The following is a 144,179-nucleotide window of genomic DNA, read 5'->3' on the forward strand; positions in this document are numbered from 1 at the left end:
GCCCTGGAGGTCATTATCTTTAGCAAACTAACAGAGGAACAGAGAACCAAATACTGCATGTTCTCACTTATAAGTGGGAGCTAAATGATGAGAACACATCGATGCACAGAGGGGAACAAGACACACTGGAGCCTATCGGAGGGTGGAGGTTGAGAGGGAGCGGATCAAGAAAAATAACTAATGGGGACTAGGCTTAACCTGGGTGAGGAAATAATCTGCACAACAAACCCCCATGTCACATATTTACCTATATAACAAACCTGTACATTTACCTTGAACTTAAAATAAAAGTTGAAAAAAATGAATCTGTCACTCCTGGGAATTTTATAAAAATACGGTGCCACATTTTTACATTAGTACAAATTAGGATAACATCATGGTATGTTCACAAGTTTGAAATGAGTATATTGCAAATGTTTATTCACAAATTGAATAATAAAATATAATAAAATTATGTGCAGATTTTTAAAAATTGGCATTTTATGTTTGTTCAGTTTATTTACATTGTTAACAAATAATTTATGTAATTCTATTCATAATAATAGTTACCATTCACTGAATATTATGTGGTGCTGATATACATATATACATGCATGCATGTATATATGTATACATGCTCCTGGTCTTGGAGCAAGAATTAAGAAGTTTCTTCAAGTCTGATTTAGACACTGATGCTTTTAAAGCTCTTTATTTTGTTTCCAGAAAGTTTTAAGAAAAGTGATAAATTCATTATACACTATAACATTAAAATATATGCATATTTATATCTGTGTGTATATGTATACATATGTGTGTGTATGTATATATGTATGTATGTATAAATATATATATATATATATATATATATATATTTTTTTTTTTTTTTTTTTTTTTTTCCTGAGACAGAATCTTGCTCTGTCACCCAGGCTGGAGTGCAGTGGTGCAATCCTATCTCACTGCAACCTCCACCTACCAAGTGAGTTCAAGTGATTCTCATGCCTCAGCTTCCTGAATAGCTGGGATTAAAGGCACCCACCACCATGCCCGGCTAATTTTTTTTTTTTTTAGTGGAGACGGGGTTTCACCATGTTGGCCAGGCTGGTCGGGAACTCCTGACTTCAAGTGATCCACCCACCTTGGCCTCCCAAAGTGCTGGGATTACAGACATGAGTCATCATGCCCAGCCAACATTAAAAATATCAATTGAACATTTGCACAATACTTTCCTAAATTATAGTAGAGCATTTACTGTATAATTATAGTTAAAGCTAAATGAAAACATGTATGATAAAATATAACATTTATTTTTATCACAACAGGTTTATGAAGTTTATAAAATCTACATATTTTCTCTCTTTCTGGGATATTTACTGCAGTTTGAAAATCCGGCTTTGTTGGTATGTCCTTTATTAAGTTTAGTAGCAGCCTTAATGCTTGCTAAGTGCCTTCAGGTAATTAGAATTGTCTTTTTATCGTTCTTATTTTGATTTTTTTTTTTTTTTTGAGATGGAGTCTCGCTCTGTTGCCCAGGCTGGAGTGCAGTGGCAAGATCTCTGCAACCTTTGCCTCCTGGGTTCAAGTGAGTCTCCTGCCTCAGCCTCCCAAGTAGCTGGGATTACAAGCATGTGTCACCACGCCTACCTAGTTTTTGTATTTAGTGGAGACGGGGTTTCACCATGTTGGCCAGGCTAGTCTCGAACTCCTGACCTCAGGTGATCTGCCTGTCTCAGCCTCCTAAAGTGCTGAGATTACAGGCTTGAGCCACTGTGCTCAGCCATTCTTATGATTACTTTTTAAATTGTTAATTTTTTAACACCTCACTTTTTTGTTCATATGATTTTTTCTCCACAGCTGAATGTGAAGAAAGGAAGTTTTGTAGCTAAAATAATAAAAGTGATTAATTTTTACTTGGTGTGTACTCTGACAATAACATTGAATATTATAATGAAGGTAAGTAACTCTCTGAGATTCCTATAGTAAAACAAAATGAATAATAAAATATATTGGACTAACTTTTAATGAGAATAATGAGATAGCACAGTAATAGAGTTTGAACAGTATAATTTTGAGTTAACAATTGTAACTAGCATATTGGGTGAGAAAGTAGGATTCTGATTCTTTTCTGTATATAGTCAAAGAGAAAAAGGGAATGCATATTTTTCATTAAGTTAAAAATTTCATCATTACCTGGTTAACCTTAAGCAATATATGGAATAAAGTGAGACAAATGAAAAATGTTTAGAAGAGTGGGTGAGTTACTTGAGCCTAGTGGGATAAGGTTGAAACGTTCTTGATCACCTGAGGTCAGGCGTTCAAGACCAGCCTGACCAACATGGTGAAACCCATCTCTACTAAAAATACAAAAAAATTAGCTGGGCATAGTGGTGCATGCCTGTAATCTCAGCTACTTGGGAGGCTGAGGCAGGAGAATCGCTTGAACCTGGGAGGTGGAGGTTGCAGTGAGCGGATATATTGCCATTGCACTCCACCCTGGGCAACAAGAGTGAAACTCCATCTCAAAAAAAAAAAGAAAAGAAAAAACAAGAAAAGAAATGTTTTTACTACCCCTATTTTATAGTTGTAGTTTATGCTTCAGTATAAGGTTATGTGATTGATTTATGTCAGTGAATCTCCTTGCTTCATAGTCATACCATATATTATTTATTCATATTTTTGTTTTGTAGTCTTGCTATGTTTTCTGTCTCTAGTTTTGGGAGAAGCATGTGCAGTAAGCATAGCTAATATTTCTTCGTTAACTGGTGTTTTTCTCTTCTAGATGTTTGTCCCACACAAAGAAAATGGGCACATGCTGAAATTCCTTGAAGTAAAATTTGGACTAAATATGACTAAGTAAGTTTTGGATTAAGTAAGTTTACCTAAATCTATACCACTTAGACGATAAAGATAAAAAATACTCAATGGCCAGGCGTGGTGACTCATATCTGTAATCCCAGAACTTTGGGAGGCTGAGGTGGGTGGATCATGACCATTTGAGTCCAGGAGTTTGAAGCCAGCCTGGGTTGTGGCAAAACCCCATCTCTACAAAAACAAACAAACAAAAAAATTTAGCTGGGTGTGGTGATCCACACCTGTGGTCTCAGCCATTCAGGTGCTGAGGTGGAAGGACCACCTGAGCCTGGGAGTGGGAGGTGGAGGCTGTAGTTAGCCAAGATTGTGCCACTGCACCCAAGCCTGGGCGACAGCGAGACTCTGTCTTTAAAAAAAAACAAAAAACACTTAGAATGTGTTTGCCACATTGTTAAACTTTAACATTTTGTTGTAAACGCAGTGATTTGAAGTAGACATTCTCAGTCCATCAGTGAGCATTTCTGAACATCACTCCATGTCTAACATCCTTCCCCACTGCTAGGGAGTCAGGATTGGAGCTTGGAGATGGATGAGAAATGAGGATGTAGATAAACATATATACAACCAGGAGTCTTGTTGATCATACTTAGGGTGGGAAAAATATTTATCCTGATTCATTACTGCTCAAAAGGTTTACATTTCAAATTTTGTGATTTATCTTAATAAGTAGATATCTCTTTTTTAAATGGATCCTAGTTGAGTTACATTTGCCAATACAGAGTAGGTCTATCCAATAATAATATAATGTGAACCACTTATGTAATTGTAATTTTCTAGTAGCCATATTTAAAAAAATACAAAGAAACCAGTGAAATTAATTTTAATATATTTTCTCTAATATATAAAAATATTTTAACTTGTAAGCAGTGTAAAAACTATTAAGGAGATATTTTGTTTTTCAAATTCTTATTTTGCTTTTTCTTTGAAATCTGGAGTAGATTGTAAAGTATGTTTCAATTTGAATTGGCCACATTTTAACTGTTTAATAACTGCATGTCTCTAATAGTTACCATATTCGACAATGCATTTGTAGAGGTTAGCCGGCTGAATTGTTTGTTGTCTTCTAGATAAAGATAGAAATGAAAATTCCCTAAAAACTATATTGGGCTTTAGAGATGGTTACATTACTTGGTAATAAAAAGCAGCAGTTTTATTAGAGCAGTTTTGGTGAGAGCACATGCTTCGTTTACTAATACAATACTATTATCTTTTCTTTTTTTTTTGAGACAGAGTCTCACTCTGTTACTAGGCTGGAGTACAGCGGTGCAATCTTGGCTTACTGCAACATCTGCCTCCTGGGTTCAAGCAATTCTCCTGCCTCAGCCTCTCGAGTAGCTGGGACTACAGGCACGTGCCACCATGTCCAGCTAATTTTTATATTTTTAGTGGAGACAGGGTTTCACCATGTTGGCCAGGATGGTCTTGATCTCTTGACCTCGTGATCTGATCCCCTCGGCCTCCCAAAGTGCTGCGATTACAGGCATGAGCCACCTCGCCCAGCTATTAGCTTCTTTTATAAAGGATAGTACCTTGCTGTTATAAGTAAATGAGTGTAGGAAATGTGTTTTTTCTTAGTTTTTACTGATATTAAAAAAATACTTCTGTGTTCAGTACTTTAAAACGTCTGTGAGTTTAATATTGTGCTTTTTGTCTTCTATAGGAATTTTACAATGAATTGGCTCCTCTGTCAAGAATTCCTGCAGGCACCATCTCAAGATTTTTTTCTACGATTGACACAGTCTTCTTTATTACCTTTCTATATTCTAGTGTTGATTATTTGTTTACTTTCTATGTTGCAAGTTATTTTTAGGAGGATTAAGTAAGTAACTATGAGAATCATATTCCTAACATACATTATGGAAACGTATAAAATACTTATTTTTAATATTTTTCCAATTTTTTATATTTGTTTTAGAGCTTCTAATTCCATTCTTTTTTTTTTGACATAGAAAGTATCATTATAAGATGTGTTGACCAGGTGCAGTGGCTCATGCCTGTAATCCCAGCACTTTGGGAGGCCAAGGTGGGCAGATCACAAGTCAGGAGTTCGAGACCAGCCTGGCCAACATGGCAAAACCCTGTCTCTACTAAAAATAAAAAAATTAACTGGGCATGGTGGCATGCGCCTATAATCCCAGCTACTCAGGAGACTGAGGCAGGAGAATTGCTTGAACCCGGGATGCAGAAGTTGCAGTGGGCTGTGATCGTGGCACCACTGCACTCCAGCCTGGGCAACAGAGCAAGACTCCATCTCAAAAAAAAAGATATGTTAACCAGAAAAATTTAAACTTGGTTTTTATACATCTAAATAGGTAATGTCCAGATTTAATATAGTTAGAGACTTAATATATAACTGATATTTAAATAGTCAGTTAAACTTTTACAGACTGATTCACTAATTTATACAGATTTTTACTTAATATAAGAATAATTTCTTCTATTTAACTTAAATGAAGTTAGCAGTATAAGTAATTTCAAATTATAAAGTTTGAGGCCAGGTGCAGTGGCTCATGCCTATAATTCCAAAAATTTGAGAGGCTGACGCAGGAGGATTGCTTGAGGCCAGGAGTTCAAGACCAGCCTGGGCAACATAGTGAGACCCCCATCTCTTAAAAAAAAAAAAAAGAAAGAAAAGAAAGAAAAATCTACAAAGTTTGACTAGCCTTTGATGTTTTTATCATGTTTGAAAAGAGGTTGTGTATAATTTTTTCATTTTGAGAATTTAGTTACTCAAATTATGATTTAACTATATTAGCAATTGCTAGTTGAGTCATAATTGATCTTGGAAGAAGAAACTACAAATCTATTTTTTTTTTTTTTTGAGTTAGAGTCTTACTCTGTTGCTAGGCTACAGTGCAGTGGCACGATCTCGGCTCACTGCAATCTCTGCTTCCCTGGTTCAAGCGATTCTCCTGCCTCAGCCTCCTGAGTAGCTGGGACTATAGGCATGCACCACCACACCCAGCTAATTTTTGTATTTTTAGTACAGATGGGGTTTCATCATGTTGGTCAGGCTGGTCTTTAACTCCTGACCTCAAGTGAAACACCCACCTTGTCCTCCCAAAGTGCTGGGATTACAGGCATGAGTCACTGCGCCTAGCCCTTTTTTTTTATTCTGAAAATTCATGTTTAGTCTTTATAGAGTTTGTTGTCTTCAGGTTCTAGAAGCCATTTGCAACAACTTAAGAGATATATGATAGGTATTTAACTACCAGAACATACTTTCAAATTTTAAGGATCACCTATATTTTTTGTTATGATGAAATATAAAATTTTAGGTATGTCCTTCAAAGATGATAAACAATGTATCTTTGGTTTTTCAAAAATATATTTTCAAAGTATTAAAAAATAGATTTTCTTTTTGTAGTGGTAAGTCCCTGAAGGAAACTGTTACTCTTGAAGATGGATGAATTGGAGAAAGACCAGAAATAATTTATCATGTAATTCACACTATTTTATTGGGTTCTCTTGCAATGGTTATAGAAGGGTAAGTGTACTTTATTTGATCCCTTTGTTTTTACAAAGATTGTCGGCCAAGCGAGGTAGCTTACGCCTGTAATCCCAGCACTTTGGGAGGCTAAGGCAGGCGGATCGCCTGAGGTCAGGAGTTTGAGACCAGCGTGACCAACATGGTGAGATTTCATCTCTTCTAAAAATACAAAAATTAGCTGGGTGTGGTGGCATGCGCCTGTGGTCCCAGCTACTGGGGAGGCTGAGGTGGCAGCATCTCTTGAACCTGGGAGGTCAGGGTTGCAATGAGCTGAAATTGTGCCTCTATACTCTAGCCTGAGCAACAGAGCAAGATCCTGTCTCAAAAAAAAAAAAAAAAAAAAAGCCAAAAGAAAACAAAGATTGTCCTTTTTAATGGTAATAAGTAGATAAATCCAAGAATATATTTATAAAACTTTATAAAAACTCAAAACCTATATACTTATAAACTTTCTTAATTTATCTGGAGTTTAGAAGGTGTTTGTAGTACAATGAACTGACATTTACTTCTTCATTCATTTGTTAAAAAAGCTATTAGCTGGGCGAGGTGGCTTATGCCTGTAATCTAAGCAATTTGGAGGCCAAGGCAGGCAGATCACCTGAGGTCGGGAGTTCAGGACCAGCCTGACCAACATGGTGAAACCCTGTCTTAAAAAAAAAACTATTGAATTTATTCCAAGTTCTAGGTATTATGCTAGGTGCTGAAGGTACCTTGGTAAGCAATAGTAGAACACACAGTCTCTAACCTTATTTAACTTATGGCCTAATGGAGGTGACAGATGTTAATCATACAAAATTAAAATTACAACTTTGGTAAGTGAAGGAGAGGTACATGGTTCTGTGAGAACATAGAAAACAGAATTTGACTTAAAGAGGTCAGAAAGGTTTTCTAAGGAAAAAGTACCTGAGACCTGAAGGGTAAGTAGGAGTGGACGAGGTGATAAAAGAGGCAAGAGGATTGCAGGTAGAGGAAATAGCTTATGCCCAGGCCTGGGCAGGAAGGATCATGGCGCATTGTTGGTGGAAGGAAGAGGAGCTCAGTATGGCTGAAGCACAGTGAGCACACGGTAGGCTTTGTTGAGGACGTTGGAGTTTTCCCTTTTATCCTTTACTTACCTCATTTCTTTTATTGTCTTTCAATGGCAAATGATAAGTTGTGTAATAATTGTTTAGGGAGTTTTAATCCTTGAAACATATCTTGCACTATTTATCTTTAAGTCTTGAGTTTTTAAACTTCCTTTGTTCCTCCTTCTATAGAAAATCATGCCCTCTTGTTAATAAACTTTATTAAAATGCATCCGCTCAGTAGAAGGTTTTAGTTTTTTTCATACAATTTTTTGGTTTTTTTCTTTTTGAGATGCAGGCTCACTCTGTCACCAGGCTGGAGTACATTAGTGTGATCTTGTGTCACTGCAACCTCTGCCTCCCACATTCCAACGATTCTCCTGCCTCAACCTCTCAAGTAGCTGGGACTACAGGCACATGCTACCATGCCCGGCTAATTTTTGTATTTTTTAATAGAGATGGGGTTTTACCATATTGGCCAGGCTGGTCTCAAACTCCTGACGGTGATCCACCTGCCTCAACCTCCCAAAGTGCTGGGATTACAGGCAGGAGCCACCACACCCAGCCTAGTTTTTTCATACTCTTTTAGTAATAGTGGGAGATATAAAAATATATATGATAGGATCCCCCTTCCTAGAAGCACACAGTCTAGATGGGTAAATGCAGTTTTCAGAAATTCCTGAGACCATCCTTACTTCTGTCACCAGCTGCAAATTTAGGAGTCCCCCAAACCACCTTCAGTCTCAATAACTAACAAGGACTCACAGAACTTAGAAAAGTTATTATAGTCTCCTTTTGGCTCTCTGAGCAGCACCATGGCGGTTGGCAAGAACAAGTCCCTTACAAAAGCCAGCAAAAAGGGAGCAAAGAAGAAAGTAGTTGATCCATTTTCTAAGAAAGATTGGTATGATGTGAAAGCACTCGCTATGTTCAATATAAGAAATATTGGAAAGACGCTAGTCACCAGGACCCAAGGAACCAAAATTGCATCTGATGACCTCAAGGGTTGAGTGTTTCAAGTTAGTCTTTCTGATTTGCAGAATGATGAAGTTGCATTTAGGAAATTCAAGCTGATTACGCAAGATGTTCAGGGCAAAAACTGCCTGACTAACTTCCATGGCATGGATCTTACCCGTGACAAACTGTGTTCCATGGTCAAAAAATGGCAGACAATGATTGAAGCTCATGTTGATGTCACGACTACCAGTGGTTACTTACTTCATCTGTTCTGTGTTGGTTTTACTAAAAAACGCAACAATCAGATAGGGAAGACCTCTTATGCTCAGCACCAACAGGTCCGCCAAATCTGGAAGAAGACGGTGGAAATCATGACCTGAGAGGTGCAGACATGACTTGAAAGAAGTGGTCAATAAATTGATTCCAGACAGCATTGGAAAAGACACAGAAAAGTTTGCCAATCTATTTATCCTCTCCATGATGTCTTCGTTAGAAAAGTAAAAATGCTGAAGAAGCCCAAGTTTGAATTGGGAAAACTCATGGAACTTCATGGTGAAGGCAGTAGTTCTGGAGAAGCCACTGGGGACGAGACAGGTGCTAAAGTTGAATGAGCTGATGGATATGAACCACCAGTCCAAGAATGTGTTTAAAGTTCAGACTTAGAATAGTGGCAAATAAAAAGTCTTATTTGTGGGGAAAAAAAAAAAAAAAGAAAAGTTATTATAGTCAAGTTACAGTTTGTTACAGTGAAAGGATACATATTAAAATTAGCAGAGGAAAGAGACCCATAGGACAAGGTCCAGGAGATACCAAAGCGCAGAACTACCATTTGTTCTCTCCCAGTGGAATCGTGCAGATTCCTGATTTTCTCTCAGGAACGACGTGTGACAGTACACGCGGAGTACTGTCAATCAGGGAAGCTCACCCATGCTTTGTGTTTAGGGTTTGTATTGGGGCTCAGTCATATATACATGATTGACCACCTGTGTGGCCGACCTTAGTCTTCAGCCCTTCAGAGGTTGAACTGATACCACATGGCCCAAGGCTCCCACCCAGGCAAACTTGGGTCCTTTGCTGCTTTTTTTGTTTTTTGTTTTGAGACAGAGTTTCGCTCTTGTTACCCAGGCTGGAGTGCAATGGCATGTTCTCGGCTCACCACAACCTCTGCTTCCTGGGTTCAGGCAATTCTCCTGCCTCAGCCTCCTGAGTAGCTGGGATTATAGGCACGCGCCACCATGCCCAGCTAATTTTTTATATTTTCAGTAGAGACGAGGTTTCACCATGTTGATCAGGATAGTCTTGATCTCTTGACCTCATGATCCACCCGCCTCGGCCTCCCAAAGTGCTAGGATTACAGGCGTGAGCCACCGCGCCCGGCCCCGTTTGCTGTTTTATAAAACCACAGTGGCTTACATTTATACTCTGGCCCCAGATTCTTCCAGTCTCTTCTAAGTTTGACACCAGGGAATATATCATGAAAGAGTCTGGTTGTTCTCCTTAGTATTCATTACAAAAGTTGTCCCTTGAAATGTTATTTTTACTTGATAATCTGTACTAAGCACTGATACCTATTAATTTTTCTAAACTCTTCCTTTTCCATTTTTAGCAGTTAGCATCTCCTACAAAGATGGGCTCCTTTTGTTTTCTTTATAACCTACAACATAAAGTAATGTATTTTCTTCTAATACAAGTTAATTTTTTCTGTACACCTGGATTTCTAATCTTTTTGATTTAAAAGCTCAATTTTTAAATTTTTATTTTTAAAAAATCTTAAAAGTACTATATGCAGAGTATAACAATCCCTAATAATAGAAAAATAGAAGTAAAAAATAAAAATTGCTCCATTCTACCTTTCTACTCCTCAGAGATCACTACTGTTAGCAGTATCTTTCCATATTTTGTTTTTTGTTTTATTATTTGTTTGCGATGGAGTCTCATTCTGTTGCCCAGGCTGAAGTGCAGTGTCATGTTCTCAGCTCACTGCAACCTCTACCTCCTGAGTTCAAGCGATTCCCCTGCCTCAGCCTCTCCTGAGTGACTGGGATTACTGGCATGCACCACCACAACTGGCTAATTTTTTTGTATTTTTAGTAGAGATGGGGTTTTGCCATGTTGGCCAGTCTGGTCTCAAACTCCTGACCTCAGGTGATCTGCCCACCTCGGCCTCCCAAAGTGCTGGGTTTACAGGCGAGAGCCACCACACCAGCCAAATTTTTGTATTTTTAGTGGAGACAAGGTTTCACCTTATTGGCCAGGCTAGTCTCAAACTCCTGACCTCAAGTGATCTGCCCGTCTTAGCCTCCCAAAGTGCTGAGATTACAGGCGTGAGCCACTGCACCCAGCCTCAGGTGTTATTCTTCCTCGTGCCATATATCTACATTTAAAAAAATAAAAAGCAAAAATTAGGATAACACTGCAGATGAAGTTTTGCATTTTGCTTTTTTGTTTTTCAATAATCATGTAATCAATACCTATTGAAGAACACAATTTTTTTTTTTAATTTTCTTGCTATTAAAACAAAATGCTGTAGTTAAAACCCTTGTGTGTGGCCAGGCATGGTGGCCCATACCTGTAATCCCAGCACTTCGGGAGGCTGCGGTGGGTGGATCACTTAATGTCAGGAGTTTGCGACCAGCCTGGCCAACGTGGTGAAACCCCATCTCTACTAAAAATACAGATATTAGCTGGTATGATGGCACATGCCTGTAATCCTAGCTATTTGGGAGGCTGAGGCAGGAGAATCGCTTGAACCTGGGAGTTGAGATTACAGTGAGCCAAGATCACGCTGCTGTATTCTAGCCTGGGCGACAGCAAGACTCTGCTTCAAGAAAAAGAAAAGCTTGTATATATACCTTTATACTCTTATGCTAATATATTTGTAGGCTACATTACTAGAAATGGCATTGCCTATCTTAGAGTTTTTTGGGTTTTTTTAAGAGAGAGTCTTGCTCTGTCGCCCAGGCCCTGGAGTACAGTGGTGTGATCTCGGCTCACTGCAACTTCTGCCTCCCAGGCTTAGGTGATCCTCCTGCCTCAGCCTCCCAAGTAGCTGGGACCACAGACATGTGTCACTATGCCTGGCTAATTTTTGTAGTTTTGGTTTCACTGTATTGCCCAGCTGGTCCTAAACGCCTGGCTTCAAGCGATCTACCTGCCTCAGCCTCCCAAAGTGTTAGGATTACAGGCACTCCCAGTCCACCAAATTGCCTTCTGAAATGCTCTAACAGCTTATACTCTCTCCAAGAATACAATTTTGCTGCATCCTCATCAGTATTAATGCTTTTATTTTATCCTCATTTGTTCCCAAGTCTCCTTGATTTTTAAAAAACTGGCTAACAATCTGTTGCTGAAAATCAGAGGCTAAGCTTTTTTACTGTTCCTTAACATTTTGGTATTTTTGTGGGTGGTAGGAAAGAGCTCAGAGAAGAAAAATTAGATAATAATGATATTCACAGGATGTCTCATATATGACTCCTTTTGTGTTTTCTAGCTTGAAGTACATCTGGATTCCTTATGTGTGCATGTTAGCAGCATTTGGTGTATGTTCTCCTGAACTTTGGATGACACTTTTCAAGTGGCTTCAATTAAGAACTGTACACCCAATATTGTTGGTGAGTTATTATTTTGTGTTAAGTATTTGTTTCTCTTCTAATTATATAAAATCAAATGCTAATAAATGAAAACTATTAAAATAACATGAATAAATTACATTATGACTTACAGGAGGAAAAACTGATCCCGTGCGAAACATTTTTAAAAGTAATTTCTGGGCGGGGCACAGTGGCTCATGCCTGTAATCCCAGTACTTTGGGAGGCAGAAGTGGGTGGATCACTGGAGGCCAGGAGTTTGAGACCAGCCTGGCCAACATGGTAAAACCCTGTCTCTACTTAAAATATATATATTAAAAAAATAGCTGGGTGTAGTGGTGCATGCCTGTAGTCCCAGCTACGCAAGAGGCTGAGAATCAAGAATCACTTGAATCAAGCCTGTAATCCCAGCACTTTGGGAGGCTGAGGTGGGTGGATCACGAGGTCAAGAGATCGAGACCATCCTGGTCAACATGGTGAAACCCCGTCTCTACTAATACAAAAAATTAGCTGGACATGGTGGCGCGTGCCTGTAGTCCCAGCTACTCAGGAGGCTGAGGCAGGAGAATTGCCTGAACCCAGGAGGCGGAGGTTGCGGTGAGCCAAGATCGTGCCATTGCACTCCAGCCTGGGTAACGAGCGAAACTCTGTCTCAAAAAAAAAAAAAAAGAATCACTTGAACCCAAGAGTCGGAGGTTGCAGTGAGCTGAAATCATACCACTACAATCCAGCCTGGGCAACAGAGCAAGACTCTGTCTCAAAAAAAATAAAAAATTATGATGATCAAAGTAATACATTTCAATGCATACAACTTAACAAAAAAAGGTAAAAATATAAGTGAATCAGTAATGTGGGAGATCATCAAGAATTAATTTTTTTTTTTTTTTTGAGAATGGGGAGGAGGAAAAAGGAAGAGAAAGAAAGAGAGAGAATGGGGAGGAGGAAAAAGGAAAATTAATTTTTAAAATATCTTTCTTGGTTTGATTTAGAGCTATGGTATATTTTCTATGTGAATGGAACATTCTGCCTGCTAGGTGTTTGGAATACAAAGATAATAGCATAGTTAATTTCATCAAGTGGATTATAATCTCTGGGTGTAAAAACAGAGAATAAGAATTTGGCCCTCTCTCTGCTGCTCCCTCCCCTTCCACTTTCTCCAGCTTGCCTGCTCTTCCTTCTGTTCCTGTCCTGTCTCCTAAAAAACAAAAAGAAGTTTTCATAGGGTGCTATTAGAACATAGAGAAGGGCTACTTAATTCTTTTTGTTCTTGTTGTTGGGGGGATTCAGATAATGCTTTCCAATCTGAGATTGAAAAGATATTTCGTTATTAGGCAAATAAAGGTGAAAGAAAGGATATTCGTGGTAGCAGGAATAGCCACAGAGGTAGGCAAAGAATATGATGTAATCAAAGGGACTGGGGGAAAAAAGCACAATATATTTCGTTTTTCTTGGTGCATAAAGTGTGAGGTAGGTAGCGGTGGTCAAGAAATGAGACTGGAGAAGTGAAGGAAGGTGAGGCCATGGAGGCCCTGATTGTCATGCTGCAGAGCTGCCTCTCATGCTGTCGGCAAGGGGAAGGCATTGGGACGTGTATGCCTCATGGAAAGTGAGAGAGTCAGACTTTCATATTTTACTCTTACAATTCTGTGAAGGATAGTCCTACGAGAAAGACTTCAGTCACAGAGGATGCCAGAGTGGATAAGTAATTGAAGCTTCAATTTATTGAATGCTCACTATGTCAGGTACTGTTTGAAGCATTTCACGTGCTATTCAATCCTAGATTTTCTCTGTTTTATAAAAGAAAGCAAGGCTTTAATTGGTTAAATAACTTGCTTGAGATTATCGAGCTTATAAGTATGGAAACCAGGATTCATGCCCAGGATTTTCTTTTCTCTTTTTTTTTTGAGACAGAGTCTCACTGTTTCTCCCAGGCTGGAGTGCAGTGGCATAGTCATGGTTCACTGCAAACTTAAACAACTGCCCTTAAGCAATCCTCCTGCCACATCCTCCCAAGTAGTTGGGACTTCAGGCACACGCCACCATGCCTAATTTAATTGTGTTTTAATTATTTTTTTTAGAGACAGGGTCTCACTATATTGCCCAATCTGGTCTCAAACTGGACTCAAGCAATCCTCCCACCTTGGCCCTTTAAATTCTGGGATTATGGGTTTGAACGACCACACACAGCCACACCCAGGTTTTTCTGACTGCAAAGCCCATTCAATTAATACTATGCCAGATTGGAATGAAAAAAGTAGTTAGAATATCAGTAAGTCTCACTGATTGATTAAGTATGGGCAAATGAGGAAGAGGGAGATACCTTGGATGTTTCCTAGGTTTCTGGTTGGTATGACTGTGGATCATAGGGTCACTAAAAGACATGGGACAATAGGAAGAACAGGTTTTATTTTAGCAGGAAGATGATACATTATCTTTAATAATAGACATATGTTTTGCCAATCTTATTTCTAGGAGAATTTATGAATTCTTATTTTAAAAGACTAGTGTACTGATATATATTAGCTATTTTTCTTGTGTTAATTCATTGTCTTTTTTGTTGTTAGCTTTTCATATGGTAATGTGCTATCCTTTGTAAGATCTGTATAACATAAATTTCTGGCAAATTTTTCAAATATTGACTTGCTAGTTGAAATATTATGAGCATTACCTTTTTAATGTTCTGCCTTAAATTTTTATAGTAATGCTTATGTCTCACTTTACTTACAACTTAATATCTTTAGAACTCTTTATTTTTCACCCATCTCATTCTGTGAACTAGGTTCTATGTTCACTTCAGTTTCTTTGAAATTTGTATAACTATAGAGATATATGATTGGTCATAGAGTCAGTGTGTATTCTGACATGTATTTATCTGTAATCCTTTTTGCTTTAATATTTTAGGCTCTTATTCTGAGCATGGTTGTGCCCACTATAATAGGTCTCAGCTTATGGAAAGAGGTAAAAGAAAGTTAGACTTTTATATTAATAAAATGTATATTATCTACAAAGGTAGTGATAAATCTATATGTGTGGGTAGAAAACATGTTGAGGTACTATCCTAACAAAATAAAATGTAATATTCTTAGTCATACTTAATTTTTTTGTCATTAGGAACATTGTAGAAGAGCTAAAACATTTCTAGAATGCCACCTGATGCAATTTTCTGTAGTCTAATGCTAGTGTTAATTCAGTCTATAATTGGCAAAGGAAATTGCTGAGTAAATAGGAATTAATATTTTGGTATTGGTAAAGTTTTAATAACTAAAGTTTTAGTAACTAAAACTTTATCATCTGTAAAATGATATAAATTCTGCAAATTATTGGACCTGAAAATGTATGTATGTATGTATGTATGTATGTATGTATTTAGTATGTGTGTGCCTGAAAGATATAACTGATGACCAATTTATCATTGTTTGATAAGGATAAAATTATTTATTGAGTCAAAACCGTGAATTAACCATAAAATAGATGATTTGGATTGAGAAAAATAAGCAGGCTATTGAAGGAAAGCAAAGAGATCCATCATGACATTTTTTCCATGTGAACAGTGTTGTAATATCATTTGCCTTAAGTTAGTCTGTTAGTCTTTTGAAATACTGTGGAACAGTTTTAAACTTTCTAATTACTGACATACACCTTTTGGGGATTTTTTTTTTTTTTTTGCATTTTAGTTTTTTCCAAGATTAACGACAGAATTAATGGAACTACAGGAATTCTATGACCCAGACACAGTGGAACTTATGACCTGGATAAAGTAAGGATTGAAGTTCCCAAGACTATTGTTAAGCTGTTAATCACTGCATGCTATCTACTGAATTCAGGGGAAATAATAAATGAATAGAATACTTTAATAATAATACCAAATTTTTCTCATAAAACTCAAGAGTTTTGGGGATATTTAGGTTTTGGTTGGACTTTGTGATTCTAATTTTCTGCTCATCTCCACGGGCTTGAAAATACAGAATTGGTCAATATGAGATTTGAAATTCCCATTGTCAAACACTTAGAAATACGGGATAAAAAAGAACAGGTATCGTTTTATTTAGGTAGTCAAGAGGATGCTTATTTTGCCCTGTGTTAGAGGTGAATTAGCAATGGATTACTAGTCTTGATAACCAGGGGTTTTAGATTTTAATGCCCACACAGGACAGGAGATGTGATCTTAGGCTTATGGAAGCAGGGAATTGGAATTGAGAACTCCCCCAACACACACATATGTAACTGAGGGACCCTCAAAAAGCTACACTGGCAGTGAAAGGATAGAATAGAAAAATACCACATTAGTGAAAGGGTGGAATAGTAAAATACCCAGTGGTAAGAGAAAGAAGATAAGAAAGCATGTCTCTCTTACATTCATCTCTTGGTCAAAAAAAATCTCCCTTCTCAATTTATAGCAATGGATCTGAATTTATGTGAGTTTATAGTTTGAAATTATACTTGTCTAATATAATTTGAAATTATATTTGTCTAAGAAACCTCAAATTAAGAAATTAGCCTTAAAAGTAGTTTGGGGTTGGTCTGGAATGGCTGACACAACCTCAACCCATGTTATACAGGATTCCATAAGTAAAGTTTCATGCAGGTAAGCTCTGAAATTTTAAAACACATAAGCAGTTCAATACATCTTGTGATAAATAGCAGAAATAGACCTCTAGCTATTTCTCATAATAAAATTTGTGTCATTTAGGATTTGCTATATAACAGAGTGCCACAAAACTTAGTGGCTTACAAACAATAAGCATTTGTTATTCCACACCATCTTGAGAATTAGCAGAGTTGGGGTGCTGGGGAGGAATATTTGGGTCTGAGCCAGTTCCACTGGGACTGGATAGTCTGGCATGGCCTCTGTCACAAGTCTAAGGTTGGCTAAGTGTCAGCTGGGGGATCAAATTGACTTGGGCCTCTGTGTCTTATCATCTAGCAGGTTAGCTTGGGCTTATTCACAAGGTGGTATTCGTAGACTTCCCAAGAGCAGCAAGAGAGGGCAAATCTCAGTATCAAGCATGTTTTAAGTCACTGCTTATCTGGTGCTTACTGTTGTCCTATTGGCCAAAGCAAGTCACATGATTAAGACCAGTTCCTTCCAAGAACATGACCATAGGGAAAGGAATCATTGTGGCTGTTTTTGTAACCAGTCTGTTCCATGGATGGATACTATGAAATAACTACATTGAAATTTATTAAAGACATAAAAGAAGATAAGAAAACATGAAAAAATGTTGAAATACTCTCAAAAAAGACCAGAAAAATATGGGAGAAAAGACAAAAAGTGTTTCTAGAAATTTAAAATAGGTTTATAGAAATAAGAATAGGTTTAGTATAATGTCTTGTTACTATAACATACCTTCTATTTTATAAAAATAGTTTTCTTTAGATCACCCTTGGCCGGGCGTGGCGGCTCACGCCTATAATCCCAGCACTTTGGGAGGCCGAGGCGGGTGGATCATGAGGTCAAGAGATCGAGACCATCCTGGTCAACATGGTGAAACCCCGTCTCTACTAAAAAATACAAAAATTAGCTGGGCATGGTGGTGCACGCCTGTAGTCCCAGCTACTCGGGAGGCTGAGGCAGGAGAATTGCTTGAACCCCGGAGGCGGAGGTTGTGGTGAGCCGAGATCATGCCTTTGCACTCTAGCCTGGGTAACAAGAGCGAAACTCCATCTCAAAAAAAAAAAAAAAAAAAAAAATCACCGTTAACTATTGCCCATTAATACTTTTTGTGAATTCTTTTTGCTATTGTGGAACACTGCCTTGTGTTGTCATTAACAAAAGAGGAAGTTACATCTCTGTATGATTTGCCACATATTTTCAAAGACAGCAAAGGCCCAAACAATTACATACTGAACATGTACGTTACCGTCATACAATTACTGTGTTTTATATCTGTTTCCTTACTATTGAGGAGAGTGGCCATATGCCGTTTCTTTATTTCAATAGCCTGGCACTATCTCTAGCACGTAGAGGTGGGCGCATAATGTTAAATGCAGACAGTGAATAAATAAGTGAATGTATTAGATCAGCCCTTTGGGACCTGCTTGTAGGTTTCCTACCTTGCAAATAGCATCTGTCTGGGACTTTGAATAATGATTCAGAGTAGAGAAGTCCTACATGTGTCTGAAGACAGACACATGGCTAAAGACAGAGAAGGAGCAGGAGGAGAGATGGATTTGGAAGGAGATGGGTTGTAGGTAGTTAATATTTGCAAAAGATGGAGTTGAGAATTCACAGTATCACCATTGAACGAGACACCTTATCTAAAATAATATATTCTTGTTTCTATCCCCTTACTCTTCAGTATTTTTAATCATATTATTATCACCCAATATATATGTTTACTGCTTATTGTCTTCCCCCTGCTCCCTCTTTTTAGAAAAGTTTCTGTATTTTCAGCACAAGTGCCTGGTACATAAGTGCCCAATTTTTTTTAATGAATCCATAAATGAAATGAAAACTGGCATTGAAACTTAAATGTATAAACATTGTAAGTTGTCTGGTATTTCAGAGTTGATAAAGATCAATGATCTAAATAGTATACTTACCTTTTCAGTGTGTAAATCTTTATGATTCTTTGCAGAAGGCAAGCTCCGGTTGCAGCTGTGTTTGCAGGGAGTCCACAGTTAATGGGTGCGATTAAATTGTGCACTGGATGGATGGTGACAAGTTTGCCTCTTTACAATGATGATGATCTTCTCAAGAGAAATGAAAATGTAAGACATTTTGAATTCTACATTTGGATCTGTTTTCCAGCACTTTGTATTTTAGCATAGTCTGCAGTATACATATGCTTCTATGTAGCTAGGAAAGTCCAAACAATTTTAGAAGAGTTCATTAACTTCCATTTTAAAAAACCTGTATAATTAATACATCCAACTAAGAGGAGACCCAAGATTGAAATATTAAGTTCTTTGTTTTATGAACAGTATTGATATATTTCTAGGAAAAATACTTAATTTTCCACAAAGTATCAAGGGACCAATGTGTAATACTTCACCCAGGTGGAGTACAGTGGTGCAGTGTCAGCTCACTGCAACCTCTGCTTCCTGGGTTCAAGTGATTCTCCTACCTCAGCCTCCTGAGTAGCTAGGATTACAAGCGTGCACCACCACGGCCGGCTAACATTCTTTTAATTCACCCAGGCTGGAGTACAGTGGCACAATCTCGGCTCACTATAACCTCCACTACCTAGGTTCAAGCAATTCTCCTGCCTCTGTCCCCTGAGTAACTGGGATTACAGGCGTGCGCCACCACAGCCAGCTAACATTCTTGTAAAAATATTGTTCTCAATTAAATTTTTGAAAGAAGACTGCCAATTAATGTCTTGGTACTGTACAGTTTTTCTCAGCTGAAGTTCTAATATGGCTTTTAAAACATTTATTTTTTAATAAATGGACTGTTGACTCAGTGTAACATTAGAATGATATCTAATTACGGTTTAGATAATATATTATTTTGAATGTTTGTATGGATTTAAATGGTGACTTCATACCTGAAAGCAATGATCAACCGTACCTGAGTTCCCAATATTCTGTTTTTCCATTTTAGAGAATTCCGTAAGTTTTTAAGCATATTCTAAGTTAAGGAAGAAATACAGCAATATAGAAATTAAGAAAGCAGACTCAGGAATTAGAGTACCTGAACCCAAATGCTAGCTCTGCTGTGTGTTAGCTTTGTGACCCTGAGCAAGTTACTAAATCTGGAAATCAGGTGAGAAACATAGTTCTCACCTTCTACTTATGAGAATTAGATGAGATTATGTACAATGCCTGAAACATAGTAAAATTTTAAAGTTAGCTATTATGTTATTATTCGGTACTATTAAGTTGTAGTTGCATGCACACACATACCCATGGACACACACAAGATACAAGAAGAGTGAAAAGGCAGGAACAATCAAACAATTCTACCTATAAAAATCTAAGAAGTTATCCTAAAAGGCAGTCCCTTGATCTGGGCTTTGAAGGATGATTAGAAACTTGTTTGGAAAAGAAATATATATTATTCCAGGCTGAAAAAGTAATATGAACCAAGGAATTTGTAGCCTTGAAACTAGAAAATACAATGAGGCCAAATTCTGACAGACCTGGAATGTCATGCTGAAAAATTTAGACTTATCCTTGAGGCAGTTAAGAGACAATGACTTTTAGTAAGCCTGGCAGTGGAATGGTTAGAACTGCTTTGGAGAGTTAATTATGGTCATGGCAGAAAGAACAGATTGAAGCAGGCAGGGGAGAGATCAAAGATGGGGAGATCTGCCTGAGAATGATTTCCTTGAGAGACAGCAGCCATCTCTGATACAGTATTTGCTGTGCTTCCAAAAGATAGAGTTGCTTAGGCAGAGTATAGAGAGCATATGCCTGAATTTTATTTTGTGTGGTTATAAAACAGCAAACTCTGACTTTGTTTTCTTTTGATTGGTCTTTTTCTAATATGGAATTTCAGAATTAGTTGTAATTAGGTCAGAATTCTAGTTAGGTTCTAATTAAATTTTAAACACTTTAGAGTTTTATGTAACTTGTCTATGAGAATAGTAACCACAGTTTTTCTCTGTGGTATATAGTACATAGCAGGTGTGAATACATTTATTGTTAAACTAAAATCTAAACTGAATTTCATAAATGAGACTGTATCATTTATTATTTTTTATTATTATTGTTATTTTTTGGAGACAATCTCACTCTGTCACCCAGGCTAGAGTGCAGTGGTGCAATCTCGGCTTACCGCAACCTCAGCCTCCCAGGTTCAAACAATTCTCCCACCTCAGCCTCCCAAGTAGCCTGGACTATAGGTACACACTGCCATGCCTGGCTAATTTTTTTTTATTTTAGTAGAGATGGAGTTTCACCATATGACCAAGGCTGGTCTCGAACTCCTAAGCTCAGGCAATCCAACCACCTCGGCCTCCCAAAGTGCTAGTATTACAGGTGTGAGCCACCACGCCTGGCTCCTTCCTTTCCTGCCTCCCTCCCTCCCTTCCTTCCCTCTTTCTCTCTCTCTCTCTTTCTTATATTTTTTTCTTTTTCTCTCTGTCTCCCCCCCTCTTTCTTTCTTTTCTTTTTTCTTTTCTTTCAATGGAGTCTCACTCTGATATGGTATGGATTTAAATGGTAACTTCATGTCGGAAAGCAGTGATCGACTGAACCTGAGTTCCCAATATTCTGTTTTTCAATTTTCCAGAATTTCATAAAGGCTGGAGTGCAGTGGCATGATCTCTGGCTCACTGCAACCTCCATCTCTCAGGTTTAAGCGACTCTCCTTCCTCAGACTCCCAAGTAGCTGAGACTACCAGTACGTGCCACCACACCTGGCTAATTTTTGTATTTTTAGTAGAGATGGGGTTTTGCCATGTTGGCCAGGCTGGTCTCGAACTCCTGACCTCAAGTGATCTGCCTGCCTGGGCCTCCCAAAGGGCTAGGATTACAGGTGTGAGCCACTGCACCTGGCCAACCATATTATTTAAATTAGGTGGAGTCTCTAATTCATAATATGTGGCTAATCTTTGTATAATCCCCTGGGCCAGTGATTTAACCTGGGACAATTATCCTGCCAGGGGACATTTGGCAATGTCTGGAGACATTTTTGGTTGTCGCAATGTCATAACAGGTCAGGAGGGGTTCTATGGGCATCTTGTGGGTAGAGACCAGGGTTGCTGATCTACATTGCAGAGAACAGCCTCCCTCCTGTCCCAACGCAAAGAATTATGTGACCTAAAATGTGAATGGTGCCAAGGTTGAGAAACTGTGCTCTAGGCTATCAATAATGTTATTGCAATTGCATAGAAGTGTTTTTTTTTAATGCCCCAACAGTATATTTTAATTTCTTAACACTTAAAAATAAATAAAATAGTAAGTAACTATCAATAGATATAGGCTGGATAGGATAGAACCATTCCCACTGAAACTTAGCTCGTGTAGTGAAATGATGAAATGAGGGAGATACTTCCTCTTGGTGTATCAGCCTTCTGTGTGCCACAGAATGTTGAGGGTGGGTATTCCTAGCATGTCAGTGGACATGGGAACTGAAGGTACTAGATAGGCAGCAACGGTGACAGGTAGGAGGCAGCTACTGGGTGTTCTGCAAATAGATTGGAATCTTACTCATTCTAGATTTCAAATCTTAGTATTTTCAGGCCAAATTGTATATGATACTTGGGCCTAATATTTGAGATTTTATTATTTTTTGAAGGATAACAAGAGTTGATCCAATATTAACATTTCAGAAAAACTGAAAAGCCTTATTATCTAATAAGATCCAGAGCTTATTATCTAAGAAGTTCAGCAGAATTATAGTAAAAAGCACCAAATAATCAAGACATGAGTTTTGATAAATATATATGTGAATATTTATAAAATATCTTTATTTTTCATAATACTCAGTACTGAGAACATAGTATATGCTTGAGGTATAGTTTCAATTTACAGAAGTTTTAAATGTCCTTTAAAATTTATTTTAATTATATTCTTTCAGAACTACCAAATCTATTCAAAGCGATCTGCTGAGGATATTTATAAAATACTGACATCTTACAAAGCTAATTACCTAATTGTAGAGGATGCTATCTGCAATGAGGTGGGAACCATGAGAGGCTGTAGGGTTAACGATTTATTAGACATTGCAAATGGCCACGTAAGTAACCATTTGGAAAATTTTTTTTTTTTAGGAAAATGACTTTATTTAAACTTGTAATCTTTAAACTTTATTTTTGGAACTTAACTAAGAATATCGCTGACTTATGTAATGGGGAGAGCTTATTAAAAGTAGTTTGAAGTATTTTTTCAACATACAAAAGAAAAGCTGGGCATTTTTGCAAAAAAAAAAAAATAATATAATAATAATAATATCAATACCTGAATTCCTTATTCATTGCTTGTACTTATGCAGGTTCCAACTCTCATAAAAGATGGCATAATTTGATTTGATGATGATTTTATTTTATTATAATAATCTAAAGAGCAACTGGTTATCTTGTTATATTTTGGAATTTTTTTGTAATTTGATTCATGTCTATCTAGAAAAACTGCATACTAAATTAACACAGACCCTATTATCCACAGAAAAACATGGGTCTTAAAAGCCATGTTAGTTGTTAGGACTTAGCTGTATCTTAATTTCTGCATTGATTTCAGCTATTTTACCAAGCTGTCTTTTCCACAAGTAGACCGAAGAGTGACGTGTGTGTGTGTGTGTGTGTGTGTGTGTGTGTGTGTACCCTCTCCCCCTGCCATGGCCTTCCAGTGAAGGCAGTTTGTATATCTGAGACTTAGTGTTGGCTGGAATGAATTCTTGACTCCTGAGAAAGCTGGGGGTGAGGGATCATAGGAAAAGTCATTGTAAGTGGTAATGTATATACTATTCAGGTTGCAGCCAAGATTTTTTCTGTCTTTTCCTAAATAATCATAGCTGTTTATCTTATCCAAGATCAGTTTGGAGGTAAGAAATTAGTTTTTGTGATTTCCACCTTTCTTTTCTTGATGACCCCTTAATCTTGTAATATAAACTTACTCTGTTTTGTGCTTCATGCATTTTGAATTTCACTGTTGGTACTTAGTGGCTGTGATCTTTGGTTTATTGTTGACAAAATGGAATTGTATGAAGCCTTGATACAGTTTCAGTAATTGCTACTATATTACTATCTGCTGTCTGGAGCCTTTCTGTTCTGCTCTGGCTACCCACCTTTCTGCTCTGTTTTGAGGATCAGCTTACTTCTCTTTTCACGTCATGCCTGGCACGGACGTAAGCTAATCTATCCTTTTAAAGTTGGCAATCTGGCATCTTTCATAGGCATTAAAATATTACCTAATTTTTTTTTTTTATAAAAACTCCTTCAAGCTAACTAAGCTATCTTAGTGAACGTCATTTGGTAAAAGTGTAAAGGTCTGCAATAAGTCACAGAAGTTTCCTTGCTTACTCAATAATTGTGAGTCAATTCTACACAAGACAGGAGTTTGAATATATTTGGGAATATAATATGTCCATTTCTCAGCCTCGGTAGGTTTCATGATAAGGTTCTTCACAGCAATGATAGTGGATTATGGAAACATTGTGTTCTAAATTTTAGGATTAAATCTTTTAAAAGAAATCTTTTAAAAAACATTTTATACTGATTTCTCAATGTCAATGGGAAGTTCAGGAGTATAGTGGGCATGGTGACTCACTTATGAAGAGGCTTCTATTTGCTAACAGTGAGATGTTGTATAGACAGTGTTTATCAGTAATGTGTTGTTTCATATAAATACAGTCATTTGTACATTGATTGCATTTCTGCTATAAGTTTAATAAGCTTTTTAATATGTTTGATATCTTTTAATAGATGGTTTGTGAAGAAGGTGACAAGCTAACCTACTCAAAATATGGGCGATTTTGTCATGAGGTCAAAATTAACTATTCTCCATATGTGAATTATTTTACTAGAGTATACTGGAATAGATCCTACTTTGTATATAAAATCAACACTGTGATATCCTTCCAGTCTTGAAAAATAACAGAGCCTTCATTTCAAAGACTACCTGAAGTAAAATGCAGTTTTCTTCTACCTAGTCAGTGTCTTTTGCAGATCAGAGTATGGACATTTGAAATATTGCTGCTTCTTTCCATTCTGCTGTTAATTGGATCCAGAGTTCTGTGGGAAATAGAAGATCAAGCATTACTGTCCTTTGATTAAATGTGGTATCTACCACTCTGCAATATTCCAGACAGGCATCTGTCTTCCTTACTGTTATGTGCTCTTTAACACTTTTAGTGATTGCAACAGTTTCCCCATAAAATCTTCATTATATTATAATATTGATCTTGAATTTGAATATGTTCAAGGTCAGAATAGATTTCTCAAACATAACATTTAATAAATACTTAATGTGATATAATTATTTAGTAGGAGGAAGAAATTATTCCTACCTTCAAGCAAGTTTCTGAAGGTGTTTTATGATGTATGACAACTGAAGTTTTACAATAAAACTAATTTAAATGTTAGCTGAAGATATGTGGCATTTAAATTAAACTAGAAATGATATAAAGGCAAGTGATTTTCAAGGATATACATAAAGATATTTCTAGAATTTTCATGATACTGTTCTCATGATCTGCTGCTTATATAAGTGAGCACTTTCTTAGTAATACGTAATGCATGATGTTATTGCATTTTTAAATGATAGTGATTAGTTTTCTCACTTATGCCTATTAATTTGATATCAGTTTAATCATGATAAAACAATAACTGTTACCTATAATATATTTTTTTAAATGGACATTTAAAAGAATGTTGTTCAGGGTTTTTTTTAAGAAAATACTGATATGGGGTATACAATCTGTTCACATGTTTTCTACTGAAGTACTAAGTAAAACATTAAATCCTTATCAGAATAAAAATATGTGTTCTGAAATGAGCAACAATTTCTGGAGATACATGCAGTTGCTATTAAACATGCTTCTGCATACAGATATAAAACACAAGCAATGTTATTTATGAAACTGTAATGCAATCTTCAACATCAAGAAAAAAATAATTATAATAAAATTTACAACACAGTTTCACAGTCTAAATGCTATGTTCCTTTAAGTATTTTCATATTTTTAATCATTTATTAAGATAAACTTTTAAAAAGTTAATTTGTCCTTATAATGAGATTCAGGATAGATGTACCCTATAGATGTGTCATTTTAATAAGGTGGGACACTTGTTTAGTTTTTCCTTTTACTCATGTTCAGTGAACAGATTTTTATAATTCTCACTTATTCGAGTGCTGCAAAACTTGCATTTTCGGTACTCTAAATTACTACATTAGAAGGGAGCATTTCCCCATTGTCTTTATTTTCTGTTATGTTGTAAAAGTACATTACATTAGAAGGGAGCATTTTTCCATTGTCTATTTTCTGTTATACGTATGTTGTAAAAGTACATGCATTCTTAGACTCTCAGATGCTTTGCTCTTTTGGAGCTTAAGAATTGTTTGGTGATGATATCATATATCTGATTAGTTTCAGTGGTTCTCATTTCACTCTTATACCTGATTTTTTTTCTTTTTTTTTTTTTTACCTAATTTTTTAACTATATTAAGATAGTTGTAGGTAGTGTACTTCAGGTTGACTGTGTACATCTGAGTAGTGAGTCACTAGTATTTTGCTTCAAGACTTCTGAAAATATTACCATAGTTACCTAAGCACACAGTGAGTAGTTACATGGTAGTACTTGTGATTAGAGCATGTAAAACAATGTAATTTAAAAGTCATCTTACGTATTTTGAAGAGGAAATAGAACCCCCTACTTTTTATGTAGTGTGAAATATTTACGTGAATTTTTATTAATTTATATCATGACCACCTGTGCTGAATTAGGTTTGGCGCTTGTGTTTTGTTTGACATGTTAGTAAGTTGCTTTTGCTTCTTTCTGTCAACTTATTTCTTAAATAAAATTGATCTGGAAAAATTGTTATGGGATGTTTTAAATAATGAATTTTTCATCTAGCATCATTTGAAAACGAAAAGTAAGTTTTATTATGGAAATGACAATATTGAATATGACAGATGAGTTTATTTGCTTCTGGGATTTTTTTTTTTTTTTTTTTTGAGACGGAGTCTCTCTCTGTCACCAGGTTGGAGTGCACTGGCATGATCTCAGCTCACTGCAACCTCCACAACCTCCACCTCCCAGGTTCAAACAATTCTCCTGCCTCAGCCTCCCAAGTAGCTGGGACTATAGGTGCCCGCCGTCATGCCTGGCTAATTTTTGCATTTTTAGTAGAGACTGGGTTTCACCTTGTTGGCCAGGATGGTCTCCATCTCCTGACCTTGTGATCCACTCGCCTTGGCCTCCCAAAGTGCTAGGATTACAGGCGTAAGCCACCACGCCCAGCCTATTTGCTTCTGTTTTAACTGCAGTTAAAACAATAGTACTAGACAACTTCAAGTGGGAAGCATTTAATTTATTTCTTCACTTATTTGTAGAGTGAACAAATGATTCACAATTCTACAAGTAATTCCACTTCGGTAACTTAACAGTTCTTAGGTTTGACAATTAAGATCTACTATGAGAGGAGAAGAGTTTATGGATTTTGGGTGGAAGGAATTTCTTGAAGAAATAAAAAATGTTCTTTGCCCTTGGTATTGCAAACCCACTGATATAAGTGCCTGAATTTATTTCTAAGTTTATTTTTTATTTTCAAAAAATTATTATATGTTTCCTCATTTTCCATAAGAAAATTTTAGCAATGTTTTCTTACCAATAAGCACAGAAAAGTAATAAGCAAATCTTAGTTAAAAGTAACAATGGGATTTCTAGCTTCCTGAATTAATTTAGCCTCCCAAATGCCATACAAACAATCTAACATAAAATTTACCTTGAATAAGATATATGATATTGATTCTGAGCTGCTTTGTATTTTTTCTAACTTTGGCATCTGTACCTTGGTGCTTTCTGTTTGACTGGTAGATTTTAGAACCTAAGGAGTATGCATTGTACTTCAACGCTAACTTTTTCTTCATTACTTTCTGTGTATATAGACAGCATTGTTTTGGTAGAACATTAACCCAGATTACTAGTAACTTCGTGTTATGGCATTCTTCTACACAGTCCAGATTGATTTAAGGAAAAGCAGAAATGGAAGTCCAAGTGTGTTATAAATTGAGTCTGAAAAACATGCTTTAAAAAACATAGATTTAATTTCTTGAAGAGCACTGTGAATAGCCATTGTATTGTTTTGTGTCTCAGAAATCAGTTGTTTTGATCTCCTATTTTTGAACTGTTAAAAAATTTTTATGCTTTTTGTGGATAAAAGTAGTGCCTCTCTTTATACAACTGACAGGGTTTTTAAAAATATGTAAGTTTTTTTTGGCAAATTTATTTTAAATGCTTTAATATTTAAAAGGTATATGTTATTAATTAATCTGTATATTTAAAAACTTTTTGTAAAGCCAATAACTACTTCCTGATTTACATCTCAGTATATTCTCCTTTCATTTGCCCAATTTAAAAAACATGTAGTCTCTGTTGTTGCTATTTACTAATCGTTATAGATGCCAGTGTGTATCAAAATTATAGGTACAAAAAGTTGCAAGTAAAATTTAGCAATTTCCTATTTGTTTTTTAATGTGTAGGATTAACACTTTAAATAAATTTAGGTGTGAAAATTGTAAAGGAATATATATGACAACTATTTTCCGTACATTAACGTCTAAACATTATACTTGCTTTTCATAATAAAAGACATTTTGGAACCAAATTTGCTGAGTTTAGCATAAAAGCATCTTTGAATTATTTCTAAGTTTCCTAAAACGTGCAACATCTTAATCTTGGCATATCTAATCCTATGTGTTGTTCTATAAGAGGTACACTGGACTTCTAACCACTACCTGTATTTAGTAGAATAATGGTATCAAAAAGGAACAAGAATTCCAACCTTATAGTTTGAAATGTCTCATAAACAACCCTTTCATGTTTTAAGTGAGTGGCTTTGTATAGCTATTTAATAGAGACGAGTACAGTTAGCTTTATATATACTATCCTCCGAGTCTTATCTATGACACTGTGTATTTAGATTAAATATGTTCCTCCTGTAACTAAAGTTGCATCTTTGCAAAGGATGAAAGTTCATTCCAGCAGAGACAAATTCTTTAAAAGATTGGGGTTATAAACTAACATTCAAATTTTGTAATAATCAGTATACTTTTATCAAGAATGAAATCATTTCATGCTTAATTACCCTCTTTACTTTGTTTCCATAATAAACTATTTTCAGAATTTTAAGTTTTCTTTTATTTATACATGAACTTTTTTGGTGACACTTTACTGAGATATAATTCATATACCATAGAGTTCACCCACTTAAAATGTATAATTCAGCCAGGTGTGCTGGCTCATGCCTGTAATCCCAACACTTTGGGAGGCTAAAGTGGACAGATTGCTTGAGCCCAGGAGTTGAAACCAGCCTGGGCAACATGGAGAAACTCCATCTCTACAAAAAAATTGGACGTGGTGGCACACACCTGTAGTCCCAGCTATGTGGGAGGTTGAGGCAGGAGGATCACTTGAGTCAGGGAGGTGGAGGTTGCAGTGAACTGTGATCACATCACTACACTCCAGCTTGGATGACAGAGGGAGACCCTGTCTCAAAAACTAAATAGAAATAAAATATACAATTCAAAAATGTTAAGACATTTTTATTACTCAAACCTCATACTGTTCTGGCTGTCAACCCCAACCACTCTGTCCTCCTCAGCCCTAGGCAACCACTACTAATCTACTTTCTGTCTCTATATTTGGACATTTCATATAAATTGAATCATACGATATGCTTCTTTCACCTGGCATCTTTTTAAGGTTTATCCATGTTGTTCCATATATCATTCATTCCCTTTTAATGCCAGATAATATTCCATTGTCTGTATATACCACATTTTATTTATCCATTCATTAGTTGATAGACATTTGTGTTCTACTTTTCAGTTATTATGAATAATCTGATAGGATTATCTGCATACAAGTTTTTGTGGGGGCATATGTTCGTTTCTCTTGGGTATATACCTAGGAGTTAAATTGCTGGGTCATTTGGTAACTGTGGTTAACTTTAACCACCAGACTGGTTTCCAAAGTGGCTGCACCATTTTACAATTCCCCTCAACAAGGAATGAGGATTCTGATTTCTCCACATCCTTACCAATAGTTACTATTTTCTTGATTATAGCTATCCCAGTGAATGCAGCTGTTTCTCACTATAGTTTTAATTTGCATTTCCATCATAGCTAATTATGTTGAGCACCTTTTCATGTACTTATTGGCCATCTGTATGTCTTCTTTGGAGCAATGTCTATTCATATTCTTTGCCCATTTTTATGTTGGGTTATGTTTTTATTGAGATGTTAAGTGTAAGATTAAATATATGATATGGAAATACTTCCTTCCATTCATTCTCTTAACTCTTTCGATTCATTCTCTTAACTTTGTCCTTGAAGCACAAATGCTCTTAGTCTTGGTTGCATTATTTAATTCATTCACTTTTTTTTTTTTGAGACAGGGTGTTGCTCTGTCACCAGGCTGGAGTGCAGTGGCACAATCGCAGCTAACTGCAGTCTCCACCTCCCAGGCACTTCATTCACACTTGATGTAGTTGGCTTTACACTTGCTATTTTACATTTTTTCTATTTTTTTTTTTTTTTTTTTTTAGTGGTTACTCTAAGGGCTTATCATATAATTTTTTTGTTTGTTTGCTTGTTTTGAGATAGGATATCGCTCTGTTGCCCAGGCTGGAGTGCAGTGGCGTGATCACGGCTCACTTGCAGCTCTTAACCTCCCAGGCTTAATCCATCCTCCTCCCTCAGCCTCCCAAGTAGCTGGGATTACAGGAAGGCACCACCACACCCACCTAATTTTTGTATTTTTTGTAGAGATGGGGTTTCTCCATGCTGCCCAGGCTGGTCTCAAATTCCTGGGCTCCAGTGATCTGCCTGCCTCTGCCTCCCAAAGTGCTGGAATTACCAGTGTGAGCCACTGTACCCAGCTATCATACTAAGCAGATTTATACTAACTGAATTCCGGTGAGATAAAGAAGCATTAGTCCTAAAAAGCTCTATTCCCTCTTCCCTCTTTGATACTATTATTTTTATACATATTACATGTATATGTGTTATAAACCCTACAATAAATATACTTATTACTTTAGATAATTTTATGTCTTAAATTGAGAGAACAAAAGAAAAGTATATAGTATTTATATAGTCTATGTAAACTATAAAAGTATATATAGTATTTATTTACCATGTTTGGTTCTTTTCATTCCCATGGATTCAAGATACAATCTGGTGTCATTGCCTTACTCCAATACAGCTTTGCTTTCAACTTACCTCCTTTGTGCTGTTATGTCAAATACGTATTATATGTATCTATAAGTTCAACAATATAATTATATACTGATTATTTAGGTTATTTTAAAAAATCAGTTCAGAGAAGAAATATGTGTCTATATTATCTTTTATAATTAAATAATTACTTTTACCAATACTCTTTGTTTTCTTCAATGAATTCTAATCATTGTCTGGGATCACTTGTTTTCAGCCGCAAGAACTTCTTTTAGTAATTTTTAAAAGGTGAATCTGTTAGCAATGAATTTCCTCCATGTTCGTTTATTTGGGAATGTCTTTATTTTGCCTTTGTAAAAAGATTTAGGTTTACAGAAAAATTGAACAAAACATACAGAAAATTTCCATGCACTCCTCCTCTCCTCCCCCTATACACACACGGTTTCCTCTAGCTCAACACCTTGCATTGGTGTGGCACATTTGTTACAGTTGAGGCAAATCGATAGAAAGACCGTAGTTTACGTACGGTTCACTCTTTGTGGTGTGATGTTCTGTGGGTTTTGACAAATGCATAATGGCACACGTCTGCCATCACAGCATCAGAGACTGAGCAGTTTTACTGCCCTACAAATCCTGTGTGCTCTCCTTATTCATCTCTCCCTCCCTTCCCCGGAATCCCTGGCAACCACTGACCTTTTAACTGTCTGTGGTTTTGCCTTTTCAGAATGTCAGCTATTAGGAATCATGCAGTATGCAGCCTTTTCAGATTGGCTTCGTTCACTAGCAATATGCATTTCAGGCTCCTCCACGTCTTTTCCTGGCTTGTTGGCTCATTTCTTGTTACTGCTGAATAACATTCCATTGTATGGGTATGTGGATGTTTATTTATTCAGGGACATCATGGTTGCTTCCAAGTTTAGCAAGTGTGAATAAAGCTGCCATAAATACCTGCAGGGTTTTTGTGGACATAAGTTTTCTACCCATTTGGGTAACTACCAAGCAGTGCAATTGCTGGATGGTATGGTAATAAGTTTAGTTTAATAAGAAACTGCCAAGCTCTCTTCCAAAATGTCTGCACCATCTTGCATTCCCGCCAGCAATGACTGAAAGTTCTGTTGCTTCATATCCTTGTCAGCGTTTGGTGATGTCAGTTTTGGATTTTAGACATTCTAATGTGTGTAGTGATATCTCATTGTGACTTTAATTGACAATTGCCTAATGACATGATGTTGAGCATATTTTTGTATGCTTATTTGCTCTGTATATCTTCCTTGGTGAGGTATCTATTTTGTTGTTTTCCTATTGTTGAGTTTTACAAGTTCTTTATATATTTTGGATATAAAGTCCTTTATCAGTTATGTGTTTTGTAAGTATTCTTTCCCAATTTGTTGCTGTTTTGTTTGTTTATTAAAGAGACAGGGTCTCCCTTTTTTTAGGTCTCACTCAGAGGCACTGATATTTGCATACTTGTTTCTGATTTTATGGGGGCAGATGCAAATGAATTTTGCAACAGAAAGTTTGGGGGCACAGCTACACATACAAATGGAGCGAAGCATCCCTGTCCCAGTTCTGCTGGGCTCTGCCTCTGCCTGAGGGGTTGGGAACTCTCAGCTCTTGGGTGGACCATCATTGCGACCCTCTCCCAGCCTCTCCTGGGAGTGGTCTTCTCCAAGACCAACTCTGTTGTACCTAGAACTGCAGGGGCGATGGGGTTTGCGGGAAGCAAATATATGATTACCTTAAATTAGCATTCTTAAAGTTTGATGAACCTTGGCCGTGCCCCTTACCATGGGTGAGGAAAATATATTACTTTTTCTCCCCTACATTTCTTGTCATTGATGCCTTGTCCATCTCTCTCCTGACCAGCCTGTGGGCTGAGTTGGCTTTCAGGTGGTGCAGGGGTCTCCTCACAGCCCTGTAGCCACAGACTTCAGACCTGTCACCAAAGGAGTGTCTTGAGGCCAGGTACAGTGGCTTGTGCCTGTAATCCCAGAACTTCAGGAGGCTAAGACAGGTGGATCATTTGAGGTCAGGAGTTGGAGACCAGCCCGGACAACAGGTCAAAACCTCATCTCTACCAAAAATACAAAAATTAGCCGGGCATGGTCCCACACGTCTGTAATCTCAGCTACTCGGAAGGCTGAGGCAGGAGAATCACTTGAACCCAGGAGGTGGAGGTTGCAGTGAGCGGACATCATGCCACTGCACTTCAGCCTGGGCAACAGAGTAAGACTTCATCTCAACAAAATAAATAGATAAATAAAAAATAAAAGAAGAAGTGCCTTGCTACAAAACACAGCTCTTGAACAAAAACATTCCACCCAGGGGCCCTCATTTTGTCTGAAACCTAAGGCTACCCTCAAGGCTAATGCTTCTCAAGGATGGTGCGGGGAGGAAACTAGGGCACCAAGGTGGAGGGAGGGAGCCCAAGGCATGGGTCCTTGGAGCTTCTTTGGCACTGAGAGTGGTGCAGAGGGTGGGCTCTGGTGACACTGGCCTGCGGGGCATCCAGGGGCTGCCTGCTGGCCATCTGAAGTGGGTCTCGGGTAGGTATGGGCACTTAAACTCTTCTGGAGCAAAGGTGCCAAGAAGTGGCAAATGTCTTGTCTTCCAAACCCTTGGCCCTGCCTGTGGGCTTCAGAGTTGGAAGCATGGAACATGAAGAAAGATGTTTTGGGAGCTGAGAACTGATTTATAAAAGGACTACTTCTGCTAGAGCAAAACAAAAAGTTCTGCTCTCCCATGAAAAATGACTCTGAAGACTGGAATCGAGAAATGTATGAATGCCAAGGCCACACCCATGGCCAGGCACATGCGTCAAAGGCTGGAAGATCTTTTTCAGGACAACAGCAAAGTCTGAGGGGAAAGCGTGTTTTTCCTATTCCTTATTGACTGTGCACCTGCTGTGTCCCTAGATGCCAGGACACTGGGGAGTGAAAGACTGCAAGTAACTGGGTTCGGAGCTCATGATCTAAGGGGAGGTGACAGGGAAGAGGAATACAAGACCAGTAATACAAACAAAAATGTGAGTAAAAACCATCATTAACCCATTTATGCTGGAGGTTGCAATTTTTTTAATTTTTCCAATCGGACGTTGGCAATGACCTTGAGCAGTAGGATATAAATAACTCCCACGTGCTTAGCATTCCAATAATGGAGCAGTAGGCATAAATGGGTTAATGTAATGGAGTAAATGCAGGATTCTATGTAAGTGTAATAAGGGGACGTGACTGGCCGGGTGCAATGGCTCATAGCTGTAAATCCAGCACTTTGGGAGGCCAAGGTGGGTGGACCACCTGAGGTTAGGGGTTCGAGAACAGCCTGGCTAACAAAGCGAAAGCGTCTCTACTAAAAACATAAAAATGTCGGGCGCGGTGGCTCACGCCTGTAATCCCAGCACTTTGGGAGGCCGAGGCGGGTGGATCACGAGGTCAAGAGATCGAGACCATCCAGGTCAACATGGGGAAACCCCGTCTCTACCAAAAATACAAAAAATTAGCTGGGCATGGTGGCGCGTGCCTGTAGTCCCAGCTACTCGGGAGGCTGAGGCAGGAGAATTGCCTGAACCCAGGAGGCGGAGGTTGCGGTGAGCCGAGATCGCGCCATTGCACTCCAGCCTGGGTAACAAGAGCGAAACTCCAACTCAAAAAAAATAAATAAATAAAAATAAAAACACAAAAATTAGCCAGGCGTGGTGGCAGGCGCCTGTAATAGCTACTCAGGAGGCTGAGGCAGGAGAATTGCTTGAACCAGAGAGGCAGTGAGCCGAGATCAAACCACTACACTCTAGCCTGGCTGACAGAGTGAGACTCCATCTCAAAAAAAAAAAAAAAAAAAAAAGGTTGAGGGTGAGGGGGATATGACTTTGGACTTTGGGATAAGAAAGAGTCCCTAAGGAAGGAGCTCTGGGGCTGAGATCTGAAGGATGAGTAGGAGTTTCTGAGAAGGGAGCTTCCTCTATTTCTGGTGCATTTTTTGCTGCTCTGGCCTTTAAAATACAGTAGTCATCTGCAGCCAAACAGCACGTTGACTTACAGCTGATGCTGGTGTTTGTAAATGATCATGACGTTTCTGGCGTGGGAAAGGGGTTGTAGTGCCACTGCACTCTCCCTGAATGCTCTGCAGCCGGAGTTGAGCCCTGACACAATTGCAGTCTGAGAATTTGCATGTTTTGGTTTGGGATGGGTGTACTGAAAAGAAAAGTGTTTCTTTTCAGGAGGTTGAGGCTGCAGTGAGCTGTCATCGCACCACTGCAAGTTAAAATAAGCCATTGATAGAGTTAAAACGTAAATACAAAGCAGAAGTTTGGTTTCTTCCTCTTCTCTGTTACTGGAGGTGATGGATCGTTATTCTAAGCCGCCCCCATAATGTTGGAATAAGACTACTGGGGCATGTGCTTATCAGAGGTAACCTGTATCACCGTTTTCAGATAAGGACTTGAAGGCTGGATTTTAATAGTTCTGTGAAGGGCAACAGGTGAATTAGCCTAGGAATGGGAGTCACTACAGCTTCCAAAAAGTGATGGAAGAAAAGTACAGAGCTTTTTCTCCTCACCACATGAGAGAACCTATTCTAAGAGCCATGTTTTCTCCTGTGTATATTTCTACCTTACCAGTGCTACATGATGTATATGAACAGATTTATTAGTCAGGACCTTTGGTTGCATGTGACAAAAAGTCGGCTCAAATTATCTTGAACAAAAAAGGAATTTACTTGCTTTTGCAATAGGGAATTCTGAATTGTTGATGGGCGCAGGAAGGGATAAATCCGGAGGTTCATTCAGTGAGTGCTACCATCACTCTGTGCCTCCCTCCACCTCTCAGTTCGTTACCTTCACCTGGCGTCATGGTCAGCAGGCATTCTGCACACCACAGCAAAGTGTCTACTGGCAGCTCCAAATTCCAGAAAAGGAGGGAACATCTCTCATAATGGCCCCAGTAAAAGTACAGTGCTTTGCCAGGCCCAGGTTATGTGCCTTCCCCTCCACCGCCTGTCAGAAAAAAGGAGACTGAGTCTATAAACGGGAAGTCACTGGGTAGTTCTTTCCAGACTTCTGAATTTTGCAGATCCTTATATTTCTGAAATATATGTACTTGGGGGATTGACATTAGGTTGCCAACTTTTTGTTTATTTCTTTAAGAGGTGGGAACTGCCGGGCGCGGTGGCTCAAGCCTATAATCCCAGCACTTTGGGAGGCCGAGGCGGGTGGATCACGAGGTCAAGAGATCGAGACCATCCTGGTGAACAAGGTGAAACCCCGTCTCTACTAAAAAATACAAAAATTAGCTGGGCATGGTGGCGCAGGCCTGTAGTCCCAGCTACTCGTGAGGCTGAGGCTGGAGAATTGCCTGAACCCAGGAGGCGGAGGTTGCGGCGAGCCGAGATCGTGCCATTGCACTCCAGCCTGGGTAAAAAGAGCAAAACTCCGTCTCAAATCCCACCTTTTTTTTTTTTTTTTTTTTTTTTGAGACATAGTTTCAGGCAATTCTCCTGCCTCAGCCTCCCGAGTAGCTGGGATTACAGGCACGCGCCACCATGCCCAGCTAATTTTTTGTATTTTTAGTAGAGACGGGGTTTCACCATGTTGACCAGGATGGTCTCGATCTCTTGACCTCATGATCCACCCACCTCGGCCTCCCAAAGTGCTGGGATTACAGGCTTGAGCCACCGCGCCCGGCCGGGATCTTGTTCTATCTCCCAGACTGCAGTGGTACAATCAGCTGCAAACGCCTGGGCTTAAACAATCCTCCTGTCTCAACCTCCAGGGTAGCTGAGACTACAGGCATGCACCACGTTTTCAGAGATGGGGTGGGGGGGGTCTCACTATATCACCCAGCCTGTTCTCAAACTCCTGGCCTCAAGTGATCGCCCACCTCAGCCTCCCAGATAGCCAGGATTACAGGCTCCAGCACTGTGCCCAGCCTTTTTCTTTTGGTACATGAGGACACTAGAAAGGTAACCATCATTTATTAAAAACAACATTTTCTTTCTTTCTTTTTTTTTTGAGATGGATTTTCACTCTTGTTGCCCAGGCTCAAGTGCAATGGTGAAATCTCTGCTCACCACAACCTCCACCTCCTGGGTTCAAGCGATTCTCCTGCGTTCAAGCGATTCTCCTGCCTCAGCCTCCCAAGTAGCTGGGATTACAGGCACTTGCCACTACACCTGGCTAATTTTGTGTTTTTAGTAGAGACAGAGTTTCATCATGTTGGTCAGTCTGGTTTCGAACTCCCGACCTCAGATGATGCACCCACCTCAGGCTCCCAAAGTGCTGGGATTACAGCCGTGAGGCAGCTCGCCTGGCCCAAAACACCATATTCTAAGAAAAAGACATTTTAACTCAGAAAACAGAAAAATGCATAAGTTCAGAATAAACAAATTCTATTTTGCCTGTATAGTGGAATACCACTCAATAAAAAAGAATAAACTATTGATAACTACATGAATGAATCTCAAAATAATTGTGCTATGTGAAGAAAACCAAAGTGTACATACAGTATAATTTTATTTATATAAAGTTCTAGAAAATGTAAACTCACCTATTGTGATATACAGCAGATCAGTGGTTGCCTGGAGATGAAGTGTGGAGGTTGAGGAGGGGCAGATGGAGATGTCACTGGGGGAGAGACAGGATGTGGGCACCCCTCGAACCAGAGCCTCTGAGTCAGACCCCAAGCCCCAGTGCCATCTCCCTTGCTTCAGCTGGCAGGGTCCCAGCCAGGGCCAGCTTCATGGGTATGAGGCCTGTGCAGCCACACAGGGCCCTGTGCTCAGAAGGGCCATTTTCTACAGCGTATTCTAGAGTAATATGCCGGGATTACAGCAGTGGCTCACTGCTGTAATCCGGGCATATATATATATGGTGCATATATATATTATAAAGTACATTCACATTGCTGTGGAAGAAATAACTTTTTTTTGAGATGGGTTTTGATCTGTCACCAGGGTAGAATGCAGTGGCATGATTAGAGCTCACTGTAACCCCTAACTCCTGGACTCCAGAAATCCTCCCACCTCAGCCTTGTGAGTAACTAGGACAACAGACACCCAACACCATACCCAACTAAAGGAAATACAATTTTCAAAGTAGCAAAAGCCTTTATTTTATATGACCATAAACATTTGAACATCAGATTTAAGCAATAAACACATAATAAAAGTATACTTCCGTTTTCATTTATAGCCACTGTTAGTAACGAGGAAAGACAGTAGAAAAGAAACCTGAGTCAAAAAATAAAATGGGCGGGGGCGTGATGACTCACGCCTATAATCCCAGCACTTTAGGAGACCAGGGAAGGCGGATCACTGAGACTAGCCTGGCCAACATGGTGAAACCCCGTCTCTACTAAAAATACAAACATTAGCCAGCATGGTGGCAGGCGCCTGTAATCCCAGCTACTCAGAAGGCTGAAGTAGGAGAATCGCTTGAACCCGGGAGAGATTGCGCCACTTGCACTCCAGTTTGGGTGACAGAGTGAGACTCTGTCTCAAAAAAAAATAATAAAAAAATAAAAATAAAAGATTAGGAGCCGGGTGTGGTGGCTCATGCCTGTAATCCCAGCACTTTGGGAGGCTGAGGCAGGCAGAGCACAAGGTCAGTAGTTCAAGACCAGCCTGGCCAACATAGTGAAACCCCGTCTCTACTAAAAATACAAAAACTAGCCGGCTGTGGTGGCACGTGCTTGTAATCCCAGCTACTCAGGAGGCTGAGGCAGGAGAACCACTTGAACCCAGGAGGCAGAGGTTGCAGTGAGCCGAGACTGAGCCATTGCACTCCAGCCTGGGTGACAAAGTGAGACTCTGTCTTAAAAAAACAAAATTAGCTGGGCGTGGTGGCAGACACCTGTAGTCCCAGCTACTCCAGAGGCTGAGGCAGAAGAATTGCTTGAACCCAGGAGGCAGAGGTTGCAGTGAGCTAAGATCGCACCGCTGCACACCAGCCTGGGCAACAGAGCGAGACTCTGTCTCAAAATAAATAAATTAATTAATTAAAATAAAATAAAAATAAAATTAGACTCAACACTGGCTCTGTACTTTGGCTGCACAATGGAATCCTGGGAAATTAAAACAAAAATACTGATAGCCATGTTCCACTTGTTGAGATTCTGACTTAATTGGTTTTGGGTGTGGCTGAGCCAGCTGAGCTGTAAAAGCTCCCCAGGTGATTCTAATGTGCACTAAACATGAGCATGCATCAGGAACCACCTGGAGGGCTTGATACACCTCAGCTGGTTGGGCTTCGACTCCAGAATTTCTGATTCAGTAGGTCTGAGGTAGTATCTGAAAATGTGCATTTCTGCAGGTTCTCCGATAATGCTGATGCTGCTCGTTCAGGAACAATACTTTGAGAACCAGTGGCTTGGAGTGATGCCAGTCAACTATTCTTTTTACCCACTAGCTCCTACCTTTCAAACCAACCTTCTGCCAAGTAACAGGTGTGAAGCAGGTTCACTGTGGGCCAGTGTCAATCCCAGGGGAAAACTCTAACCATCTCGCCCACTGCACAAGTTGTTATGCCAGTTTCTATCACTTGCAAGAGTCTGAGAAGACAGAACACATGCACACAGGTTCCATGCAGTAGGTCTATTACTGACATAGCACCCAGGATGACAGAAGCTCAGGGAGGCTGCCCAGGGTGGATGAAGTCTTGTCTGCACATGCCTCACTTTCACAACAGGAGCAAGGCTGGATCTCACTGCGTGCAGCCATCGTCCATGAAGCGAGCAGGACGCTCGTGCCCACTGCAGGACAGCGGGAGCATCTGCGGAGAGGACCCAGGTGCTAGGAAATCTCAGAAATGGGAACCGGGAACTTGAAAGCACCGGAGATAAACTTAGCCTGGGTCACAACTAGAACCCGTCGCATTCGACTTTACGAAAATATTGAGGCCCGCTGCAACCCTAGATGAGGCTGTCTCATTTTCTCTCTGGAGAATTATCAGGAAACAGAGAACTACCACCACCCGCGACCCGGCTTCACGCGTTGCCGTCTCCTATGGCAACCGGGAGGAGGCGTGGCTCGAAGGTTAGTCACGCCCCTTCCTTCTCCAACCCTAATAGCGATTGGTCCGAAGGCGCGGCGGTGGCACGAGGAGGCAGATCCAGGACCGTTGCTCCGGCTGGCCCGCGCCGCCATTTTGGGTTGTGTGAGTTTCCGGGGCGTTTGGAGCGGGGCCTCTCGCCCGCCGGGTTCCGCTGACCGCTGGCCCCGGTCCCGGCCCGTATCCAAGTGTCAGGTTGGAGCCGGGAAGCGGCCCTGGTGGTAGCGGCGGCGGGGGCAGGATAAGCGCGGAGGCGGCGGACCGGCAGGCGGCCATCTCCAGCCGGCCCTGCACCCCGCCGCAGACCTGCTGGTTTGAGTTCCTGCTGGAGGAGCCACTGTTGGAGAAACATGCGCAAGACCTGCCCGGGTGAGCACGGCGTCTGCACCTGGGGAGCGGGACGCCGCCACCGGCGCTGTCCGCCCGGCCTCCCTCCCTTCCCCGCCTTCTCGGCCACCGAAGCTGCGGCCTGGGAGGCGCGCAAGGGAGCCCAGCTCCGGCGGGGCTCTTCGCTTGCCTAAAACGTGCCCGGGTGGAGGGTCAAAGCAAAGCTGGAAACAAAGGCTCTCCCACCCCGGGAGGGGCGGGCTTGGCGCTGTCAGCCCAAACCCTTCGGTCGTTTTTACGATTTACCTTTTTACTGTTGGGGTTTTGAGCCTGCGAGGCGCGTCCTGTGGTTGCTTGGGTCGGGGAGGCTGACCGGACCCCTCCTTCACTGAACCCCAAGCGGAATAAATTCAGGGAAATGGGGAGAATCGGCTGTGGGATGCTGATTCTGACGCTAGTTACTAGGTTCGTAAACATTTTGTTTTTCAATGAAGGAATTTTATTGACTCTTAATTATTCCAAAGTCGGGTTGTAAATAAGAAAATATTTTAAAGCAGGAACTGCTGCACTTTTGTAAAATGGTTTTTTTATACTGATGATAATGATTAATAACCCAGTTAAATGGTTGTGATTAGGGAAGGAGGAAGACTCCAGGCATTCTCAAAAAAGGTGTGGGCACGGAAAGGTAAGTTCCTCAGACAGCATTTTGCTAAATTCAAATCTATATATGGCTTATTCTGTCTCATAGACTGGCGTTAAGTGATAGAGACCACCGTGTAAGTAGTTTGCGTACTTAGGCAGTTTTGCCAGCTGTATAATGCCCTAATTCATTCCTTTTGAAAGATACTTGTTGAGTGCTTGCAGGGTGCCATGCACTGTGCTTAATTGTTCACATCTGTTACCTCCTTTAATTCAATCTTCACAATGATCATGTGAAGTAGGTAATATCCTCTGTTTTGCATTGGAGGAAACAGGTGCAGAGGTAACTTGATGGAGGTCCCCGTAATTAAGTGTCAAAATAATAGTTCTAATGCTTGTATCTCATTCTTCTAATTAGCAGTGGTTATTTGCAGAACCAGAAATCTATAACTATTATGTGCTACCCTGTGAGGTGCTTTTTTTGCTTGCTTCCACACTGATCTGTTACCCTTCCTCCTTTCCACTCTTCCTGATCTTCCCCTTTAACTCCCAAGCACACTTTTTGCATATGGTATTTCTTAGTCATTATAACAGCACAGCTGTTTGGACTCCTTTTGGGGCAGAAAAAAATCCTTTTGTATCTTCATAATTAAAACTTAAATTTAAGAATTTATATTCTTTTAAATCCTAGATCCTGCACCGGTGCAACTTATAGTTCAGTTTTTGGAACAGGCTTCCAAACCTTCAGTTGACGAACAAAACCAAGTTCAACCTCCGCCTGATAGCAAGAGAAATCGTATTTTAAAACTACTTGATCTTAAAGTTGCTGCACATTTGAAGTGGGACTTAAACATATTAGAGAAAAGGTACATAAAAATTTCAGTGAAATTTCATCTGATGTACTATTTAAATGTCTTAGTTTATTTCTATATATGCTTTTGTGATACTGGCTCTTAAAAATTACAGGCTGGGCGCTGTAGCACCACGCCTGTAATCCCAAGCACTTTGGGAGGCCAAGGCAGGCAGATTACTTGAGGTCAGGAGTTCCAGACCATCCTGGCCATCAGGATGAAACCCCATTTCTAGCCAAGTGTGGTGGTGGGTGCCTGAAATCCCAGGAACTTGAGAGGCTGAGGCACGAGAATTGCTTGAACCTGGGAGGCTGAGGTTGTCCAGCCTGGGTGATAGAGTGAGACTCAGGAAAAAAATAATGATAAAATAAAGACTATATATTCTTGATAAAATATGCAGGAATAACATTACTTTTGATGTGGTAACGAGAGAAAAATCCACGCCTAAACTGTTGTAAATTTCTCAATTGACTTACGTATCTGAAGACAATGAATAAAAAATAATGGTAGATGTGTAGTATTATGGATGATTTGCTATTGAATAATTGAGTTAATTTTACTGGTCATAAATCACTATCTCCTATTAAAACAGCTGATCTGGAATCAGTGCTTATTTGCTTAAAAATACTTTGAACTCTGTGGTTAGGAAATGATTTATTTTCATCCCCTTCTCATCACAATTAAATACCTTATAGGAAGTTGGGAAAAATTCAGAAAATAGGAAATAATTGGGGAGGGAGAGGTTTTCTTTCTTTTTTTTTTTTTAAACATTTTCATGTAATTTTTGTTCTTTCCTCTCCATAGGCTTAAAGTTGTGATCATACCCTATGAACATTTCCCCTTTGTAATTTTTTGGAGAGGATTCCGTTGTATGGATAAGTTGTTAACTGTTTCTTAATTAACAGTAAATTAGTTGATTTGTAGTTTTTCACTATTATAAATCACAGGGCCTTAAATATCTTTGCTCATAAAATTATCTGTATTTTGAGTTGTATCCTTAGGATACTTAAATGTGGTATAAACATTTTTAAGACAGATACATATTGCCCATTGCATTCCAAAAGAGTTTATACTCTAACCAGTAGTATTCAAAAACCCCCCTTTTAAACCACATTCTTCAGCATTAAATATTAGACTTTTTTAAATGTATTTTTAATTTGAGGGGGGGAACCCATACGTGATTGAAGAGACATCAACAGATAACAGTGAGTACAAAGAAGTATGGCATGTGCGAGGCAGCTGGAAAATTGAACACTGATAGGCTGTTCAGTAAGCAAGTCTAAATTTTTTAGATGTGAAATTAATACCGTGATTAAGAGTGAATTTTGAGATATATTCTGAAATATTTATGGACAAAATGATTTGGGAAGTGGGTAAGAGTAGAGATGAAATAAGATTGGCCATCAGATGATAACTGCTAAATGATGGTTACATAGGGGTTCATTATATTCTGTCTACTGTTTTGTTTTTTTTTGAGACGGAGTTTTGATCTTGTTGCCCAGGCTGGAGTGCAATGGCACGATCCTGGCTCACCGCAAACCTTCGCCTCCCAGGTTCAAGCGATTCTCCTGCTTCAGCCTCCTGAGTAGCTGGGATTACAGGTGTGTGTCACCACACCTGGCTAAGTTTTGTATTTTTAGTAGAGATGGGGTTTCTCCATATTGGTCAGGTTGGTCTTGAACTGCCAACATCAGGTGATCCGCCCGCCTCGGCCTCCCAAATTGCTGGGATTATAGGCGTGAGCCACCACACCTGGCAATATTCTGCCTATTTTTATGTTTTAAGTTTTTTCATAACAAAAAGTTCTTAACGTCTTTCCATATTTGATTGGTAAACCCGAAGATGTGGTTCCTTGACAATGTAGCTATTTTCAGTGAGGATATGGAATTGTTGTATGTATTTTGTGTTTCTTCCACAGTTAACATGCAAACATGTACGTTTTGCTTCTTTTAAGTTTGTCTGTTCCAGTGTTGAATATGCTACTAAATGAACTACTCTGTATCAGTAAAGTTCCTCCTGGGACAAAGCATGTAGACATGGATCTGGCCACTTTACCTCCAACCACTGCCATGGCTATACTTCTCTACAATAGACGGTAAATATTTTCATAAACCCAGAAGGTGTTGGGCAACCTCTCTTTTATTGCACTGTGGCTTTTAGGGGTATGCTTTTAATGGACCCGTTCTGCTGCAGAGATTTCTCAGATCTTGGGAACTGTGAGTCTGATGGTGGAGAAAATTTGTGACTGCATAGATGAAAAGCAGTCTAATAAAAATGTGGATGATTTATGAAGGCTTTACCACATGCCATTTAATGCTTCAGATAATTTATACAAGCCTGAGGAGTACTTGAAGAAATAATTGAAATGACATTTATAATGTATTAAATTTTCTTTTTCCTGTCTTTTTTTCAGGGCAATTAGGATGATCGTTCAAAGTAGTTTTTCAGTCAAACAGGCAAAACCTGGACCCCCTCAGTTAAGTGTGTAAGTTGGCAGCTATGACCCTTCCTGGCACTTTTTTCATTAGAGTTTTAAAAATGTTTTCAAGTTTTTAATAACGTGTTCTAAGAAGTAGAATAAGAATAGGAGGGCAGAAGGCCTATATGAAGGTTTGTTTGAAGGAGTTAGAGAGACTAGAGAGTCAGGTAGTGTGCTAGATACAGAGCTCTGAGAAGGGAAGCACTTTGGGAATTGTGCCATTTATCTGAAAGCATTGAGTTTTTGTTTCGTTTTGTTTTTTGAGATGGAGACTCGCTCTGTCGCCCAGGCTGGAGTGCATTGGTACGATCTCAGCTCGCTGCAGCCTCTGCCTCCTGGGTTCAAGTGATTCTCCCATCTCAGGCTCCTGAGTAGCTGGGAGTGCAGGTGTTCGCCACCACACCCAGCTGATTTTTGTATTTTTTAGTAGAGATGGGGTTTTGCCATGTAGGCCAGGCTGGTGTTGATCTCAGGTGACTTCCCTTGGCCTCCCAAGGTGCTGGGATTACGGGTGTGAGCCATGGCACCCAGCCTGCTATTTTTTTCATTTAATTAAATTGTCTTGAAGAAGATACATTTCTATGTGGGGAAATTAATATATGTAAATATTAGGGTACAATTATAGTAGTTGGTTGTATCTGGAGGTTTTCTTTTTTAAAATTTAAAATTTAATTTAATTTTTATTTTTGAGACGAAATCTCACTCTTTTGCCCAAGCTGGAGTGCAGTGGCATGATCTCAGCTCACTGCAACCTCCACCTCCTGGGTTCAAGCAATTCTCCTGCCTCAGACTCCTGAGTAGCTGGGACTACAGGCACACGCCACCATGCCTGGCTATTTTTTTTGTATTTTTTAGTGGAGATAGAGTTTCACCATGTTGGCCAGGCTGGTCTTGAACTCCTGACCTTGTCATCCTCCCTTCTTGGCCTCCCAAAGTGCAGGGCTTACAGGTGTGAGCCACCATGCCCGGCCTAAATGTTTTATTTTTAAGGCTAGTCAAGTGAAGCTGTGGGAGTGGAGAAGGATGGAGTTTTAAACCTGATCTTAGTTTCCATGTGGCAGCTTACCCAAATTTGGAGCTAGAGAGCATAGTTTCTAACTTGATACAAATGAGCTTTTGTTAAGTTTTGCTCTTAAATTCAGTAAATGAGGCTGGGTGCTGTGGCTCACACCTGTTAACATTTTGGGAGGTTAAGGTGGGAGGATTACTTGAGCCCAGGAGGTTGAAGTTGCAGTGATGGTGCCACTGTACCCCAGTCTGGATGACAGGCAGACCCCATCTGAAAAGCAGAAAACCCAAACAAAGTAAATGAGAAAATACTGGTAAGTTAATGAGCATCATAATAGTTGAGGTGTTTTTCCAGACATGAAAATAAATAACATTAAAAACAGTCTTATTTAAACTGAACCTGACTTTCAAGAATGATGCTCTTTAGATTTTTTTTTTTTGTCTTGAGAGTAACTTTTAATACTTTTGTTTTCAATTGTTTTTCTTTAGTATGAATCAAATGCAACAGGAAAAAGAGCTAACGGAAAACATTTTGAAAGTGGTATGTACTGGCATCCGTTACACGGTAACATTTCAGGAACAACTTTAGAGCAGCAGTCCCCAACCTTTTTGGCACCAGGGACTGGTTTTGGGGAAGACAATTTCCAGGAAACTGAATGGGGGGCGGGGTGGGGGTGGTTTCAGGATGATTCAAACACATTACATTTATTGTGCACTTTATTTCCATTATTATTACATTGTAATATATAAGGAAATAATTATCCAGCTCACTTAGAATCAGTGGAAACCCTGAACTTGTTTTCCTACAGCTAGGTGGTTCCATCTGGGGCTGGTGGGAATCAGTGACAGCTCATCAGTCATTAATTCTCACAAGTAGCGTGCAACATGGATCTCTCACACCTATCGTGTAGTTCACGATAGGGTTGTGCTCTGATGAGAATCTGATGACCCCATTGATCTGATAGGAGTTGTTGCTCAGGCTATAATGTGAGCGATGGGGAGCGGCTGTGAATACAGATGAAGCTTCTCTTGCTTACCTGCTCCTCACTTCCTGCTGTGCAGCCTGGTTCCTGGTACCAGTACGTGGCCTAGGGGTTGGGGACCTCAGAGATGCATTTTCTAATCTGGGGGGACGCAAGAGTTGAGAAGGTCTTAAGTGCAGTGACATTAAGGTTTTTACTATTAGGATATAGGTATTATTCTAAATCACACATAGACTTTCAATTCTAATAGTAGAGTACCGCTATTTGTAAATTTCATGATACATTAGTTGATATGAGAAACTGATTTGACAGATGATGTCTTTATTATATCTTTTGTATTTTTCAAAAACTATGACAAACATGTATACTTTATATTTTAAAAATTGACTATTTCATGATACATTAGTCGATATGAGAAACTGATTTTACAGGTGATGTTTTTATATTCTTTTGTGTTTTCCAAAAACTCTATGACAAACATGTGTACTTTATATTTTAAAAATTACTTTTATAATAAGTTATAGCCGCTTTTAATTTTAATTTTAATTTTTTTTTTTTTTTGAGATAGCGTATTGCTCTGTCGCCCAGGCTGGAGTGACAGTGATGTGATCTTGGCTCACTGCAACCTCTGCCTCCCTGGTTGAAGCAATTCTCCAGCCTCAGCCTCCCGAGTAGCTGGGACTATAGGCCTGTGCCACCACGCCCAGCTAATTTTTTGTATTTTTAGTAGAGATGGGGTTTTACCCTGTTGGCCAGGCTGGTCTCGAACACCTGACCTCAAGTGATCTGCTTGCCTCGGCCTCCCAAAGTGTTGGAATTATAGGCGTGAGCCACGGCACCGGGCCTAGCAGTTATTTTTAAATTGATCTACGTAATGGAAAATTAGAAACCTGAGAGTTTCTATAATTTAGAAATGATCTCTGTAATTAACACCTACAGTGTTCCAGATTACCATGTGAGGTGTAGGGGCTGGGCAAGGAGAGAGAAAGGTAAGAAACGATCTGTATTTGCTTGTATAGCAAATATGCTCTATTATTTTGGAATGTGGAAGTTTTGTTATCTAGTTCCTAATAAAATGGCTGGCATGTTGAAGCACACAGACATTTCTTGAATAAATCAAGTGGAATAGTGCAAATCTTTGTTAGACAGAGTCTGACTCTGTTGCCCAGGCTGGAGTGCAGTGGCCTGATCTTGGCTCATTGCGGCCTCCACCTCCTGGCCTCAAGCGATCCTCCCACCTCAGTGTTCTCAGTATCTGGGACTACAGGCATGTGCCACCACATTTGGCTAATTTTTGTATTTTTTGTAGAGATGGGATTTTGCCATGTTGTTCAGTCAGGTCTCAAACTTCTGGACTCAAGCGATTCACCCACCTCAGACCCCCAAAGTGCTGGGATTACATACATGAGCCACTGTGTCCAGCTAAATCTTCAAAGCATTAGCTTTTCTTTCTTTTTTAGACAGAGAATTATTCTGTCACCAGGCTGGAGTACAGTGGCACAATCTTAGCTCACTGCAACCTCTGCCTCTTGGGTTCGAGCAATTCTCGTGCCTCAGCCTCCCAAGTAGCTGGGATTACAAATGTGCATTAGCACGCCCAGCTAATTTTTGTAGTTTTAGTTGAAACGGAATTTCTCCACTTTGGCTAGGCGGGTCTCGAACTCCTGGCCTCAAATGATCCTCCTACCTTGCTTGGTCTCCCAAGGTGTCGGGATTACAGGTATGAGCCACTGCACCTAGCCTAAAGCATTAACTTTTCTACAGAAAAAAATATACTAGTCTTTCCTGTTTTTCATATTTTCTAATCTCACAGTAGGAACTTATTTTCTTTGTTTTAAGGTAACTTTATTACAACAAATTTAATTGTACTCTTGCTGTGTTAAATTTGTTTTAATAGCTTAGTGCACTGAGCTACTAAATATACTATACATACTTTTGGTTAGTATAATCAATTGCTATTTTTGTATTTTAATTTGTTTATTGATTTTTGTAGCTGAAAGAACAAGCTGCTGATTCTATTTTGGTACTAGAGGCAGCCCTAAAATTAAACAAGGATCTTTATGTCCATATGATGAGAACTCTAGATTTATTGGCCATGGAACCAGGCATGGTAAATGGAGAAACTGAGAGTTCTACTGCTGGATCGAAAGTCAGAACCGAAGAAATGCAGTGCCAGGTATTCGTTTGATATTTAATTAATGTATAGCAGTTTTTTTGGAAAATCTTATATGAGGTTATCCTCCTATTTTTAATTAGAATTTATTTCTGCTTTTGTCTCTTAAGATGCTATTAAAGCTGCATTGTTTTTATACATTTATAAGATTTGACATTTTTCTGAAAGAAATGGAAGGGAAATTTTATGTGATCTATTGTCTCTGAAATAGTTTCCTGATTGTATTTAGGAGACAGAGTTTAAGTACCGAGAATACGGTTATATATAATTGATTTGCAGTTCATTCATATTATGAGAAATGTAATCAGAACAAAAGAAAATGAAAACTAATAACGTGCTGGACTTTGAAAAATCTAGACCTCAGGAGACACTGTGTAGCTTTTCAGGGATCTTAAGTTTGCCCACCTTCTCTGACTCTGGGCCCCTCATTCATTTCACAGCTTTCAGTTGATGCTTATTGTCGGATATTACTTTATGTCTTCTTTTTTCCCTGCTGGATTATAAACTCTTTGACATCTCTTTTTTTTTTTTTTTTTTTTTTTTTTTTTTAATGTTCTGTGTCTTACTTTCTAGAATAGAACCTTGAGTAAAATAGAGATATTAAAGTATTCAGCAATTTCCTAGAGAGTGCTACTAGAATCATGCCTTCTAAATTGTATTCTCTTTCTTCAGTTGTATGAGTTGGCATGGCTTCTTTATCACTAATTCCTTTTCTGGAAAGGTGTAAAAATAGTTATGACAGTTTTGGGAAGGCGTCTGTATAGATGAGCTGTTTCCAGAGCTGAAGGTAAGCATTTATTTAAGGCCTGATTAGCTGCAGTTTACAGCAGGAGTAGGAGTAATGAAGTATTGAGACTTGGTAACCTTTTTTTCTTTAAATTTTTAATTATTTATAGAGTCTCCCTATGTTGCCCAGGCTGGTCTCGAACTCCTGGGCTCAAGGGATCCTCCCACCTCAGCCCCCCAAAGTACTGGGATTACAGGATACTTGGTGGTAACCTTTTAAAATCACTGATGAACCTTGCATATAGTAGTGTTACTGGTGCATAGTTTCTCATGATCTTTCAAAGCTTGTTTAAAAGTTGTTGATAACACTTCTGATTTTCACAATATGGTGGATGATACAACCTGAAAACAAAACTTCTGTAAAACATCTATATGTGCTAGGTAAACTATCAGCTGTTCTTTTACTTGCATAGCTGAGTGACAGTTCCTGTTTTTTGAAAGGCAAATTGATGGTAACACTCATTTCCTGGCATGATAATATTTAAAGTAGGTTCTTTATTAAAATTTACCTGAGACTTAAAAGAAAAATTGTTATTTTTTTCCCCAATAAAACCAGGTCTTACTGCCCTTCAGGGCAGCTTCATTATCAGGTTTTATTTTGTTTTTATAATAAATCTATTGACCACCTATTGACCACTACTAAACTCATTGTGGTGGCTAGTCAGTTACTAGAGTAATACTTGAAAATATCTTTTTGGTATTTTGCAGTCCATCTTTGCTTGGAAAGCAGACTTATACATAACTATAGTAAGTATGCGTGTGTGTGTGTGTGTGTGTGTGTGTGTGTGTGTGTTTTGCTCTTTTAGCATCCATTTACTCCAGATAGGATGAACTCTCTAGAACGAAAATGAGCCAAGGGAGGCCGAGGCGGGCAGATCACCTGAGGTTAGGAGTTTTGAGACCAGCCTGGCTAATGTGGTGAAATCCTGTCTCTACAACAAATACAAAAATTAGCTGTAATCCCAGCTACTCGAGATGCTGAGGCAGGAGAATTGCTTGAACCCAGGAGGAGGAGGTTGCCGTAAAAAAAAAAAAAAGAACGAGAAAAGAAAAAATCAGCCAAACATGTAGTGTGGTCTAAATAGTGTAAAGCAATGTTGTAGAGGCTAAAAAGAATTAACCTGGATTCGTTGAATTGCACAGAACCATATTAATAAAGCTATCGCTAAAGAGTGGTTTCATGATGAACACCAGGCATGATTATGGCGTAGGAGTTTGGAAGAGGAGTAAGTATCTGTTGCCAGAGGTTGGTTTGGTGATATAAAAGGAGTAAGGGATGTGGAATGAAGCTTATTTCTAGGATCTTGTGTGAATAGGGAATTGAGAAGACTGGTATCATTAAAATAAGAGTACGGTAGAGAGGTTTAGGAAGAGAGATTAGGCCAGATTCAGAGCTCCTTACATAGCAGGGGAAGAAGTTTGAACTTTCTTCTGTTTTGGGGAATAATTGAAGACTTTGTTTTTCGTTTTTTTTTTTTTTGAGACGGAGTCTCACTCTGTCGCCAGGGTGGAGTGCAGTGTCATAATATCGGCTCACTGCAACCTTTGCCTTCCGAGTTCAAGCGATTGTCCTGCCTCAGCCTCCTGAGTAGCTGGGACTACAGATGTGCACCACCATGCCCCGTTAATTTTTGTATTTTTAGTAGAGACAGGGCTTCACCATGTTGGCCAGGATGGTTTCCATCTCTTGACCTCCACTCGCCTTGGCCTCCCAAAGTACTGGGATTACAGGCATGAGCCACCTCACCTGGCAAAGACTTTTTAAGTCAGTCAGATTAAGAAGACTTGATCCGTCAGCCATGTGTAGAATAAATTTGAGGAGTTTAGGAATCTGAGTTCAAACATGGGCTCTGCCACTACTTGTGTGCTTTTCACGTCACTTTCTGGGCCTTTGTATTCTTATCCATAAAATGGCCAAGTTGAACTAAATAATCTGAGTCTTTTTTGAGTTTTGCATTTGGTAATTCCAGGTGTCAATCTAAGAAAGCTTTTGGAAAAACATTATAAATTCTTTTCTTTTTTGCCTGTTGTCCACATCTTACATACAACTTCTGTCATAGAAACATACGACTGGAAAAGTTTTCTAGTTTAGATTTCTTAATTTAACCAGTATGTTATGTTAGATGTGTACCACCTTCACTTTTGAGGGGCTCCCCAGCTTTTTTTTCCCTCTCCTGTATTAGAAGAATTTCCGATCTTTTCAGACTTGTAGGAGGCAGAGCCTGCTTCTTATGAAATAAACTGAAAACTCCAGTACTAGCTTTCTCTAGCCTCATCTGACTCAAGGGCAGGCATATCACATCAGTTTTACAAAACAGATGGGTACGCTTCTTTTAGACTGAATCGGGAGCTAGTCCTAGTAAGTCATAGCATTGAGGGCGGTGGAGAATCCATTGTGGTGGTACGTAGCGGCAACAGTGACAGTAAAATCTGGTTTCCAGGGGCAGCGCTTGCGGGAATGGAGCTGCTGCTTTCAGGGTCTGCTCCTGGTGGCTACAGGTGACAGGAGCTGTGGAATCTTGTGTTGAGATTGTCTGCAGTGGTGTCTTCATTAGACCAGTGTTGGCTCTCATCTTGACTGCATGCCTCTCTTGCCCTTTTTTCTAGTCAGATTCTTTAGCCTTTCTAACAATTCTGTAGGCAACCTGAAATCTCAGTAAATCGGTTTTCTGCTTAAATTGACCAGAATTGGTTTATGTTGCTTGTGACTAAGAACATTGACGGTAGCACCGCTCCTTGGAATATGTGTTTTTCTGTGTCTTTTTTTCTTTGTTTTCCTGAGATAAAGAGAATTTTGGTTCTGTCAGCTCTTAAGTACCTGAGAAATTATTAAGCAAATTGGTGTTTATTATTATTTCAGGTGTGCTATGATTTGGGTGCAGCATACTTCCAGCAAGGCTCCACAAATTCAGCTGTTTATGAAAATGCCAGGGAAAAATTTTTTAGAACCAAAGAACTAATTGCAGAGGTAAATCCAGTCATAATAGGCACTTAATACGCAGTTCTTTTTTTTGGCTTTGATTTTTGGGATAATAAAAATGTGTTCATTATTTGTAATGTTCAAGAAAGTGCTAAAACTGGTTTTAAAAAATTTGTAGTAATATAACCTGAAAATAACCCCTTTTCCAAATCTAATATATTTTCTTCCCCTTTTTTTTTGTAGTTATATGTTTTTGTACAGTTAAGCTCATTGTAAATATTCTGTATCTTGCTTAAATCTTTGACTAGGCATTCTGAATGTATCATGTGGAAGTACTCTGACTTCATTTCCCTTATGCTTGGGCGGTTAGGTTGTTTATTATAAAGCTGCGATATTTGTATCTTCAAGCCTAAATTTTTCTTCAGATTTCAGATACTTTTAAGTTTCTACAAGCATTACCATGTCAGTGGTTATTTAATTTTTTTCGAGGCTATAATTTATCAAACCAAATTACTTTCCAGGTACATTTCTCTCAGGGCACTTCAGTTAGTGAGTGTTTAAAAAAAAATTTTTTTTTTCTAACTTGATGAGTGAAATATGGTATCTTTTATAAACTTGCCTTTCATTAATTCCTAACATGAGTAAACATTTTTACTGTGTTTATGATTTGTGTTTTTATTTTTATGATTCAGATGACTGAATTGTGAAGTGTACAACTAGGTTTTTGTATGCCTGGTGCCTGGAAAAATTCCCGCTTCAATCTCTGCTGTCCTTAGTAGAGATATTGATTAAATGCCCTAGAGGTTTAAATGCTTTCGTTATTCTAGCTAGACCCACTAGAAATCCCCATTTTACTTTGCCTGGGAAATACATCAGGTTTCTAATTTTGTGGCATTTCAGATACAATAATTTGAAACTTTCATATTTTTTTCAAACTTTTTTTTTGAATTCTCTGGGTAAAAGCATTTCTGTTCTTTCCAATTGAGTGATGATTATGTTTTCTTTGCTCTCTCCTTTTTTTTGGAGACGGAGTCTTACTCTGTTGCCAGGCTGGAATGCGGTGGCATGATCTTGGCTCACTGCAACCTCCAACTCCCTGGTTCAAGCGATTCTCCTGCCTCAGCCTCCTGAGTAGCTGGGATTACAGGGACATGCCATCACACCTAGCTAATTTTTGTATTTTTAGTAGAGACAGGGTTTCACCATGTTGGCTAGGATGGCCTTGATCTCCTGACTTTGTGATCTCTCCGCCTCAGCCTTCCAAAGTGCTGGGATTACAGGCGTGAGCCACCTTGCCCAGCCTGCTCTCTCCTTTAAATCTCTGTCTGGTATATGTCTTTTAAATCCTTTAAGCTTGTCTTTAATTTTAACACCATTTGTTCTTTGCTAATGTCTTGTCGTACCTGCTTGGTATGATAACGGTGTCCACCTTTGTATATTGGCCTGAAAACGCTAAACCAAGCTTCAGCAAACTTTCTTTGTAAAGGGCCAGCTACTAAATATTCCAGGTTTTCTGGGCCACATTCAGTCTCTATTGCATATTCTTAGTATTTTTTTGTCCCCTTTGAGTAGTTTATAGCCCACAGAAATTGTTCTTAGCTCCAAGGACAAACAAAAACAGACTATAGGCTGGATTTGGCCTATAGCAACAGTTTTTTGACCCCTGTTCTAAGCCTTTAATCTTTTTGTTTTTTGGTTCCTCCAATTTTGAATTTTTCATGAGCATTTCCTTTTCATTAGCAATTTATTAGCATTTCCGTGTACTGTTAAAACATGCTAAGGTGGTGCTAGACTATTGTTCATATTACATGAGTGGATAATGGTGTATACCTCTTACTTTACAGAGAGGTTCATTATCTCTTCATTGTACCATAGATGAGAAGCGGTTAGCTGGCTATTGTCAAGCGTGTGATGTTCTTGTACCTCCTTCTGATAGTACGTCTCAACAATTGACTCCATATAGTCAAGTCCATATTTGTTTGAGATCTGGCAGCTATCAGGTAAGATTTATAAGGGGGATGCGCTGGTGTAGTTGAAAAGTTTTGGAAGCCAGACAAAACTAAGTTCAAATCCTGGCGCCACCAGTTTACCAGTTACGCCACTTGGGGCAAGTCATTTACACTGTCAGACCTGCCTGTAATATAATGGTAATAATTATCCCATTTCCTGAGATTCTTATGAAAATCTAGTGAGAAGTTATAGTTTGTAATTTCTAAGGCAAAGCATTACACAGATGTTAGTTTTTCATTGTTATTATCTTTTCTTAAAAGTATAAAGTTTGCCTATTTTAAATACATTCTGTAAGAAATACTTGTAAGCAGAACTTTTAACATTAAAAAATTGCAGGTAGACAGCCTTTAGTTGTGTGTGTTTATTTAGCAGCTGGGATTGTTGGCTGCTTATATATTAATAGCTTTTAGTTTTACAAAACATTAAGTCTCGTGTCTTTTGGATGTATGGCTTGTAGCCCAGCTTTATTAGCCCTTCCAAATAAGAAGACTGAAGGAGAAAGGGAGCACAGCGAACATGGCAGTTCTGGTGGGTTTGGATGGTCTGTTACAGACAGAGCCCGCCTGCCCTTGAGCCTACTCACCATCTCAGTTTGGTTCATGAGAAGGCCTTTATGAGTCGTTTGAGACTTTTGTTGCCTCCCTTCCCCCACCTCTTGGTGTTTATCTTCAGTTTTATTATGAAAATCGCTGGGAATTAGAATTATGCTTTTAAAGTCTTTGTTGGAATGCATTCTAAAGAAGAAACAGTGCATTCGTTCATGTTGTTTAACTCAAAAGAGGAATCATGAAACGACAAAGCCATAACTGACTTTTAGTTTTGTGTCTCCAATTGGGTATTATTCCAGCTTTATAGTTTTCTTATCTAGGGGATTTTTTGTTTTTCACAGAAAATAGAGGAAGAGAGAAAACAAGATGGCACTTCTTTCCCCTATTTTTGGCCCTTTTTTAAAAAAAGTATTGCTTTGTTCTAGGAAAGAAAATTAAACTTTCTTGAAGTTTAATTATACATATACAAGTGAATTTAATAAAGACTAGAGAGCTTTCAGTTATATCTCCTTAGTGAAGGTTTATGAAGGGTGAGGTCAATTATCATAAAATACAGATTCTTTAACAAGTTGGCTGGATGTGGTCGCTCACACCTGTAATCCTAGCACTTGGGAGGCCAAGGCAGGAGGATCGCTTGAGCCCAGGAGTTCAGGGTTGCAGTGAGCTATGATAGCACCAATGTACTCCGGCCTGGGTGACAGAGCAAGACCCTGCCTCAAAAATGGGTGGGAGTGTAAATTAGTTCAACCACTGTGGAAAACAGTGTGGCGATTCCTCAAGGACCTAGAAATAGAAATTCCATTTGACCCAGCAATCCCATTACTGGGTATATATCCAAAGGATTATAAATCGTTCTACTATAAGGACACATGCACACGAATGTTCATTGCAGCACAGTTTACAATAGCAAAGACCTGGAACCAACCCAAATGCCCATCGATGATAGACTGGACAGGAAAAATGTGGCACATATACACCATGGAATATTATGCAGCCATCAAAAACGATGAGTTCGCGTCCTTTGTAGGGACGTGGATGAACCTGGAAACCATCATTCTCAGCAAACTGACACAAGAACAGAAAATCAAACACCACATGTTCTCACTCATAGGCGGGTGTTGAACAATGAGAACACATGGACACAGGGAGGGGAGCACTATACACTGGGGTCTGTTGTCGGGGATAGAGGGGGGTGGGGAGTTGGGGAGGGATAGCATGGGGAGAAATGCCAGATATAGGTGAAGGGGAGGAAGGCAGCAAATCACACTGCCACGTATGCACCTATGCAACAACCTTGCATGTTTTTCACATGTACCCCAAAACCTAAAATGCAATAAAAAATAAAAAAATTAAAAAAAATAAAAAAATGAAACGAAAGAAAAACCCAACAAAGCAAAAAAGCCTCACTGGAGTGGTAAGACCTGTGCCAATGAGACCTTAGGAATATCACCCAGAGATAGGCACATGTCACTGTGACTGTAATAAAGTTCCAAAATATGTAAATCAGAAAATAGTGTAATGCGTAGCTAAGAAGGGGGCAATAACAGTTTTGTGGCAACTCTGAGATTCATCCCTTACACATGCAGGAGTATCTTAGAAATTGTATTTCTCGAATGGGCTTGTGTTTTTATCAACGATGTGAGTTTTGTTTAGTGCTGATGAAGTCGTAGTTGAGCAGCTGTAACAACTGTGTCTTCTCACATTTGGGAAGCTGCTGTGTTGCTCCTGTAGAGCTCTGCCTTGCTTGTGTTTTGTTACGGAGGTGAAGCTGGTGCTTGCTCCATAGTTTTGAAACCACTTTTGTCAGTACTTTCCTGGTAGTGGCTGGTTAGCTTCATTTTCAGAAATCTCCCTTCCCCCTTCTCTCCCTAGCACCCCTTCTTTCTTTCCTACTCTTCCGTTGCTTGAGAAGGAGCTGAGAAAAAGTCTGTAACAATGGGTATTTTTTTGTAGTCTACAGATAATATATTTTAAATCATTTAAATTTATTAGAATCACTTCTTAGCATATGTTTTCAGCTGAATTTTTAAATTATTATAATTTTTTTAAGAGATGGGGGCTGGGCGCAGTGGCTCATGCCTATAATCCCAGCACTTTGGGAGGCTGAGGCAGGTGGATCACGAGGTCAAAAGATCGAGACCATCCTGGTCAACATGGTGAAACCCTGTCTCTACTAAAAATACGAAAATTAGCTGGATGTGGTGGCGCATGCCTGTCGTCCCAGCTACTCGGGAGGCTGAGGCAGGAGAATTGCTTGAACCCAGGAGGTGGAGGTTGCAGTGAGCCGAGATCTCGCCATTGCACTCCGGCCTGGGTAACGAGGGAAACTCCGTCTCAAAAAAAAAAAAAAAAAGATGGGGTTTCACCATATTGGTCAGGCTGGTCTTACTCCTGACCTCAGGTGATCCACCCGCCTGGGCCTCCCAAAGTGCTGGGATTATAGGCATGAACTACCATGCCCAGCTGTTAATTAGTATTTTTTACTTTGTCTTACGAACTTGTGTTTAGAGATTTTTTTTTTTTTTTTTTTGAGATGGGGTCTTGCTCTGTCGCCCAGTCTGGAGTACAGTGGCTCGATCTCGGCCCAATGCAGCCTCTGCCTCCTGGGTTTGAGAGTAGCTGTGATTATAGGCACACGCCACGACACCCAGCTAATTTTTGTATTTTCATTAGGGACAGGGTTTCACCATGTTGGCCTGGCTGGTCTTGAATTCCTGACCTCATGATCCACCTGCCTTGGCCTCCCAAAGTGCTGGGATTACAGGCGTGATGCACCATGCCCAGCCTAAAATTTTTTTCCGATAACATAGCTGAATTGCCCCTTACTGATTGATTCTTTTCTTACCTCTAATTTTTGGTTTGTGATCTTCAATTTTAAAAAAGGGGTAGCAGGGCTGTTTTTGCCCTTAACCAAATTTTAGAATTTAGGAAGAAAAGGTAAGATATTTCTGTGATTTTTTTTCAACTTGTATTTTCCATTATAGAAAGACTTGTTTAAAGTAAAAAACAAAACAAAAACAAAACTTTGCCATGATTTTTTGAAGTGGGTGCAACTTTTTGTATGTGTTCTAGGAGGTAATACAGATTTTCATTGAAGACAACTTCACTTTGAGTTTACCTGTCCAGTTCCGACAGTCAGTACTAAGAGAACTCTTTCAGAAAGCTCAACAGGGGTAAGTGAGTAAGTTGAAAAATTACTTTTTGGTTTTTGAATAAAATAGCAATGCATTCTGGCTTATTAGAACCACACCTTCGAATTACTTTTATGACTCTGACATTATTTTCATGTTGTTAATATATGGGAAATAAACATAGCCAGAGGAGCCACTCTGGTGTTCCTCTATCTAGTCCATTCTAAAAGTGCTTGGAGGGGCCAGGCGCCGTGGCTCATGCCTGTAATCCTAACACTTTGAGAGGCCGAGGTGGGTGGATCAGTTGAGGTCAGGAGTTCAGCCTGACCAACATGGTGAAACCCTGTCTCTACCAAAAAATATAAAAATTAGCTGGGTGTGGTGATGCACACCTGTAGTCCCAGTTACTCAGGAGGCTGAGGCACAAGAATTGCTTGAACCCAAGAGGTGGAGGTTGCTGTGAGCTGAGATTGCACTACTGGACTCCAGCCTGGGTGACAAAGCAAGAGTCTGTCTCAAAAAAAAAAAAAATGCTTGGGGGAAAAATTATGTATAGCAGAATTTCATTCTGTTGCCTGATATGTAACTAAATTGTCCCTTGATAAATTCAAAGCCTGTCTGCTTGCTTTCTCCCCACGATTTGGTATATATTTATTAGTATGCTTGAATTGCTTGAATATCCTAAAATTTTACCTCTCAAAAACAAATGGCTCATTCTTGTGAATATAATTTTGTAATATACACTTTTCTTTTACACAAAAAATAACGCTAGTTGATGTACTTTTGTGTTCTACAGAAATGAAGCTCTAGATGAAATCTGTTTTAAAGTGTGTGCCTGTAATACAGTCCGTCATATACTGGAAGGCAGAACAATTAGTGTTCAATTCAACCAGCTATTTCTTAGACCTCATAAAGAGAAAATAGACTTTCTTCTTGAGGTAGGACATGTTTTTCTTTTCCCTTTTGATTTATAATTTGCTTTAAGCTTACCAGTAACCTCTTAAATGCCAAATCCAGTGCCTTTGTTTCTGTCTGCCCTGCCTTTCTGTGTCCGACAGTTGGCACTTGTGACAGATTATGCCGTTCCGCCTTGTCTTCTACTGTAACTCTTTTTCTAGTTCTCCCCCATGTTTCTTCAGAATCTTTATTGGATTCTCCTCAGTCTTTCATTGACTTCTTCTTTACTCTTCCTTTAGTGTTTCTGTTTATAGAACTTTTATCTTTGGCTCACTCATTTTTTATTCACTTCCAAAGCTTCACTCATTTGTTTCATCAGCTGTTTACTAAGAACGCCCAAATCAAACCTCTAGTCTCTCCTGTGTGCTGTGGGGTCTGTGTTTCTGCTGCATCACTCTACCTCTGTCTTAACAGTCTTAATGTTACAGACATTGAGAGAAATACATAAAGCACAGGTAATACCACTTCCAAAGATACAGTGTTGCCAGCTCTCTAGAAGCGTTTGTTGTGGTCTTTACAACCTCCTCTGCCTTCCCTTGAGGCAGCCACTGCCCTGGACTTCTGTGATCATCATTTTCTTGCTTTCTTTTCAGTTGTATCCCCTCTGTATGCATCCTGAAAGAACAATCTTTAATTTGCCTCTTTTGAACTTCATATAAATGGAATCATACAATATGTGCTCTTTATCTTCTTTCACTAAACATTATATTTGTGAGATTTATTCAAGTTGTATATAAACACAATTTTTTTCATTGCTTTAAGATGTTAGAATATTATATGGACCACGCCACAGTTTCTTCATTATCATGATGGGAGACATTTGTGTTTTTTATAGTTTATGGCTGTATACACATACGATGATGAATATTTGTGTTTATAGTTTTTGCTGCTTGGAACATACTTGTACATGTATCTAGGTGCACATATGCACCAGTTTACATTATATACCTAGGGAAAACTATATCTGCAACATTATTCTTTAATATCTAAGTGGTTTGTACTACCAGCATGCCTGAGTGTTCTCATCGTTCAGTATCCTTGTTAACATTTGCTATTGTCAGATCACCTGTGAGGTGGTTTTCTAACAGTACCTCATTGAGGTTTTCATTTCTACAACTCTTCATTTAGTTTTTACTCATGGATTTAGTTTTTTGAGGTACCTTTTCCAAGTGTTATGCCTCTTTTGTTTTTTTTTTTCTTTTTTTTGAGACAGAGTTCTGCTCTTGTCGCCCAGGTTGAAGTACAATGGCTTGATCTCAGCTCGCTGCAACCTCTGCCTCCCAGGTTGAAGCAGTTCTCAGGCCTCAGCCTCCCAAGTAGCTGGGATTACAGGCATGTGCCGCCATGCCTGGCTAATTTTTGTATTTGTAGTAGAGACAGGTTTCGCCATGTTGGCCAGGCTGGCCTCGAACTCCTGACCTCAAGTGATCCTCCTGCCTTGGCCTCCGAAAGTGCTGGGATTACAGGAATCAGCTGCTGCACCCAGCTGTGTTATGTCTCATTTTTCTATTAGATTGTCTGTCTTTTTTTCTGGAAGTAGATTTTTTTTTTGTTTTTTTGTTTTTTTTTTTAACCAATTTTAAATATTGCAGGTATCTTCTCTGCGTTTGTCTTTTAGTTCTCTCTCTCTTATTCTGAGACAGGATCTCACTGTTTCACCCAGGTTGGAGTACAGTGATTCGATCTCAGCACACTGTAACCTCCAACTCCTGGGTTCAAGCCATCCTCCCACCTCAGCCTCCTGAGTAGCTGGGACTGCAGGTGCGTGCCACCATGCCTGGCTCATATTTTGTATTTTTGGTAAAGATGAGGTTTCATCATGTTGCCCAAGCTGGTCTCAAACTCCTGAATGATCCACCCACCTCGGCTTCCCAAAGTCCTGGGATTACAGGCATGAGCCACCACACCCAGCTTAATTTTCTTTGTATTGTTCCAAAGTATAATATCAAATTTACCATATTTTTCCTTTATGACAGTGATTTCTGTGTCTCGTTTAAGAAAGCTTTTTTTCTATCATGTCATGAAGATTTTCTTCTGTGTTATATCTTCTAAAAGTTTTATAGCGTAGCCTTCCTTTCACATTTAGGTCTTTAATCAACCTACAGTTGCTTTTGTGTGAAGTAGGGTGAAGTAGGGAGTGTTCCAGCACCATTTATTGAAAGGTTAATCTTTTCCACCAATCTCTAGGGCCATCTCTATCGTATGCCAAGTGTCTATACGTGTATGGGTCTGTTTCTGAGCCGTTTTGTACCACTTTGCTATTTGTCTGTCCATACCTCATTATGTCTATGTCCTGATACCATCGAGAGCAAGTTCTTCTACCTTGTTTTCAAGGTCATATTGGTCGTTCTTGTCCTTTGTATTTTTATGTGTATACATCAGACTCAGATTGTCAAGTTTCACAAATCTGTTGAATTTTTGTTTGCAACAACATTAAATTTAGAACCGAGTTTGGAAAGAAAGGATGTCTTTTTTTTTTAAGCTTCTTTTTTTATAATAAAATTAATGGACAGCCTCCCAAGCCAAAGTATGCTCAGGGAGACCCCCTAAGAATTTACATCTTTACATTATTGGATGTCCTAATCCATGAATGGGTATGGCTCTTGATTTCTTTTTAGGTAGTCTTTAGTGTCCTTTAGAGCTTTCTAATTTTTACATAGAAGTCTTAAATTTTTTTTTCATAGTTCTTTAAACGTAGACTTGAAAATAGCTTATGCAGCCGAGCTCAGTGGCTCACGCGTGTAATCCCAGCACTTTGGAAGGCCGAGGTGGGTGGATCACAAGGTCAGGAGTTCAAGTCCAGCCTGACCAACATGGTGAAATCCTGTCTCTACAAAAAATGCAAAAATGAGCTGGGCATGGTGGAGCGTGCCTGTAATCCCAGCCCTCAGGAGGCTGAGGAAGGAGAATCACTTGAACCTGGGAGGGAGGTGGAGGTTGCAGTCGGCTGAGATTGTGCCACAGCACTCCAGCCTGGATGACAGAGCCAGACTGCATCTCAAGAAAAAAAAAAAAAAGAAAATAGTTTGTGCATTGATATAGAAGTATAAGTGAACTTTCTAATAGTTTTCTATCCAACAACTTTGCTTAGCTTTTAAAAATTCCATTAATTATTGTATGAATTATTTCATTTTTCTATGCATGCAGTCAGTCATCTGTTAAAAATGCATTTTGTTTATTCCTTTTCTAACCTTTTAGTTTTGATGTCTTTTTACTTAACATGCTGGCTGTTACCTACAGTGTCCAGAAGTATGAATAGTGAACTGCCTCATCTCACTCCCAGTCTCAGAAGGAAAGCTTACACTACTTCACCATTTAGAATGATGTTTATTGTAGGTTTTTCTTGTAGCTATCCCTTATCTGATTAAGGAAGTTTCCTTCTTTCCTTAGTTCACTGAACATCCTGTTTTTAAAATAATGAATTATTTTTAGATTCTATAAATTTTTTTTATGTCTATTGTAATGATCACATAATTTCTCTCTTCTTACCTGTTATTGTGATAAAGCATAATTGATTTTCAAGTGTTAACACACGTTTGCACATCTGGAATAAACCCAACTAGGTCATGATCTTTTTTTTAATAGAAATTGCTGGATTTGATTTGCTAATATTTGTTTTTTTCTTCTATATTCACGTATGAGATTAATGCACATGTTTTAATTTTTTATTTTTTGAGATGGAGTCTCACTCTGTCATCCAGGCTGGAGTGTAGTGGTGCGATCTTGGCTCACTGCAACCTCCTTCTCCAGGTTCAAGTGATTCTCCTGCCTCAACCTCCAGAATAGCTGAGATTACAGGCACCCGCCACCATGCCTGGCTAATTTTTTTTGTATTTTTAGTAGAGATGGGTTTTCACCGTGTTGGCCAGGCTGATTTCAAACTCCTGACCTCCAGTGATCCTCCCACTTCGGCCTCCCAAAGTGCTAGGATTACAGGTGTGAGCCACCACGCCTGGCCAGTGCACTTATTTTTTTCTTTCTTGTCTTACCTTTGATACTGGTGTCAAGGTCATACTTGTCCTGTAAATAAGTTGAGACATCTGTCTTTTTCATTGTCTGGAAAAGTTTGTGTAAAAATGCAGTCATTGCTTCTTTCAGTTTTGGGTAGAATTATCAGTAAAGCCTGGGCCTGGGTAACTTTTTTGTGGGAAGGTTTTTGCTCCGTGATTATAGAGCTATATTCTCATTTTTCTAAACTTAGTTTTAAGAAGTTATTTTCTACCTCACCAGAATTTAAGTAGAAAGAAAAAAAGGAAAAAAAAGAAGTCATTTTCTAAGGATCTGTTCACTTCATCAAAAGTTTATTAGTATTAAAATTTATGGGTTTTTTTTTTTTTTTTTTTTGAGACAGAGTCTTGCTCTGTCTCCAGGCACCAGGCTGGAGTGCAGTGGCACAGTCTCGGCTCACTTCAACCTCTGCCTCCCGGGTTCAAGCGATTCTCCTGCCTCAGCCTCTTGAGTAGCTGGGACTACAGGCACACACCACCACGCTCAGCTGATTTTTGTATTTTTTTGGTAGAGGCAGGGTTTCACCATGTTGGCCAGGATGGTCTCGATCTCTTGACCTCGTGATCCGCCTGCCTCAGCCTCCCAAAGTGCTGGGATTACAGGCAGAATTTATCTTTTTAATATTAAAACATCTACAGAGATACCCACTAGTTCGAGTTTTTCTTTTTAAAAATTGAGGTGAGTGAAATTCACATAACATGATCTGTTCCTTAACAAAAGTTAACATATGCTCCCTACATTATTCCATAACACGTGTACAGTGCATCTTATTATGTGAATAAACTTTTGTAAAAGGAGACTCAAATATTTATTATTCACCATAATATCTTACATGTGGCAGCAAAGAAGCAAAATTATTAGAATGCAAGTATATTTCATATACTCCAAGATACTCAGATGTTATTCACTGATAGGTTAATTTGTTAATCAGAAAATGGTATTTGAATATAGTAAATTTTTTTTTTTTTCAACACAGTAGTTTTTAAATATTAGGCTTTCTTTTGTTTTTGTGTTTTTGAGATTGAGTGTCCCTCTTTCGCCCAGGGTGGAGAGCAGTGGTGTGGTCTTGGCTCACTTGGCAACATCCGCCTTCTGGGTTCAAGTGATTCTCTTGCCTCAGCCTCCCCGAGTAGCTGACTACAGGCGCACACCACCACGCCCAGCTAATTTTTTTTGTATTTTTATTAGAGATGAGGTTCACTCTGTTAGCCAGGGTAGTCTTGAACTGTTGACCTCAGGTGATCCACTTGGTCTCTCAAAGTGCCCGACCTCCCAAAGTGCCTACCAAGCCAGGCCTGTTTTTTTTTTTTTTTTTTGAGGCGGAGTTTCGCTCGTTACCCAGGCTGGAGTGCAATGGCGCGATCACGGCTCACCGCAACCTCCGCCTCCTGGGTTCAGGCAATTCTCCTGCCTCAGCCTCCTGAGTAGCTGGGATTACAGGCACGCGCCACCATGCCCAGCTAATTTTTGTATTAGTAGAGACGGGGTTTCACCATGTTGACCAGGACGGTCTCGATCTCTTGACCTCGTGATCCACCCGTCTCGGCCTCCCAAAGTGCTGGGATTACAGGCTTGAGCCACCGCACCCGGCCTTTTTTTTTTTTTTTAAAACGGTTCCATTGAGATATAATTCGCATACCATACAGTTCACACATTTTAAGTGTATAAGTCAGTGCTTTTTAGTGTATTCCTAGAGTTGGGCAATTATCACTTCACTTTTTTCACCCCAAAAAGATAATCTCTTACTCGTTACCTCTCACTCCTTGTTTTCCCTCAGCCCCCCACCACCTGAGGCAGCTACTAATCTACTTTCTATCTCTATAGTTTTGTCTGTTCTGGATATTTTATATAAATGGAACTATGAAATAGATGTTCTTTTATAACTGGCTTCCTTCACTTAGCATGTTTTCAGTATTGTAGCATGTATCAGTACTTCATTCCTTTTTATGGCTGAATAATACTTCATTGAATGAATGTGCCATAGATTTTGTGTGTTCATTCATTAGGTGGTAGACTTAAGGTTATTTCTACTTTTAGGCAACTGTGAATACTACTTCTATGAACATTGTATTTTATGTGTGTGTGTCAACGTAGAAAATATTTAACAATTTCTTGAGATTATGGACTTTCACACTATTTTGGCTTCTTATGAATAATGCATGGGGAAGCATCCTCATCTAATGAATAAATTCAAAATAATATTATGAAAATATTATTTGTAGATGACTAATATAACCATAACTAGTTTCTTTTCTTTGTTTGCATTGTTTACTTTTTATACTTTGGTTATCTTTTTAACTATTCATGAGCTGCTCATGAATATAGAACCATGAATCCTATTCTCATGGTAAATCAGTCATTCTTTTCAACCATTTTCTTTTTGTTTTTAAAAATTTTTTATTCAACTCTTCTGACAGGAGCTACTGATTTCTATGGTTTATCACTTAATATAATTTGGCAACATACTTGATAAATTCTGCGAGAACTGTACAGCATGGTAGCGAAGTTATTCTTTACTGTGTGTATACACCTGCAGTTATTAAAATGGTCAGATTCCATTCCCCCTTTTTAATGGATTCTTACTCCTTGGTCTCATCTCCTGTTAAGTTACTTAACCAAATCTGTCACTGGTATATGATTGCAAAAGAAAACTTCAGTTGTTTTTAAATCTAACCTTTTCAAATTATAATCTACATTTTTTAAAGCACGTATATTCAAATGCAGATTACTAAAATTCCTAGGTATGTTCAAGATCAATAAATTTAGAAAAAGCTTCAGAGTCTTTGAAAGGAAACATGGCTGCTTTTCTGAAGTAAGTACCTTTATTTTCTTTTTTGTTTTTTTAACTGTGAACTTAGTCCTGTGTGTTACTACTTTTGTTTTTGTTTTGGGTGTCTTACAACCAGGTAGTAACTGGGGTTTGAGAACCCATTAAGTTCAAATTTGAGTAGCCATGTAAGATGTTAGGATTTTATAGTTACCTTTTTTGTATATTGTGGCATTGACATCACAATTTTAAATAAGGACCGAAGGGAAATTTTAAAATCTATTTCAAAATATTATTATACAGTTTATGTAATGTTGCCTTTTTAAGTGACTTATTAAAGTTCATTGGTATGATTGTTTTTCTCTAAATTATACACTTTTTTGTTTTACAATATTTCTTACTGATCTAGGAATGTGTGTCTGGGATTGGAAGATCTGCAGTATGTTTTCATGATTTCTTCACGTGAGCTTTTCATTACATTGTTGAAAGATGAAGAACGAAAGCTACTTGTTGATCAGATGAGGAAGAGATCCCCTAGAGTAAATCTGTGCATTAAACCTGTAACTTCATTTTATGATATCCCAGGTTAGCTCTCCAGTCTGCCAGCTAATATGTTGGCATGTTTTGTCCCTCTATTCAAATTACCATGGAAACATATTTGAGGATTCTCTCTTATTTGTTGTAATTAACACTTTTGTTGGTAATTAATAGAAATTCACCTCTCTTTCATATCAGATTTCTGTATAAGCAGTTATGTGCGAGCTCGGCCGACCCAATGATTAGTGCAGAATCAGGCCTAGATACATGAAAAATTTTAGCCGGGGGAATAGACCAAGGTAACACTGCTGCCAATATGTTCATGCAGGTAACAACAAAAATGGGGAGAGGAGTGGTGAGAGATGCTGGGACCAAAAAGAGGACAGACGTTCGTGCATGTCAGTCTGTATAACTGTGCTAGTTTCTGCTGGCTGAACTGCTTTGGCAGTATTGCCATTTTTGGCTTATTTGTTTGATTTTTTTTTTTTTTCCATTTTTGCCTTTACAAATACAAGCAGAAAATACAATGCTATTTTAAAATAAGAAACATAAACTTCAAAATTTAGTATAGATGAGAGAGAATTCGGTTGGTTTTACAAAAGCACAATTTTAGCTTCTTTGATCTTCACTCGATTTAAACTGGTTGAATGTCCAGTTGTAGAGGAAAAGAGTAAGGTTAACACATATAGAACTGCTGGAAATGCATTACTGAAGACTGCCTCTGATAGCTGAGCTGTAATTAGGGATTTTGGTAATGATTTTTGGGTCTCTGGGAAGAACATGCCCCCTTCTCTCTCAGAAAACACATGCTTAATGTTTATTACTCAAAATTAACATTTTATGAATACTTTTGTTAGTATATTATGTTCAAAAGTAGGAACCTATATGTTAACTCTTTTCATATATTCCACATAGTTGCTTTGCATGAACTTAATATTTTTATCTTGTTTATATTTTCGTTATCTTTATTTTTAAAATGCATGCACTTACTAAATGTAGATATAACAAAGTTGTGTTAGGTTATCTATGTGAGGATAAAGTTAATATGTAATATACACTATGATCAGTTCTCAAGATGATAGCAGCTTTTAATTTATAGATATAATAATTTAAATTGTCATTCTCATAGCTGTATTTTTGAATTAAATTGTTGAAACATGAATCTTTGTTTTAGCCTCAGCAAGTATCAACATTGGTCAGTTAGAGCATCAACTTATATTGTCAGTGGATCCTTGGAGGATTAGACAGATTTTAATTGAATTACATGGTATGACTTCAGAGCGTCAATTCTGGACAGTGTCTAATAAGGTAAGAAACCCTTTGTCAAGACCGGATACGAAAATTGCCCTTGTTTTTTAGGTAATTTAATAGAAAAGCTGTTCCCTGACCTTTTTAACAAGGACCTCTTTTGCTTAACAGTTTTAAGACCTTCACATGACCATAATTGCATTTTTAAACATCCATTGACAGAGAAAGTAGAAAATGTCAGAAACAAAAAGATACCGTTGAGTAGCATCTAAAAATGAGATTTTCCATTTGTTGACAAAATATCTACATGCATTTTGTTTATGTTTTTGAGATGGAGTCTCTCTTTGTCACCCAGGCTGGAGTGCAGTGGCGCTGTCTTGGTTTATTGCAACCTCTGCCTCCCAGGTTCAAGTGATTCTCCTGCCTCAGCCTCCCAGGTAGCTAGGTAGCTGGGATTATAGGCACCTGTCACCATGCCTAGCTAATTTTTATATTTTTAGTAGAGATGGAGTTTCACCATGTTGGCCAGGATGGTCTTGAACTCCTGACCACAAGTGATCTGCCTGCCTTGGTCTCCCAAAGTGCTGGGATTACAGACATGAGCCACCGTGTCTGGCTGCATTTTAAATATAATTGTAAATATATGTAAATGGTATATTATTTATGCAGTCTATAGCCAGTACATGCTGTGTGTTGTATAGGGTATTTTATTTTTGGTTTTTTAATACCCTCTTGAAATCTAAAGCCTACAGTTTGGAATTAGTTCATTAATACTTCATTATAGAACATTTTTGGTTTTAAATGTTCCTTTAAAAACATCCCAGCTAATATATTTACCTGTTTCTGAGTTTGTTTATTAGAAAGTTTTCCTGCATAGAAAGTACAAATAGAAGTAGTTTCTAAGACACCATTTCAGTGGAATATAGCTTAAAGATAGAAAGGAAGTAATCTACAGATACAGGAGAAATTAAAGCAATATGGTAATGCTCCTAACTAACTATATACTTACTCCTCCCCTGCTGAAGATGTAGTAAAAAGGCAGCCAGAAATATGGGTTTTTTTTTTTTTTTGAGATGGAGTTTTGCTCTTGTTGCCGAGGCTGGTGTGCAATGGCGCAGTCTCAGCTCACTGCATCCACCTCTCAGGTTCAAGTGATTGTCCTGCCTCAGCCTCCCAAGTAGCTGGGATCACAGGCATGTGCCACCATACCCAGCTAATTTTTTTTTTTAGTAGAGACGAGTTTCTCCAGGGAAGTCTCAAGCTCTCACCCTCAGGTGATCCACTCAACTCAGCCTTCCAAAGTGCTGGGACTATAGGCATGAGCCACTGTGCCCAGCCTGTATTTTTTTAAATAGGGTTTAAACATACAAGTACAGAGAAAGGAAAAAAATTGCTCTAAAAATTAGTTGGGCTTTTTTTTTTAGCATTGATGCTATTTATTAGTGTGAGTCTTTAAGATGAGGGCAGATGCAGTGGCTCATTCATGTAATCCCAGCACTCTGAGGAGCTGAGGTGAGTGGATCACTTGAGGCCGGGAGTTCAAGACCAGCCTAGCCAATGTGGTGAAACCTGTCTCTACTAAAAATAACAAAAATTAGCCGGGCATGATGGTGTGCACCTGTATTTCCAGCTACTTGGGAGGCTGAGGCAGGAGAATCACTTGAATCTGGGAGGCAGAGGTTGAAGTGAGCAGAGAGCACGCCACTGCACTCCAGCATGGGCAACAGAGTGAGACTCTGTCTCAAAAAGCAAAAACCAAAAATTTTAAAGATGTACAAGTATAGCATAATAGTTATTATAGGACATTCTGGGATTAACTACCTGCTTTAGTTTGAATGTCAGCTTCATACTTAAATAGCTGTATAATCTTGAACAAGTTATGTAACTTCTTTGTGTTGCAGTTTCCTCATTTGCAAAATGATAATAGTAGCATAATAGTACTCACCTTAGTATTGTTGTGAGGATTACCTGAATTAAGATATATAAAACTCCTAGTCTTTGTGTGTCTTTTTTTCCTAACAGTAATCCTTCAGAAAGTCCCAATCCATTATTTATTACGCACTGATTGTAGTGAATATGTTCATTTTCATCAGTGTTATATTATGGCTGTCGTTTTCCTTTCTCTTTAAGAGACCACCTGTGAATTATTTTTTTTAGTGCGATTAAAGATTATTGAAAGATTCTTATCTAGATTTGGCTTTCTCTGTGTGCGTGTGTGTGTGTGTGTGTGTATGTATGTGTGTATATATGTATTTTTTTGTTTCTTTTAGTGGGAAGTACCTTCTGTCTATAGTGCTGTTATCCTGGGAATTAAAGACAATTTAACAAGAGATTTAGTTTATATTCTTATGGCCAAAGGTTTGCACTGCAGTACTGTTAAGGTGAGTAAAAGTGTGTATCAAACACCTGTTAAGAATATGCATTTATGGGGCCAGGTGCGGTGGCTCACATCTGTAATCCAGCACTTTGGGAGGCCAAGGTGGGTAGAAGAATATGCTTTATGGCCAGGTGCCGTGGCTCACACCTATAATCCTGGCACTTTGGGAGGCTGAGGCAGGCAGATCAACTGAGGTCGAGACAGCCTGGGCAACATGGTGAAACCCTGTCTCTACTAAAAATACAAAGATTAGCTGGGTACCTGTAATCTCAAATACTCTGCAGTCTGAAGTAGGAGAATCTCTTGGGAGGTGGAGGTTAGAATGAGCTGAGATATGTCACTGCACTCCAACCTGGGTGGCAGAGCAATACTCCATCTCAAAAAAAAAAAAAAAAAAAAAAAAAGTATATCCTTTACTAATTTTTGCAGGAAGTCAGGAACCAGAAATTCTTTTCCTAATCTCTGAAATTACAATCATGGTCTAAAAGGATATTTGAACAGGCATTCTGGTTTGTTCTTTTTCCTTTACCCTTATAATTAAAATGGTCTTGATCAAATAAATGGATACTGCTCTGTGCCTTTTAAAAGTTTAGAGAACATGCAAAGATATTACTTGTAGAATTCAGTTAGTAAAGATTGTGTTCCAAGATTAAAAAACAAAATGTTTAAAGTTACTTTTGTAGTGTATTTTACATGAGTTTGCAGTCTGGGATGTCGAGACTTAAGCGGAATGTTAAATCATATAAAATAGTGCAGTTGCTTGACTGATGATACACTAACTTCTGTAGGAAGGTTAAAGACAGCATTTGGAAGGCAGAAATGAACTAAAATTGAGAGTTAAATAAGTTATCTATGTCCCCACACCAGCAGCATCTGTGATATTTGATAACTTTTATTTGAAGACAGGGTGTTGCCCTGTCACCCAGACCGGGGTGTAGTGGCACGATCACGGCTCAGTGCAGCCTCAACTTTCCTGGGCTCAAGCGATCTTCCCACCTCAGCCCCCTAAGTAGCTGGAACCACAGGCATGCGCCACCACGCCCAGCTTATTTGAAATAAATTTTTTTTGTAGAGACAGAGTCTTACTATATTGCCCAGGCTGGTCTTGAACTCCTGGGCTCAAACAGTCCTTCCACATTGGCATCCCAAAGTGCTAGCATTACAGGCATGAGCCACTAAACATGGCCAGAACTTGCTGGAAATACAAATTCTGGGGCCCTATCCTAGACCTAATGAATCAAATTCTGGGATGGGGCACAACATCTTTTAAAATAAGCCCTCGAAGTAATTTTGTTGCATGCTAAAGTTTGAGAACTGCTGCTCTAGACCAACATCGTCCAGTGGAAACAATGCAGGCCATGTATGTAATCTGTAATTTCATAAAGTGAGGTTGATTTAAATGATTTATTTAACTCAATATGTCTACACTATCATTTCAACCTGTAATTGATAGAAAAAGTTGAGATGTTTTGCATTCTTTTAAAACTATATGTGATAAGTCTTCCAAATCCAGTAAGTATTTCATACTTTACAGAATAATCTCTCAATTTGGACTGGTCACATTTCACATGCTCAACAGCCATATCTAGCTAGTGGCTGCCATATTGGACAGTGCATCATGAGACAATTGTAAGCCATTGAAAAGTTTTAATAGAGGAATGTAGTTAGCAGCTTTTCTCCTTCCACACCTCACATAACATTTACTGGGCACAGAGACTGTTCTGCAATTTCATATGCGTTTGTTATTTCATTTGTTCATGAAAAGTTTGTGAAAGGTATGATCTCAATTTTAAAGGTATTACATTCTCCAAGGGCACACAGCTAGTAAGTGTCACAAGTGTTAGAAGGGATAGAAGAAAACATATTAGCGAAATATTTAGGAGGTAAAATCTGGAAGCAATTGGTAACTGATTTAATGTCGAAGGCAAGAGAGGGAGAAAGAATTGAGCGTGATGCTCAGACTTCTGGTTTGGGAGTCAGAACAGGTGGCAATGCCAGCAAGTGAATGTGCAAAAGCACATTTTTGCAGAGCAGATAATGAGTCTATGTTTACATTTTTAATTTGAGGCTATGATCGGAAACAGCCTGAAGCTTGGAGAATGGTCTGGACTGGAGTTACAGATTTGGGAGTTACCAAAGATCACCCAGAGAGAATATAAAGAGCATGAGACCCTTGGGAAAGCAACACTAGGTCCAGGAAAGAGTGGTGTGATGGGTGTGAGGAGCAGACAGATGTAGAGGGTGTAATTGCTAGGGGAAAAGAAAATGTCAGGAAAAGGATGATACATAGCACCGAGTTGCAGCTCTTCATTCCTGTAAGATAACAGACGAGTGTTCAGTAGATTGGACGATTAAAAGATCTTTGGCTTATGAGAGCTATTTCTTTGTAAAGATGAGGGTAGAAGCCAGATGATTGGAGTGAAGTATGTGGAGAAATAGAATCTAGTCTTTGGAAACATGTGAGTAAGATGAGTAGGAAAGGACTTAGATCATAGCTGATTTAATTTACTTGATTTGTTAGCCAGTTTTATAGGCTAGTAGGGTGGTGTGCGAGGATTTTAGAATGTGCAACCCTTGAATGGTCTATGATCTAATTCTGAATATGTTGGATAGAGAAGGGTGCTTGTAATAGAATTTTACACCCATATAAATATGGAAGTCTTTAGTTATTTTATAACTTTTATAAAACTTGTTTAACAATATAGCATGTATTTTATATTGTTTATTGGATTTTTAAAATTACAAATGTATTAATATTTATTGGACTAAATAATACAGGGATGAGGAAAAGAGAGTCTAGCATCACTACCTGAGATAAGCAACGTTAACCATTTGAATTAATCCTTCTCCTCTTTGCTCTGTCATCATAAAGACACATTTTTTGGCTCCAAAGGAAAGGTGACCCAGGCTGCTCTTTTTCTTTTCCTAGGGCTTCTCCCATGCTAAACAGCTCTTTGCTGCTTGTTTGGAGTTGGTAACAGAGTTCTCTCCAAAGCTTCGTCAGGTCATGCTGAATGAGATGTTGCTTTTGGATATTCATACACACGAAGCTGGGACAGGGCAGGCAGGAGAGAGACCGCCATCCGACCTTATTAGTAGGGTCCGAGGCCATCTGGAAATGAGGCTTCCTGGTAAGACTGTTTCACAAAGACAAATTTCTGAAACTCAGTACTCAAATAATTGTGGGGGAAAATTTAAAATAACATTCACTTGAGTCTGTCGTCTTTTAAAAAAAATTATTTCACTCCTAAAACAGAATTTGGGTTTGGCGTTCACTTGAGAACGTTGGGAAAAATGAAGGAAACTGTTCGTTCCCTGGGATTTCTGTAACAAGGTACCACCAACTGGGTGACTTAAAACAACAGAAATGTATTCTCTCCCAGTTCTGGAGGCCAGATGTCTGAAATCGAAGTGTCTGCAGGGCTATGCTGCCCCCAGAGGCTCCAAGAAAGACTCTGCTTTGCGTCTTCCTAGCTTCTGGTGGCCCAGCAATCTTTGGCTTGTGGCTGCATTGCTCCAGTCTCCGCTGCTGTCTTCACATGGCCTTCTCCCTGTGTATGTCTGTGTTCTCTCCTTATAAGGACACCGGTGGGTCACTGGATCTAGGTTCCACCGTAATCCAGCTGACCTCCTCGTATCTAATTACATCTGCAAAGACTGTTTCCAAATAAGGTCACATTGTCAGGTTCCAAGTACACATCAATTTTGGGGGATACTTCTACACAGTAGAGAAACTATATTGCAATTTTCCGGTGTTTGAAAGAATCAGAATGTCCTTGAGTGTACGGGTTGAAGTTTTATTTTCTCGTTAACAGCCACAAAATGCCCTCACACTGATTGCCAGTGAGCTAGAAATTCACCTGTGTCTACTTTAGGAACAGATCTTGGGTGCTTAATTCTGATTGTAAATGTCTTACTATGAAAAGGGGCTTACCATATAAATGATCATCTATGACATATATAAATCTTTCTTAGTTAAAGCAGCTTCTTTGTATTTTAGGAGTATTTAGAGCAATTAAATCATACTGTACACATTTAATAGTATAAACAGTGAAATTGCATTGTAAAGGAAGGTGCTAGTAATGTGTCGGAACAGAAACAAGTGATACCGTCTTGAGTCTTTTGGGTTAATTTCTAATTAAAGTCTAATTTCCGAGGCCAGGCATGGTGGCTCACGCCTGTAATCCAAGCACTTTGGAGGCCAAGGTGGGCAGATCACCTGAGGTCGAGAGTTCAAGTCTAATTTCCAGCAGGGGCATGCAGTCGTAGATCCCAACTTTTTAGTACCCTGTAGAGAGGACACCTTTGACCTTTAACACATCAGTGCTCTCAAATGTTGTAATGTCTTCATGAGAACTGATCTAACAATATGCTGGCATTAAAGCACACATGCTGCTGATATACATGTTTACTTTTTAAAAGCAGGAGGTAGGTTTTCCATACAGGGTTTTTCTAAAATCAGAAAGAATGTTTAAACCCTGTTCATTGAGTGCTAACTACGTGTTAGGCATTGTTCTAAGCTTTAGGTGCATAACTCATTTAGTCCTCGTAGCAGCTCCATGAAGCAGCTGCTATTTCCTTATCCCTATTTTATAACTAAGAAACTGAAGTGCAGAGAGGTTGAGGAATTTGCCCACAGTCACACAGGAAGAGACAGAACTCTGACTTTACTCCGTCAGCCCAGCTTTGAAGCCTATGCTCTTACTCTTTGAAATGATTGAAAATGCCTTTAAATAATTATTCTTTGTACTACCGTTTCGGCCTAACAGTTTGTAGTTCACATCAGTTTTTTGGGGATAGAGAGGGCTTACTCTTTGAAATGGGTGAAAATGCCTTTAAATAATTAGTCTTTGTATTACCGTTTCAGCTTAACAGTTTGTAGTTCACATCAGTTTTTTGGGCGTAGGGAGTGTAAAGGACTGATAGCGTTGCATATAATTTTTGTAAACTCCTAACTTATTAAATGTTCAGCAACTTGTCCTGTAGCTTGTGCTTATAAACAGTACCGAAAATTAAAAAAAGAAACCGGACTGAAAATAAGAAGGAGTATGGATGTGGTGGCTTATGCCTGTAATCCCAGCACTTTGGGAGGCCGAGGTGGGCAGATCACTGGAGGCCAGGAGATTGAGACCAGCCTGGCTAACATGGAGAAACCCTGTCTCTACTAAAAATACAAAAATAGCTGGGTGTGGTGGTGCATGCCTGTAATTCCAGCTACTCGGGAGGCTGAGGTAGGAGAATCACTTGAACCTAGGAGGCAGAGGTTGTGGTGAGCCGATGTCGCTACCACTGCACTCCAGCCTGGGCAACAAGAGTGAAACTCAGTCTCAAAAAAAACCAAATAAAATAAGAAGGAAAGGTGCTATTGTTTCAAATAGGAAGAACACTAAAATGATCTTTTTCCACAGGTACAGTTCTTGTCTTTGACTTCGACCAGGCCTCAATTACGGACTGAGCTATCTGAGTCTGGCATAGCCTCGTGGCTGTGATGCTCTCACAGCTCTGTACTCCAGTACCGCTGAAAGCGTCAGGGTTGATAGGCATGGTCTCTCCATGGAGAGCATCATCGGCCACCTTTTCTGCTCTCCTTTAAGAAAAAAAATTCCCTAGTGATAGAAGGCCGATTTTTGGATGAATTAGATGCATGCCCCTCTGTAGAACACAGAAGGGGAAGCACTCTTTTACATGGGTTGACCTGGCTTTATTATCAGGAACAAGAAGTGATCTTAACTGACAAGAAATTCAGCTTTTTAGTTACTATAGAAATAAGGGGCCAGGCGTGGTTGCTCACCCTGTAATCATTCCAGCTCATCCCAGGCTGAGGCAGGAGCACAGCTTGAGGCCAGGAGTTTGAGACCACCCTGGGCAACATAGTGAGACTGTCTCTACAAAAAAATACAGAAATAACCTGGGCATGGTAGTGTGTACCTGGAGTCCCAGCTATCATGGGGGCTCAGGGAGGCTGAATTAGGAAAATTGTCTGAGCCAGGGAGATCAAGGCTGCAGCGAGCTGAGATGGCACCACTGCTCTCCAACCGGGGTGACAGAGCGAGACCCTGTCTCAAAAAAAAAAGTAGGATGAGGGGGTTACAAATTTATCGTAAGACCAGTTATATGTCTGGAGAGAGACCTTGACTTTTAATACCTTTGTAGCTAAGTAGGATGCCTTTTTAAAAAATTTTAAAATTTTTAATTTTTTTTGAGCCAGGCCTTCTTTCTATTCCTCTGGCTGGAGTGCACTCTCCACCTCCTGGGCTCAAGCAAGGCTCCCAACTCAGCCTCCCTTGGTAGCTGGGACTACAGGTGTTCACCACCACAACTGGCTAGTTTTTGTATTTTTCTGTAGCGATGGAGTTACGGAGTTTCGCCATGTTGCCCTGACTGGTCTCAAACTCATGGACCCGTTTCTAGATTCTGATTCTCCCTTAAGAATTATTCCTCTAGGCCGGGCACAGTAGCTTGTGCCTATAATTCCAGCACTTTGGGAGGCTGAGGCAGGTGGATCACAAGGTCAGGAGTTCGAGACCAGCCTGACCAATCAATATGGTGAAACCCTATCTCTACTAAAAATACAAAAATTAGCCAGGTGTGGTGGCACGTGCCTGTTGTCCCAGCTACTCGGGAGGTTTGAGGCGGAAGAATCGCTTCAGCCCAGGAGGTGGAGGTTGCAGTGAGCCGAGATCGTGCCACTGCACTTCAGCCTGGGCAACAGAGCCAGACTCCACCTCAAAAAAAAAAAAAAAAATTATTCCTCTAGTCAGCCGGCATTACTAATCAGAGTGTCAGGTGATGAAGCTTTGAGTGAGAGTGCCTGATGATGAAAGGAATCCTTTTGGCAAAATGTATAGAACTCAATGATGTGCATGTATTTGGGGAACTAATCTCACTTCTGTCGTCGTCTTTTTTTTTTTGAGACAAAGTCTTACTCTGTCACCCAGGGTGGAGTACAGTGGCGCGATCTCGGCTCACTTCAGCCTCCACCTCGTAGGTTCACGTGATTCTCCTGCCTCAGCCTCCTTAGTAGCTGGGATTACAGGCGTGAGTCACCGCACCTGGCCTGTTCCTTCTTTAGAAGATGATGCAAATAATGTATTTTTATTTTGCTGTGTTCTTATGCATCTTTTTTGTTACGTCAAATCTTTTTTTCTCTTGGAGTAAGTTGAGAGTTAAATAAATAGTCATAGGCCCTATCTTTTTAGAAAAACTGAGAAATATAGTTACCCTAGAAAAGGAGGCGTTTAATAAATCTCCCCATTTTCAGCCTTAACATTGTTATTCAGGATTCATTTTGGTTTCTTTGCCTTTTTCCTGAAGTACATTAAAACCTGATGTTACATACTTTGAGCCACAAAAAAATCACAACGTATTAGGGTATATTTAACAATTATTTATTTCAAAGGAAGTAATGTTCAAAATAAGCCTGGGTTATTTTTTTCTTATTACTTACCTAAAATTGTTTCTGGTGCAGTAAATGTTTGTTGAATAACTTGTCTCTTATGAGTATTTTAATCAGAAAAAAAAAATAGGATAAATATGTCAACTCAGATTCTATTACAGTTTGATTATATGGTTTACCTACTTTGCTGTAAATGTGCTGAAAGTTTATTCCATACTATTTTGTACTTGTTTTATTTGTGTGATTGTTGTCTGCTCACTTGAATGATAAACTTCTGGAAGGTAAGTGTCTACTCTTAGATTTGCACAAAGGAATGTTGACTCCTAACGATAGGTGATTTTGTTGATTAATGGGGGGAACATGCAATCTGTTGTTGGGAAATTTTGCAGAAATGTGTGAAATGTTAGTATTTTTTATTTTTATTTTTTCTGTAGCTATTGGTTTTCAAATTTCATTGATTGATTGATTGAGACAGAGTCTTGCTCTGTCATCCAGGATGGCTGCATTGGCATGGTCATAGCTCATTGTAACCTGAAACTTTTGGGCTCCAGCGATCCTCCTGCCTCAGCCTCCCAAATACGGGCACATGTTACCACTCTTGGTTAATTTTTAAAACATTTTTTGTAGCCAAGCATGGTGGCTCACACCTGAAATCTCAGCACTTTGGGAGGCCGAGGCATGTGGATCTCTTGAGCTCAGGAGTTCGAGACCAACCTGGACAACATAATGAGAACCCATCTCTACAAAAATGCAAAAATTAGCCAGGTGTGGTGGGACCTGTGGTCCCAGCTACTTGGGGAGGTTGAGATGGAAGGATCACTTGAGCCTGGGAGGTCAAGGCTGCAGTGATCCATGATCACACCACTGTACGCCATATTGGGTGACAGAGCGAGACCCTGTCTCTTCAAAATTTTGTTGTTTGTTTTTGAGACAGGGTTTCACTCTGTTGCCCAGGCTGCTCTCAAACTCCTGGCCTCAAGTGAACCTCCTGCCTTGGCCTCCCAAAGTGTTGGCATTGCAGGTATGAGTCACCATAGCTGGCCAGTTTTTTTATTCAGTTGAACTCTGGGCAAGTATTTGCTTTGTTCTGACTTTAGTGTTGTGATAGTAATTCCAACTGTTTTCTTCTTTGCTTTTTAGATCTTCCTCTTCGTCAAGTTATAGCTGAGGAGTGTGTTGCCTTTATGTTAAACTGGAGGGAAAATGAATACCTTACACTCCAAGTTCCTGCATTTTTGCTTCAGAGTAATCCATATGTGAAGGTAATTAATGTTTAAATAAAAGGATTATTAGGATAGTATTATTATACTTGTTTAACTTTACACCACTTTGGGCATGTGTCTTAATTTCTATGATACAAATGATTGGACAAATGCTTGTTGATAGTTTTTGATAATTCATGCATTTCGTCGTGCTCTAATATATTTTTTAATACCATATAGTTGATGAGCATGTAGTCACAGATTATTTAGTTGACAGAGAACACATTGGTGTAACCCTAAGGTAGTGAGAGATTCACTTTCTTTGCTTTGGTTGCTATAATCATACTCTAGAACTGATGGATACCATCAGGGATGCACTTCTTCTTGTTTCCATTTGAACACTTTACCCTCCTTTAGAATTTTACCCTTCTAAGTTTGATATGTCTGAATCTCTTAACAAGTTTGCTATTAGTAATTATTCCTCTAATGAAATAATTTATTTAGCAAATCAGTAGTAAGTTGTTTATTTTGTTGTCTTAATTATATCCTTTGCAACCTAAAGTGCTTCTGAGTACAGAAAATACCAAAACTAAAGAGAAACTGGAGGTATTTGCTAAGATTATATCTTTCATATGTTAATATTATACACACTCTGAATAAGTAGTGGACTTTTCTCACTTTCTGGTCTTATAATTAAAAAAATAAAACATGGGATTTCACATAGTAAGTCCCTCTCTCCCTTTTTGGGTGTATTTGGTCCTTCATATTTTCTAATTATTTCTAATTGTTGCTATTACCTTTGTTATTTGTCCTTATTTGCCCCAACTTGTCTTTAATAATACTTAATCCTTTAAATCTGTGTTTATCCGGGAACTCTTGTAAAACTGTACCACTTTGTAACATTTGTGTTTGGTTACTTGTTTCTTCCTTCATATTTCATGTATGTCCTTTTAAAACCTGAGCTCATTTCATTTGTACCTTTGAGGATTTATTGAGAGTTTGTTGATTTCTTCAGTTTTCCCCACCCCCCTTTTTGTCGTCTTTACACTTGCTCAGGAAAATTGCCATACTTGAATTATCCTTTTCTTTGAAATTTCAGACATTGAATTATATCTATCTCTTTTTTTTGTTTGTTTGTTTTTTTGGAGACGGAGTCCTCTCTGTTGCTCAGGCTGGACTACAGTGGCACCATCTCGACTCGCTGCAACCTGCGCCTTCCAGGTTCAAGTGATTCTTATGCCTCAGCCTCCTAAGTAGCTGGGTTTACAGGTGTGCACTACCACACCTGGCTAATTTTTTTTTTTTTTTTTTTTCATAGAGATGGGGTTTTGCCATGGCTGGTCTCGAACTCCTGACCACAGGTGATCCACCCACCTGGGTCTCCCAAAGTGCTGGAATTACAGGCATAGCCACTGTGCCTGGCCTGAATCATACCTATCTCTTTAGTGAACTTTCTGGCATATGAGTTCTTAATATCTTGGGCACTTGTCTTATGCCCAACGGTCTTTTCTTAGCCTTAAGAAAATCAGATGAGGGAACCATTTTGTTCCAACGTTACTGTCATTTACATGTAGAATTGTAGCTCGTTGTTGAGTGCTAAGACAGTGTAGTAATTTTTCTCTTTACCTCTGGCAGTGAATTCTGTGGAGCTGTGCAGCAGGAGAGATAGGCATATGATTATGTAATGAATGCTTGAGGGTCTTCAATGTGTAAGGACACAGGAAATTGTTTGGTAGGTTGCCTAACTCTGAGAGAGGCTATCTCACTGCTTCCTGCAGTTCCCCTGATCTGGTCCAAAAGAGGAAGGATGCGTGGTGACTTTGTTAAAGAAAAGTCACTTGGGTGTCTCCTCATGTCATCTCGTGGTTAGAGTTTTGTGTGCCACCTTCCATACATAATTGGCCTCACTGCCTTGTTAATGTCAAGGAAAAAGGAATTAGAGAAAGAAGTTTAGAATGAGGGATTGTGTTTTGAAAAAAATACAATTTGGATCAGTTTCCACACTTCCAATGTAGTGTGGAATACACACGCCACACACACACACACACACACACACACACACACACACACACACACACACACACACACACGCCCATGTAGGAAAAAGTCTGAAAGGATATTAACAGCCATTATCTCTGGATAATGGGATATTAGGTGCTTTTAATGTTTTCTATTCTGTTACATATTTTCTTACTCGAATTTGTATTATGTAATCACAAATAGGAACAGAAAATTTGTAAGCGTGTGACTAAAATACACCCTTTTGAAATAATATGACACTGTCTAGTGTGCCCCTTGGATCAGAGTGGGAGGCAGTGCCACATAATGGGAAGGGCACAGGATTTATAGGCACTTTCATGGTAAAAGTCTAGGTAGCAGTAGGAGGGGTTGGCAGTCACAGTGGTGCTAGTGTAGGCTAAAACCTTAGGTTGTTCCTGTGGCCTGCCAGGCCTCTTAAGGTGTGCGTGCTTCTTCTCCAGGTGTAGCTCCCCTGCCCCTTGACCTTCCAGCCCTGTGCTGGCAGCACTAGCGTGCCCATGCCATGTTTCTCATTCTGCACCTGTGCACATGATGTTTGTCTTATTAGCCTGGATGTCCTTCCCAGCTTCGCCTGTTCATGTGGTTTCTCTGATGCTTTCTCATATTCTTTTCTGTGTAAATGAGTGACTTGCTTCCTCTCTTTGCTGCCTTTGTACTGTTGTCCTGATGCGCTGCTGTTGTACCGTTGAGGTACTTCTTTTGTTGTGTTTATGCTGAATACTAAGTTATTTGTCCACTTGTCTTCTCAATAATGAGCTGCTTCAGGGCACTTGATTTTTATGTTGTGCTTTCCATGATGCCCAGCACATAGTAGGTGCTCAAGAATGTTTGTGGAATTCAATTGGTTTGGGGCCTAAGACCTCTGAAAATTTTTTTTTTTTTTTTTGAGACAGAGTTTCCCTCTTGTTGCCCAGGCTGGAGTGCAATGGCATGATCTCAGCTCACTGCAACCTCTGCCTCCCAGGTTCAATTGATTGTCCTGCCTCAGCCTCCCGGGTAGCTGGGATTACAGGTGTGCGCCACCATGTCCGGCTAATTTTCTATTTTTAGTAGAGATGGGGTTTTGCCGTGTTGGCCAGGCTGGTCTCGAACTCCCGACCTCAGGTGATCTGCCCGCCTCGGCCTCCCAAAGTGCTGGGATTACAGTCGTGAGCTACCGTGCCCGGCCCTGAAAATTCTTTTAAACTTATGTAATAAATTTAATGACCTAAAGTGCTATAAAGTGTATAAAAAAATAAATTTAGTGACCTGAAGCATGTGATCACTGACAACGGCAGATGTGTTTGAGCTAAGAGCTACCGTAGCCCTGGCATTACACTGCAGTAAATAGCTGCGTGTATTGTGATCCCAGTTGTCAGAGACGAGTATGTTAGGGGAGCATGCTGGCTGAAATGTCTACTAGGCTATTGGTCCATGTCCATTCACCTAGTATAGGTAGGGTTTTTATGTCATTCTCACTAGCTTTGGAAAGCCACAGTACTCTTGTTAATTTTCATGATGACAGAGTTGTGGCTATGGAGAAGAACGTCCTTGTTCTTAGAAGATGTATATGGAAGCATTTAGGGATGAAATGTTGTGCCTAACTTAGTTTAATATGGTTTAACAAAACAATTTATGTAGATATATAAAGCAGGCATGGCAGAATAGTCACAATGTGTCGGGTATTTATTGAACTATTCTTTTGATTTTTCTGTTTAAAATTTTTCATGATAAAAGAATGTGGGAAGAACCGCCAGTTTTTGTCTTTATCACAATCTTGCCACCTCCTTAAAAAAGCCACCTTAAGCAATAGGGACCCCTAGAAAACTTTGTAGGTCCATTTCAGTAGGAACCAGGGGTTCCTGATGAATTCAAAATTGCTTGCTACTGCACCCTCTACAAGAGGCATGGGGTGTAAAAGTTAGTAAGAACAAGAATAAAGGGGACCAATTCTGAATTTGGCTGGGTGCTGTGGCTCATCCCTGTAATCTTAGAACTTTGGGAGGCTGAGGCGGATGAATCACTTGAGGCCAGGAGCTCGAGACCAGCCTGGCTAGCATGGTGAAACCCTGTGTCTACCAAAAATACAGAAATTAGCTGGACATGGTGGCACATGCCTGTAATTCCAGCTACTCAGGAGGCTGAGGCACAAGAATTGTTTGAGCTTAGGAGGCAGAGATTGCAGTGAGCCAAGATCATGCCACTGTGCTCCAGCCTGGGGTGCAGAGCAAGACCCTGTCTCCAAAAAAAAAAAAATTCTTTATTTGATGTAAGTCAGTCTTTCTCTGCTTTTTGCTTTTAGCCTTTCCACTCTTTATTTCTGGGTGCTCCCTACATCTTAGGTCCTTGAGGCTGCTTTTATTCACATCAGTCATTTCGTGTAACCTGTCCTGCCTTACTTACCTGTCCTCCTCAGATGAACAGTAGCTTCATTCCCAATTACTACTAATTTTCTTAGAGAAAAATTGCTTTAAATCTGTATCTCTTATTTCTGGCAACTTCAGTTTCCTTATTCCTTTCCTTATTTTTCTCATTAAAACAATTTTTTTCAGTGATTAAAAGCTCTGTGTGTGTGTGTTTGTGAGAGAGAGAGAGAGCGCGAGCGAGAGAGAGAGAAATCTAAGCATTATTTTAATCTCACCCCCTGGGCTTTTACTACAGTTAAAATCTTGGTGTATGCCTTCCATTACACCTTTTCTTTTTTCTGTGCAACTAACGTGGGATTGTACTATGTGTATTTAGCAACTTGTGTTTGTTTCTGCACTTGATAAATCATGTGTCTGTTTGCATTGTCTCATTTTCATTTTCACTAGATTATAATTGTTCAGAGACAAAGTTTGTCTGCTTGAACCAGAGGATCTTTCTCAGATTCAGATCTGTCAGTAGACAGCGAGCCCTGAATTCCTCAGTTGTACAGAATGCACAGCATAAAATAACTGTGCTTAGTCTGTCTGGGCAGTCAGTCGTTGCATCTTTCCTCCAGTGTGCCTTGATAATAGAGCTAATATGCATAACGTTACAGATTATCTTTTGTGTTTTTTGTTTTTCATGTTATAGCTTGGACAGCTTTTAGCAGCTGCATGCAAAGAGCTACCAGGCCCTAAAGAAAGTAGACGGACAGCCAAAGACCTTTGGGAAGTTGTTGTTCAAATTTGCAATGTGTCCAGTCAGCACAAGCGAGGAAATGATGGCAGAGTTAGTTTAATGAAGCAGAGGGAATCTACGCTAGGTATCATGTATCGGTATGTATTGGTATATTTCTGTCAGTTGCATTTGATTTCTTACTATTTATCCTATTTATTCTATTAACCTATTAAAGGTTGATTTCAAGAACATCAACTTTTATTCTGTGTATCATAAAGATGGACAGTCTTAGGAGTTCTGTAGTATTCGTCTGTGATGCATCTGTGTGCCATGGCCACCTTTGGAAATGTCTTCTGTTTATATGTCACTTTAAGAAATCATTTAATTAACTAGAATTCAAAATCAGCAGTGTTTCAGGTTGAATAGTATGAAAGACTTCACATGTGATTAAAACAGGGAAGAAATGTTACTAGGTTAGTATAACAATAGACTATTACATTCTTTTTCATACTTGCAGAATTGGAGCATTAAGAATAAACCTTCACCTGTAATTTTCTTTCTTGATTTCTATTATTAAATGTGTATTCAAAAATTTTTGTTTTGTCGGAGTGAACTGCTTTCTTTTATCAAAAAATTACGAGTAAGTTTTCTTAAAAATTGCTCTAATTACTGTTGCTGATTTTTGTAGAATATGACTAAAAAATACTGGTTACTTCAAAAACTGATTGAATTATCATTATTTTTTTAGTTTATTTATTTTTTTTAAGAGACAGGGTTTTTTTCTGTCACCCAAGCTGGAGTGCTGAGGCGTTTCACTCCATCTTCTAACTCTTGAACTTAAGCAATCCTCCCACCTCAGCTTTCTGAGTAGCTGGGATTACAGGCACACGTCACCTTGCCCAGCTAATTTTTTGTAGGGATGAGGTCTCGCCTTTTTGCTCAGGCTAGTTGGCAGCTCCTGGCCTCCAGTGATCCTTCCTTCTTGGCCCCTCAAAGTGCTGGGATTACAGGTGTGAGCCACCATCCCCGGCCAACCTCCAGAATTCTGAGGCAAGAAATTATTGCTGAGAGTAGAGACTCCCCAGTCTTAGTGAGGTAGCCAACACTGCTCATCAAGGGAAGGCATTGTTACTTATTAAACCCCAACTATGTACTAGCCTGTTCATACACATTATCTATCTAAGCCTCAAAACCACCCTAGGGGTAGCTAAAATGATGCCCATGTGTGAGATCAAAAACAGAGGCTCAGGTATCTTGCTCAAGGCAAAAGTCAGTAAAATGTCTGGCTGGAATTCACACCTGTGTTGTCAGTCTAACATCAGAAACTGTTGGCCGGGCACAGTGGCTCATGCTTGTAATCACAGCACTTTGGGAGGATGAAGTGGGTGGATGAGGCCAGCAGTTCCAGACCAGCCTGGCCAACACGGTAAAAGTTTGTCTCTACTAAAAATGCAAAAATTAGCTGGGTGTGGTGGTGCACACCTGTAACCCCAGCTCCTCAGGAGGCTGAGGCATGAGAATCATTTGGATCCAGGAGGCAAAGCAGCAGAGTGTCTGCAACCCACCTGCCACCTTTCCAACGCTACTACAAGATTTGCAAGAAGGAAGAAATGGTCATTTGTGAGGAACCGTCTTTATTAACACAGATAAAATAGGGCAGTAGAGAAGTGCTGCAGGCTCGACGTTGCTCCAGCATGGGCATCTGACCAGACTCCTCCCCACAGCCATTGGCATCCACTGTCAGGTTTCAGTGTTCTGGACCTCAGGGCCTTCGTCCTCTCCAATCTAAATGCAGACATTTGACATGGACCAGATTTGCAAAATGCAATACATTCTTATTGACTCTGGTTACCCTGCTGTGCACGAGAGCCATAACCTCTTCCTCCTGTCTAGACTTTGGTCCTTTGACCGACACCCCCCATTCCCTCCCTCTGCCACTCTCTGGCCCCGGGTCACCATCCATCTACTGGCTACTTCAGTGGGGTCAACTTGTTCAGATCGACACTTCTGGGGCATCACGTGGAATTGGTCTCTCTGAGGTGGTGGAGATGCTGAGTAGTGGGATTTCCTCATTTCACGGTGCACACATCTATCTAATCCTCACACTGCATCCCATGAATGTACAAGCATGATTTGCCAATTAAAACAATACTAATAAAGACAGAATAAATATAGTAAAATGCAAGAAGTGCGGCTTCACCGCCCCACCTACCTGATTTTATCAGCCGCCCAACTATGTTGAGCGGCTTCTTCTCTTGGGTGGGCACAGGCAGAAGCATCTCATTAGTATTGAAATGCATCGCCTGGCAGCTCTGCGGCATTGCCTGGCAGCTCTGCGGCAGCCCCGGCCTCTTGTTGGCTGAGCCAACACAGCCTCGGGCTGCCTAGCTTGGAGGATGCTTGCTTCCTGTGATGATTGTTGAGCCAGGGTTCTCTGGGTGGTGCTCTGGGTGGAGGAGGCGGCCATGAGGTCGCGCTGGTGGGCTTGTTGAGCCGAAGTTTCTAAATCTTCACTGCCGATGGAGCTCCCGATGGAGGAGGCCACGTGGTCATGCTGGAGGGCTTGCTCAGGCACGGTTTCTAAATCCCCACCACTGCCGATGGAGCTCCCAATGGAGGAGGCCACGTGGTCATGCTGGAGGGCTTGCTCAGGCACGGTTTCTAAATCCCCACCACTGCCGATGGAGCTCCCAATGGAGGAGGCCACGTGGTCAGGCTGGAGGGCTTGCTGAGCTGAGGTTTCTAAATCCCCACCACTGCCGATGGAGTACCAGATGGAGGAGGCCACGCGGTCAGGCTGGAGGGCTTGCTGAGCCGAGGTTTGTAAATCTCCACCACTGCCGATGGAGCTCCCAATGGAGGAGGCCACGTGGTCATGCTGGAGGGCTTGCTCAGGCACGGTTTCTAAATCCCCACCACTGCCGATGGAGTACCAGATGGAGGAGGCCACGCGGTCAGGCTGGAGGGCTTGCTGAGCCGAGGTTTGTAAATCTCCACCACTGCCGATGGAGCTCCCAATGGAGGAGGCCACGTGGTCATGCTGGAGGGCTTGCTCAGGCACGGTTTCTAAATCCCCACCACTGCCGATGGAGCTCCCAATGGAGGAGGCCACGTGGTCAGGCTGGAGGGCTTGCTGAGCTGAGGTTTCTAAATCCCCACCACTGCCGATGGAGTACCAGATGGAGGAGGCCACGCGGTCAGGCTGGAGGGCTTGCTGAGCCGAGGTTTGTAAATCTCCACCACTGCCGATGGAGCTCCCAATGGAGGAGGCCACGTGGTCATGCTGGAGGGCTTGCTCAGGCACGGTTTCTAAATCCCCACCACTGCCGATGGAGCTCCCAATGGAGGAGGCCACGTGGTCATGCTGGAGGGCTTGCTCAGGCACGGTTTCTAAATCCCCACCACTGCCGATGGAGCTCCCAATGGAGGAGGCCACGTGGTCAGGCTGGAGGGCTTGCTGAGCTGAGGTTTCTAAATCCCCACCACTGCCGATGGAGTTCTCAATGGAGGAGGCCACGGAGTCATGCTGGAGGGCTTGCTGAGCTGAGGTTTCTAAATCCCCACCACTGCCGATGGAGTTCTCAATGGAGGAGGCCACGGAGTCATGCTGGAGGGCTTGCTGAGCTGAGGTTTCTAAATCCCCACCACTGCCGATGGAGTTCTCAATGGAGGAGGCCACGGAGTCATGCTGGAGGGCTTGTTGAGCCAAGGTTTCTAAATCTCCACAATTGCTGATGGAGCTCTTGATGGTCGGGGAGGCCATGGGGGCATGCTGGGGGTCTGGATTAAAACTCTCTGCCTTCCTCTTCAGGCCAGCAGGTGAACTGGAACCTTGTGGGCTGGCAGGTGAACTGGAACCTTGAGTGGATGGAGAACAGGTGGAATCCCCAGGAGCAAGGGCCTGTAGTCTGTTGGTGGCTCGCTTTCTTATTCTATCAAAAATAAGGTAGGTGGCCATGGGATAATTATATAAGTTGTTTTTAATTGCCTTGGCGACTTCCTTAGGCCTGAATCCCACAGCCACCAAGAGCTGCATCGTTTCAGGGTTTGGGTGCAGGATTTGCTCTTCATGGGTCGTTACAGGCAACTGCTGGCCGTTGCTGACCCACGGGTCCCCCAGGATTTCCTGTACTGTGGGCCGCTCCCTGGGATCTCTGATTAGCAGTTTCTTCATTAGACTTTTAAGGCCTTCCGAAAAAAAGGCCGGGCAAACATACCTTCCAGATTGAATTTTTCGTTTGAGGACCGTACGAAAGTTTGAGAAGAAGGGCCGACGCCTGGACATCATCTCGTACAAAGTGACGCCTAGGCTCCAAACATCCATGGCGGGGCACTGGTAGGCCTGGTCCAGGATGACTTCTGGGGCCATGTACAAGGGGGTGCCACAACATGTTGTCAGCCACTGCCCCTCATCGTAAGTTGTCGCTAACCCAAAGTCGGCGATCTTGATCTTTCCTTCACCGTCCAACAGGATGTTCTCCGGCTTCAGGTCTCGATGGGCTATTCTCCTAGCATGGCAGTACTGCATTGCTGACAGCATTTGTCGGAACATAGCCCGGGCCTCCTCCTCTGTCACGTAGTTGCTGTGCAGCCACTGGTGCAGGTCTCCTCCTGATGCGAATTCCATTACTAAGTGGCATGCCTCTGTGGTGTTAATTATTTGGTATAATTCTATGATGTTGGTGTGGTGCACAGATTTTAAAATAGTCAGCTCTGTCTCGCTAATGGCGACGCTGGCGCCAGTTTTGCGGGTGGTTTTCACGGCCACCTGGGTGCCAGTCAGCAAGTGGCGGGCCAGCTTCACCTCGCCGAAGGCACCACTGCCAATGAGGTGCGCTACTTCGTAATACCGTAGCCCCTGCTCAGGTGGGGTGTGGGCCAATATCTGCCCCATGGTGACTGATGGGGGCAGATCACTACACTACACTAACTACACTACTACACTAACTACACGACTAAATACTAAGCAACAATACTGATTATACCAAAGTACACTAAAATACTAAGCAACTATACTAACTACACTAACAATGCTAACTAGAAAAACACCAACACCCCTCCCACAGAAACCCTCCCCCACCCCAAACACCCCCCACCCCAAACACCCCCCACACCCAACCCCCTCCACACACACAAACACACAGATACAACACACACACGCACACACGCGCACACACACACACACACACAACTCGCAAATCGCAATCGCTGGTCTGAATCCACAGGTCACCAAAGAAGCTTCCAGGGATATCTTAGACCAAAAACCATGACCCAGCCAGGGCCTTATATAGGCCCTCCCTGTGATTCCGTCACAAAGGCTTTTCATGACATCAGAGCAAAGCAGGGGCCAATCATGGCTGGGGATCATTCAGAATTCTGAGCATGAGCCAGTCATGGCTGGGGATCATTCACAGAGGTTTTCTCACTTTTGGTCCCCAAAACTTCTTCCTCTTTTAAAAAGAAAAGTGCTTTTGTCTAGATGGGTTATAGAGATTCATATTTAGTTTCCTAGCTATTTAAACTGGTACAACACTTCAACAGCATTTTCAGTTGTAGTTTCTTTTTCTATAATTTTTTTATTATACTCAAGTTCTGGGGTACATGTGTAGATTGTGCAGGTTTGTTACATAGGTTTACAGGTGCCATGGTGGTTTTCAGTCATTTGTAATTTCAAAATCTGAAATAGCTTTTGGATTTTGAAGATCTCCTAATGTCTACATGCAAAATATTCAGTTCCTTTTCTTTCGTCTCTGAACAGTTGGTCTCAACTATTGAGAAGGGAGAGAATATTTTCCTTTCCTTGTAGGGTTTTTCCTTCCTCATGTGGTTGACATTATGTAATGGACACAGAGGAAACAGACATAGCCTACCCTCCACGAGCCCATAGCCTCATCAGGAAGGCCCCCCAGCCATGAAGCTCCTTCAGCATGAGGAGCACCAGGTGAAGCGGGGGCCAGAGAAGAGTGGCCTGGGCCACAGGTCAGCACTGGTGAGGGAGGAAGCGGGGCTTTCTGGATGCCAGTGTGCTGAGCCCTGCGGTGTGAGGAGGGGTCGCCTAAGTGAGTAGGGACAAGGGCAGGAGGGTAGCCTCTGCAAAGGCCCAGGATGACTGAGGGTGGCTCTCTGGAGGGATGCACTAGTCTGAACGAGTGACTGGGGCCAGGTTGGGAGCGCTCAAGTCCTAGGACAGAGGCTGAGCCTGTATTCCAGGGCCGGGGCTGTGGAATAGTTCTGAGCCCCTCGCTGGGCCACAGCCCTGAGACCCTGACTCTGCTCCTGACCTGGGAGTGGGCTCAACTGAACTTCACCTCCTCACCAGCCTCACTGCCTCCAGCCTCCCCCACCCACGCCCCTCCTTTCAGGCTCCCAGAGGGATCCAAGGAAAAGCGACCTCTGGCCTACACCACCCACTGGCTGGCCCTGAGACCTTCAAGGAGAAGCCCTCCTCCTTGTCCACCAGGGCTCACCTGGGCAGCCTGTTCTTCCCACGGCCCTGCCTTACAGACCACCCTGTGTGCCCATGCCCGTGTGGGTCAGGCCATCATGTTTCCTACACACAGTCCCCACTGCCTGGAGTCCCCTGCTTACTCTCCTGCACTGCGTGCCCTCCTGTCCCTTCAGTCCCAGCTGAGATATCTGGCACTCTGGGGAGTGTCCTTGAGCCCCGGACACAGAGGAGCCTCTTCTGCCCTGGATCCCAGGACTGCTTCTGCTTTCCTTCTGCCATAGTGCAGAAACCTCTTACCCCCCCCACACACACACACATGCACGCACATACTCACACCTCACACACACTTGCCACCATCTGGGGACATGGATTTCTGCCTGTTGGACTGCCTCTCTCCCACCCCAGCCTCTCGGGGACCCCAGGCAGGGGTGCTGCTATTAACAGTAGGGGCCCCGTAGGTGCACTGGAGGTGGGGAAGGGAAGGGCTCCCCAGGAATAGCCCTGCATGGATGACAGCCACTAGGAAATGTAGGTCTTTCTACATTTAGGTGGAGGCAGCAGGCACAGGCGGGAAGGAGAAAGTGGGGCTGGATTCCCACGGTTGCTAAATGCCAGGATGAGGTGCTTCTATTGCCTTCTGGGGAGCAAGCTTTGGGAGAGACTGAGGCCCACGAGGGCAGCACTGGGGAGGCTGGTCTGGAGGGAGATGGCCCCCGAAGGGGCACACCTGTGCCTGTCCCTCTTGACTCAGCCCTCACTGGCACAGGAATCCCTTGGTCAGGAATGGGGGCTGTCATGGCCTTCTGCCTGAACACCCTGACATGTTCCCCCCAGGATTCTGCACTTTTTTCTCTTTCTTTTTTCTTTTCGAGACAGAGTCTCACTCCGTCACCCAGGCTGGAGTACAATGGCATGATCTCGGCTCACTGCAACCTCAACTGCCTTGGTTCAGGCGATTCTCCTGACTCAGCTTCCTGAGTATGTGGGATTACAGGTGTGCACCACCACGCCCAGCTCATTTTTTGTATTTTTAGTGGAGACGGGGTTTTGCCATGTTGGCCAGGCTGGTCTTGAACCCCTGGGCTCAAGTGATGGTCCCACCTTGGCTTCCCAAAGTGCTGGGATTCCAGGTGGGAGCCACCGCTCTTGGCCTGCTCCTGCCCTTCCATCTGTGCATTGGAGTTGCCTCTCCCTGTGGGCAGCTGCTGCTTCTAAAGAGGTTGCACCTTTCTCTGTTTCCCCAGGTTGATTTCTTGACCCTCTCCCTATTCTTGCAAGTGTTGACTTATCTGTGCTTGTGGCATGGAAGAATTTAGTGTTCTGTTTTCCACTATCTTACTCTATTCTCACTTTTTCTATTTCCCCATGTTGATAGGGAGGCTGGCTGATTATTTTTATGTCATCATTTGAACTTTTGCCATTCTTTTCTAATCAGAGTGTTTGGATGGTCAAAATGTTTTTGTTCTTTCAAAAATATAAGGAAGAATAGAATGAAAAGAGTAAAAAACAAACACTATGAGACACGTCTGTATATCTGCACAATGGGTTATGATGCAATCACAAATACAGAACTGACTTTAGAAGGGAGCTCTTACTACTGAAAGTGTAATAAACCCTCTCTAAGTCATCAACCCAAGGCAGCCCAAAGCTCATTGGTCTGATACAACAATGGCAGTGACACCCACCCCAGCATGTCATTAAACCACTGCTGTGCTGTAGCCTTTGAGCTGCTGTGAGCCCAAGACCTGCTTTCCTCTGTTAAAAAGGGTGGTTCCGAATGATTGAGGAGTGTTGCAGTCAGGCCAGCTTCAGAGACTTTCCCCGGACCCAGCCAGGCCTGGGTTGATTTGGTGCTTGGTGTGTGGTGGGGACTCAGATGGTGCAGCGCTGTGGGTGGGCTAGAGGTGCCCTGACCATGGGTCTCCTGCCATCCTGATACTCGGGTTTGCTCTTGCCTTTGCCTGGTTCATGGAGGTAGCCCTCACAGGCTCGCAGCAGCGGGAAACAACTTCCTGGCTTCAGGAAAGGCCAAAGTCGGAGTTCACCTTTGCAGTGACCATGTCCCAGAGTCTCCTTTCAGAAACACAGCCAGGGCGCCTTTCTTTGGCTTTTTGCACCTACTGACTGTCTTCACATAGACTGTCACTAAATTAACTTCCTCTAGGGCAGGATAGGTGTAAAGTCGGTGTGGGGAAGCAGCAGAGTGTGAGGAACACAGCTGGAAATGCTGTGCTAAATGGACCTGTCCCCAAGGTGCAGTGTCGGGGAGTAACAGGGGGAGGTGGAAACTGTGGCAAATGAGCACACTGGCCGAGTCTAAGGGCAGCCACCATGCACCTCTAGCTGATTTCTGTTGTTTTTAATCACATCTGTGTTGAGGTCATTCACGTACCATGCAATTCACACACCTAAAGCGTACAGTTCAGGGTTTTTTAGTACATTTTAGAACATTCACAGAGTTGGGAACAATCACCAAACACATCCTCCCCATCCGCTCGCCTCCCCTCCCTTCCCTTCCCTTCCCTTTTCTTTCTTTTCTTTTCTTTCCAGGGTGTCACTCTGTAACCCAGGCTGGAGTGCAGTACTGCCATCTCAGCTCACTGCAACCTCTGCCTCCCAGGCTGAAGCCATCCTCCCACCTCGGCCTCCTGAGTAGCTGGGATTACAGGTGGGTGCCACCGCAGCCAGCTAATTTCTATATTTTACCTGGCTATGGTGGCAACATGATGGGGTTTTGCCATGTTGCCAGGATAGTCTCAACCTCCTGAGCTCAAGCAATCCACCAGCTTCGACCTCCCAAAGTGCTGGGATTACAGGTCTGAGCCACTACTGTGCCTGGCCAGATCAGGCACTTTCTAGACCTTTCTAAAAGCTGTGTCTTGGATTTTGCTTTCCTCCACTGTTAGGTGACGTCCATACATCTAACAGATGCAGAATTTCTAGAAGTTCTGGCACATGGTGGACAATCGTTATGATATTGGCTCTGAGCTCCCTGGGGCCTGGGGCCTGGGGCAAAATGAGAACCACATTAAGCTACATAGTCTTGTTATCATATCAAACAAGGGGAAACCTTCCTTGTTTCTCAGGAGGTGGTCTAGGTGATAGTCCTGGTGTTAGTGTTTGGCCTGAAGCAGGTCAGTGTTGCTTCCTAAGAGCCTCCTTTTTAGTGGGTGAGTCTAAGGGACTTTAACTTGTGTGATTTGTCTCCTTACTCCAGGGAGACCTCTGGGCTTGTACTCCTCTCCAGCTGTCCCCAGGTGACTAGTCGCCTCCGGAAGTTCTTCATTCATGCACGGAGAGCCCAGAGGCCCACAGCCACCTACTGGTGAGAGGTGCTGGGAGGTTCCTAGGGTGGTGGGGAGGTCCCAGCAAACCATGATGTGATCTCTTCCTGCCCCTTTCTCAGTGCTGTCACTAATGGGATCCCAGCTACTTGTGAGGGCAAGATCCAGACCGCCCTGAAACTGGAACACATCGATGGGGTCAATCTTGTGAGTCCGGGTCTGGGCAGGGAAGAGGAGGGATGCTTCTAGATATAGTACTCCTACGGAGAGGAGTCAGGGGTATGGATTTGGGATGGCTGGCTCTCCTGTCCCCTAAAACAGGCAAGTGACCGCTGCCTATACTGTGGCCCTGCCCAGAGTCTGTTGGGAGCAGGGAGGGTCTGGGTATAGCTGCCAGGCCTCTGTAATGCTTGTTCCCTCTTGGCTGGCACCACAGTCAGTTCCGGTGAAGGCCCCATCCTGAAAGGACATCATGGAAGGCGTCAAGAAGACTCTCAGCCACTTTCCTGTGTTGGCCACAGGCTCTGGCCGTGCCCTGGTCCAGCTGCAGCCGCTGACAGGTAAGTCTGTCACCTCGGCCTAAGTGGGTGGATTACAATGTCAGGAGTTCAAGACCAGCTTGGCTAAGATGGTGAAATACTGTCTCTACTAAAAGCTACAAAAACTAGCTGAGCATGGTGGCAGTCCCCTGTAATCCCAGCTCCTTAGGAGGCTGAGGCAGAAGAATCGCTTGAACCCAGGCAGCAGAGGTTGCAGTGAGCTGAGATCGCACCATTGCACTGGAGCCAGATGCAGTGGCTCACACCTGTAATGCCAGCACTTTGGTAGGCTGAGGCAGACAGATCACTTGAGGTCAGGAGTTTGAGACCAGCCTGGCTAACATAATGAAACCTCATCTCTGCTAAAAATACAAAAATTAGCTGGGGGTGGTGGCATGCACCTGTAATCCTAGCTACTTGGGCGTATGAGGCAGGAGAATTGCTTGAACCCGGGAGACGGAGGTTGCAGTAAGCCAAGATTGCTCCATTTCACTCTAGCCTGGGAGACAGAGTGAAACTCCATCTCAAAAAAAAAAAACTGCATTTGGCTCAGGGAGGCGAGGGGCTGGGGAGATAGTGATGATACCAACAGCAGCCTGGGGAGCAATTTGATGGCCCTCAGAGGTGTATGTGACCAGGCCCAGCTGGAGGAGGCAACTCCAGGCTAGCACCCCAGCAGCAAAGAGCAGGCCTTAAGCCCAGTGGCTTCAACAATTCGGGTTGCATCTCATCATGAGTGGATCCCACAGCCAGGCAAATTGACAGCTGTGATTGTCCTGACCTGTTTGTCCCTTTCTGGATGCAGGAGCCATAGTACCAACCTCACTGAAACCATATGGTCTGAGAAAGGGGGTGGTGTTTCCAAAGGACAGGGGGAGGGGTGATACTGGTCGGACAGAAGGAGCAGTTGCCCACCGTCTCTCCTGGCTCTCCTCTTGCTCAGTGTTCCCCAATCAGCTGCAGGTGCACATGGTACTACAGCTCTGCCCTGTGCTTGGGGACCACACATACTCTGCCCATGTGTGCACTGTCCTGGGCCAGTGATTTCTGCTGCCATCTGAGAGCACCAAGTGTGAAACACAGGTACTCCAGCCCACCTGCCTGCTGCTTTCTGGGAGGTAGAGGGAGAGGTGAGCATGGGCAGCATCTCCAGACCTTAGCTGCGTAGCTTGCGACTATTGGGAGGCAGCCCATTTGGCTCCCAAGGCTCTCTCTGTACCCACATCTTGCTGTGTGGCCTTGGGCAAGGAATACCTGCTCTCTTGGGCTTCATTCTGTCCATCTGTTCAATAAGGGAGTTGAAGTGACTGATTTTTTTTTTTACTTTAAATTCTGGGGTACATGTGCAGATCTTACAGGATTCTTACATAGGTATACACATGCCATGGTGCTTTGCTGCCTCCATCCCCCTGTCACCTACATTAGATATGTCTCCTAATGTTATAGCTCCCCTATTTCCCCACCCCCTGCTGTCCCTCCCCTAGCCCCCCACCCCCCAACAGACCCCAGTGTGTGATGTTCCTGTGTCCATGTGTTCTCATTGTTCAACACCCACTTATGAGTGAGAACATGTGACGTTTGGTTTTCTGTTCTTGTGTCAGTTTGCTGAGAATGATGGTTTCCAGATTCATGGCATACATACTGCCATTGTCTAGAGCTCACTCATGTCTCACCAAGCTGTGAGAGGGCTGGGAAACGCAGTTGAGCTGTGCCTAGGAAGAAACTGATCGGGTGACCTCTTAGCCAGTCTCTGCTGCAGTGTGAGTGCCTTGTGAATGTGCAGACCTGTGTGCAAAGAGGAAATGATTAACAGCTGCAGAGCAGGGAGGAATGGAGGAAGCGCTCGCCTTACTCCCATTTCCCTTAGAGCTGGGTACTCAGCTGCTTGGAACATGTGGGGCTGAACACAACATGCCTCTCCCATTCCAGGTCCTGGATGAAGCCCTCCTCAGATGCCTCCAGCTGACCCCCTCCAGACTGCCCAGCTGCCCTTGCACCTCCACTACGTCGGCTCCTCCTCCCAGGCACCAGGGCCAGGGACACCCCCATCGAGCTTCTGGCGCCCCTGCCCCCTTATTTCTCCAGGACCCTACAGTGCTTGGGGCTCCACTTACAATAGTCCTCCTCTGTCCCTGACCCCTCACACACATACAAAGTAAGGGTGGGTCCTCCGGCCAGGCCCAAGGAGAATGAGGTCAGTGCTCAACATGCAGTCAGGTTTAATCCTGGGCTCATCCTGAACAGGCCACTTGCTTGCTGTGTGGCATTGGGCAAGTAACTTGACCTCTTTGGACTTGGGATAATAAAAGTTCCTACCTCGTGTTATGATTCTGAGGATTTGCTAAGAAAGTAAATGTTTATTACGGACCTTGCTTTCTGCTGAGTTGACTACATAGTCTTTTTATTTGGTGGTTTCCATCCTGATTGTGGCTGGGAGATGTTAGATTTGTGTGTGTGTGTGTGTGTGTGTGTGTGTGTGTTAAAATACATCTAAAACTTACCATCTTGGCCAGGGGCAGTGGCTCACACCTGTAATCCCAGCACTTTGGAAGGCCAGGGAGGGCAGATCACTTGAGCCCAGGAGTTTGAGACCAGCTTGGGCAATGTGGAGAAACCCTCTCTCTACTAAAAATAGAAAAATGAGCTGGGCATGGTGGCGCATGCCTGTAGTTCCAGCTACTTGGGAGGATCACCTGAGCCAGGGATGCGGAAGTTGCAGTGAGCTGCGATCACACCATGCCACCTCACTCCAACCTGGGCCACAGAGGAAGACCCTGTCTCAAAATAAAATTTACCATTTTAGCCATTTTAAGCATACAGTTCTGTGGCATTAGTGTACTCACATTGTTGTGCAACCAGTACCACCATCCATCTCCAGAACATTTTCTTTTTTGAGATGGAGTCTTGCTCTGTTGCCCAGCCTGCAGTGCAGTGGCACAATCTCAGCTCACTGCAACCTCCACCTCCTGGGTTCTTGCAATTCTCCAGCCTCAGCCTCCCGAGTAGCTGAGACTACAGGTGCACACTGTCACACCCCGCTAATTTTTTTTTGTATTTTAGTAGAGATAGGGTTTCACCATATTGCTCAGGCTGGTCTCGAACTCCTACGCTCTGGCAACACCTGCCTTGGCTTCCCAAATACTGGGATTACAGGCGCGAGCCACCATGCCTGGCCCAGAACTTTTTAATCTTATAAAACTGAAACTTTGGCCGGGTGCTGTGGCTCATGTCTGTAATCCCAGCACTTTGGGAGGCTGAGGTGGGTGGATTGCCTGAGCACAGGAGTTCAAGACCAGCCTGGGCAACATGGTGAAACCTCGTCTCTCGTAAAATACAAAAAATTAGCTGGGTATGGCAATGTGCACCTGTAGTCCCAGGTACTTGGGAGGCTGAGGCAGGGGAATTGCAAGAATCCAGGAGGCAGAGGTTACAGTGAACCCAGATAGTGCCGCTGCACTCCAGCCTGGGCGAAAGAATGAGAGTCCGCCTCAAAAAATAAAACTTTGTCCCCATTAAACACTAATTCCCCCTGCCCCCAGCCCCTGTTAACCACCATTCTGCTTCTGTCTCTATGAAACTGACTATTCTAGGAACCTCATAAGTGGAGATGTCACATCTTTTTCTTTAAAAAATTGTGAAATAGGGCCAGGTACGGTGGCTCGCACCTGTAATCCCAGCACTTTGTGAGGCTGAGGTGGGTGGATCACAAGGTCAGGAGATTGAGACCATCCTGGCTAACACGGTGAAAACCCGTCTCTACTAAAAATACAAAAAATTAGCTGGGTGTGGTGGCACGCACCTGTAGTCCCAGCTACTAAGGAGGCTGAGGCAGGAGAATTGCTTAAATCTGGAAGATGGAGGTTGCAGTGAGCCAAGATCGCACTACTGCACTCCAGCCTGAGTGACAGAGTGAGACTCTGTCTCAAAAAAAAAAAAAAAACTACCTGAAGGGGTTCTTCTGCTCAGTTGAGGTTGGAAATGACTGCCCTGGTTTGGGAGAATTACTTGCTTTTCAAGTTTACCTTGCATCCCTAAGCAATGCATTTGTATACATTGTATATAATAATGTAATTATTATATTACGTTGTATATAATAATGTATACAGGCCGGGCGCGGTGGCTCAAGCCTGTAATCCCAGCACTTTGGGAGGCCGAGGCGGGTGGATCACGAGGTCAAGAGATCGAGACCATCCTGGTCAACATGGTGAAACCCCGTCTCTACTAATACAAAAAAAAAAAATTAGCTGGGCACGGTGGCGCGTGCCTGTAATCCCAGCTACTCAGGAGGCTGAGGCAGGAGAATTGCCTGAACCCAGGAGGCGGAGATTGCGGTGAGCCGAGATCGCGCCATTGCGCTCCAGCCTGGGTATCAAGAGCGAAACTCCGTCTCAAAAAAAAAAAAAAAAAAGAAAAGAAAAAAAAAAAATAATAATGTATACAAATGCATTGTATATCACAATGCATTTGTATACATTGTATACATTTGTATATAACAACCAGTGTTATACATGCATCCCTAACCAATGTATTTCATTTTGCCTGGTTTTGAAGTTTCTGAAACCACACTGTATATATTCTTTCATGATTTGCTCTTGCTCCTAATTGTAAAGGGCATCTGTGTTGCATGGCATGTGGTTTGAATTCCAGAGTTGGCATAGACCAGTTAGGTCATTTGGCTGTTACCACAATGCTGCTCCTGGTGCAGTTACACAAGGATTTCCAGATTAGAGTGTCTGGCCTGGTGTGTTCGTTTGCTAGAGCTGCCATTAACACATTAACACAGCCTGAGTGGCTTAAAACAACAAACGTGTTAATAGTCTCTTGGTTCCAAAGGCCAGAAGTCCCAGCACAACATCACTCTGAAGGCTTGAAGGTGAGAATCCTTTCCAGATTCTCAGATGGCTCCAGGTGTCCCTTGGCTTATGGCTGAATCACACCAATCTCTGCTTCCATTTTTTCTTTTTTAAGTTTTTTGTTTGTTTGTTTGTTTTGAGACAAAAATCTCTTGTTGCTCAGGTTGGAGTACAGTGGCACAATCTCAGCTCATTGCAACCTCCGCCTCCCAGGTTCAAGTGATTCTCCTGCCTCAGCCTCCCAAGTAGCTGGGATTACAGGTGTGCACCACCAGCTCTGGTTAATTTTTGTATTTTTAGTAGAGATGGGTTTTCACCATGTTGGCCAGGCTGGTCTTGAACTCCTGACCCCAAGAGATCCACGTACTTTCACCTCCCAAAATACTAGGATTAGAGACCTAAACCACTGTGCCCTACCTGCTTCCATCTGCACATGGCTTTCTCCTCATGTCTGTCTGCTCTTCTTTTTTTTTTTTTTTTTTTTGAGATAGAGTCTCACTCTGTCACCCAGGCTGGAATGTAGTGGTACAAGCATACCTCACTGCAGCCTTGAACTCCTGCCTCACCTGAGTAGCTGGGACTACAAGCACACACCACACCCAGCTAATCCTTTTAAAAATTGTAGGCCAGGCATGGTGGCTCATACCTGTAATCCCAACACTTTGGGAGGCCAAGGAGGGTGGATCTTGAGGTCAGGAGTTCAAGACCAGCCTGGCCAACATGATGAAACCCCTTCTCTACTACAAGTACAAAAATTAGCCAGGCATGGTGGTGCACACCTGTAGTCCCATCTACTCAGGAGGCTGAGGCAGGAGAATTGCTTGAACCCGGGAGGTGGAGGTTGCAGTGAGCCAAGATCACGCCATAGAACTCCAGCCTGGGCAAGAGAGTGAGATTCTGTCTCAAGAAAAAAAAAGGCCAGGCGTGGTGGCTCACGCCTGTAATCCCAGCACTTTGGGAGGCTGAGGCAGGTGGATCACCTGAGGTAGGGAGTTCGAGACCAGCCTGACCAACCTGGAGAAACCCTGTCTTTACTGAAAATACAAAAATTAGCTGCACATGGTGGCATATACCTGTAATCCAGAGCTACTCGGGAGGCTGAGGCAGGAGGATTCCTTGAACCCAGGAGGCGGAGTTTGTGGAGAGCTGAGATTGCGCCATTGCACTCCAGCCTGGGCAACAAGAGTGAAACTCCGTCTCAAAAAAAAAAAAAGTGTAGAGATGGGGGCCGGGCTTAGTGGGTCATGCCAGTAATCCCAGTACCTTGGGAGGCTGAGGTGGGTGGGTCACATGAACTCAGGATTTTAAGACCAGCCTGGGTAAAATGGCAAAAGCCTGTCTCTAGAAAATATGCAAAAAAAAAAAATGAGCCATGTGTGGTGGCACGCGCCTGTAGTCCCAGCTACTTGGGAGGCTGAGGTGGGAGGATCATCAGCTCAGGAGGCAGATGTAATGAGCCAAGATCTTGCCACTGCACTCCAACCTGGGTGACAGAGTGACACCCCGTCTCAAAAAAAAAATTGAGATGGGGTCTTGCTATGTTGCCTAGGCTGGTCTTGAACTCCTAGCCTCTCCCCCAACATGCTGGGATTACAGGCATGAGCCACTGTGCCCAGCCTTCTTGCTCTTTTATTTTTTAAAGCGGGGTCTCAGTATGTTGCCCAGGCAGACTAGTCTCCAACTCCTGGCCTCAAGCAACTCTCCCACCTCAGCCTCCTTATCCGTGTGTGTGTGTGTGTGTGCGTGTGTGTGTGTGAGACAGAGTCTCTCTTGTCTCTGTTACCAAGGCTGGAGTGCAGTGATAGGGTCTCCAGTCACTGCAACCTCTGCCTCCTTGGCTGAGGCAGAACTGCTAGAACCCAGTGGGGTGGAGGTTGCAGTGAGCTGAGATCTCGTCACTTCACTAGAGCCTCAGCGACAGAGTGAGACTCAAAAATAATAATAATAATTAGCTGGGTGTTGTGGCACGTGCCTGTAATCGTAGCAGAAGAACTGCTTGAACCCAGGAGGCAGAGGTTGCAGTGACTGGAGATCATAAAACTGCACTCCAGCCTTCATAACAGAGACAAGAGAGACTCTGTCTCTCTCTCTCTCTCTCACACACACACTCACACACACACACACACACACACACACACACGGATAAGGAGGCTGAGGTGGGAGAGTTACTTGAGGCCAGGAGTTGGAGACTAGTCTGCCTGGGCAACATACTGAGACCCCGCTTTAAAAAATAAAAGAGTAAGAAGGCTGGGCACAGTGGCTCATGCCTGTAATCCCAGCATGTTGGGGGAGAGGCTAGGAGTTCAAGACCAGCCTAGGCAACATAGCAAGACCCCATCTCAATTTTTCCTTTTTTGAGACAGTGTGTCACTCTGTCACCCAGGCTGGAGTGCAGTGGCAAGATCTTGGCTCATTACAACATCTGCCTCCTGAGCTGATGATCCTCCTACCTCAGCCTCCCAAGTAGCTGGGACTACAGGCACGTGCCACCACACATGGCTCATTTTTTTGTGTGTGCATATTTTGTAGAGACAGAGTTTTGCCATTTTACCCAGGCTGGTCTTAAAATCCTGGGTTCACGTGACCCACCCACCTCAGCCTCCCAAAGTGCTGGGATTACTGGCATGACCCACTAAGCCTAGCCCCTATCTCTACACTTTTTTTTTTTTTTGAGACGGAGTTTCACTCTTGTTGCCCAGGCTGGAGTGCAATGGTGTAATCTCAGCTCTCCACAAACTCCACCTCCTGGGTTCAATGAATCCTCCTGTCTCAGCCTCCTGAGTAGCTGGGATTACAGGTGTGTGCCACCACCCCCAGCTAATTTTTGTATTTTTAGCAGAGATGAGGTTTCATTATGTTAGCCAGGCTGGTCTCAAACTCCTGACCTCAGGTGATCTGCCTGCCTTAGCCTCCCAAAGTGCTGGGATTACAGGCGTGAGCCACCACACCTGGCCTTTTTTTTTTTTCTTCTTGACATAGAGTCTCACTCTGTTGCCCAGTCTGGAGTATTATGGCATGATCTTGGCTCACTGCAACCTCCACTTACAAGGTTCAAGCGATTCTCCTGCCTCAGCCTCCTAAGGAGCTGGGATTACAGGGGCCTACCACCATGCCCAGCTAGTTTTTGTAGCTTTTAGTAGAGATGGGGTTTCACCATCTTGGCCAGGTTAGTCTTGAACTCCTGACATTGTAATCCACCCACTTAGGCTGAGGTGACAGACTTACCTGTCAGCGGCTGCAGCTGGACCAGGGCACGGCCAGAGCCTGTGGCCAACACAGGAAAGTGGCTGAGAGTCTTCTTGACGCCTTCTATGATGTCCTTTCAGGATGGGGCCTTCACCGGAACTGACTGTGGTGCCAGCCAAGAGGGAACAAGCATTACAGAGGCCTGGCAGCTATACCCAGACCCTCCCTGCTCCCAACAGACTCTGGGCAGGGCCACAGTATAGGCAGCGGTCACTTGCCTGTTTTAGGGGACAGGAGAGCCAGCCATCCCAAATCCATACCCCTGACTCCTCTCCGTAGGAGTACTATATCTAGAAGCATCCCTCCTCTTCCCTGCCCAGACCCGGACTCACAAGATTGACCCCATCGATGTGTTCCAGTTTCAGGGCGGTCTGGATCTTGCCCTCACAAGTAGCTGGGATCCCATTAGTGACAGCACTGAGAAAGGGGCAGGAAGAGATCACATCATGGTTTGCTGGGACCTCCCCACCACCCTAGGAACCTCCCAGCACCTCTCACCAGTAGGTGGCTGTGGGCCTCTGGGCTCTCCGTGCATGAATGAAGAACTTCCGGAGGCGACTAGTCACCTGGGGACAGCTGGAGAGGAGTACAAGCCCAGAGGTCTCCCTGGAGTAAGGAGACAAATCACACAAGTTAAAGTCCCTTAGACTCACCCACTAAAAAGGAGGCTCTTAGGAAGCAACACTGACCTGCTTCAGGCCAAACACTAACACCAGGACTATCACCTAGACCACCTCCTGAGAAACAAGGAAGGTTTCCCCTTGTTTGATATGATAACAAGACTATGTAGCTTAATGTGGTTCTCATTTTGCCCCAGGCCCCAGGCCCCAGGGAGCTCAGAGCCAATATCATAACGATTGTCCACCATGTGCCAGAACTTCTAGAAATTCTGCATATATTAGCTCTTAAGTTCCCCACAAAAAAAGCTCAGGAGTTTGTGGAACTACAGAAATGTTTCACCTCAAGTACCATCTTTAATTGATGGCAGTTAGAGGAAAGGATATCATGGATCCACTAGCAATGCCTGCCACAAGTACAGTCATGGAGAAGTGGCTGCACATTGAGCGTGGGTATTATTTTCTTGATTTTATGATTAGGAAAACTGAGGCTCAGGGAGGGTGTTTTTTTGTTTTTTGAGACAGGGTCTCACTCCGGTTGCTCAGGCTGGAGTACAGTGGCGGGATCTCAGCTCACTGCAGCCATCATCTTCTAAGCTCAGGTGATTCTCCCACCTCAGCTGTATGAGTAGCTGGGACTACAGGCATGTGCCACTATGCCCAGCTAGTTTTTTGTTTTTGTTTTTGTTTTTTAGCAGACAGGGTTTTCACACATTGCCCAGGCTGGTCTTGAACTCCTGGACTCAAACGATCCTCTCACCTCGGCCTCCCAAATTCCCAACGATTACAGGCATGAACCACTGTGCCTGGCCTCAGGGAAGGTTTTGTTCTTGCTATTGCTTTTCCAGAGATGGGGTCTATTTTGCCCAGGCTGGTCTTGAACTCCTGGGCTCAAGTGATCCTCATGCCTTGGCCTCCTAGAGTGCTGGGATTACAGGCATGTCACTGTGCCCAGCTTCAGGGAGGTGTCATGCTTGGCCTGGTATCACACCATTTGCACTTGAGGATTTGAACCCAGAGCCATCAGCTTCCTCCTCTTCACTGTACTTGTATCCACCTCTATGATCTCAAACCTTCCCAAGGAAAATGTCTCAGCTTATCCCCAAGCAGCTGTTTCCCCAACACAGACGGATGCCTGTACTCCCAGCTTCCTGTCACCCCCACCACTTACTTCCCAGATGCTTGGACAACCTGGAGCTCCCGCTCCCCAAGTCTCAGGGACTGGCTCAGCTCTGGTAGCACTGAGAGCAATGTCAGCTCTCCTGGTTTTCCTGGGAAATAGGAAAGAAAAAATACAGGAGGCCAAAGCTTCACCCCTTCACTTTTCCCACCCCCAAATTTCCCAGGTCTGGCTCCCCATCATCCTGGCTCAAAAGTCACATCATGGAGAAATCCGAATCTCCAATCTAATGTCTGCCCTCCTCCTACTGTTCCTCATAATCATAAAACCGTGTTTTAGTTTATGCATAGCACTGATCACTAGTAACTTGTTCATTTATTTTCTGACATTTCTCCCCTGGGAGCAGGAACCACATCTATCTTTTTCAGCACTGTATAGCCTGCCTAGAACAGTGCCTGGAACACAGCAGATGTTCAAGAAATAGGGGAGAAAAGAAATAAATCACTGAACGGAGACTGAGGTTCGGAGAAATTCAGTTCTTTTCCTAAAGCCACACAGCAAGCTGATCACAGAGCCTAGATATGTCTGACTCCAAAGCCTGTGTTTTGTTTATCAATAAACAATAGTTTTTTTAGATGGAGTTTTGCTCTTGTTACCCAAGCTGGAGTGCAGTGGCATGATCTCGGCTCACTGCAACCTCTGCCATCCAGGTTGAAGTGATTGTCCTGACTCAGCCTCCCGAGTAGCTGGGAGTATAACGGACGCCGCCACACCCGGCTAATTTTTTATATTTTTAGTAGAGGTGGGGTTTCACCATGTTGGCCAGGCTGGTCTCGAACTCCTGACCTCAGGTGATCCGCCCGCGTCGGCCTCCCAAAGTGCTGGGATTACAGGTGTGAGCCACAGCGGCCGATAAACAATAATCTAGTATAGCAACTCCCATTACTGAGCGCCTGCTAGGTGCAAGGCTCCTTAGTAATCAGCATCCTCTCCCTGCTCTTAACCCCACTTGGTCAGGGCAATTGGGTTAGAAGCGGGGAGAGGGTGCAAATTAGGTGGCTCGTCCCAGCTCATGCTGCTAGCGGGAGGCAGAAGCAGGGCTGATCCCGTGGCTTCCTTGGAGAGCTCGATCGCACCCGCGGGAGTCCCTCTCACCCCTCACCTTTCCGGTCCACCACGGCTGCCCACAGCCCATCAACCAACGCCTCCCGACTGAGGTTCTTTGACAGCAGCCCCGAGAAGGGCTGGTCCCCGAGGGGCCCCGACCGTTGGCGGGAGCCTTTGGGTTGGTTCTGATTTCTGGAAAAGGCGGGAGAAGCAATGGGAATCTTTCGGTCCCGAGGTGCCGCCCATTCCTGTGTCCGCACGCCTCTTCCCAAATCCTGCGGCCTCTGACAAATGCCTCAGATGTCTGGGCTGACCACCTCGAAAATTCAGGTACGACCGGTCCCACACTATAGCCAAGGGCACTGAGGCTCAGAGAGGCCAAGGGGGCTGTTTTCAGGTAATATCTAACTGATCCAGATCCAGCAAGTGCCCTCCCCCTGCCGCAGCCTTCGTCCCGCAAGGGGGAGGGGGTCCTTAATCACCGGGCTTCGGTGCCAAAGCCTGCGTCCTCCAGCGCTGCGCGGACAGCCATGCGCCGCCGCCGCCAGACCCAGCCCAAAACACTGCCCCTAACACGGCGGCCGCCCATCTCCAGAGCAAGGACAACGCGTATGTGCGTCCAGAGAGGCAGCCCTACGCTCCCGATAGCGTGCTGATTGCTCAGCGTGAGTATCAATCGGAATGATTACCAGTTGACTGGTCAGCTTGAATGTCAATGGGAATGGTGAGCCAGAGGAGGCGGGGCCTTGCCTCCGCCCAGGGAGGAAATGCAGAAATGAGTCCCTGTGCTTTTGGGGAACGCGCGGGGGCACACGTATTTGATCTGTCTTAGTACTAAGTCACCTGTCTTAGTACTAAGTCACCGTCACGTACTAAGACCTGTCTTAGTACAAAACCTGAAACCGCCTTTGCAAAAGTTATAATAGAAAATTATGACAGCGAAAGAAATCTGATCTAACCAACCCGCAGCTTGTCTTTAATCTCCAAACCGTCCTTGGTCACTCCTGGGCTTGGGTCAAGCTAACTTTGGGAGAAATGGTAGTTCGTAGTCTAAATGATAATAGCCCTTCCCCCCAAAAGTAAATCGGCTTTATAGAGTTAATGAAAGGCCACCAGGTTAGGAGGAGGAGAGGGGCCTGAATTCTGCTAAGGGGTACATGTAACTGATTACCAGCGGTTATTCCTGAGGCCACAGTGTTTGCAGCTTCCCCAGTTCACGATTGTCCAAGCTAAGATTGGCCTCTGGAGATGTCTTTTCAGGCTTTTGCATTTCTGATGGCCAGATCACCCCACCCGGACCCTCAACTCTTGACTCTACTAGCCCTGTGGTCCCCACCCAGAAGCAGACTCAGTGCTCGAGGACCATTTCCCACACCCCTGTAGCTGCATCCCGACCGGTCAGCAGCACCCATTCCCCTAGCCCCTGCCCGCCACACTACCCTTGAGAAATCCTAGCCTGGGAATTTTCGAGGAAACTGATTTGAGTAATAACTCCATCTCCCGGTGGCACAGTGGTAAGGCTAGCCTCGTGTCAATTAAATTGTTTATTTACTGCAATGCCATGGTCTTAGTGGATTGGTTTTGTGCAGTGGGCAGGAAGAACCCATCGGGTGATTATAAATTAGGCTATGGAGCTGCTTACCTGGATTCACTTTCACCTCAGGTGAAAGTCCTAAGAGCTGCATTTGGCTGGAATCCCAGAGCTGATGGTTTAGTGTTAAGTTAAAGACACACTTACCACAGGCCCAGAAACCCACCTCCTAGTATTTATTCAAGAGATATAAATATACACGTCCAAACTGAGATCCAGATGTGAATGTTTACTGCAATTTTATTCATAATCAACCAAACTGGAAACAACCCATCAACTGGTAAGTGGATAACAAGCTGTGGTACACACAGAGTGGAATATCACTCACGAATAAAAAGAAAGAAGCTATGAGCACACACAACAATATGAATGAGTCTTACAAACACTCTGCTAAGTGAAAGAACCTAAATACAAATGACCACCTATTGTATGAGTCCATAAGGCATCCTAGGAAAGGCAAACTGTAGTGATGGAACATAGATCAGTGGTTTACAGGGGCTGGGGATGGGGGCTTGAGGGAACTTTGGGGGATGATAAAAATATTACATATCTTGTTTGTGGTGGTGGTTACATAACTATATATATTTATACATATTCATTCATCGGTATACTTAAAGGAAGAATTTTTTTGTATGTAAATTACACTTCAGTAAACTTGATTTAAACTCCTTCCTCCCCATGTGGGCTGGGCACAGTGGCTCATACCTGTAATTCCAGCTCTTCGGGAGGCTGAGGCAGGTGGATCACCTGAGGTCAGGAGTTTGAAACCAGCCTGGCCAGCGTGGTGAAACCCCATCTCTACTAAAAATACAAAAATCAGCTGGGCATGGTGGCACACTCTTGTAATCCCAGCTATTCAGGAGGCTGAGGCAGGAGAATCTCTTGAACCTGGGAGGTGGAGGTTGCAGTGCGCCGAGATTGCACCATTACACTCCAGCTTGGGTGACAAGAGTGAAACTCCATCTCAAACAAAACAAGCAAAAAAAAAAAAAAGAAAAGAAAAGAAAAAAGAAAAAGAAAAGAAAAGAAAATAGAGCACATGGTTTAAACAAAGAATTGACCAACTTCCCAAATATAATCCCTCTCAAGAAACTGCGGCTTCTTAAATACATAAGAGCAGAAAACTCATACACATTCAAAGCTTTACAATTACTGCTCATGCATTAAAATTCAGCTGTAGTGTACATTTTCTTGTCTGGTCTGTGGAGTAAATGTAAAAGTTAAAAAAGGATATTTTAATTAAATATAAGAACCCAGAGGTGAAATAAGATAACCTGAAAGAAAAGCAGGAAATGTTCTCACATCATCCTCTTGGAAAAAAAGCACTCGGATAAACAGTTTGATGCACAGTGAATACTATATTGAGAATTACACAATAGTGTGCTGAAATGAGTGTAATTTATCTCGCTCAACATTCAGGAATAGACTTTTAAAGGACTTTTTTTACTAGAAAGAGAAACATTTTCAAGCCTCTAAAGTGCTCTAAGCTCCTCAGAGAAAAATGCTAAGTACAGGGTATTATTATTATTTCATGAGCTTGGGGCTTACTTTGACAGTCATTATAGTTGTTCCATTTATAATATGCTGGGATGGCTTCCATAAAGTGCATCTTTCGTATGTGCATTTGTAATTTATTAAAAGCACACACTCATTTTGGGAAATGCCCTTTCAGAGATAGGGGCATTGAAGTTGTGAGAAGGCAGCTACTTTGCCTAAATTACTCAGTGCCATCTGAGGGCATAGAGAGGGCCAGTCCCAACTGGAGCTCTTGGCACGATGTCTTCTGTTTCAAAATAGTGTCTCAGCAACTCTCTATGAATTATTTACATGAGAGATATTTTTGAGAATTTCACTTTGCGCACAGCTCTTTTGAGGATATAATTTGGCAAGGAACTATCATCGTTGTCTCTGATTCTATAAAGAGGCCTGAAGACTGTAATAGGAAAACCATTAGATTTGAAAAACAGAATTTTATTTTACCTACAAATTTTGTAATCTATAGGAAAAAAAGACCAATCCAATTCTTTGTTAATATCCTTCAATTGCATCATATTTCATGTGTAAATGCAGTGTGCTTCCCACCATTTTAATAAGCATTTCTGCTGCTGCTTCTCTTGGGGGTTCGTGATCGCTGTCAATAGCCGTAAACTGTGAAGATGTGACAGGATGCTTCATCTCATTAAGATGCCATGCAGCCGGGATTCCTTCGTCTTCCTTCTTACATCTGATTTGTGCTCCTCAATATGACCTTTAAGGCCTTCGTTACTTTGCAAACACATTGCATGTCCCAAGGGCACATAATTAAATATGTCACATGCTTCCTATTACATATTAGTGTTTGCCTATCAACATGCATTTCCTCTGTTCCACTGTGGGAAAATTCTCTTTTTCATAAGGCATTCTCGAATAAGTTCTCGGCACTTTGCACAGAAAAAATGTCCTTGATATATTGTGGGAATACTTAAGGTCATGTGGGATTTCATCAGTCATGAGAATAATTGGTCTCACATTTTTTAAAGAGTACAGTCCACTTATACTAATTGTAGTATTGCCTTAGGCTTGTATTTCTAGAGTATAAAAGAACTCTCAAGATAATAGTTTCACTTGTACCCTTTGCCAGTTAAAGTATGTCAATAATTTTTGAATAATGCTCTCTATAAAATGGCACAATAAAAAATAAAACCATTGCAAATGTATTTTGATAATCTTTGACATTAATAAATGGGCTTGAATAATTGCATACAGACTTGGTAGAGTTTCTATTAATTCCTTTTGAAAATGATATTTCCTATGCATGCTGTCGGATTTGGCAATTAAATAAATAAATGCACATGCTGTAATTGTTTATAATTTTGCTTTCATAACTTTAATAACTGAGTGTGAATTTTGAGCAACAAGATACAATTTCATTTCTATGATTATTGTAAAAGATTTGAAAAGATTTATAAATAGATTTTTTCAAATTTATTTATTGAAATTAACAGAGAAACTTGTATGCATTTAGTATAAGTAGATTTTGAAGAAAATCAGGATTAGTGGCTCTGTTCCTCCACTTCATCATATTATCCTTTGTAAACTCAGTAAATTTTCTCCACCCAAGTAATCAACTGGATTAATCCAAGATGAAGCATTTGTGTCCTAATTAACAGGCCCATTTAATTAAATTGGATTTCACGATGGCTGACTTCTTCCTCATAGACAGACTAATAAAGAGATAGCAACAAAATCCAATTGAGAATCACATGATGATTGTGTTAAGAAATCAATAGGAAATGAGACGGTAACATCGAAGACCCAGAACCCTATAGAACAGTGCTTCCCAGATTTGATGAACTTAAAAATCACCCGGAGAGCCTGTTAAAACTGGAATTTCAATTCAGTCATTCTGCAGTGGGCCTGAGATTGATTCTTCATTTCTAACGAGCCCTCAGGTGATGCTGAAGCTGTTTGGAGAGAGGAACCATATTTCAAATAGCAAGTTCACAGACCATTGTTGTATCACAGTTTACTATTTGTAAAAGTGCTATTGGCCAGTGCATAGTTCTGCGGCACCACTCAAGGATGAGCTGCGTCTTTTTGTTGTAAAGGAAGACATACCTGAGGGAACTGTAGCAATGCACTGGGTTTCAAAATGTACCTTCTGGATTCAAATACACCGGTTTGGCTTCTCTCATCTTTGTCCCTCGCTGCTACTTTCACACCAACCTAATAGAACTGTCGTGAACTACAGCTATTAACTTTAGGCAGGATGGCTGGTATTGATTTTATTCTGAAATAGATCATTGGGTGATAGTGACGAGTGGAAAGTATGGAACTAAACATATTATGGACATAGTCACAACGGGTGACTTACTTGGAGGAATACGGGTGTGGAGGTGGTGCCAGACTTTGCTCATGGCTGCGTGTGTGCTTTTATGTGGCTTCCATCCCCTTAGATGGAATTGCACTGCAATGGACTTTTTACTTTTGCTTTTTCTCTAGACCATGGAATGAAGCTGTCATTTTCAATATTCTTGAATATGAGGACCTGCTTTTTTTTTTTTTTTTTTTCTATTTGGAGACCCGGTTTCACTGTGTCACCCAGGCTGGAGTGCAGTGGCACAATCTCAGCTCACTGCAGCCTCGGCCTTCCAGGCTAAAGTGATCCTCTGTCCTCAGCCTCCTGAGTATTGAGGACTAAGGTGTGACCTTAGATTGTCTATTTGTGCTTTATTAGATTTTTTGATGTATTCATTTAATGTAATGAACTTTCCTCTTAACATCACTTTTGCCATATCCCAGAGGTTTTGATAAGTTATGTTACTACTATCATTCAGTTCAAAGAATTTTTAAATTTTCATCTTGATTTCATTTTTGACCTGAAGATATTTCAAGAGAAGACTATTTAATTTCCATGTATTTGTATAGTTTTGAAGGTTCTTTTTGGAGTTAATTTTTGGTTTTAATCCACTGTGGTCAGAGAGGGTACTTGATATATTTTGATTTTCTGAAACTTATGAGACTTGTTTTGTGGCCTATCATATGGTCTATCTTGAAGAATGTTTCATGTGCTGATGAAAAATATGTGTATTCTATAGTTATTGAGTAGAATATTCTGTAAATATCTGTTAAGGCCATTTGTTGTAGGGTATAGTTAACTCCACTGTTTCTTTGTTGACTTTCTGTCTTTATGATCTGTTCAGCGCTGTCTGTGGACTATTGAAGTCCCCACTATTATTATGTTGACATCTATGTCATTTCTTAGCTCCAGTAGTAATTTTTTTATAAATTTGGAAGCTCCAGTTTTAGGTGCATATATATTTAAGATTGTGATATTTTCCTGTTAGACTAGTCCTTTTATTATTATATAATGTCCCTCTTTGCCATTTCAAACTGCTGTTGCTTTAAAATCTATTTTGTTTGATATAAGAATAGCTACTCTTGCTGGCTTTTGGTATCCATTTGTATGGAATATCTTTTTCCACCTCCTCACCTTAAGTTTATGTGAGCCCTTTTGTGTTACTTGAGTCTCTTAAAGATAGCAGATACTTGGTTTGTGGATTTTAATCCATTATGTATCTTTTAAGTGGAGGATTTAGGCCATTTATATTTAATGTTAGTATTGAGATGTGAGGTACTATTCTATTTATCATGCTAGTTGTTGCCTGATTGCCTGAATGCCTTTCTTCATAGTGTTATTGTTTTATAGACTCTGTGAGATTTATGCTTTAAGAAGACTCTAGGCCAGGTGCAGTGGCTCATGCCTGTAATTTCAGCACTCTGGGAGGCCAGGGCAGGCAGATCAACTGAGGTCAGGAGTTTGAGACCAGCCTGGCCAACATGGTGAAACCCCATCTCTACTAAAAACACACAAAAAATCAGCTGGGTGCGGTGGCAAGCGCCTGTAGTTCCAGCTACTCAGGAGGCTGAGGCATGAGAAGTGCTTGATCCCAGGAGGTGGAGGTTGCAGTGAGCTGAGATCACACCACTGCACTCCAGCCTAGGTGACAGAGTGAGACTCTCAAAGAAAAAAAACAAACAAACCTATTTTGGTGTGTTTCAAGGTTTTTTTTTTTCCTCAAGATTTAGAGCTCCTTTTAGCATGGCTTGGTAGTGGTGAATTCGCTCAGCATTTGTTTGTCTAAAAAAGACTTTTGTCTCCTTCATTTATGAAGCTTAGTTTTGCTGGATGCAAAATTCTTGGCTGACAATTTTCTTGTTTGAGTAGGCTAAAGATAGAACCCAATCCCTTCTGGCTTATATGGTTTCTACTGAGAAGTCTGCTGCTAATCTGATAGGTTTTCCTTTATAGGTTGCCTGAATGCTTTTGCCTCATAGCTTTTAATATTCTTTCATTTGACTTGACTTTAGTTAACCTGATGACTGTGGCTAGGTGACAGTCTTTTTGTGATGAATTTCCCAGTTGTTTTTGAGCTTCTTTTATTTGGATGTCTAGGTCTCTAACGAGGCCAGGAAGTTTTCCTCAATTATATCCTCAAATAAATTTTCCAAATTTTTAGATTTCTCTTTTTCCTCAGGAACACCAAATGTCTTTAGGTTTAATCATTTAATGTAATCTCAAATTTCTTGGAAGCTTTGTTCATTTTTTTTAAATTCTTTTTTTTCTTTGTCTTTGTTGGATTAGGTTAGTTTGAAAGCTTTGTCTTCAAGCTCTGAAATTCTTTCTTCCATTTGTTCTAGCCTATTGTTGAAACTTTCAGTCCATTTCATATATCTCTAAATGTGTTTTTCATTTCCAGAAGTTGTAATTATTTTTTCCTTATGATATCTAATTCTCTGGAGAATTTTTTGTCCATATACTGTATTGTTTCAAAATTTCTTTAAGTTGTTTTACACTTTTCTCTGGTATCTCCTTGAGTAGCTTAATAATCAACCTCTGAATTCTTTATCTGGCAATTCAGAGATTTCTTTTTGGTTTGGATCCATTGCTTGGGAGCTGGTGTGATCTTTTTGGGGGCTTTATAGAACCTTGTTTTGTCATATTACCAGAATTACTTTTCTGGTTTCTTCTCTTTTGGGTAGACTATTTCAGTGAAAAGATGTGGAACTCAAGGGCTGTTGTTCAGATTTCTATGTCCCATGGGTTGATCCTTTGATGTGTTGCTCTCCCACTTCCCCTAGGAATGGGGCTTCCTGAGAGCTGGACTGCAGTGATTATTATTGCTCTTCTGGGTGTAGCCACCCAACAGGGTTACCAGGCTCTGGGCTGGTGCTGGACAATGTCTGCAAAGAGTCCTGTAATGTGATCTGTCTTCAGGTCTCCCAGCCCTGGATACCAGTGCTTGCTCTGCTGGAAGTGGCAGGGAAGTGAAGTAAACTCTGTGTGAGTCCTTGGTTGTAGATATGTTTAGTGTGCTGGATTTCTTGAATGCTGATTATGCCAGCAGTAAAGTTGTCATGTGGACAGACTCAGGACCTCTGGTGAGCCAGGATGCTGCAGGCAGTAGAATTAGCTGTTGTTTTCTCCTTTCTGGGAGCAGGGTTATTCTGTTGTTAGTTGATATAATGACCTGATTTGGTTGGCCTCCAGCCAGGAGGTAGCACTTTCAAGACAGCACCAGCTGTGGTAGTAGAAGGGGAATGTAAGCTTGCCCTAAGTTGGGCAGGGTAAATATTCGGGTTTCTCGGGCAATGGGCAGGGTCATAACGCTCCTAAGAGTTTACATATTTTGTGTTTGGCTACCAGGTGGATAGGGAAATATCATCAGGTAGGGGCAGGGGTAGGTGGGCCTGAGCTTAGACTGTCTTTGTGCAGGGCTTGCTGCAAGCATTGTGGGGGATGGGAAGGTGGTTTTTCAGGTCAATGGGGTTATGCTCCAGAAGGGATTATGGCTGTCTCTGCAGGGCCATATAGTTCACAAGGGAAGTGGGGGAAAGCTGCTAGCAATAGACCTCACCCAACTCCCACATAGTTGATGAAGCCGGTCTCACTCCCTCAGTGTCCCACTAACAGCAAGAAGTTTAGATCCAGGCAGCCTGCACATGGGACTCAGACCTTGCTCCAGGTTGTATGCTTCCTTGTTGAGGAAGCAAGCATGGCTTTTGGGCCTTGCACCTCCTTGTCTGCCCATGATGTCAGCAGCAGCTCCTGTGCTTGTATCTGTAGCAGTTCTTGTTCATACCCTAGATTCTGCTCAAGAAAATGTGTGCCCATTTGAAAATTGTTACAAAGCTCAGTTGGGAGCTTCTTTTGACCTGTGACTCCTCCACAATTCTGTTGGCCTTCCCCAAGGGCCCCTGTGAGATATAGTCAGGGATGGCTTCCCTGGGCTTGAGCTGGGGACTGAGACTGCCTACAAGGCTCTTTCTGCTGCTGCTTCTACTTTTATGTTTCATGTGGCTCCCTAAATTCTCTTTAGCTCTAGATAAGGTTAATTCTTCCTCCTGTGATCTGGATTTTCAGTTTCCCCAGGGAGGATGTGTGTTCAGAGGCAGATTTTCCCCTCTCACACTTTGGGAACTCACAGTTTTTGCCTGTCTCATGGAATTTGCAGTGGCATACCACTTCTTTCAAAGGATCTGTGAAGTTGTTTGCATTTTCTGGTACATTCCTGTGGTGGTTCTTTGAGCAAAAGTTCACGGCGTGAGTCTCTACATGCTGTTCTGTCCATATGAGTGGGAGGTGCACAGTAGCCTTGTCTCCTATGCACCATCTTCCTTTCTTGCCTGGAGCCACTTAAGATAATCTGGCTGATGAATCTCCTCCTTCATCACACGACATTTATAGGTACTTCTGTTTTTGTCTTCCAGGATGACTGATTCCCTGTGAAGAGTAGAGAGCCAGGAAAAACTGGAGATAATGGACTTATACAGAATCCAGAAATGAAAGGCTCCTGAAAATTAATATTTTAAAAATAAGAAATAAGGGATGGTTGTTTTTTCCTTAACATAATAAATGATGAGGAACTGACCAAAGAATTAGAAGATTCTGGCCAGGCACGGTGGCTCACGCCTGTAATTCCAGCACTTTGGGAGGCCGAGGCAGTCAGATCACGAGGTCAAGAGATCGAGACCATCCTGACCAATATGGTGAAACCCCGTCTCTACTAAAAATACAAAAATTAGCTGGGCATGGTGGTGCGCGCCTGTAGTCCCAGCTACTCAGGAGGCTGAGGCAGGAGAATTGCTTGAACTCGGGAGGCAGAGGTTTCAGTGAGCCGAGATCACACCACTGCACTCCAGTCTGGCGCCTAATGATGGATCGAGACTCTGTCTCAAAAAAAAAAAAAAAAAAGGAATTAGAATATTCTATTTCAAAGATTCTTGTGAATGCCTCAAGATAGTTTTCTGTTTCTATTTATTTTCTTTGGCTGGGTGATGTTTTCCTATAAATATTAAAACAAAGGCAACAGTAATATGTAAAATCTTGGCAAGTCCACGAAGTTTCTGCCACCAACAGATTTATGTTTTCTGACTTTTTATTTTGAGACGGTCTCACTCTGTCACTCCGGCTAGAGTGCAGTGGCATAATCATGGTTCACTGCAGCCTTGACTTCCTGAGTGCAGCCTCCCAAGTAGCTGCGACGACCAGCACACACTGTTACACTGACCTAATTTTTTTATTGTTATTTTTTGTAGAGTCAGGGTCTGACAGTGTTGCCTAGGGTGGTCACAAATTCCTGGGCTCAAGCAAGTCTCCTGCCTTGACTTCCCAAAGTGCTGGGATTACAGGTGTGAGCAACTGCGCCTGGCAGATTTCCATGTCCTGAAATAACAAATCAGTGTCCAATCTGTGATGTGTTCTCTATGACTCATCTCCTTTTCTTCCTAGGCACTCAACTGTTGACTTTCTCCACCCTCCATTGCTGTTCACTGTGGCCATGTGACTGAGTTAGCTAATGGAATGTGGGAAGAAATGTGTTCCTTTTCTAAGACTGTCTCATAAAAACTTGCTCACAAGTCTACACATGCCCTTTTCCCTCTTGTGATTTACTGGAGAGGACAAGAAGATCAGGAGAAGGGAGGAGCCACAATGGAAGAAGCCTCGGTCCATGAAGGATGTGGCAGAAAGCCTCCGAAAGGAAACTCAACATTGGACTGCAATGTTAGAGAAAACTGAATACACATTTTGGATTTGTTTGTAATGCAGTAAGTCTACTCTATGTAGCACAGGTGGAAATAGGAAGACAATCTAGTTTTGATGCCTACACTTCATTGGGGAGCAGGACCAAGTTTTCATATTTGAATATTGGATGCCTTATTTTATTAGGCGGTTTATAAACCTTTGCTGAAGATAAGTGAATTTGGTGCTGCTATCCAGATCCTGCTCCTCATCCTGAGCCAGCCCAAAGGATGACAAGCTAAGAACCCATGTCCTGCTCAGAACTTTATCCCAAAAGAAATAGAACTGTTTCATATTTTTAAAAAAAATTGTCATGTATTTGTCTATACCTATTGTTAAGGAATGTTGTAGAATAGAGGTCTGAATGAATTTGCTTGTTAATATTTTTCTTGAAGGACTTTTTCTGTTTCAATCTAAAAGACATTTTTATTTAGCAGCAAGAAAGGGGCTGTCATCACTGTCTCAGTCCATTTTGTGTTGCTATAACAGAATACCTGAGCCTAGGTGATTTACAAAGAACAGAGATTTATTTGTCATTTCTGGAAGCTAGGAAGTCTAACATGAAGGTGCCAGCAGGTTTGTTGTCTCGCAAGTGCCTAGTCTCTGCTTCCAAGATGGTGCCTTAAATGCTGCATCCTCTCGAGGGAAGAAACATTCTTCTCTGTGTGGCAGAAGAGCCAAAGGAGACCAAAAGTGGGTAAGGATTCACCCTTTCCTAAGGTGAATCCTATCCACGAGGGTAAAGCCCTCATGGCCTAATCACCTCTTTAGAATTGTATCTCTTAATACTATTACACTGACAATTACATTTCAACATGGGTTTTGGAGGGGACAAACATTCAAACCACAGCAATCACTTATTTCACTTGTTTTGGAATGGCATCTGTTTAATGGCTAGGAAGCAGGAGAAATGGATTCTCTCTATGCTAAAACATACATTGGGCTTAGTCTCTTTCTCCAAGAAATTTGCACTTTCTGAGAATAGAGGGGGAATTATCTTCTATGATGGCTTTGAGAATCTTCTCTTCATACTAAAGAGGTCCTGATAATATGTAGAATCCTTCTGTTTCTTGAGAGCTCACACTCTGGACTAGGTAGGCTACCTACAGAAGGACTTTTCATTTGAAGACTTTTGTTTTGTTTTGTCTTTTGCTACATCAAAATGGTGATGTGATCAGTTATCAAACAATGCTTAAATTCCTAATTCATTGCATAAGGTATCTGAGTAGACAGTGCATAGATACTCAAATAGCGATAGTTCCTGCTTTTTGTAAACCTGTTCTGCAGACAGAAAAATATCACTAATGTAGACTTGAAAAAAACACAGTAAAACCACACAGGTGTCAAATTTAGAGCAGATGGCAGCACTTGCAAAGAAAAAAATCTTTTGTATGGGAGGATGAAAGCATGCTGAGAGAGTATCCCAAAGAATAGAGGCAAGAAATCTTTGTTAGCCCTGCTATTTCTCGTTAAGAATTCTTCATCCAGAGGCTTCTTTGGCTCTGTGAAGGCTGCATCATGGTCACTATAGGTATTCATGGGATACTGACATGAGGGTTGCCTTTATGGAACAGTGTAATTGGCAGCTCCATCCTTCTGGATCAGCGCCAAAACCTCAGTCATCCTCATATTCTGTCATCCTCTCACATTTGTACTCAATCTGTCAAGAAATCTTGTTGGATATACCTTTAAAACGTCTCTCTTACCTACACAATCTCCCACCTTGACTGCTGCAAGCCTAGACTAAACCTCTCAGGTCTTGCTTTGATGATTGCAGTAGCTTCCTAACTGATCTCCCTGCTTCAAGCACTTGCCCTTCTACGTTCTTTTTTCCCTGCAGAAGCCATAGTAATCCTCTCAAATTATGTCACTCCTGAGTTAAATTCTACAGTGACTTCCCAAGTTAGTCTGTTGTGATCTGCAGCAGTACATGACGGGCCCCCGGACCTCTGCGACTCCATCTTCGGGCCCTCTCCTCATTGCCCACGTCATTCCAGCCATACTGGCTGTCTGTCCTGCTTCTCTGTAAACACATAGAGCATGCCCTTTCTCACCTTGTACCTGCTGCCTTAATGCTCTCCCTGTTGTGTATTCCTTAGGAAACGATAACTGCTATATGAGTAGATCCAGAATTCTAGGATGCCTCAAACACAGTGGACATCTTTCTCATGAATAGTGTGGGGTGGGTGGACAGCTCCAAGGGGAGTCCTTCCCCATGTTGTCATACAGCCACCCAGGCTAGAGGAAGTTGTGTCATCTTCAACATGAGGTTTCTGTGGTTACTCAGGAGTGTCTCCCTTTACAAGGCAGAAGGGGGAAAGAGCACAGAGGGGAAGCTTTTTGTTGGACAGGCTGAAAGTGTCATCAGCTTCCAGCATGAGTTGGAATGCAATGAATTAGGAATTTAAGCATTGTTTGATAACTGATCACATCACCATTTTGATGTACCAAAAAAAAAAAAAAAGTCTTCAAATAAAAAGTCCTTCTGTAGCCATCACCTCCAAACTTCCCAGCAAGGGAGCTGGGACGTGTAGCTCAGTGTGGACCAGGAAAGTAGAAAGATTCTAGAGAGCAGCTAGCCCCCTCTGCACTGTAGTAACCACATGGGTTTGTCCATCACTTTCTTTAGGCTGGTTCTTAAATATCACCTGAGTGAGAGCTTCCAGTTACTATGCAACCACAGCACGCCATGCCTGTACTCACTGTTCCTTTCCCCTATTTATTTTTTTCCATAGCCCTTATTGCCACTACATATTTGTTCTTGATTTTAAAAAATTGTTTCTCTCCTGTAGCAGGTTGAAATGTGGCTGCCTAAAAGATATGTCCATGTCCTAATCCCAGAGCCTGAGGTTGTAACTTTATTCAGAAAAAACAGATTTTTGCCCAGGCAATTAAGTTAAAGATCTGGAGATGAGATCATCTTGTATTACCTAGGTGGATCCTATATCCAGAACAAGTCCTGATAGGAGACTGGAGAGAAGACACAGTGGGGAAGGCCACATGCAGGAGGCGGAGCTTAGAGTGCTGCAGCCACAGCCAAGGAACTCCTGCAGCTACCAGGAGCTGGAGGAAGGAAGGAAGGACTCTCCCCTGGAGCCTTTAGAGGCATTGCAACCCTACAAGCTACAAGCTGATTTTGAACTTCTGGCCTCCAGAACCGTGAGAGAATAAATTTCTATTGTTGTAAACCACCCAGGGTGTAGTAATTTGTTACATCAGCTGTGCAAAACTAATACATCTCTCCTACTATAATTTAAGCTTCTGCAGGGTAGAGATTTTCTTTCATTTATTATCATAGTTTCAGTGCAGAGAACACTGCCTGGCATGTAAATACTTGTTGAATGAATGAGTGAGTGGAAATAGGAAAATGAATCTCCAGCCTACTCTGGAGATGTAATTTTTAAAAATAGTTTTTATAGCCATTATGAAATTACTTGCCCCAGAGGACCATTTTTTTTCTGGTTTATCCTCCTTCTGAGACAGTATGTGTGGTGCTTAAGAACTGAGACTCTGAACTTAGACAGACTTGGAGTAAAACTCCAGCTATGGAATCACTGACAAGTGTGGTATTGGACAAGTTAATTAATACTCCTAAGCCTCAATTTCTATATTTGTTAAAATAGGCCATTTGCATAATATTGGTGGGAAGATTAAATGAGATAGTAGATACACAGTCCACTCATTGTTTATTGCATTTATAGGGAATGCCGAAGATTTTACAGACTCAATTATTCTTTCACTTTGAATTCCTTTAAAATAACATTCATTGATTGTAACATTTCTTTACTAAGAATTTCGATGAAGTAAGCCCTCTCTATCCACAAAATACCCTACTGTAGTATTTTAGGATTGCAGAATTACTTCTATGTAACCCATATGAGCCATGACAATGTCGTACTAAATATGGGCACACTGCTGGGAATTCCAAGTTGTAAAATGAAATCAGCTCACCCTGAGCAGCCTGCCTTGCCCTCTGTCTCTTGCTTGTCTGCCTTTGGGTTTGTTGTGCTCAACATGATCTGTCACAATTTTTGCTATCTCATGAAAACAAATGATGTTTTTGCTGTTTATGTTGTGATTTCGTGCTTAAATATCACATACTGATATTGTATGCCACTCAGAGAGACAACTTTTCCAAAACACAATCACCAATTTGCATATATTAGCATAGAATTGGCACAACAAACAAAAATTCATAAGCTACCACATCACTACAGCAAATAGATAGATGTAGAAATAAACCTGAAAGAAGATCTTTACAAATATGAAGAGGTGGCTGGATAAAACTTTGAGGTGTTGCTATACAGGGAGTGAGGAAGGTGGTGTCTTTAGAAGGCAAGGTAAATGGTCTTGATCACTTTCATTATTTTGTTCCCTGAACATAAAAATAGTTATTAGGTTTTCATTAATTCACTCTCAGCCTCACTCAGTCTCTTTAATTCTCTTCTAAGGTCCTACATTTCTCAAGGGCAAGGTTATATAATCCTTGGGTTTGGAGACAGAATATTTGGCACTTAATCTGAAGGCCTGACTCTGGCCAAGGAAATCTTAAGAGCACTCTCCAGCCCCGAGTTCTGTCTTAGCAGCTTCCTTTCTGTTTTTCAGAGTTAGTTCAACACGGAGACTCCGCTGCTTCCTTGGCGTCAGGATGCATTTTCCAAGATCTTTTTTTTTTCTTGCAACAGGGTCTTGTTCTGTCATCCAGGCTGGAGTGCAGTTATGTGATCATGGCTCACTGCAGCTTTGAACTCCTGGGCTCAAGTGATCCTCCCTCCTCAGCCTCCCTAGTAGCTATAGCTCAGACATATGCAACCATATTTGGCTAATTTTTAATTTTTTTTATTTTTAGTAGAGATCAGGTCTTGCTGTTGTCCAGGATGGTCTCCAACTTCTGGGCTCAAGCAATCCTCCTGCCTCAGGCTCCCAAAGTGCTGGGATTACAGGCATAAGCCATGGCACCTGGCCCCAGATTTTTATTTAGCTGACTTCTTCAGAGAGGCTTCCTTAAATTCCAGCTCACATATCATCTTGGTTTCATTCTTTGCCCAGCATTAATATTGTTCTTGGGGTGTGTGTGTGTGTGTGTGTGTGTATGTGTGCATGTTTGTGTGTATGCGTGTATGTGCATGTGTTTGCCCATTCATGGGTGAATTGGGTATATCCCCACCCTATTAAAAAATAAGATCCATAAAAAGAAAACCCTGTCTGTCATGTTCCCAGCTGTCTGTATACCCACTGTTTAAAATACTTCTTAGTACCTAGTAAATGCTCAAGAAATACATACCAAATATAATCAAGGCAAAAACTTCCCATATGTTTATTTTATTGATAATTTCTCTTCTCAGTCCTAGATAGTACAAATTCTGACTTCCAGATTCCAAATTCAGTCAGAGGTACTCCAAATTCTGACTTCTGGAACTGCAGAATAACACACAACATTAGCATGTAATATTTAGCGAGGGAATACCACCACCTGTAACACTGCACACAGCTGTTGGCCAGTTTGGTGAGGAGATTCATTCAAGTGAATGTTGTCTTGCTACCAGCATCTCTTTCACTTTGGGATTCCAGAGGGAGAGACACCCTAACAAAGAAGAGCCAAGGACAGCTTTATTATTAGCATTGATGGCACCTGAGATCACAATGGAAGTTTGCCGATAAAACACACCAGAGTAAGGCGAGGCCCCTGGCCTGAGATGTGTGTGGGAGAGGTGGTACCATCTGACAGCGTTCTCTTCCCAGGCTCAGGTAAAATCTTGGAATCTTCTTATTCTTCAGCTAACAACATGATACAAATTATAGTAAATGCATGAAACGCAGAACGATAGGGCATTGGCTCAGGGTCCTTTCATACGGGTGAGGCTCCTGGGTCTTTTACTATTCCAAACATGGGGATTTAGAAAGAAGAATCACACCCAGTAAGCCTATCTCTAGATAAACTATGGGGTGGACTCTCAAGAAGTTAAACATGTACTTACTGGATGACCTAGCAGACCCACTCGTAGGAATTTACCCAAGATAAGTGAAAACGTGTTCACAAAGACTTGCATTTGAATGTTCCTAGCAGCTTTACTCATAATAGCTAAAAACTAAAATCAAAAAAATAGTGCTGGTGAAGTGATAAGCAAATTGTAGTATATGCATACAATGGAATATTATTCAGCAATTAAAAACTCCATTGAAATATACGGTATCATGGATGAATCTTAAAAAGCATTATATTGAGTGAAAGAAGCCAGGTAAAAAAGGCTACTTACAATGTGATTTCATTTATAAAACATTCCAGGGGGAAAAAAACCCACGAAAACAAACTATAGTGACAGAAAGCAGAGTATTTGTTGTCAGGAGCCGGGAGAGGGGAGAGTTAGAAGATTGTTTGCACAAAGGAATGTGCAATTTTTGAAGTCATGAGAAATGTTCATGATAGCAGTGGTGGATACACAGCAGTATACATTTGGCCAGGCTCATCACAAATTTAAAATAAAACTAGTGTATTTTATTTTATATTAATGCTATTTCTCAAGAAAGCTGATTATACATGTATATGTCCACACATATAAATACATATATCTTCTACGAATACTCTGGGATCCTATTCAAAGATTTAGCACTTCTCCTTTTGAAGAACAGGGGAAGATGGAGGAAGAAGAGAGGCTTTTTGTTCCCATTTAAAGGAACAGCCTCTGGGGCATGTTCTAACAAAATCACAATGGGTGACATACTTTCTGTTTCACTCAACGTGGGTCTGAATGGTTCTTCTTATTTCACATTTTAGAATTACAAATTCTTCTTTGTGTTCTTTAATGACATGTTTTCTAGCTAGGATTTTTTCTCTTTTAAATAGGGCTGGGAGATGGATGAGGAGCATGAGACGGGAGTGAGGGGCTCCGGGTTATGTGCCGGCTAAGAAACAGGAAGTGGATCGTGAAGGATTCCCATGGTTTGTGTGAGTAAATTGTGACCTGAACTTGCTGTGACTCAGCCTGATGCATCCCTTACATATTTAGAGCTCTCCCATCATGAAGCCCTCAATTACACAAAGATCTCACTACTGTGATTTTGGGTAGGGCCTGTGCTTTAAACCAGGAATTGTTAGAGTGCCCCTTTGATCTATTCATACCTTTAAGTTGGGAGGGAAATCCTGATCGTGAATTTTGTCAGTGCTGTTAACAGAAATGATTATTTTAGATCTTAGAGCAAAGTTTGCTTGGGTTTTGGCTTCAACTCATCTGAACTAAATTACAGATGACGGGAAAAAATTAGGTCCTGCCTTATATATACATTTTTGGACTGTTTCTACGTGATAAATATTTGTACCTATTCAACCTAAGTTCAGTAGTTGAAAATTTAACAGAATGAAGGAAAATGTGTAAGTCAATCCAAGTAGACAGACTTGGATTGCCAGACCTTTACTAGGTTAAGTAACACTCTTACTTTGGTAGGTATCAAATAAAACAAGGTCTACGCTCTAGATTTACTGCAGCAGATAGATGTATGTACATCTGAAACCAGAAATAGCTACAATTTAAAAGGCCAGGATTACAGCCTTCCACCCTCTCCCCTCTGTAAAGTTAGGATTGAAAAGGCATATTCTGTTTAGTTTTATTTTGCCGATTATACCTTTTAAATATATGGGAAATTATTTTGATCAGTTGTATTTGATGTTCGACTTGAAAAAAGAAAAAAGGTTCCCTTTAAAGCTTAACTATTATTATTCCTATTTCAATCTGCTATGTTTGAAGGGAGGCAGCTATTTGCAACCATTGCTAAACCTCTTGGCTTCCAAGATTTGACCACGCCCAGTCACAACTCTATGCAAGCTAGTCTGGTTCCGCCATCTAGTGGCTTTCGTATTGAACTACCTTGGTAGGGCATTACCTAGTTTGGTCGACTCAAACCCTGAGAATTAATTTTAATGTAATGCCATGTGATTAGCTTTGGCCTTTACAACCTTTCATTCCTATTTACCACCTGTGTGATTTGAGGACAAATATTTAACATTTCTGTGACTCAGTTCATTCATCTGTAGAATGGGGATAAGGACCCATGGCTTTCATGAGGCTCATCTGAAATAATGTACAGAAAACACTTAGCAGAGTGCCTGGCACAGGTAAATCCTGGAAAAAGATTTGATGTTGTTATATTTATAATTATAATTATACAGATCTAGAACTTAAAAAAATAGACTAAATTATGGGAAATCAAGTTATGGATATGAGTATTCCAGAATAAATTAAGTATATAATATTTAAAGCTTGGAAGAGGAACAAGTTTATTTAGGCTTTCCGTGTCACTGCCAACAAATGCATTACTGCAATTATACTTTCCTCCTTCCAAGCCTTTCCCCACCTCATACTGAATGTTCCCATCGCAGCAGACAGCTCTTTACTCCGTATGCATTTTAACGCCGTTCTTCATCTTTCTGGAGTTTCTCTCTCACAATTTTACACTTCACAATCTTTAACTCCCAACTCAAATGTCAGCTTCCCTTGCTGTCAAGTGGAGTTTAATCCTGTGTGGCCCTTTATTCGCATCTCTGTTATAGCATCTGAACAGACAGGCTGCACACAAGTGGACCGAGTGGGGTATGTGCAGCCCAGCCACGTAAGATGAGGCTGAAGTCCCTTCCATGATATAGTGTGTATTATCTTTGCATCTTCTCTCTCTCTCTCACCTCAATGCCTAATATAAAAACTTCACACAATAGGTGCTTCACTAAAGCTTGTTGAACTGAGATAAGAGCTTAGCAAATATCTGACAGTGACTTTTTAGGAAGGCTGACTCACAGAGGCTTCTAACATACATTGGACTAAATTAGCCCAGTGGTTTGAGTGGGCCGGTTGGGCCCATCAAAATAGTCTTTTAAATTAAATAACTAGGTTGAGTGTGGTGGCTCATGCCTTTAATCTCAGCAGTTTGGGAGGCTGAACTGGGTGGATCACTTGCAGCCAGGAGTTTGAGACTAGCCTGGCCAACATGGAGAAACCCATCTCTGCTAAAAATACAAAAAATAGCCAGGGATGGTGGCGTGTGCCTGTAATCCCAGCTACTCTGTATTTCATTAAGTAATACTTAGAAATTACTAAAAAGGAAAAAAATCATGGCTTCACTACCCAAACATTGTTAATAGTTGATGTGTTTTTTCAGCATTTTTTTCTATAATTGTTTGTATTATGTGATTGTAATAATTGTCTATTTGCAGCTATGTACACTGATTTTAAATTTAACATACTTAATTTTCCCATTATACTATATGCACATTAAGAACATAATTCTAAAAAGCAGAATCCCACTGAGTAAATGTACCATAATGCACTTAATGTGATTATATTTTAGACATTTAGCTTGTTTGTAATTTTTCAGCTATTGTATATAATGCTACAGAGCAAATCTTCTGGCATAAAGGTTTTTCTTTGTCTAGAATTATTTGCTTCCATGATTCCCAGAAGTATAATTCCGACTGCCTTTCTTACTATAGTAAGCCCTGATGGACCAGGAATTAAATTATTGTAATAAATGGAATGTCCTGTCAATTGAAAAGTAACCAGAAAATGGTTTTTGACTTGTGGTGGCTCCAGGTCACCATTATGAACTGTGACTGCCCAGAAGTTATTGCAGATGTGAAGAAAGGCTTTAGAAGATTAGGCTAAAATAGGCGTGCAGGGAATATGGTTTCCCAAAACCATTCTCTGATATTACATTGTTTCCTTGATTTTTCTTTGTGTCGGCATGTGTGTGTGTGTTTTGTCATTTCATATTAAAAGTGAAATACTTAGGCCCGATACATGTTACCTGACTTTGTATTTTTCTTCCACAAAGAATGAGTTATTTGGTTCATGAATTTATTCATTTATACATTTATTCACTTATTTTACAGATATTTATGGGTGTTTGTGCCACTCACTTCTAGTATGTATTAGCTACCCAGAGACTGATAAAAACACATTCTTAAAAGGATTTTAGAGCTTACTGAGAGGAACTAATAAACAATGACAATGCCGTAAGAAACCTACTTTAGTAGAATTAGGAACAATGCAGCTTTGGGAACAAAACGGGAGAATTAATTTTGTCTTGGGTAACCAAGAAGGCTTCACAGAGGAGCTTATATTTAAGTTGTGTATGATGGTAGGAGTTTAACAGATGGACTACTGGAGAATTCCAGTAAGAGTGACCAACATATTCATAGGTGTGAACATGAGGTGGGAAAATAGAAGAACCCTCTGTGGCTGAAGGGAGGGCTTACATGAAGGAAAGAATGGGAGTTCATGATGAAAACATAGAATGATGCTAGGTTATCAAGTGCTTCATATTTTGTATTTCAGGCTAAGAAATGTATATTTTAAATTCAAACCTATTAAAAACTATTTATAGTTTGTTTTTAGCAAAAGAATGAGACTAAAATGATAGCCCTGTTCAGTAACTGAGACTGATGCTAGGCATGTTACTTAAGCATTTTACATGAGAAGTTTTCACAACAACACTATGTGTATGAGTCCATTTTCACACTGCTATAAAAAACTGCCCGAGACTGGCTAATTTATAAAGGAAAGAGGTTTAATTGACCCACAGTTCTGCATGACTGGGGAGGCCTCAGGAAACTTACAATTATGGTGGAAGGTGAAGCGGAAGCAAGGTACATCTTCTCATGGTGGCAGGAGAGAGAAAGAGAGAGAGAGAAAGAGTCAGGAAGTGCCGTACTTAAAACCATCAGCTCTCGTGAGAAGTCCTTCACTTTCATGAGAATAGCATGAAAGCATCCCCATGATCCAACCATGTTTCTCCCTCGACACCTGGGGATTACAATGTGAGGTGAAATTTGGGTCGGGACGCCGAACCAAACCGTATTATTGTGAGAGAAAGGACTAATTTTCTTGAATAATATGGAAGAAGAAATTGAGGATTGGAGAAGTTAAGTAATTTTTCCAAGGTCACAGAGACAGTAAGTGGCCTAACGGAGATGCAAACCTGGGCACCGGTGATTGCGAAGCCCAGCCTCTTGACCACTCGGGTCTATTGCCACTTGGGAGCACATTTTAGAAAGACCATTTTGGAGACTGTAGATAGTTTACAGTGGAGAGAGAGAGAGAGTCAGAAGTTAGAGATGAACTTGGGAATTTTTTGCAAGAGTCCAGGACAGACGTGATGAGGCCATAACAAGGAGGGGATAATGGAGGCTGAGAGGAGGGAAAATATCAGCTACAGGTATAGGGCTCAGATGAATAAACAAATAAAAATCATAGCAATTCTGGAAAATGTAGGTAAATTTTACTAAATAAACAGAAAATGTTCTCATTTGTGGTACCTGCCTATAGGGACTGTCTTTCATAATGTTCTTGAGGAATGTTACCTATCTTTGATTGTTCTTGGATAATGACATTCTTAAAATCTGCATAATTTAGCTTAGACTCACAGAGTTGTCTTTAATTTATGAAAATTGTGTTTGAGGAAAATTATTATTCAACCATCTATTCAATACATTGCTAGATCCTGGAGTACACAGAGATGGATAAGACTAAAAATCCTCTCTTAAAAGATCCCAATCAAGAAGGGTCAATAATACCAGTACAAAATAATCACAACACTCAAAATGTACAAGATGTCCTGAGAGGTAAGGACAAAGCATCCGAGAAATCTCAAACAAGGCGGGGGAGGGTGCTTCCAGCTGTGGCATATGGGCAAAATTGAGAGATGGTTTTGTGGCAGAAGTTTGCATTTCAGTTGGACAAGAAGGATTTTGAGGTGAGACAGTGATGAATTACAGGTAGAAAGAAGAGTATCATCAAGGAAGCCAAAGATGGTAAGTGTCGGGTATATGGGGGAGAGCAGGGTATGATCCAGATTTTTTGTTTTGTTTTTTGAGACAAGGTCTCCCTCGGTGGCTCAGGCCAGAGTGCAGTGGTGGTATCATGGCTCACTACAACCTTGAACTCCTGGGCTTAAGCCATCCTCCTGCCTCAGCCTCTGAGTAGCTATAATCCAGTTTGGTGGGAGCAGGAGGTGTGTCATGAGGAGCAGGAGGCACAATTACAACAGGGCATGAATAGCAGTGTTCTTTCTGGAACAGTAACTTATAAAGAGTGTGAAAGTGAATCTTCTAGAAGGAGGAGAATTTTTTAAAATTGGGAATCACTGGTTTGCACATCATTCTCGATCCTCACACCTTAAACATCCACACAGCCTAGGCGGTGGGTCCTGGCACGTTGCAGATGTTCAGTAAAGATTTGTTGAGTAAATGAATGACTCTGTCTTTCACTCTCTGTGTATGATGGAGAAGGAAGCCTTGCTTTTAAATAAGTACACGTCTTCCAGACAAGTGGTCTAAAGGAATGGCCAAGAGTGAGCTCTTGAATTCTGAAATCAGAAATGGCTCCATGACTAATCTTAGGATAATATTACCGAGTCACTCTTTTGGGGCCTTACTTCTCCATTTACAAAATAAGAACAAAATTAGGACCTACCTAATAAGGTGGTGACAGTTCAAAAATCTGGGATAGAAAGTGCTACACAGACATTAGCTTTTATTCTGGAGATGTTGGGTTTCTAGTTTAGCAACCAGAGTTGTTCTCTTAGGCTTCTGGCACCAGTAGGCCTATCATGAGACTCTTCCACCTTTTTTTCACATCTGTCCTCATGCCATTTTATTTCACTCCTAGAAATGCATAAATCAAGGAATCATGAACATAAAAATCATGACTTTTCCTTGCCCTAACTGATTGGAACCCTTTATTCATGGAAGGCTCCAGCGGGCACAATCACTAGCTGCCTGCTGGCCAGCGTCAGCTCTTCCAGCACAGGGCCCCGGCCATCTGGTCCTCACCAGGCGAGCCATATGGAACTTAGCCCCCACTTTTTTTGAAAAGCTTAACTTTTTTCTTCTTTGGATTCTCTGCCTGGCTGTACTTTTCAGTTCTATGGAACAAAGCATGATTGGAATCACAATTTTCTTATCTTCCATCCTTGAAAAGAGAGTCAATGACTTAAATTTTATTAGGAGAAACTTTAGATCCTACATCTTACTCATGTTAAATAACGAAACTCTACTTCAAGCCCTGTGACATCTGGGGCACAAGATAAATAATTCGGAAATCACAATTATATAATTCTTTCCTATAACTGTCCCTGTTCTCTACAAAGGAAATACTTTTACATTGTCTTTCCTTCTCTCCTCTGATGCTTTGAGCTGCAATTATCTGCCACCAAGCCTCGAACAGCAGGTACAGCCGTGCTGAGATGATTAGTTCTTAACTGTTGCATGTTATTAGCTGAGGAGAAAATGACATGCAAAGTTCCAACATATGGTTTGGCTCCTACTGTGTTAATCTCAGTGAGATTTACAAATACCGAGAAGATTTCTAAGCTTTCTTTGAAACTCACTGCCAATATGCTTGTTTCTTAAAAGTATAAGCCTAAGTTAAATCTTAATCAGTTCTGAAAAATAACTTTTGAGAATTTTGTTTAAATAAATAAGAGTGTAGGTTTGCTTATATTAATGTATTGATAATTTAGGAATTTTAAAAAATGGAACAGAAGTAACAGCATGCAAGCCTAGCTGATTTTCAGCAAAACCATGAAGTGAAATGAGTAGGTCTTCAGGTGACTTAATGCCTTTCCCACACTTCTCAGATTTTTCCCACCATGGCCCCAACTTACTTTCAGCAGCCCGCTCCTGAGCGCTGAGGAAGCTTGCCTTCTTTTGAGCTGCCAGATCTTTCTTCTGAGCAAGGGACATTTTGGGATGGTTCCACCTCATCTTTTCAGCTTCTTTCTTGGGCTTCCTTTTATATATCGGATTCTCTTGTATAGCAGTATGAGCTTTCTTATACATCTCCTCCATCATGTCTGGAGTTACACTGTTCCTTACGTATTGAGAGAACTGTCTTTTATAAGCATCTTCATCTTCTTTCATTAAGTAGCACATGTAATCTGCAACATTCTGGCCCATGGTGTACTTCCAGTGTACTTCTGCATTAAATTCCTTGCTTTCAGAATCATAACCAGGGAATCGTTTGGTACTGTGAGGGATAGACAAGCCTCCATCCGCAGCTCCCTTTCAGGACACCAAAAAGTTTATTGCCAGTGGTTGTTCTGGCAAGGGCTGCATCCAAATAACAGGTAAAGGCACCTGGCTGACCATCAATGCTTTCCACATTGTATTCATCGCCAGTCACCTCCACTTGGCCTTCATAGATCTTGTCCATGCCAAACCTATTGAGAAGCCTGCGGGCCAGCAGCAGGCCAGTACAATACACTGCAGCATAATTTGTCAAACCAATCTTCACACCATATTTTGGCAGTTTGTGTGCATATGCTGTGCAGACTATCATATTTCCCTCTATATAGGCGTAAGCAATCTGACAAATGATATCTCTGTTACATGAACTATCATCCTATATTTGAGTGTTTTGTATTTATTTTATCCTGTATCACCAAGTGCTTCCAAACATAGTAATCATTTTTACCCTCTTGTCGTCTTCTAAATTTCACTTGGTATCTCTTAAAGTAGGCCTTATTCTTAACAACTTTAACAAACCCCATCCTGTGGAACAGAGACCTGCATCCACGGCTCAACAGAGACCTGCAGGCCCCCTAAGTCACGTATAAGCATATTTTTTTCTATCATAAGAAAAAATGTATTAAGATGCTAGCACATCTAAGCACATTAAGGTGCTAGGAAATCTTTTCTCTCTAACTTCTCCCCACCCTGGGTTAATTTGAAGATTTTGTCCATCTTTGCTTTACAGACTCTTTACTCCTTATCACTGTGGCTTGTATTAATAAAAAAAAAAAAAAGATGCTAACACATTACCGTAGATTCATTAAAAAATGTCAGGCCCCCAAAGATAGAAAATGAACATGCTTTTCAAAAGCATCCCCCAAGGAAGAAATAAACAATTAATCTTCATGTTCACCATGGAATAATTTCCATCTTCTACTCCTTTTTGGGGGGAGTCATTCTTCTTCCACGAAAAACAAAAGCTATTTTCCCATTACTTCTTTCCAGAGGAGAGTGAACATACTTACACTTACATTCCATATCATACTGCGATTCTAGTCCAGATTACTGAGCTCAGAGCCAAGGCTCAATTAACCGTGTCTTGTCCTTTGTATGCCCAGATGCAGACACAATACCTGGACTTACTAGGTATAGGATAAATGGATTTGTGTTGAATGATGTTGTGAAGTCCATTATTTACTATAGACAGAGAATCTTGCATGAGCTGCTGGTAATTCTGGAGTTATTCCTGCAAACAAACAGATTTTACATTTGAACTCAAAAGAAGTTCTTTACAGTTTTGTGGTTCTCAATCTTTTGTGTTTACACACAATTTAACATTCTTAAATTTTTGGTGGCTCATTTTAAGGAATTGACCAAACAGAAGCTAAATAATTCAGCAATAAATACAACCTGAAGCTAATAGTTTACAGCAAGGCATCAAGAGGTCAGGGCAGGTTCCCTGGGATGGTATGAGCAGGAGATGCTGTACTCCCAGCCTCTACTCCACATAGCCTCCATCAGCATCCCACTTGCTGCAAGCCATCTCAAATAACATGTAGTTATATATAAGTAAATACTGGGTCTATCTATGCAAACTTACATTATCAGTCTCCTGTCTTTACTTTTCAAGCAAATAACTAACCTATATGGAAATTCTGTAGCCGTCATTGGGCACTTCGGGATTCATTACAACTTATTTAATAATGCTATATCATTAAATAACTGTGTATTAGTCGTTTCTTTTCCAATCAATGCCCTCACTTTAACAGTAGACACCTGGCAAGGCTGTGCTTGCATCTTTTGTTGCGGGTCAGCCCCTCGCATGATAAGGGCTTGTGTCTGCTTTTCAGCTCTTTCTCTACAGGAGATAAGACTCTCAGGGCAATCTTAGCAGATTTGAGGCTCAGTATCTGCTTCTGAAGCCAGGAGACAGAATCCCCAAGTTTGTCATTTTCTTTCATCATTTTGTCCACTGAATTTAGGAACGACCAATCAGTTTCATTGTGTTCCTTGGTTCTCCACATATGGTCAAAGGTATAACTCTCTAAACAGTTTCCACCGAGGGTTATCAGTGTTCTCCATACTATTAGAAGTAGAGTCCTTAGCATTTTTAGGTCTAATCACATTAAGCAGCCAATTCCAGAAACCCCAAAACCAATGAAAGAACTCCATCCTCAATATTCTGTTCCTCTAGGACCACTCCTGGTACCAAAATCTGTCCTAGTCAGGGTTCTCTAGAGGGACAGAACAGGATAGATATATAGAGGGGAGTTTATTAAGTATTAACTTACACGATCACAAGGTTCCACAATAGGCTGTCTGTAAGCTTGAGGAGAAAGGGGAGCCAATTCAAGTCTCAAAACTGAAGAACTTGGAGTCTGATGTTTGAGAGCAGGAAGCATCCAGCATGGGAGAAAGATGTAGGCTGGGAGGCTAGGCCAGTCATGCCTCTTCACATTTTTCTGCCTGCTTGATATTCATTGGCAGCTGATTAGATGGTGCCCACCTAAATAAGGGAGGATCTCTCTTCTCCAGCCCACTTAAGCTCTTTTGGCAACACCCTCACAGACACCCCAGAATCAATATTGCATCCCTCAATCCAATCAAGTTGACACTCAGTATTAACCATCAGACTTAGCATTATGTTGCTGTGCCCTGCCCAAGCTCTTTGGTATACTCAAGAGGCAATTACCTTCTCACATCACTAACCACTCTCTTTTTTTGGCACTGATCATTGTGCTTACCTTTTACCTGCACCCTACTATAATCCTGTTGTACATTGTACCTCACACTCAATGCAGTATTCTAGCAGGTAGCTACTACTTTGATAGCATGAATAATATGTGGCAAATATGGAAGAAAAGCAGGCCAGGGAAGCCTGGTCCTCAAGTGGGAAGAGGAGGTCGCTGGTGTGTGAGACTCTACTCAGTAGGGAGGTCCCTCTTGATCTTGATCTTTCTCTTGAATACTTCTCTTTTTAATGAAATTTTATTTTAATTTTATTTTTGTAGAGATAGGGTCTTGTTATGTTGACCAAGTCGGTCTTAACTTCTGGTTTTAAGCAATATTTCCAACTCAGCCTACCAAAGTGCTGGGCTTATAGGCATGAGTTACCCTGCCTGGCTACGTTTAATCTTTCTCTTGGTCCTTCATATCTCCCCTACCAGGTACAGATCCAGATTTTGTGAGCTTGAAATGTATACAATTTTGGAGTTTTTTTATGAAAAAATTATAAAAATTACAAATACAGAATTGGCTGCAAAATAGTATTTATTTAGAATGATTAAAAAACAACAAATTGCTATTTCCCTAAGCACCCTGAGGATCTGTGAAAACAGTTTTCTATTCACTTGACCTGGAAAACTCCACAAAATCATGCAAATCAAGAGGTTCAAATCGTGTTCACTTTAAGAACATGCATGAAACTGCCCAGGTCATTAAGAGTACACGTATATGAAAAGCCACGAGGTATCTGGAAGATGTCACTTTACAGAAACGGTGTGTGCCATTTCGACTTTACAATGGTAGAGTTGGTAGGTATGCCCAGACCAAACAATGGGGCTGGACACAGGGTCTCTGGCCTCCCACAAAATGCTGTATTTTTGCTGCACATGCTTAAAAATGCAGACAGTAATGCTGAACTTACTCTCTGTAACGGTTTAGATGTAGATTCTCTGGTCATTGAGCATATCCAGGTGAACAAAGCACCCAAGATGAAGCTGGATGTACAGAGCTCATTTTTAAACAATATGTTAAAAACATAACATTTATAATTTTCATCTCTGTTCACTAACAATTAAATTTCTTTCCATATATTGTTTCTCACAACTTTTTAAAGGTCAATTAAACGAATGGCAGCAGAAAAATTCATTGACTTGTTTTAGAATTAGTGCCTTTGTGGGAAAAGAGAGTTGGTGAAAGGCACTGGGAGATTGGGATGAAAAGGTTAATTCAAATCTTACTTTTACAAAAGGAACAACTCATCATTTAGAGAATAAGAAAAAAAGTTCATTTCACAGCTGCCTTTGTTTTCCCTCTCTGACTCTGTATGTTTCATATAGGACTGAGAGAAAGCAAATGCACAACACTTTTGTTTTAATCATAAAACTGAATAGTTTCATTAGAGCAGTTGAGTTTTGCTTTGAAAAAAATAGAGAAGCAATAAAGAAGAAGGATTTGCAGTTCTCATTGCTTCTAATTTTCTTCTGTAATGAGTTTTCGGCTTAAATGTGTATGCAGTTTGTCCTTTTTCCTTACGGAAGCCAAGTTTCATTGTGGCACTCAATTTCTGTTGAGGAAAAACACAAACATTAGTATCAGCCCAAAGTGAGAGTGGAAAACATTTGAAAGAACATGGAAGGCGTTATTGAAAAGAATAGATCAAAGATCTTAATTTTTTCTTTTTATGAGTCATATAACAGAAAAATATAAATCATAAAAATAATTGGATATTGCCAATTATTAAGCAAAACAAGGGCTTAAGTTGTTTTGCAAAGTGTGACTTGCTGACCACTTGAATCAAACTTTTCCAGGATGAGTTTGTGTCCTTTGTAGGGACATGGATGAACCTGGAAACCATCATTCTCAGCAAACTGACACAAGAACAGAAAATCAAACACCGCATGTTCTCACTCATAGGTGGGTGTTGAACAATGAGAACACATGCACACAGAGAGGGGAGTATCACACACTGGGGTCTGTGGGGGTGGAAATAGGGGAGGGACAGCGGAGGGTGGGGAATTGGGGAGGGATAACATGGGGAGAAATGCCAGATATAGGTGATGGGGAGGAAGGCAGCAAATCACACTGCCTTGTGTGTACCTATGCAACAATCTTACATGTTCTTCACATGTACCCCAAAACCTAAAATGCAATAAAAATTTTAAAAAAATGTTTTTTAAAATACAAAGCATAGGTTCAACCCCAGAACTGCTGAAGCAGTGACTAAGGGAGGTGAAGCAAGGTTAAAATGCAACAAAATAACAATATACATAGACACATACAGTCTAAGCCAGAGGTCAATAAACTATAACCAGAGGAGGAAAAATGGCCCACTCTCCGTTTTTGTAAATAAAGTTTTATTGGAATACACTCACAATCAGTCTATGGATGTTTTTGAACTACAATGGCAGAGTTGAGTATTTGTGACAGAGATGGTACAGCCTGTAAAACTTATTTACCGTCTGGCCTTTTGCCACAGAGTTTGCCACCCCTGCTCTAAGCAAACGCCTCTCAAGCTTTACTGTGGATACAAATCACCTGGGTATGATTTTAAACAGATGATTCTGATTCAGTAAATCTGGAATAGGCCTGAGATTCTGTGTGTTTATAGACTCCCAGGTGAAGCTGATCTGCTGTCTTGCAGATCAGATTTGAGTCGTAATGCTCTAGAACAGAGGTCCCAGAGTACGAGGCATGTACTCTCTCAGCTCCAAAACTACTTGTTCAGAAACTCTGTGGATGGGATCCAGCAATCCATGCCTTATTGAGACCTCCAGGTAATTCTGATGCATGGCAAAGCTTGAGAGCCACTTGTCCACATTGTCCTTATGCAAGCTGAAACTTGACAACCGCTGTCTTCCGAGAGCCTGAAATTATATGTTCATGTTACATTCCATTATCACTGATTCTCCTAAACACAATATATATTGGTTGATCAGAATAAGCAAAAGGGAAGGAGACACTGTATGAAATTGCCACTAAATACCAAGTTATTTATTTTTCCCTTCTATCTGCAGTGTGATGGTTTTAAAGACGTAAAATTTCAAATGTGCCTCCATTGATTTAATATAGTTTAATATTTTACTTTTGGGGACGTCTATTTTCATGGCTGCACAAAATAGCTCTGAATGTCATGTCATTTCTGAAATGAGCAACAGAGGGAGCTAGCGTTATAATATTAATCCTTCAGGAGGGGTGTTTTTGCATTGGCTGAATAATGAAGCAATGACTTCTTGACTCATCCTTGAGTAAAATGTTATTGTTTGGATTTATAGTTTCTACTGTCCATGTTCGATACAGTCCCTTCCAATGCCAAAACAGCTATGGGTTTAAAATGGCTGTCACCTGTAAGCAATTAGATTTGATTACTATCAATATTCCCAGACATGTTCAAATGAGGTTGAAGCTACCAGAGATTATGAAAGCAAAGATTATTTCCTCATCAAATGTAAGGTTTTTGAGGGAGGAGGTGTTAACATAATTATGAGAATAAATTTAATAAGACAGAACAATCCCTTACCAGGATCTGAGAGAAACTAAGGCCAACAGGTAGATGCTCCAGTGCATTTCCTAGAAGTGGCTATTTGGGGACGTGATATGATAAGAGGAAGCAAGCCATGTAATGCTGAGCTGAATGATGTCCCTTACTGGTAGCACCAGAAGGAATACAAACCATTAACCGTAATTGTCCAATTTGTCAGCAGAAGAGGCAATGCTTACAAAATGCAATGAAACATATTCCCAGAGGTAAAGAACCAGCACACAGATGGCAAGTAGATTATATTAGACTGCTGCCATTAGCACCAGGAAGATTTAAATGGGTTTTGACTGGCGTGGATTCGGGACTTGGCTTTGCTTTTCCAGTCACTAATGTTAATAATATAGTGAAAGGATTGAAACAGAACATACTGTATCAATTTGGCCTACCAAGTGACATTTCTGATTGAAAAAAGAAAAACCATTTTCTGGCACACTTCGCACAATACTAGGTGAAGTACCCAGGGCAGTGGGGACTCAGTAATGTTTCCAGATGCAGGAAGAGATGGATGGAGAACTGAATGACTGATTGAATTGACAGATTAAAAGAGGTAGTTGAAGTTTAATGTAGACATTGTCAGTGTGAATGAAAGAAAAAAGCAAACTAGAGAAACATCACATAGGTAGAATCTTAGGGTTTGATAATTGTTTGGATATAGAGGTCAGTGAAACAAAAATGGCTGATGAAAGAGAGATGATGATATCTTGAACATTAATAAAAGAATAAGAAAGCTAATTGAGTTTGGGAAGAAAGCTAATTGAGTTTGGAGAAGATGAATTTCATTTTCGACTGAATTGGAAGTGCTAGAACACCACCTAGGTTGAGCTAAACAAGAGGCTGTTGGCATTGCAACTTTAAGTCTTGAATGAGAGGTTTAGAATGGAAATAGAGATTGGAGTTATCTTTATAGAGACCTTAGGATAGTTTAGATAGATGATTTAAAAGATGATATGTTCAATTACAAATTCAACAAGCATTTATCAAAGGAGAGTTCTAGGCACAGGGCTACAGGCTGAGGAGGATAAGCGCCAACGTCGGTTGAGTACTTATACAGTAGGAATTGCTTGGTGCTGGGAATGAAGCAGGGAACTTAAATGAAACTTAGATCCTAGTGAGAGTAGACAGAAAATAAAATTAATAAGTAACTATATGCTGTTAGATGGTGATATGTAGAAAAGGAAAGCCGGAAAGTGGAATAGAAAATGTTAGGGTTAAGTACTTTCAATTATAAATGACGTAGTTAGGGAAGACCTCACTAAGAATGTGACATTTGAACAAAGATCAGAGCAGATAAAGAAGCAAAGGTAGCAGGGAAACCAATGTTCCAGGCAGAACAGCAAGCAGCAGTATGAACACTAAGTGCAAAGGCACAAGGGTAGGAACAAGTCTGGAGCATTGGAGGAATGAATGGTTAGAAGGCAGGTGTTTCTGCAGCAGAGGTAGAGTAGAAGGATGTGATGTCAGAGGTAGCGGAGGCCAGGTCTTGTAGGCATTTGAGGCTGTTGAGATGATTTTCATGGAAGTATGATATGACCTGACTTAAGTTCTATTAGTATCACCCAGGCTTCTGTTGGAAATGATAATTAAAAGGGAAAGAGCAGAAGCAGTTGAGAGGCGAATCCAGCAAATCCAGACAAGAAATGATGGTGGTTGGGACCAGGTTAATTGTAGTGAGGTGGAGAGCATTGGTTGTATTCGGGTATATGTTGAAAGTAGAGTCAACATAACTTGCGGATTGATTGTGGAGCATGAGAGAAAAAAGAAGAATGAAAGATGATTCCAACATTATTTACCCTGAGTAATTGCAAGAATGGTGTTATCCTGGCTGAGATGAAGAAGGCTGAGACAGAGTTTGTGAGAATTAAGGATTGGGAGTAGTTTTAAACATGTTAACTGTGCAATACTTATTAGACAATCCAGTGAAGTTAGAGAAGCCTGTTTTATGTGAGTCTGGAGTTCAGGAGAGAATTCTGAGTGGGAGCTCCAAATGTAACAGTTATCCTGTACAGATGATGTTTGCAGCCTGAAACCGATGATCTATTGGTGATCTCACCAAGAGAGTCAGTGTAGATAGAAAAGGAGATCAAAGGCTTAAGCTTAGGAACATCCAGCATTTAGGGTCAGAGAAAACTATAGGAACAAATGAGGTAGTGACCATCAGGAGTGTATACTAAAGCAGACACATATGGAAATAAACGTATGTGTATTTGTACTATAGAGGGGTTCAAAGGAGAGAGAGAGGTCAAGACTACCAAAGAAATGAAGACCAAGAAAGAGAAAGACCCACTGCAAGTGTGGGGAAGATGAGGATTTTCCAGACAGAGAGAAATGACACTAATAAATCCAGTTTGTTGTGGTAGGGTGGTCAAGAGTAACAACTCTGGAGCCAGAGTGCCTGGATTTGGATCCTGGCTCTGTACTTACTAGATATGTAATGTTGGTTGAATCACTTAACCTCTTTGGGTCTTAGTTTCTTCATCTATAAAATGAGGATAACAATGATAATACATACATAGGGTGGTTATGAGGATTAAATAATATAATATTTGTAAATTTCTTAGACTACATGGCACTCTATGTGTTATATATAAGTTTCAGTCAAATCTATAGAGATTTGGAACTTTATAAAACAATTCGGAAATTACAGTGGCTGGGGTGTAGAGTAGGTGGGGAGAGGAAATGGTGAGTCTAAGGCTGGAGATAAAACGAGGGCCAGCTCATGGAGACTCTTCATGTTATGGGAAAGAATTTGGACTTTTCCAGTAAGCATTTGGTCAGATTCGTGTTTCTGAAACACAATTCTGACAGTAGGGTGAAGGTTTACTGAGTGATAAGGTGAGATTAGAGGCCGAGTGATGAAACTGAAATGGTGTAACGAGAAAGAGCAGGTGTGAACAAACTGGAGAGTGTTAAGCAGGTACAATCGACAGGGCTTGGTCACTAGTTAGATGTGAAAAATGAGGAAAATTACAAAGGCTGAAATGAGGCCGGGCACCGTGGCTCATGCCTGTAATCCCAGCACTTTGGGAGGTGGGGGCGGGCGGATCATTTGAAATCAGGAGTTGGAGACTAGCCTGACTAACATGGTGAAACCCTGTCTCTACTAAAATACAAAAATTAGCTGGGCATGGTGGCAGGCGCCTGTAATCTCAGCTACTTGGGAGGTTGAGGCAGGAGAATTGTTTGAACCCAGGAAACAGAGGTTGCAATAAGCTGAGATCACGCCACTGCACTCCAGCCTGGGTGACAGAGTGAGACTCTTATCTCAAAAAACAAAAAAAAAAGGAAAAAAAAAAGGCTGAAATGACTTCCAGATTGATTGGTTAGCTGATGATCCATTTTGTTAGAAGGAATATAGGAGGTAGAACATGTGTTAAAGACAGAAAATTCTCCTGTTTTGTGAGTGCTGAGTTTGAGTACCTCTGTGACATTCTGGTTGAGATGTTCTAGCACCACAGGAAATGGGAACATAGAATGCAATCTGATATAAGGCTGTCACTACAAGAGAGGAGTCCAGGCTAGAAACATGGGTTTAGAAGTCATCATCATGCTGGTGGTTGGAGGAGTCATAAAATTGGAAGGGATGTCTCAGGAATTGTGTATAGAATGAGAAAGCCAAAGCAGAGCCTTGCAAAGCATCAGCACACGGAAATAAGAAGCTGGGAAAAAAAGCTAAATTGTTACAGAGGTAGAAGCAACAAGAAAGAGAAGCCAAGGAAGAGAGCTATCAAGGGAGATAAGGACTGGAAGCCAAATGTTGCATAGAGAAAGGTCAAGGAGGGGGAGGACAAAAGAGATTTCGTTAAGTGTGGCAATTACAAGAGCTCTGGCTCTCCACCAGAAAAGCAAAGTGGTGAAAACAGGAAGCTAATTACAATGGATGTAGCAGACACAGTTGGTGCCCCTCCCACATTTCTTTGGCATTCAGTATTTCCAAACCTGTCGATGGCTTCCTACTTTCTGTGAGGGCTTTGTCATCAGCAAGAGCCCAGCCTCGTCCTGGAACTGGCCAGATAGTTAATACTTGCCAGAGAGTTAATGCTTGCAGGAGCAGCCCGCAATGATTTAAGATGTGAGTTGATTTGTAAGTACCCCAGTATTTCCTCTCCCAAGGACAAAAACACTCTTAAGATCTGTTCTACAGTTTCCCAAAGGTGCCAAATGAGAATCAAATCCCATTTTCCCACAATAGTAACCTAAAAATAAACACATTCTATATTGACTTTTTTCCTACCTTGACTCATTTCTCTTTCCCCTAGCAAAGATTATCTCCTACATAAACTACTACCATCAACTTCTTATCAGAGCCTGTTTCTGTGTGTGCCCAACTTATGACAAAAAGTCACAAAAGTTTTAAGATGAAGATAAGAAATAATTAAAATATTTAAACTCGGTTATAAATGCAAAAAGACAAGACTGTAACTAGAAGATGACATAGAATCATGAGACATTTTTTCTTTATGTCATGGGAGAAACCAAGAAGGAACAATTTTAAAGAAGAGAGTGATCAAAGTGTCCAATTTATTGAATGAACATCAGTAATTTTGGAGAAGAGTTTCTTTTGGGTCACTGGAATAGAAGCTATCCACTCAAAGGATTAAGTGGATAGGGGAAAAAATAGAGAATGGCAAGCAGATGAGACCTTGACCACAAGATAATTCCAAACTATGTATTCACATCAAGTTAATGAAGAAAGAACCAGTGCTATTTCTAGGTACACCAAGATACTTGTATTTAAAACTCTTTAGACATTTGGTTGCATTCTATGAAATTTCTCAGATTTGACCACTTTGAACCTACAAAAATGTCAATTTCATGTGATTTGACCTAATATTCACAAATATCATGGGGAGGTTTTTTTACTGGCCAGAAGTCAGATTCTTAGGTTCTAAGAACTCTATCGTGAATACTTAATGCATGAAATTAAGTATTAAGTATCTGCCAAGAATATTATGTGATTTGCAAAACACCACAGATGAAAGATAAAAATTGACAAATTATTGATTTTACTTTTAGTGTTTGTTAATAATATATGTTCTACCAAAAGAATAATAATTTCTATAACACAGTATTAGAAATAAGCAGCTTTCTTTTTTCTGGATTTTCACAAATATTCTAAAAATAAAAATGTCTCTCTAGAACCTTTGGAGAATGTTTACGAGAGAAATGGCTAGAGTAGAATGAAACTATGAATGGTGATTTATCTGTTAGAGACATCATTGAGTGAAAACAACTTTAGTGAACTTTATTATTTTGGATCATACTCCTTGCTTAAGTAATTTTTTCCTGAAATTTAATTGCTTTGAGGCCAATGATGAAGGGCATGTAAATTCAATTAACAGATGAAAAATACCTCCTGTGATTTGATATTAAGCAGGAGTGATGGAGTGTAACATTAAAAAATGGTATCAGAGGTGCATATTCTGCATTTCATTTTAATTATGTCAATTTCAGTTTCTGGAACACTGGAATTTCACACATGCTTAATTAAATTACGTCAGTGTCAATACTTTGAGCTCAAAAGAATTTTTGGAGAAAGTTTCAGAGACAGGTAACATGGAGACAATAATTATTTGCCCTTCTGGCTACTGGACCAGAGAACGGTCTTGAAGTCTCTGCAATTTGTAAAGATCTGAATGGAATTCAAAGCTCATAAGACAACAGACATAACTTTGAGTGTGCTTTGGACCCATGAAAGGGAAAGTGTTCTATATTAATTCCTCAACTCTCCAACTCCCATAAATGGCTTCAGAAATCAGAGAGACTCTTAAAATATTTTTAATTAAAAAATTAAATTATTTTTTAAAGATAATTTAATAGCTCTATATCCATTTTGTAGATAACAAACTAAGGCTTTAGGATATTAATACTTAAGCTAAATACTGATGGTCATACAGTTGATACCCAAGCTCTATCTATAGCACATCATGCACTAAATTCCTGTTCTAAGTGTTCCTAACTTAAAATGGATTATATGACTATGCAGGAATTATATATTTTCTTCCCTTGTCCTTGTTTATGTGAACAATCATGCTTTCTTTCTTTCTTTTTTTTTTCTCTTCTAGAGCTCATACCGTGGGTTCTTTTCTCCACTTTACCCTTTCCTAGAGACATTGTATGATAAAAATGAAAGTTATTGAAGGGGTCTGAAGTCCTCTTATGGGGGACATTATTTATACTGTGGTTCCAGGAAAGACTTAAAGGTGTAATGGCATAATGGTTAGCTCAGATGCTGTAAAAAGTATCTGGGGCAACAGAAACTGCCTGCTTCATACATTTTGAGATAGACCAGTTATTTGCTGGGGCTACAAGGCTGTAGTTTTAGAACATTTGAACATGTAATAAAGTTCTTGGGGGAATAAAGAAAACCGGCATTTTCAGAAGATTGAAACTGGATCCCTTCCTTGCACAGTATACAAAAATTAATTCAAAATGGATTAAAGACTTAAATGTAAAACCCCAAACTATATAAGCCCTGAAGACAACCTAGGTAATATCATTCAGGACATCGGCATAGGCAAAGATTTCACTATGATGCCAAAAGCAATTGTGACAAAAGCAAGAATTGACAAATGGTATCTAATTAAACTAAAGAGCTTCTGCACAGCAAAGGAAATTATGAACAGAGTAAAATGACAACCTATAGAATGGAAGAAAATTTTGCAAACTATACATCCTAATATCCTGCATCTATAAGGAACTTAAATTTACAAGAAAGAACTCCATTAAAAAGTGGGCAAAGGACATGAACAGACACTTCTCAAAAGAAGACATACATGCAGCCAAAAATTCATATGGAAAAAAGCCCAATATCACTGATTATTAGAGAAAGGCAAAGCAAAACCACAATGAGATACCATTTCACACCAGTCAAAATGGCTATTGTTAAAAAGTAAAAAAAAACCCACCCCCCCAAAAAAGCAGATGCTGGTGAGGTTGTAGAGAAAAAGGAACGTTTATAAACACTCTTGGTGGGATTGTAAACTAGTTCAACCATTGTGGAAGATGGCATGGTAGCTTCCATTTGACTCAGCAAGCCCATTATTGGGTGTATACTCCAAGGAATATAAATCATTCTATTATAAAGACACATGTATGTGTATGTTTATTGCAGCATTATTCACAATAGCAAAGACATGGAATCAACCTAAATGCCCATCAATGATAGACTGGATAAAGAAAATGTGGTACATATATACCATGGAATACCATGCAGCCACAAAAAAGAGCAAGATCATGTCCTTTGCAGAAACATGGATGGCCCTGGAGGTCATTATCTTTAGCAAAGTAACAGAGGAACAGAGAACCAAATACTGCATGTTCTCACTTATAAGTGGGAGCTAAATGATGAGAACACATCGATGCACAGAGGGGAACAAGACACACTGGAGCCTATCGGAGGGTGGAGGTTGAGAGGGAGCGGATCAAGAAAAATAACTAATGGGGACTAGGCTTAACCTGGGTGAGGAAATAATCTGCACAACAAACCCCCATGTCACATATTTACCTATATAACAAACCTGTACATTTACCTTGAACTTAAAATAAAAGTTGAAAAAAATGAATCTGTCACTCCTGGGAATTTTATAAAAATACGGTGCCACATTTTTACATTAGTACAAATTAGGATAACATCATGGTATGTTCACAAGTTTGAAATGAGTATATTGCAAATGTTTATTCACAAATTGAATAATAAAATATAATAAAATTATGTGCAGATTTTTAAAAATTGGCATTTTATGTTTGTTCAGTTTATTTACATTGTTAACAAATAATTTATGTAATTCTATTCATAATAATAGTTACCATTCACTGAATATTATGTGGTGCTGATATACATATATACATGCATGCATACATATATATGTATTATTGTCCCCATTAACATGGACATTATGATCTCCCTTTAAAGTGAAGAAACAGAAAGTGACTTGTTCAAGATCATACAACTCATGTGTGGCAGAGCTGAAATTTCAGCTCAGTTCCTTCTGGCTTCAAATTCCACACTTTCCACCCTTCCATGTGCCTCCCAAAGGAGCATTCAGGTCGTTTTCCCAGTCACATGTCACCTCCTGGTTGTCAGTGTAACCTTGTAAAGTGGGAGGTCAATAGGAATTATGTGGCCCCCTCAAAATTCACTTTCTTAATTGCTGAGCTCAGCCAACTCTAGCTAGACTCAGCTGAAAGGTGAAAATCGCTGGGCATGGTGGCTCACGCTTGTAATCCCAGCACTTTGGGAGGCCGAAGCGGGTGGATCATCTGTGGTCGGGAGTTTGAGACCAGCCTGACCAACATGGAGAAACCCCGTCCCTACTAAAAATACAAAAAATT

The 144,179-nt window shown here is 41.0% G+C and overlaps 1 protein-coding gene and 5 pseudogenes across 4 annotated transcripts; 4 read left to right on the top strand and 2 right to left on the bottom strand.

Annotated features, from left to right (window-relative positions):
* Positions 1-1,363: 1,363 nt before the first annotated feature.
* LOC135277964 (probable C-mannosyltransferase DPY19L4) lies at positions 1,364-25,086 on the top strand (annotated as a pseudogene).
* LOC135277963 (small ribosomal subunit protein eS1-like) lies at positions 8,217-9,050 on the top strand (annotated as a pseudogene).
* A 14,989-nt stretch (positions 25,087-40,075) lies between the features above and the next one.
* On the top strand, positions 40,076-92,309 carry LOC110568386 (integrator complex subunit 8-like). 4 transcript variants are annotated; one of them, XR_010345570.1, is made up of 20 exons: positions 40,076-40,142; positions 41,431-41,605; positions 43,545-43,685; positions 44,004-44,075; positions 45,567-45,618; positions 48,054-48,236; positions 49,728-49,766; positions 51,880-51,987; positions 53,784-53,939; positions 57,570-57,670; positions 58,425-58,566; positions 65,335-65,405; positions 65,770-65,945; positions 67,072-67,205; positions 69,416-69,526; positions 72,452-72,653; positions 78,059-78,180; positions 83,197-83,381; positions 90,548-90,665; positions 92,222-92,290. XR_010345570.1 is itself a non-coding variant. In XM_064384303.1 (19 exons), exons 1-19 carry the CDS (start codon positions 40,124-40,126, stop codon positions 87,084-87,086), a joined length of 2,241 nt encoding a protein of 746 aa, XP_064240373.1. In that variant the 5' UTR covers positions 40,077-40,123; the 3' UTR covers positions 87,087-88,304. The 4 variants fall into 4 exon arrangements, 2 of the variants coding, with proteins under 2 accessions (XP_064240373.1, XP_064240372.1); XR_010345569.1 differs by lacking the exon at positions 90,548-90,665 and adding an exon at positions 87,035-87,169 and having other exon boundaries at positions 40,077-40,142; positions 92,222-92,309; XM_064384303.1 differs by lacking the exons at positions 90,548-90,665; positions 92,222-92,290 and adding an exon at positions 87,035-88,304 and having other exon boundaries at positions 40,077-40,142.
* Positions 92,310-92,348: 39 nt separating this feature from the next.
* Positions 92,349-95,861, top strand: LOC135278020 (mitochondrial mRNA pseudouridine synthase RPUSD3-like; annotated as a pseudogene).
* Positions 95,862-98,162: 2,301 nt separating this feature from the next.
* Positions 98,163-104,969, bottom strand: LOC105732766 (mitochondrial mRNA pseudouridine synthase RPUSD3-like; annotated as a pseudogene).
* A 24,107-nt stretch (positions 104,970-129,076) lies between these two features.
* LOC135277923 (large ribosomal subunit protein uL18-like) lies at positions 129,077-130,148 on the bottom strand (annotated as a pseudogene).
* Positions 130,149-144,179: the final 14,031 nt, after the last annotated feature.

Source organism: Aotus nancymaae, unplaced genomic scaffold (genome assembly GCF_030222135.1).
Source record: "Aotus nancymaae isolate 86718 unplaced genomic scaffold, 86718_ANA_hifiasm-v0.15.2.pri h1tg000036l, whole genome shotgun sequence".
NCBI lineage: Eukaryota > Metazoa > Chordata > Mammalia > Primates > Aotidae > Aotus > Aotus nancymaae.

Bases quoted from the DNA above. Each gene is read 5' to 3' on its own strand.
- LOC110568386 (XM_064384302.1), top strand. The intron at 45,619-48,053 runs GTATGTACTGGC...TGATTTTTGTAG, and splicing joins CGGAAAACATTTTGAAAGTG to CTGAAAGAACAAGCTGCTGA. The intron at 48,237-49,727 runs GTATTCGTTTGA...GGTATTTTGCAG, and splicing joins CCGAAGAAATGCAGTGCCAG to TCCATCTTTGCTTGGAAAGC.